The following is a 144179-nucleotide window of genomic DNA, read 5'->3' as shown; positions in this document are numbered from 1 at the left end:
ATACCATCAAGGCGCCTTCGATCAGCCACGGCCTGTTTGGTGAAAGTCCCAAGAACTCAAAGAGTCAGATCAGGAGGAAGAGCGTTTAGCTCAGCTGCGGCCAAATTATGGAACAGCTTTCCTCTGGAATATAGACAGATGACTGATCTGCTACAGTTCAGGAAAAAGATCAAAAAGTGGTTGTTCCCTAGAGTATGTGGTATTTAGGAGCCGCTGTTAGTTTATATTGTTCTTACTCCCCCCTATATTGTTCTTCCCCCCACTACTTGTTGAGAATCTACATACCAGCGCCAAGATACCCGTTGGGTGATAGCTGCGCTTTATAAGTTCCACATACAATACAATACAGCGGTTGCCTGGACACTGGATCTGACGTATGTTGCCTGGTTACTTCCCCAAGAATCTCCTGCCTACGCATTCTCCCGTTAGTCACGTTGTGCGTCATCACGCCGGCGGCCATTTTGGAGCAGGTTTGAGGCGATTTCTTTGGGCTACAATTGCCACAACGTTTTAATATTACAATTACGTAGTTCGAGTGTCTCTGCCACTAGGATTTAGACACTTTGATTTCCCTACGATCTTCACGCACGGGTGTCTCTGCCAAGCGTATTAGACACTTTGATGTTCCAGCAATCTTCGTACTCGGTGATGAGCACACCTTGCTGATTGCTCTCCTGTATTTATTATCACCTTTGTTTCTTCTACAGGTAGGAAAAGCCTGCATTCTTCGGTGACAGGCACCCCTTGACTTTTCTACATTTTACAATTCATTGCCTGTTAATTGTCAGTAACAGACACACTTTGGGTTTCATTTAAGTTTATTTTCACAACAGTGACATTAGCAGGCACACCTTGACTTTTCTACATTCTACAATTCATTGCCTGTTAATTGTCAGTGACCGGCACACTTTGGGTTTCATTTAAGTTTATTTTCACAACAGTGACTTATGTTTTTCTTACTCCTCATATTTAGTGCACACTTACTTGTTCCTATACAAGCTGTACTGTTTGTCTACTCTATTATACCCTCTACTTCGGTGTGGTTCACCAGTAAGTTTTACTCTTTTATTATTTTGTGTTGGTTAATAGTTTCTAATGTATTATCACCATGCAGTTTGATCCACCCTCTAAATTCTTACAAACAAAAGGAGAACCACCTATTTCATGGACAAGATGGAAAGAGGAATTGTTTACTTACTTGAAGGCCATCGATGGAGAACGAATGTCAGCTGAGAGGAAAAAGAACATCTTCCTCCACTGCTTAGGTTCTGAAGGACAGTTAGTGTACAGAACTCTTCCTCCTGTCAGGTTGGGTGGTGATCACAATGTGTATGATGAGGCCATTTTGCACAGAGGGTAGATTTAAGCCAACGACTATTGTTGCCCTTAATAGGTTTACATTTTACACTAGAGCTCAAGATGAGGGAGAAAGTTTTGATGAATTTCTCACTGCCCTCCATGCTTTATCTTTACATTGCAACTTTGGTTTGATGACGGATGAAATGATCAGAGACCAAATTATTGTGCATGTGAGAAGTAATAAAATTCAGGAGCAACTGTGGATATTAGGCGACCCTACTTTGGAGACTGCCATTAGCACAGCCAAAGCTCTAGAACAGTCTGACAAGAGGATCAAGTTTCTCAGCAAAGAAACCAAATCTCCTACGTCTAGTGAGGTTAATAATGTCAATATTAGCACTTCAAAAGGTTACTCCAACTACAAAGTGGAATTTAAAACCAAACAATTTTATTGTTATAGAATCCAGACCATGTAGCTTCATTTCCACATTGTCCTGCTGTTGGTAAAGAATGTAGCAAATGTGGGCATTCAGGACATTTTTCAAAAATGTGTAAAAATGTGCCTAAGGCTACTTTGGATTCCAGGAAATCCTTATCATCTCCTTCCAACTTGGGAAAAGGGAAAGTTTCTTGTGTCTCTTGTGATCTTTCTGCTTGTGATCATTCCGGGGGCATTTAGAGTCTGGTATTGTGGTTTCGATTCAAGATTCCTTTGATGTGTGAGACAGATAAGATTTGTTCTCCCAAATGTATTGTACACTTCATGGGAAGGGAGTTGGAACTCATGGTAGACTCGGGATCACCTTGGACGATAAATACAAAAGATTATTGCTTACAGTCTCTGGGAGAATTAGTTGATTTTAATTTGTTATACAAACCTGATATTGTAGCATTTAATTTTGATGGGTCCAAAATTGATTTTATGGGTTTCAAGGAAGTGCTTATTGAATTCAAGGGTAATTCGGCCACTATCAAATTATATGTAGCATTCAAAGGTGTCAACATTTTAGGCTGGCGTGACCAAGCCAAATTGGGTATTGTGTTGAATCCCAGGAACAATGAACCTGTTTCTGTACTGTCACCAGCTAGTACTGATTTCACTAATTTGTTTCTTCATGTTTTCTCTGATGATCTGGGCAAACTTATTGGTTTCAGTCACAGGATTAAAGTCAAGGTAGGTTCTGTTCCTGTGAAAACAAAAGTTGAGAGGAGTCCCCATCAGCATTAGAGCGGAGTTAAAGATCATGTTGGACGTGGTGGTTGAGAATGATATTATTGAGGAAATTGAGTCTTCAGAGTGGGTTTCTCCCATTGTTTTAGCCCAAAAATCTGATAAAAGTATGAGGTTGTGCGTTGATTTGAGGGCGTTGAATGCCAATTTAGTTGCGGATTGCCATCCACTTCCTAACATTAACGAGATGGTATGCATGTTGGATGGTGCTTGCATCGTTTCCACTCTTGATCTTCGGTCAGCCAACCATCAAATTGAACTCACTGAAGATTCCAAACACTATACTGCTTTTATCACACCTCATGACCTTTTTCAGTTTGAGAGGATGCCTTTTGGCCTGGCTTCGGCCGTATCAGTATTTCAGAGGGCCATGTTTCACATTTTTAAAGATGTGAGCACTTTTGTTAAATGCTTACAGGATGATATTCTCATTTTTTCTAAAAATGAGGAAGACCACTCTCATCATCTTAAGGAAGTTTGCTGTAGATTAGGAAAGTGGGGGTTAACACTCAAAGCTTGCAAGTGTAAATTTATTTGTAAGTCAGTGGAGTATCTAGGCCATATGCTCTCTGGTGATGGCGTGGTGCCCAAGAAATCTTTGGTTGATGCCATCATCAATGCACCAGCGCCTGACAATAAAGAGAAACTCCTCTCTTTTGCGGGTCTATGTGAATACTAAAGTAAATTCATACAGAACTTTGCCACCAAGATGGAGCCCCTCAGAGTGTTGACCAGAAAGTCTTCTGAGTTTATCTGGTCAGATAAACAAGAGACAGCTTTCAGACAGATCAAAAATAAGATCGTTAATGCTCCAACCCTTAAGTCATTCTGTCTTAATAAGAGATGCATCATCACTGTGGATGCTAGTCTTTATGGGCTTGAAGGAGTTCTTAGCCAGTGTTCTGGAACTGAAGAGTGGTGTGTAGCTTTTGCTTCTAGGACACTTTCTGTGACTGAGAGGAGATATGCCGTGATTGAGAGAGAGTTGTTGGCATGCATCTGGGCCATCGAACACTTTCGTAACTATGTGTAGGGAAGCAGGTTCACGCTTAGAACTGATCATAAGCCCCTAGTTGGCATATTATCTCCTGGGGTGGTTGGAATTCTACTGCCCGCATGGCCAGACTCACATCTCTTTACAGATTTTGAGGTGGTGTATGTTCCTGGCAGGAGCAATGTCACAGCTGATTTTCTTTCTAGGTTGCCTTGCGCTGACGAGGGTGTTTCGCCTGTTGAACAAGAAGTGGATATACCACCATAAATGATTTTGTCTCTCATGAATTTGTGAGTTTGTCTGAAACTGAGTGGACTTCAGAGATGAATAATGATGTTTTGTGTCAACGGATATCTGAATGTGTGAAAAATGGATGGCCTAAAGAAAGATCTGCTACTGCTGACATTGCCCCTTTTTGTCGTGTATCTGGTGAGATTGAAAAAAATGGAGGTTTGCTTTTCAAAGGTGGTAAGATCATCCCTCCTGTCTCTTTGCAAAACAAAGTTTTGTTACTTGCCCACCAAGGACATTTAGGTATGTCCTCTATGAAACGGCTTATCAGGGCCAATTTTTGGTGGCCTGGGCTTGACAAAATGGTCGATAGGGCTGTTAGAGAGTGTCCGGAATGCATCAGCAGTGATAAAATGCTTCAGGTTTCTTCTGCCCCCCTTAAACCTGTACCTTGGCCTGAATGTCCTTGGCAAAAGGTGGCTTTTGATATTTCAGGTCCCTTTAAACATTTGCCTTCGAATGCCCGTTTTGCTCTTTTCATGGTGGACTATCACTCTAAGTGGCCTGAGGTTAAATTTGTTGCTAATGCTTCTACTCAAGTAATTATCACCTTTTTCAAGGACGTTTTTGCACGTGAGGGGTCCCCCGAGATTGTTGTAACAGACATTGGAGTACAACTCACGTCACACAAGATGGAAGATTCTTTTTCATATGTGTAATATCAAACATGTAACCACATCGCTATGTGAACCAAGGGAAAATGGCCAAGTGGAATGGTTTAATCAAGTTCTTAAAGATGGCATTCAATCAGCTGGCATGTCCAGCGAGCCTTGGATGGATGTTGTAAGAAAGAAGTTGTGGATGCATCGCATCACTCCACACTCAGTAACTGGTTTGAGTCCTTTCAGGCTATTGTAGGGCAGAGAACCTACTTCGAAGATTTGTCCATGGTGGATAAAAAAAAGGCCAATAAGGTGGATGAATGTGTTGATGTCGATCTTGTTGCCAAACGTGTGGAAAGCAAACAAGACAAGATGAAAGTGTTTTTTTGATTCCAAAATGAATGTCAAAGTTCCCGGCTTTGCTGTAGGAGACTGGGTTAGGATAAAATAAAACGTGTTTCTTGGCGAAGGGTTTTTCTAAGTTCTACCATCCTATTAAGATTGTTAAAGTTTGTAAGAACAGTGTCATTACTCAGGATGGTAGAGTATGGAATGTAAGGAGTGTTGCAAAATGCAAAACTTCTCAATGTAATGAAGCTCCATTGTTGCATAATTTTCCCAATTTCAGTGGCAACTCTTCTACGCAATCTGTAGCGTCCTGAGTCAAGAGTAATGATCGACCCAGATTTTTGCCTGTAAGGTACCCGTCATGATTTTTCTTCTTTTATTTGGTGTTAGGGGGGAGATGTGTTGCATTCTTCCTTTTCCTTCCTTTTTCCCCATTCCCTCTGCCCTCCCTTGCTTGGAACTTGGAACACTGTACCTGCGTTGTACAACTGCTGTTCCATGTTTCCAGAGTTCGCTAGAATACAGTTGATGCTTTGACTTTGTAGAATTAAGCTGTACTGTGCACCTCTTATACATTAAACTTGGAATTCTACTTACTTTCTGGATCTGTTTTACTTTACAACCCCGCTCCAGACGCGCTGCGGCTGGTTAATCCCCCTGAAGCGGTCAGCGTGTCTGAGAAGTCTGAAGCTGCTGGAGCTTTTCCGCTCCCATGCAGGTTTCCTGGTGCGCTCAGGCTGACCTTGGGAGATTAAGGGGGGGGGGGGGGGAGTGCGGGGCAAGCCGACACCAGACCACTTTATTGTGTGTGAAAAAGGCCGCTTTATTGAAACAGGTGCATATCACAATTTAAACTCCTTGGCCATTGCCTTACAAAACTAACGCCTCGCTATACAATAACCTCCTGACCCCTTGAGTCTTCCCCCCACCCCTACGATCCCCACATCATTTCCCCCATCCCCCAAAATACAACATAACATTCCCTAACCAACATATAACCCAATCCTACACCATGTAGCCTTTCCCAACTCCCAAACTCCCCTGACCGTAACCCCTACCTGCCTTCTGTGCAACTGTAACTATCCAACCTTTAATCTAAACTTATCCAACCTGGATACCCTTTACCTGTCCCTGGACCCAAAATACCAAACCTATAACAACAAACTCTAGCCAATTCCGGCCAACTGTCAACCACCCCGCCACCCAGGAAAAAGGGGGAAGTGTCAGCGGCTACGCCTCTTCCTCCCTTTTTTCTGCCCCCCCTCCCCAAGCGCCGTGATACCTCGTGAACCTAACGCCTATAAACTCCCAGCAACCGTGCCAATACCTCCCTCAACTCCAAAAGGTACAAGTCCATACCCATCCGGGACAAGTGCACCCCATCCTCCCTGAACATTTCCCACGTGTCATAGCGAATGTCCCTATGTGCCAAGCGGCCAATCCCCAAATGCCGGCAAAACCTCACCATCTCCGTATTAAGCTTTCGCCTCGCCTTATCCACCGCCCCTGGGTTAACCGCCCCCCTCCAACTCCTCCGGGGGACAAACTCCGTCCACACAATGGAACAACCCGCCCATTTCTCCTTGATCAAAACCAAGTCTTTTTTCATTGCCCGCATCAGCGCCAAACCCGTCTCCCTAACCATGTCGTTCTCCCCCAAATGGATCACCAACACATCTGGACACTGACCTGCCCCCACAATCCCGTTCAACACCGGCACCAATTCTTTCCAGCGCATACCACCTCTACCCCTCCATCCCACTGAGAACAACTCTTTATTGAATCCCAAACGTTCCCCAAAATAGCTCTCCTGCGCCTGAATTTGTGCCCTCCTCACGAACGAGTGCCCCACAATCCAAATGGTAATTTCTCTGGCGAGGGGTCCCATAACCGAACCTGAAAAGAAAAACAAGAATGAAAACCAAGCCAACACCCCCACTGAAAACCATTCTGTTCTGATGCGCCCCCCCCTTTTTTTTTTTTATAGTACCCCGCCCCCTGTCTCGCTGCACACATAACGCCGGTAGCAATCCGACGACCACCTACCCAACCTCATGATGTCCCCGGTGTCCCAACCCCTCGCATGTGCCTCCGACGCTGCCCCAATGCGAAAGGAATGCGTGCCAAAACCCTTTTCCTCGACCCCCAATCTCCTAAGTGCTTTCCGCAGCACCGCCAGCAATTGCGATGCTTTGACGCCCCGACCCTGCCCGCCCCTGATGCGAAAAAACTAGTTCCCCCAGCCCTCCAGAGCACGATTTCCACCGCCGTCCCCACCGAAACGGACAAACCGCCGGAGAGCGCCCTTTCCTCAGAGCGACCCACTTTCCCCGACCTTTTTGGTCTGTTTTCACCTTCCGAAGCCAAATACTCACTACCTGCTCCCCAAAGGAGACCTCATCCCAGGTCAAACCCCGCTCCCCTTTCGACCCCAGCAATTCCGACACCCGAAAAGCCCCGAAAAACATCCAAGACATGAGCGTGGCAAACAGCGCGGCCTCCCCGACATCCCAGCACACCTCGGGCAGGACCCCCAGCACCCTGGCTAACAGCTCCCAAGACAGCGGCTTCCTCACCCGGGCCAGTCTCCCACATTCCCGCGCCCATCCTTCCAAAATCCGAGCCCCCAGCTCCCCTGCGGATGGCGCGTAGCCCCACAACAACTTTCCGACGAACACGACCCCTGCCAACTTGCCCACTATCGTCACCTTAGTCAGCCCTTTTCCCACCAGGTCCAGTATAAATTGAACGACATCCTCCCGCCTCTCCGCCCCGGAAGCCCGCCACTTCGCCCCAGAACGGACAAACTCCTCCCATGCCGCCCGGTATGCCAGCCTCGTCGACTGCGCTAAAGAGCCTAGAACCAATTGTAGCATCCTGTATTGCCTACTTCCCAGAGTTGGCTCGGCATCCTGGTCGGGTTCACGTCCGCGTCCTTGGCGAGCCCACGGAATCTCCCCCACTGTGAACGAGACAAGGCATCCGCAATGTCATTGTCCACTCCTGGCACATGCACCGCGCGAAACGCAATATCATGTCTCAAACACCCCAGCACAAAAACCCTCAACAGCTTGAGCACCTGCGCATCCCGCGCCGACTGCCTGTTCACCACCTGCACCACCGCCATATTGTCGATCCTGAACGTGACCTTTTTGTGGGCCAACAAAACCCCTCACAGTGTAACCGCCACCACTAAGGGGAAGAATTCCAAGAACGCAATGCTCCTGCCTCCCTCCAACCATTCCGCGGGCCAGGGCTCTGCACGCCACCTCCCCTGCCAATACAATCCAAACCCCTTGCTCCCCGCTGCATCCGTGAAAATCTGCACGTCCCAGACCATGTCCACCTCTCTCATCAAAGGCACCCCGTTAAACTGGTGCAGGAAAAATTGCCACATCCTCAAGTCCTCCCTCACCCCGGCTGACAGCCGCACATGATGGTGTGGAGGCCTCTGCCCCTCCAACGCTCGCCCCAGTCGCCTACAGAAAGTCCGCCCTACTCTGACCACCCTACAGGCAAAATTAAGATGTCCCAGCAACACCTGGAGGTCTCTGACCGTCACCTTCTGTCGTACCAACACCCCAGTCAGCAGTTCCAACATGTTTTGCTTTTTGTCCGCCGGGAGGCGCGCCATCATCAGGACGGAATCCAGCTCAATACAGAGGAAAGCCAGTGCCGTACTGGGCCCCTGTGTTTTCTCCGGGGCCAGTGGCACGCCCATGTCCCCCATGATCTCCTGGAAACTGTCCAGAGCCTTCTGGCAGTCCGCGGAGTCTGAGGTGCCGACAAAAAAGAAGTCATCCAAGTAATGCGTCACGCCTTGGTGACCCGTCCTTTCCGTAAACCACCATTGTAGGAACGTGCTGAAACATTCAAAAAGTGCGCAAGACATGGAGCAGCCCATCGGCAATGCCTTGTCCACATACCAGTGACCGTCGAAGTGTATGCCCAACAGATCCCAGTCATCCGGATGAACTGGCAGCAACCGGAAAGCTGACTTTATGTCGCACTTTGCCATCTGCGCTGTTGCGCCCGCGGTCACCACCAGTGACATAGCCACATCAACAGATGAGTAAGACACAGTGGCCGCACTTTCCGCAATGAAGTCATTGACCGACCCACCTTCCGGCCATGACAAATGTTGTACAAGGCGAAACTGGCCCACCTCCTTTTTGGGCACCACTCCAATGGGTGACAGAATCAAATTAGGCAATCCTGAAAAGGTCCCACCATGCGGCCCTCCTGTACCTCCTTGTCCAGTTTCGCCTGCACCACCTGTGGGTGCTCCCGTGCCGATCTCAAATTGTCCGCCCATCTCCGGACCCTTGGACCCTCGTACCCTCGTACCCCAATCTGAACCCCTCCCGAAACCCCCATCACAGCTGCTCCGTCGCTTCCCTGTCCGGATAACCCCCCAGAGCCCCCTCCAACGTCTCCACTTTAACCGGCGTAGGAGCCCTTTGGCCCAGGCCCCTTAGCCCCCCTCCCCCCCCCCCCCCGCTTGCTGTGACTGCTGCTGTGTCCCAGCCTTATGGGCTCCGGACTGCCACTGCTGGCTGCTGTGCGCCTGCCCCTGAGCACCCCAACAATTGACCAACGCATGTCGCTTGCCGCAGCCCGAGCATTCGTGCCTGAACTTGCAGTACTCCCGTGTGCAGAGTCCCTTGTTATAATCCCAGCAGGCCCCCTTCTCTCCTGTCGTCCCCCTGCCAGCTCCACCCACCCCCCCTCGGGTGGGACCCCCTCGAAAGGGCTGGTACACGAGCGGTAGCCCGCTGGCCGTAAAAATAGTCTTCCCCGACCCTGCCAGCCCCATGGTATGCTGCCACAAGTCCGTATCTAACTCTCCCCACTTTGCCTCTGTATCCCATGCCATGCGCGCCCGGAATTCCTCATCATACTGAGCCCAGGCATATCCGCCCCCGGTAATCTGTGCCTTCCGGATGACATCCATGTATTTAAACATGGCCACTGACCTCTCCGGGAACTTTTCGCAGTACACGCTGGCATATATGAGAAACGCCGCCGTCCAGTTCTCTATTGTTAAGGGCACCTTAGGCCTCTTGGCCAGCTCGAACTCCTCTTCCTTAGACCCCTCCTTCGCCCTGACCTCTCTGCGCAAGAGTTTGAGCATCTCCACATATTCCCCTTTCCAAATTCTTTCCTTCGTGGCCAACATCAAGTGCGCCCCCAAGGGCTTGGTCACCCCCATATATACGGTAACCGTTTGATCTTCAATTCCTTACTTTGCAACTTGTTCTCCCCCACCTTTACGTCACCTGTCCCTTTCTCATCCGTCCCCTCCTTATTAGTCGTCCCTGCGTCCTGGCCTGTGCCCTCCGTGCCCACTGCCACATACACCACGTACGCACCCTTTCGCAACCTTCAACCGCCCCCCCCCTCCTCCCCCGCCCCCCCACTCCTCTTGACACCATCCTTGGTCGCCAGAGCAACTGTTTATTACCTGGCGCCAAGGTCTCAGTCTGCCGTTCTTCCCGGCGTCCAGTCCTGGGGGCCGAGATGCTTTCCCACCTCGATGTCCGACCCATGGGCCGCGCCTGGCATCGTGACACCTGTAAGAAACTATCCACAACATTACTCGGCCCCCCGTCCCTGCCGTCCCCCACCTCACGCAGCTCCCCTTCCTCCATACTCTCCTCCTCATAATCTAACTCCTCCTGTCCTGCACCCCCAGCGCTCCCCGCTGGAAATGCCACCTGCTGCATAGGAAAACAAACAACGTCCCTGGTGATGCTCCTCCGTCGCTGCCCCCCGGGGCGCTGTGACCCCGTGGGTGTTGGGGCTGGCGAGCCCGCCTCGGGCCTACTTGTGCCAGCCGCGCCGGGATCCCTCGTCGGTACTGGGTACGCCGCCCCAGGCTCCACCCTCCCTTCTCCTTTGTGCCGACGAGCCGCTCCCAGCCCTACCAAGTCCGGCACCCCGCGACGTTCCTGCTGCCGCTCCACCTCCTGAAAAGCAAAAGAATGGTCTGGTGTGCTGGGCCTACCTCCTTTCCTACTACCATCCCAGCCCCTCTTACTCGCCCCCCAGGACCCCGCGACCCACGCCTTCCCCACCGCGCTCAAATCCGCGACGTCTCCCTCCTCACCGTCTCCGTCGTCCCCCTCACTCCACTCCCACTCCCCGCTCCCCCCCCACACCTTGTCCGCTCAGCCCGACACCCTCCGCGCGCCCCACCCCCCCCTCCCCTCCCCGACCCTCCACCTCCCCCCGCGCCACCCCACCCCTGCGCCGCCCCCCCCACACCCTCGCTCCCTGCCCCAGCCCCCGCCGTTCCCCCCCAACCCCTCCGCCCAGGACTCAAAAATATCCAGGCCGTCCCAGTCTTTCTCACTACCCTCTGACTCGAACAGCACCGGGGATTCCCCCCCTGCTGCCACCCCTTCCTGACCTTCCTCCGCCGACCTCCCCCGGCCGCCTCCCACCCCGTGGCCCCGTCCCCCTGCACCAAGCCGCCCGCCCCGCGCACCCCCCCCCCCCCCCACCCCTCCCCGCCAAGCCCCTGGCCGCCCCCCACCCCGGCGCATTCACCCCCCTTCTACTGCGCTCCCCACTTCCCCCCCCCGCTCGGCCCCCCGCTGCCATCCGGCCTCTCTGGGCCCCCCCAACTCCCCCTCCGCTCTCCTCCTCTCTGCCCCTGCTGCCCGAGGCCCCCGACCGCTGTCCCCCGCCCCCTCTCCCGCCATCGAGGCAGCGCCACTCTCCTTCACGCTGCTCTGAGAGATTTCCACCGCAAAACTGCCCTCCCCCTGGCCGGGCTCTTCCCCACGCCCTTCGTCCTCCCCCTGCCGCTCCCCCCACCCCTGCGCACTTCGCACCATACTCCGAACAGATGTCCGGCCCTCCTCTGAGCGTCCCCGCGCTCCTCCCGTTGCCATGCCTACGGCCGCTCCCCTGCCTGAGGAGCGGCCCTCGTACGATCTCGCCCGTGCCATTGGGCCTCCCAGCGCTCTCCCCCTCCGCGTCGTGCGCCCCGCCCCCTCGCCTCCTCCGCTCCCGACGCCCCCGCCTATACTGCCGACCCAGGGGCAGCGCTGCTGGCATACGCGCCGCCCCTGTCACTCACCGCTCCTCTCCCTGATCTCCCCGGGGGCGAACATGCCGCCACCGCAGCTGCCACCCCCGCGGACGCTCGCGGCGCCTCGTCCAGTCCGCATCCTGGATCAGCAAATCCATCCGTCCCGCTTCGCTCAACAGACGGATCGCCTCTAACACGCGGTAATCGCCACTCGCCATCCCTGCCAATACGCTTTTCCTACTCCCAATACAGGCCTAACCTAACGAAAATTATCAAACTCGCGCTCCCAGCCACCAGGTCACCAATCCTAAAATGGTGGCTGGGCTGGCGCGCAAACTCCATAAAAACCCCTTGGGCTATGCCACTGGATTTGGGCTACATTTGGGCTATCCCCAAATGTAGCCCAATTATTATCAAAATGGCCGTTCGGCCACTCCCCCCGCCTCCCAATCTGCCCGGGAGGCAGACCTCCCGGTGCTCGGCTGCCCCACAGGCTCCCATTCCGCCACCAGAGGGCGTAGGAGTCAGCAGAACGTGGCACGTGCATTTTTTCCAATCCCTGAAGGGATAACACAGCGCACCGTAGTTCGTCAACGAGCCTTGACCCGAGGACGACGCCGCTTGCGGTGTATTGATCGTGCTGAGGCAGTTACCGGCTGATCTTTCAGTTTATTAACGCTCTGCTGCTCAGCAAGATCGAGTTTCACAGCAAGGCAGTCGAGTCGGGAAACATCCTAAACAACGAAGTCAGAATCACGACTTACCTGAACAAAGTAAGAACAACGAGGAATCCCGATCAACCAAGTCCTTAACCACGACTCTTCATTTCAACGAATTCCTGAACCACGACACTCCTAAACCACGTCTCAGACTTCTCCGCCTCTAGGGAGGTAAAACTATTTGATAAGAAGCCGCTGCAGATTCATTTCATGCAGTTGAATGAAATTACACTTTGTTCTTTGATCTTCAGCTCAGCATCTGGCCCGCTTTGTGGTGTATATTTATCTATCGACCTCTGGAAGTCTCACATATACTGTTCCCACTCTTTAAAACTGCTGTCCTATCTAATAACAAGCCTCTTTCACAGAAATGAGACTTGTGCTCTCTTGAACATTGCATCTTACTCAAGCATTTGACTGGAAAATCGAGCATGCCATTACTTCTCCCTCAAATGAGATTCATTATTTCACACAATGTATTCCTTTTTCTCAAAAGAAAGTCTACTTCCGTTTAAATGTGTTTTTCACTCAAAATGACCTCTTTGATATGCATGTCCAAACTTTTGTCTACAAAAGTGTTTGCTCATAAAAATATTTGCGCAGTAAATGCATCTTTCTTACTATCTAAACAATATGTTCAAGGAGAGCCCTGTCAACTCACAATAATAAAGTTGTGAAGTTCCTAAAATGGCTGTAATACTATCTATTGAAACTTTGGGAAACCTGCATACCATTTCTGTAGAAACTGCTGATATAGGCGCAAGATCGTTTCAATCTGGTTTGCGGAACGTAGTGCTTTCCGGAGAAGAAGAGAAGAGGCAGCAATCGCAGGGAAGTAAGATTAAAAAACAAAAATTATATAGTTTAATAGCGTGGTGGGTAGCTCAAAAGTAAAGTAAGATCTGTGGGAAGTGTTATAAAACAGCGGATTGAAAAGAACATACTAGTAAAAATGTGCAAAGAGGAATATGGTCATTTTCGTGGTTCAGGAACTCGTTATTAAAAATTTAGTTGTTTGGGTTTGCTCATTGTTTAGCATTCATGGTTAGGGAATTCGTGGTTTAGGTAGTAGTTGGACAGTCATACATCCGCAGAGTCTCTATTGGCAAAGTGACCGCCCTCTGGGGTCTGTATTTCTGGTGTCTAGCGTCAGTTTGGAGCACATTCCCAGGCCAGTTTCCTCAGAGATAGTGTGTATAGCGAATTGTGCAACAGTTATTGTTGTGCCCAGGGCCTGGTCCCCATACAGTCAGCAAGATCCTTGCTTCCAATATTTGGCTGACACCCAGCCCTTCAAGGAAACACCCCCTTTCTGAAGGCAGGGTACCAGGTCTGTCACACAGATCCCACTACCTACACTCATCACACTCAGTATAGTCCATGACTATGGATAGGGACTTTAAGGAAGACGCCCAGGGAGGGGAAAATACCCTGGCTGACTTCCCTTGGGACAATGTGTTTTATGACGTGGTAGACGCATCAATTTACAAAGCAGTGGGTGAAGCCATTTCGCCCTTAGAGGAGAGGCTATCACGCAAAATTGAAGAAGCCTTAGCATTCCTGTCTACTCTCCCCATGGTTCGCACCCCCCAACCTGGGCCCCTAGGGACTCCCATGACTGTAGATCCCAGTCCCCCACTGCCAACACGCTCCCGACACGGGGTGGATCCCAGTGCTTTTGAGAGGCTCAAACAAGCCTTTCTGGCTACTCAGCCACCTTTGCCACCTGCAGGTGATGGTTTGGTGACCCCCCCCATGACGTTCTGCCAAACAACGACACAGGGACGCTGACAACGAGTCTGGCCCATCCAGACCTTGGCTCCCTTCCCCCCCCCCCCCCCAGGACAGTTCAGATATGTTCAATCCCGACAAGATAATACACCCCAGATCATCAGATTGGGCCCTGGCAGATAAGGTTGCCAGTTATGTGGCAATGCGCATACGAAAGCCTCTAGAGAAGGAGGCATGGAACTGTCTTCAGTCAGAATGCCCAAGTCAGTCCCTGGAGGGTAAAGTTGCCCTCACTCCAGAGATTGATGCTCGTATGGCCACTTTTCTCCAGAAATTTTTGAGATCCTAAAAAAGGGATCGACAGGTCCTGGTGAGCGTGCCAGAATAAACTTTTGGACGATTTAGGGGCACTCACAAACATTTTGGACATGGCCGAAGAGGCCAAGACGTCAGGATCCCTGATCTCAACAGAATCCCTTTTGGGGTGGTCACAAAGGGCCATTGTATTTTTGGGCAATGCCAACTGTGCCCTTTCCACTGAGCGCCATTGCTACCTTCTGATCAAAGCTTGGGGATCTTGCGGGGGCGGTGGCACAAGGAGGCCTGTTTGGGGAACAGTTTGTCAAGGAGCTAGGTAAATTTGTCCACACGTTTACCTCCCTTGACAAGGCACAGACATCCGTTAAAAAAAAAAAAAAAAAAAAAAAAAAAAAAATGTTCCCCCGGGTTTTCCCCGGGGCTGTTTAACCGGTCGCCCTTCCAATCCATCCTCGAGAGGGCAAGGCTCCAGAAAGTGCCAATATCAGGACCAGTCCCACTTTGGCAATTTCTACTCTGCAAGAGGCAGGCGAGGCAGAGGCAAAGGATATCGAGAAGCAGCGACATCGAATAATGCCGGTGAGTGTACTCCCTTTGTCCCAGTTAAAAATAGGGGGGAGGCTGGGGAATTTTTTCCAGACCTGGACTTACTTCACAGGGGCCGCATGGGTGTTACAAAAGTCCAAGGATTCCGCATAGAGTATATGGCCAACCCTGTCCAACAGTGCAAGCCCCATCGCATCCAGTTCTCCCAACAGGAGTCCGCCTTAGTAGATGTGGAGGTCACTTCTCTTCTTGCAAAAGGAGCCATTGTTCCCTCCATCCTGCATCCCAGGGGTTTTGTCAGCAACATATTTTTGGTGGACAAAACGGATGGGGACAAACGCCCTGTGATCAACCTCAGTGAGTTTGAGTGGCTAGTACATCACCACTTCAAGATGGAAGGTATGTCTTACGTCCTTCGGACTGGATGGTGCGTCTGGACCTAAAAGATGCCTACCTGGTGATCCCGGTTTTCCCTCCCGACCGGAGGTTCCTCCAATTTATCTGGCGACATCAGACGTTCGAGTTCGCTTTCCTCCCCTTCGGCCGGTCATCGGCCCCTTGGTGCTTCACCATGGTCCTCAAACCAGTAGTGGAAAGTTTAAGATCTCGGGGAATTCGGATTATAGTCTATTTGGATGATCTGCTCCTTATGAATGTGTGCCCTCATCAGCTCCTTCGTCATCTCCAGGTGGCTGTAGATCTTCAGCAGAGCCTAGGCTTTGTGGTCAACAAGACGAAATCTATCCTCACTCCCTCTCAGTCGCTGACATTTCTTGGCTTTCTTAGTAGACTCCACATCCTCCACTCTCAGTCTTCCAGCCAGAAGGATCTCAAAGATTTGTCACAAACTGAGACGATCCTTATCCAGGCAACAGGTGGCACTCAGAGATGTGGCCCGGATTGTGGGCGTTCTTTTGGCCTCCATCCAGGCCATCTTCCTGGGGTCCCTCCACTATCGAGCCCTGCAATGCCTCAAGCGGTGTACTTGCACAGAGGGTGCTCGTACTCCCACAAGGAGGGACAGAGATTATATATCAATTGTCTGGAACTCCTGGCAGGCTCCTTTGCGGTCCGCTGTGGACGAGGGATTACAGCCAATCGTCTGCCCTTCTAAAAATGGACAACATTTCCACGGTTTGCTACATCAACCACTTAGAGGGCACAAGGTCCAAGGCCCTCTCAGACCAGGCGGACAGTTTTTGGCAATACTGCCTGGACCATCAGGTCTCAATCACAGCAGAATACCTCCCTGGACGGGAGAACTTGGTGGCGGACTTTCAATCCGCAACTTTAGGGATTCCAGCCTCTGGAAGCTGTGCACAGATGTGTTTTGAAAGTTGAACAACCTCTGGGGTCCTTTTTCCATAGACCTATTTGCCTCGAGAATCGACCACCAGCTCCCTCGGTTTTACAGCTAGAGGCCGGATCCACTGGCGGTGGCCACAAACGCCTTTCTCCAAGACTGGAGGCAGGAGAAAGGGTACGCCTTTCCCTCCTTTGCAATGATCACAAGGGTGACGGCCCAGATCAGGAGACAGCGAGCGGAGGTGGTAATAGTCACCCCATTTTGGAAATCGCAAGTTTTGTTTCCAGTTCTTCTGGAACTTTCTTGGGATTCTCCAATCCTATTCCCTCACTTTCTGGCTCTCCTTCGGAGCCCCAATCAGACCCTACATCATCTGTTTCAGGGGAACTTGTTGTGGCTCATGACATGGAGGATTACAGTAGATTATGGGAGGTCCCGGGCCTTTCGAGGAAAGCTGAAGAGCTCATGGCCAGGTCTTGGGCGGACAGCATGGTCAAACATTACAGGTCCGCTTCAGTCAGACAGTCCAGATGGTGTGTGCGACGGGGTCTGAATCCCTTGGACGCCGATGTAGTTTACATCTTGAATTTTTGGGCCTACCTGGCCTCTTGTGGCCTAGCATACAAATCTATAAACACTTGTCGGTCAGCCATTTCAGCAGGCCATGTGCCGCATAACAATGTGGCAGTAGGAGAACATCCTCTCGTATGTAAGCCGCTCCTAGGCATCAGACTGCCTCTATCCTCAGAAACCCATTATTCGCATCTCTGGGATGTCAACCAAGTCCTCAAATTATTCCTATCTTGGCAACCCAACAGATTTCTACCACGGAAGGAGCTGTTGGCCAAGCTGGCCATGTTGTTATGTCCCATTTCTTGCCGTTGTGCATCAGACGTGCGACCTTTGGATATCTCAGCCAGAATGTTTATCCCGAATGGAGTGACTTTCACACTGCTTAGAAGGACTAAGTGTCATACAAGAACTATTCCATATCCGTAATTTCTAGATTCACCAAAATTGTGTGTAGTCCGCTGTTTAAAAGCTTACGAGGAGATGACGGAAGAGTTCCGTCCTCCTGGTGAACAGCAACTCCTTATTGCCTTACGCAAACCACTTAAAGCGGTATCTTCCCCCACTATTGCCAGGTGAGTTATGCAAGAGGCAGGCATAAGCCTAAAGGTATTCGGTGCCCACTCAACTCGAGGGGCAATGGCCTCAAAAGCATTTGGCTTGGGAGCCCGTTTGGAGGATATCCTCAATGCGGCAGATTGGTCTTCGGACTCTACAGTTAAGAGGTTTTACTTCAAGACAGTGCTGGACATGGCTTACCTCGTGGTGAGCAAGCTTTGAACTCGCATAATTCTCGCCTCCAGTCCTGACAGAGAATGAAAAATGTCCTAGCTATTGTAACGGAAAACTTCAGTTTCATTAAGGACTCGGAGGTCAGGATTATCCCACCCTAGAGTTTTCAATTAAAAGGGACCCACCCTGTATTGGAGTAAGTAATACAGTTTGATTTCTACACTGTTGAGATGATTGTTGTTCTTTCCTGTGTGGAATACTCCGTTTCACTGTAAATGGTTTGCAGGCTTGACGAATTACATTCGTTAAGTGACAATGTTTTGTTGTCCTCCTAGGTTCTGTACAAATAAACATGACTCTTGAAAAGGATCCACGGCTGACTTTGTGCGACGAAAGAGGATGAAGGGCCAGTGAGGACAGACTAAGTTGGAGGGCCATGATTGGAGGCCTCAGACTGTTCTTAATTGGACAATTGTCTTTACTACATTTTTCCCAAGGTTTCATGGGAAATGTAATTTGTTTTGTTAAATTTGGCTGCTGTTTAATAAAGTGAAGCGAGCAGGCATAATACTCACCTCTGAATCCTTAATAGAATTGAAACTTTCCGTTATAATAGCTGGGAAATTTTTCATTCACCTGTCTGTCAAATAAAGCTCAAGACAGGAACCAGTCAAGGATGCCCTCTCTCGCTCTCGTATTATTTGCTTTTGTCATTGAGCCATTGGTCCAGTACATACGGCAGTATAGCTCCACCTCTGCTCCCTTGCTGGCATCTCCAAGATCAAATTCTACGTGGATGGCATTGCTTTATTTTTAACTCCAAGTTTAATTAATAGAAATTCCACTCTTCAAACAATAAAAACACACACTGTGTTGAGGATTATAGGATCAATGAGACAATGAGTACCTATTATCTAGTACCACCTCAGAGACTCTCCTAATAACACAAAAAGAAAAATATAGAATGGGCCCTAAAAGATGTCTAGGGGTGTGTTATTCAGAACAGCCAGTCGATCTATTCATTAACAGTTATATCCCTTTGGGGAGAAAATCTATTAATCTTCTTGAAGTATGGATAACCCTTCCGCTGTCAATTATTGGTAAAATAGCACTAATTACAATATAAATCCTATTTTAATTATATGGGCATCTCTTGTAATAAAGATATATCTCTTTGATAAATTAGAAAGAGCTCTGTTTTGTTGTTTTTTTGGGGCCAGAAGCATTGAAGCAAAGTTAATAATTTTACAAATTAATAAAGAGGACTATGGACTAGGCCTTCCTTTCTTATACTATATAGCATTCTTCATATTACAATTGGGATGTCTTTCCGTAAGGAATTCTAACTTCAACAGTTCTCTTTTAACAATTATACTTAACAAATAGGACATACAAGACATGCAAAACCTGGCTTGATATATTAAAACTCCCATTCAAGTCTCGGAATCATATTTGGACTATGAGAGGGAAAATCTTCAATAGATATGAAATTCGTTAGATTTATGCAATAACCCCTCTGCCCTGTTGTAGTTTATTTTTATCAAGCTCAACAGAAAGGATAATTCATAAATAGTCTGATTTAGCAATAACGAAATTACTTTGTTGATGGTTCTACAGTAAAGAAAATTCAAAATCTTTTCCAGGCGTCCATTGCCATCATCATCATTTTATATACGTTCAAATAAATTTGATTTTACATGCGTTATTCTGGAAGATCAAAATGTAAAATATTTTTATAGTTATGTTGCTAACCCAGTCATTAATTACAACTTAGTTTAATCTTTAGTTCGCCCCAGATAAGACAAGTGGGAAATTAAAACATGAAGTGTTTATCAACATGAATTGTGGTATTATGCTAGGACGAATCGCATTTCTTAAAAAAATGAAAAGTTGTGCCACCAGAACTGGTTGACACACTTTTACAAAAAATAAGGGAAACCAGAAGGTAGATAAGGACCTTGGGTAACAGTTTAGTATTAGAACAGTGGTCCTTAAACGCAACAGTTGAGTAAATAGGATAATTATAGACTTGAAGAGGCGGTGCTTGTTTTAGTCTTCTTGTTGAAGTAAATCCCTATAGGGAAACTGGAACAACCCCTTTTAAATAAGCTTTGATTGAGAGGAGCAGCAACACATCTTCTCATTGCTAGATTCTGCTTGTGATCTACTAGGTCTTCCTGGGCTAGGAGAGGATTCTCCTCCCTTCTGCAGACTTCTCTTCGATGAAGTCCTTGAGGAAGTCCTGGTAAAGAGTGTGCAGGGGAACACAGAGGTATAAGTCTAACAGGGAGGAACTTGCCACATGGAGAAGAGAGTTCTCGCTCACTTGAGGAGCATTACTAATGCAAGTCAGGGCTCTCTCCCCACTATTCAAGAGGAGACTGAGGTGTGATGGCAACAGGAAATCTTTGATATAATTAGTCTTGGTATATTTGCCAGATAATCTCTCACCGGGATTTGGAGATGGAGCCTGGGTGGGGTAGCCCATTGTGTAAAACACCCTACACGTGTTCTTGTTATCAGCTTGCTTCATTTTATTCTTAAATGATTTCCTTTCCTTCTCTGAGGCAGATACATTTATTTGGATTAATGGCTCAAACTGTTGTGCATTGTTCTTAGTTGCAAGTTAGGCAGTTTTTCTTTTTCTGGTAAACTGTTTCCACTGATTTCAACACAGTATTAACCATCCTGCCTTTCCCTGTGAGGCAGGACCCACCACCTTTATACAGACATGCAACTCAATTTTTTTCAGATCCAATGTCTTCCCCAAGTCTTGAATTGTCTCATAGCATCCATGCCCTACATCATCCAGTAAATAGATTTGGAATGAAGGGAAAGCTGCATGCTCATCAGGCTGTCTGTTTCCCTCAGCAAACCCACCTGCTTCAGAGTGACAAGCATAGGCTATGCTTCCAACACTCACAGCACCAATATTCAACTGCCGGCCCTAAGAAGACTAAAGGGTAGTAAAACCGATTGGTTCTAGTAATACATTCATCGCCCTTCAATCAAAAGCTGACAAGGTGAGGAGAAGGATCACAGTAGAGGGCCACTGGGCTGACCAATTGGTTTTCTTTGTATAACTCTGTAGCCCAGACACGGGTCAAGAACGTTCATTGGGCAGGCACTGCATGCCATTCTTGCTTTTCATTCCATCCATTAATATTAGGGGGGACCGTAACCTTGTAATAGGTGGCATCCAGGATGAGTCTCAGCAGAGGGTGGGTGAGACAAAGGTTATGTCCATCCAGGGTAAACACCCTACTGAGCGACTTGAGATTGAGGGATGCATGGCACCACAACACCCCACATGCATTGATTAGTCACACTACTCTGCTGCTCACCAGTCATATGCATGTGTTGATTACTTATCGCTGGACAATGGGCTTTTGCATCATATTGCAAATGTTGACCAAAACCCACAGATGTTATCTGACCACAGCCGTGTCTCCCTGATTTTAGACCTACTTGTACACGATGGGCCAGGGCCTAAAGGACAGTGGCAGCTGAAATATTTTTTATTAAAATACCATGTAGTGCAACATGAGGCCAAAGCTGAAATTCTTGCATACCTAGAGTTTAGTGACACACATGATATGCCCAAGGAGACTATATGGGATACCATTAAGGCAGTCATATCTAGAACCTTCCTCCAGGAGGCCTCAAGGCTGAAACAGATGAGCGCAATAATTCTGGAGAACCTTGCTGGTGGATTTAGAGGCAATACACAAATACATCAAACCCCTCAAAGACGGCATGAAGGCATTTGACTTAAGTCAGAGATCAGCTTCACACACTTGAGCTAGACAAAGCCTTGGCTAAAACAGGTTTACAGATTGGCAAAACAGGTACCCATTGTTACAAAGTAGGTAACAAGGCCAATAAACTACAGACTTGGTACCAAATAGGTGAGGTTAGAGATAATGACGGAGTTGTACAGATAACTGAAGCGTGAAATTGGGAGCCTTCCATACAGACTATCAGCAATTGTACAAGGGCAAGTCCACTGACTGCAATGGTCGCACAATTTTCGTCTCTTTGATGTCACTCCTGGGACTGAGTGCCCTTTATGCGGAATCTCTGGATAAGCCCATTGCTAGGGAAGAGGTCCTGAATTGGCTCTTGCCACAGGAACAGATGGGCTCTCCCCCATTTTCTATGAAAAGTTTGCTCTTCATATTACAGTGATCTCAACAGGTATCTTAAAACCTTCTCAGGTATAACGCATACCAGCTGGGAAGGACTTGAAGTTGTGATGATCAGATCTCCTCATTTTGGTCTTCAATGCAGATGTTAAAGCCATGAGGCTGGAAAGGGGAATCCATCTTATACATCCTGATCAAATCGCGTTTCATACAGGGAATTTCCACTAGTGAAAAAAATAAAGAAGGCTATCCATCTTATCAATTTGACGAGCACATGGGGCAGGGAAGCAGTTCTTGTTTCCCCTCGATGTAGAAAAGGCTATCGATCCTGTCAATTGGAACATGATGGGACATTCTTCCCCCACATAGGAAAACACTGCCCATATAATTGGAATCCTAGTCATACAAAGCCATGAAACTGATCACGGGTATTTATTGAACTCAGAAATTGTTATGAAATTAAAATCAGAAAATCCTATTTTTACCCCACCTTAATTGCTGAAGTGTTAAGAAAAGTCCAATCATTATTCAAAGCTATATGGCTTCATTTAGAGATTTGTGGGCAGCCCACCATCCACCTGCGAGACAGATATAATAACCTGCATTGCCCTGGCGGACAACTGCCTGCCCTATTAAGAAACCTCCGCCTGCTGGCAGAGATGTCTTGGTCTTCTGACTATCTGCCAAAGTCCAACTAATACCCATAGTTCAGGTCTTGTGAGTGACCCACAGAGAAGCGGAAGGCGGCAGCAACGACGGCGGTGAAGAGCAGAACTGCAGGAGCCGGGAGCCACGGACTGATAAGCCGCGAGGAAAACACCGGGAGCCGTGGGGGGGCTGAGTGGTGCCACGGGGGGGGGCTGAGTGCTGCCATGGGGAGGGGGCTGAGTGGTGCCGTGGGGGGGGGGGGGGCTGAGTGGTGCCGCGGGGGGGGGGGCTGAGTGGTGCCGCGGGGGGGGGCTGAGTGGTGCCACGGAGGGCTGTAGAAGAAGCGAGTGGCTCCAGGGGAGTATCCACTCACCCCACTTACTCGGGACACATCCTTCAAGGCGCCAAGCAGAGGCATGAGCGGGCATTGAGGCTGGAGGACACCAAGAGTCTGGTTGGAGTAACACCCAGCCCAGCTCAGATGCCCAACAGAGAGGCATAAGAGGTACAGTGGCATAGCAATCAGCGAGGGGGGTGCAGCACAGTACAAGCACCGGTGAGTGAGTGAGAGAGAAAGAACTGAGAAAGCTGTCCGCTCACCACTCACCGTCATCCCAACCCCCCACCCCCCCACCGGCATATCCCTCACATCCCCACGCAGCCTGGAACCAGCCCGGCCCCACCAAGTATTGCAGGGGGGAAGAGACTGTCACCAGGAGCACAGAATACCTGGCCGGTGGTAGCTAGTGGTGGTGGCCATCAGCTGGAGCTTGGAGTGAGCAGCGTGGCAAGAGGGCATGGCAGGAGAGCACAAAAACTAGTGTGAGCGTCCGCAGGCGCAAAAAGGACAAAGGCACACAGGCAGCGCAACAGTGGAGAGGCTGCAGGAGTCCAGGCTTTCCTTTTCGGTTTAGCCCGACTACGAGGCGAGGAGTTCGTGGAGTGCGTGCCCAAGCCGCGCCCAAGCAGCGCAAGTGGAAGAGTGGAAAGAAGCAGAAGAACGCTCACAGGAAACAGCTCTCACTGGAAAAAAAAAATGAAGGGAGTCACTTTCACGAGTCTTCACGAGTCTTAAAACCCTTCCCTGTGCGCGTAGGGCAATGATCAAGGGAAAACTGCTCAAATCAAAGAGGAGGGCCGCTGACTCTGATAAAGAAGTCCAAGGGTCAAACAACTAGGGTCACGAGAAGCACGGCTTCAAACGCTAGACAAGAGTCGCACACCGCGAGCCCCCTTTTACAATCTGGTCAACAAGGGCTCATCACTCACTACTTTCAAACGCCGGGCAGCTCACCACCCACTGGTATGCCTGCCGGGAGGACTGAAGAGCGGTAGAGGTCACCGTGGGAAACCCCCAAGCACCTCGACCCGGTCAGGCACTCATCAAGCTCGATATTAAAAGCCCCCTATCTGGGAGAGGAAGCAACCTTCTGCCCAATGAAGAGGCCCAGGACCAGGTCCAGGAACGGGATACATGGGCACAGGGAGATCAAAACTCGCCCCCTTCTAGCGGTTGTAAAATACTAATCGCAGATGAAAACAGCATAACATGTAAAGAAAGGAGGGTCAACTCCGACCCTGGGAAACTCGCAACAGTCCTCAGATCGGAATGAAACCCAATGACCTGATACACAGCCTTTCACCGATTAAAGCCTTGGTCCATCAGCCCCAGGAGGAAGACCTGTCGGAAGGCATTGAGGGCAAAGATCCTATGCATACTAGTCCGCGCAACACCTCACAACTAAGTTCAATGGTCTCATCTACTGGACGACGACACCTCGACTCACCAGAGACAGGAGACTTCACCAACTCCTTTTTACAAAAATTAGAGGAGACAATTGAAAGAACTTTGGAACTTACTCCCCTCGGTATCGGGAGAGGGGTCGTGGCAGTAAATCAGGGCAAAGAAAGAGCAGTGACGCCCCCATCAACAGGCCGAAAGGACAGAGACGAGCAAGACGATCAAGAAGACACCTCCCTTCTGACAACCATTAGAGAAGCTCAGAAATCAATAGCCAAGGCCCTTATATGGCAAGAAACTAAAATGGAGGTCCAAGTTGACCTTCTACTATCAATAGCCAAGTGCCTAGAGAAGCAGGGCAGCAAACTGGACGAATTGGAGGCAACAATCAAATATAATCAGACAATGATGGCTCGGACAAGCTCTATCGCAGACATAATAGACAAGTGGGCTGAATTGCCAGAAATTCTGGGGGACATAGTGACACTAGCCAAGAGCAAGGGCGAATCGTCAAAAACACCAGGAATAATGGAACCACTAGAAAAGGGCAATCTCAAAGTGGCCTTCAAGGGCGAACACATCAGAGCGAGGGTAATGGAAATAAAAACCCTAGAGAATGAGAAGAACCACCAAGTTACTCTGGCATCCCCAACAGAGCGACACCAAGGAAGCTCTGGCAATATCTGAGACAAAGGAAGCCGAAGAACATGGAGGGGAAGCCAGAACAGAAGCACCACTAACAAGGAGGGCAAAGAAAAAGCTGAAGAAACAGCTGAAGAGAACAAAAATGAAAAGAAGATCCATCCTACCGGCAATGTTGAATAGCCATAGATCTGAGGAGAAAAGCAACTTACTACCACTATACCCGATTTTTAATCCCAAACAGAAGATCATGAGCCAGAGCGTATCGGGAAACAAAGAAAAAGCCAAAGACAGAGAAAGGGACGGTGCAATTATACAAGGCAGGGATCAAGAAAACCAGGCGGACCAGGCTGACCTACCGCACCGCACAGTGTCATCATCAACAGCAGCACCGATAATAAAGAGTGTAAGCATGGGTAAGGAGGATGCCGCCTCACAAATAAGGCTCTATGATTTATTGCAAATGGAGCACACTACATCGCCACTGATGGAGCAAAAGCACATAGTTAGCATGCTGGGAAATAACAACCGGGTGGATGATGACCAACATTGGCGAACCCTGATCAAACCCTCCCATAGTTTAAAATCAAGCAGCAAGCGCTATGGGGGGGGGGGGGGGGGGGGGGGTCATACAAACAAATAATCTTGCTGACCCATCCACATTCTACGAGGTGGCGCTCACCCCCAGGTACCAAATGACAGGGTCTCACGACATCTTAAACAGAAATAATGTCCTCTGACTCTTTGGCCATGTTAAACCACTATCTCAGATCACTTTGGAAAATCTAGAGTGGGTAAAGTTCAAAAGGTCAGAAGGAGACCGCCATGGCGATTCAACTATTCTGGGCTTTTGCGAGCAATCCCTCCAACAGGCAGTCCTCAGTGAAGCCCAACAATTCGCTAGTTGGGGCATAGAAGTAACAGAACCCACTCAACCTAATTACCCCTTCGTCCTCATACCTCAAACAGAGGGGCAGGGGCCCACATCAATCCTGAAAGGTACCATCCACAACAGGAAACCGGGAGAATACACCAATGTGGAAACGGGGAGAATACACCAATGAACGCCCTAAAACACCAATAAATGTCTCTATCTTTCAAAGAGACAACCTACGAAGAGTGCTACTGGGTCAAACGAATCAGCCAACAAGAAGTGACAGCTGGCAACAGCACCCCTAGCAAAACCCAAGTCCTCAAGAGAGAAGGGAGGATAACGCTGGTGTGGGAAGATCAATACTAAAGCCAAATTTCGGACCTCCAAGATTTAACCCTCATATCATGGAACATCGCAGGGTTAAATAAAAAGCAGGGACCAAGGAAGTACAGGACTACTTTGCAAAAGGGGACATTATCTGCTGTCAAGAAACTTGGTCAATGACCTCAACACCTATAGTGGGCTTTCATGAACACCAGATTAATGCAACAAAAAAAAAAAAAAAAAAAAAACATCTTCGGATGTCCATCGGGGGGTCTCTCTATCTTCATAAGCCACGCGAGAAAACTCAAGCCCACAGAAATAAGAGTAAACTCCCCACACCTGCAAGCAATGACAATCGCCGGGCTAAGGGAAGGCCACCTGCCGTTTAATCTGCTGCTCATAAACTGCTATATCAACCCTGCTCTGACTACGCCCAGTATGACAACTTTTACCAACACGCTGGCAGATGTATTAATAAAATATGAGCACTACAACGTAATCATCGCAGGAGACTTTAACTTGAGAGGCTTGGAAAATGCCCTGGGAAAACAAAACAAAAACAGCAAAAGGCAGGCCCATTGCTTTCTTCTTAAAAATGTTAAACTCCACTCAACCCACTTCCCGATGAAATTAAGATTACCCTCGTGGTGCTCCAAACCATCGTTCCGGAATATATCTACCATAGATTATATTTTAATCAACGAGAAAACGGCGGAGAGGCTGGAAGATTTTCAGGTCGATGATAGAGGGGAAAGTGACCACAGGCCTCTATGTGCAAGATTCAACTTGGGTATGGAAGCTACAGACCTCCAGAAAATGATGGGAGAAACCACAGGGGACGAACGCTTCAGAGATATCAAAAGAATAAAATGGTCAACCTCTCTCGAAGAGAAAATGCAGGAGTGGGTACGAACATGGCAGGCTCGGGGAACACGGGAGACCGACTCCAAGGTGGTTGGTTGCTGGGAGGAAATGACAGAAGACCTGTGGCGGAAGCTGGGTAAAAAAAACCTGTAGAAAAAAGGGCTGTCATAAGGCTCACTCTTTAAAGAACCTACAGACATCGAAGAGCCTGAGAATGTAAAGGAGCTCTAATGAAGGCACTTAGAAGAAGGAAGAAAAGAGGAACATCGGCAGAGGGGGCCTCCATAATAACACTAAGAGCCGCCTTCAGGAGCAAAGTAGGTGAGCAGAAGAGGAAAGAGATGTAACAAAAATGGATCACAGTATTTGCCCTGCTAAAGGAAAAGAATAATGCAAAACTATGGAGGTACATCAATCGCCTGAGCTCTCAACCTAGGAGCAAGGAGAATATTGAAAGCAACGAGTGGGAAAAGTACGCAAGGGGATTATATACCAAAAGTACACTAGCTACCGAGCACGACCCTTTGAACATCCGGGAAACAGGCTCCCACATAGCCACTCTCCCCAGGCACACAGAAGAGGAAGGACAAAGGATGCATGAGGACGAGAGACTCACGGAAGCCAAAATAATGAGGGAGATTAGGAAAATGAGGAATGACGGGGCGCCAGGCCCAAACGGCATTCCAGCCATGGCCTTTAAAACAGCCCAATCATTCTTTTCCACAGTCCTCACCCACTTATACAACTTTTCATATGCAACGACAAATCCACACTCATGGAAAGGATCTATCCTCTTCCCCATTCACAAGAAAGGCGACCACTCTAACCCCGCAAACTACAGGCTAGTAGCCCTGCTGGATGTGGAAGCCAAAGCTTTTGCCAAACTACTACTGAGAGAGTTAGAGGACTGGGCTAATAACAAAATATTACAATTCTTTCAGACTGGCTTCAGGAAAAACAGTGCAGCAACTGATAACATCATGGCCCTGACCTACCTCTCAAAACGTGCTGTGAAAGTCAGGCACCCTCCGCTGTTCTGCTGTTTTATGGACTACAGTACAGCTTTTGATAAAGTTGATAGGGGCAAATTCTGGGGAAAAAGGTTATACTGGGGGGTACCTCCCAAGTTATTGAAAGCCATCATATCCCTTCACAAGGGGACCTGGGTACAAGTCAAATTAAGCCCCACAGGTCTATCAGCAAAAGTCGAAACAAACAACGGACTGAAGCAGGGCTGCGTCATGGCCCCATCTATTATTTAATCTTTATACGGCAGATATGGGGGGAGCCCTGAAAAGGGCAAGTCTAGTTCCACCGAGACTGGGCACGGCAAGAATGGCAATTCAACAATACGCAGACGATACTGTAGTGATGGACCATACAAGAGTGGGCCTCCAAAGAGCACTTAAAGAGCTGGGGGAGTACAACAAGGAGAATCAACTGACAGTTAATCAAGGCAAAACAAAGATAATGATATTTGGCAGATACCCGCACAAAAAACAAGCAGTCTGGAAGTTGGGAGATGACCAAATCAGGACCACTACAGCCTATAACTATCTTGGTGTTTGGCTAATCGAGAGGGCAACATCGGCAGCTCATTCAAAACATCTAACCACTAAAATCAACAGCGTAATTTTATCAATGAGATGCCTGAGTCAACGCTTGACCAGCCCCACAGCAGACCCCATGCTGAAGGTCCTCAGGGCAAAACTAATCATGGCTGTTAACCACTGTCACTTGGCATTTCCAGGAGCGTTAGATAAACTTATAGCATCAGCGCAGGTCAAAGCCCACAAGATTGTGCTGTAAGCACCTAGGAATGCAAGAAACATGAGATTACGGCTGGAATTAGGCCTCGGTAGACCCGAACTGCCCTTCCAGGGAGATCTAATAAAATTCTATATCAGAGTCCTCAAAGCACCGCACAACTCTCTCAAATATCATCTTGTAACAATTTTCAGAGAAGGACTCCCCCTGGTTTACCAAGCTGGGTAAAGCAACAGAGACCCTGAACATAGATTCCAACAGTCTGTCCCTAACAGACATCCCTCTTAAGGCTTGGTCAAACATCATGAGACGGCAGGACCGCTCCATCTAGTACGAAAAGGATCTAACTGCACTCCGACAACACTTGTACGAAGGCATTGAACGAATCTTACATCTTGGGGAAAGCCCAACCATACCTAAGAGAAGCACTAGGGGCCCAGGCACGCAAAAAAATCCTTTTTATGAGGTGAACGTCACTTAGAATTGGGGACTTCAATCCAGCATGGGCACGAACAGATGGAGCCGTTTCATGCCACCTATGCAATTACCAACTGGAATTCTGGCTTCACTTACTATGCTGTTGCCCCAAACTCACCTGGGATGAAGCAGCCTCCCAGTGGCTGCTTCATCCCATTTTCAGAGCTCTTGGCATTAGAACTTGCAAGGAGGCATCAGATTGGTGCTTTTCAGAAATAAAAACACACCACCTGGCAAGAGCGGCAAAATTTACTTACCAGATTGGTCAAGCACTAAACACTAGAGTATAATCGTTTTCCTCAAGCCCATGAAAGTCAGAGCTAGATTAATGCGCCAACAAGGTGTCACTGCAACATTCATGAGCAAAGAAGACCTTGGCCGCCATCTCAAGTACTATGACTGGTACATCGCCACATTAAAATTAAGCTCCTGGACTAAAGGCAGAAAGTTCCCTGCAATACAAGTTTGACTGTTGGAAATGGGGTTTTTAAATCTCACAGGAGCCCATGAGAGGGGGTGGAGGGGAGACAGGTGGGTGGGTAAGGGGGGGGGGTTGGGTTTTAATTTTGGCTTTTTACTGTAATGGTTTTAAATAATCGAACGGTCAACAATAAAATCAATCAATACCCATAGTTCTGATTTCACACTGATGTTATGCAGGAGTATGGTGTCATTTTATATCCGAGTTAGCTCTGGACTACTTTGTCTAGTTACCTTTTACATGTACAAAGAAGTATATTGGATAACTAATGAGAATGCAGTCATGCCTGAGACATCAACAAGAAATGACAGCACTTACAGTAGGCACTCCCAGAAGAAAAGGTCTCACAGGACCCCCGTTTCTTCTCTCGGGAATTGGGACCCTTCTCTTCATCACTGGAGCTTTAACAACCTGGTTTATTCGTTCATCGTTTACAACTTTAATGGACATACTTTAAAAATATTTCTTTTTCATAAATGGACATCTCTAGAGAAGACGGGTGGGGCAAAGACCAGTAAGGAACAGCTTGTGGTTTCTGTGTTGTTGTTGTAATGGGCTGGTAAGAGAGCTTTTATAAAACCCAAGACTGCTCACATTCATTCTTTGTCAGCTTGTGCTCATCTTAAAAAAAGCGTTGTACTCATAACAATCCCTGCTTCCCTAAGCTCACAGACAGCACCCATCACTAAGGGAAGTGATTTCACTGCACTTTCCAAAATCTATATCTACATGAAATGACAGCCATATTTCCCAGCACATCTCCACCAAAAGTGACAATATTAGTTTCCTACCTGTAGCCAGGCGCGGTGCGTCCATTGGGGCGTGGGGGCGTAGCCCCCCCCGCCCGCGCCGCGCCCGCAGCTGCAGCTCCCTCCTCTGTGAATGTCCGCAACCGCAGCTCCCGAGTCCTCCCTCTGTGAATGTCAGTCAGCATGACGTCGGACCGTGGGCGGTCCGGTGTCATGTTGACTGACATCATTGTCAGACACCTTTGGGAAAGGCAGCACAAGTGCGCATGAGTGGGCATGGAGCTTAATTTTTTACTCCGTGCCCAGTCATGCGTACTTGTATTTTTGCTGCCTTGCGCATGCCCATTAGGAGCCCCTCGGTCTCCTAAATGGGCAGGCGGCGGGCGAGGAGTAGGCTGTGCCGTCAGCCAATCCTGGCGCTGCTGCAGCGCCAGGATTGGCTGAGGGCCGGGTTGCGTCACGTGGACGTGGTGTTCTGGACCGTTTGAAGGGGCAGTCGCAGAGAGGCGCCAACGCGGGCCTGGACATGAAGAAAAGCGAGTAATGTAAGAATTGGCTGCACCGTTTACATGCACCTCATGGACATTGTTGAGGAATGGATCTGTATCCTTGATGCAACCTGGACTCGATGTTGATGGCAGACTGCGTGGTGTCTGGTGGGCATGGAGATAAGTAATGCGCGGCTTGACTTCATACAGTAAGTGACTAGAGAACGGATACAACCCCGCTCTCCATAACTAGAACAGCACGAAAAAGAGTAAACACATCGGCCGGGCATGAAATGACTTGGTATCCATGGCACCGAGTCACCTCTGCTGGACCCTGAGCCGCCTCACCCTCTGATAAGTTCCGGGGGCATTTTTCTAGTTTATTGATCTACTATTTATAGAAGAAATACTGCATTTTCTGTTTAATTAGATAAGATGATGCCGTTGGCAATTGGTTTACTGGGCTACAAATAACACTGAATACATAATATGAATACTATTTGATTAGATTGAGGTATGTGGTGGGCAGATGGCTTTATGAACTACAAATAACAGAAGAAATAGTGTGTTTACAATTTGATTAGATTGAGCTCATGTATAGGGCTGTTTCATGAACTAAACGTGACGGTGACAGAAAATACTCTGCGATTTGCTATTTACTTGGTCTACGTTTAATCATCTAGAATTTGAAAAAGCATGGTTTTCTTGTACATTAGCCAGGATTTTGTATAAAATGTAAGCATTGAATGAACAACGGGTCTAGCGTCACTCATAGCATCCCACCACTATTAGCATAGGAGGCGGCGTGATGCTTTACTCCCCGAAGACCAGGCCCCTGTTTGCAGGAATACATGCGGACTGTGATTGTACGATTAGTGGATGGACGCACTGAGGTCCTTTATCGACCTAAATACAAACATCCGTCCATCAATACATAGATGAAAAGAAGCCAAATCAATCCAGGAAACAATCTTTTATTAGCACATATATATATATATAGCAAGGCAAGCAATCAGGGTGTCTTTAGAAACCTGGCATGTGCCTCGACAGCCGGCGTTGGACACTGGAGCCCGAAGTGTGGTGGAACGGACCGCCCGGCCCACAGATGTATGTACTGCATCTTGCTTCTGTTGAGTGGCATCACGTCATGTCGGAACCCCTTGGAAACACTAGACTGACATAGGGGTGACAGACAGGACCCCCACAGCAGCACGGGACAGTGCAGGGCCAGAGTGTAGTGTGAGTCGGCTGCGCCAGCCCAGACTTCACAGCAATACAGTAACATATTATTACATATTTTGACTACTAGGACATTGTCATAAGGAAATTATGAATGTGGGTTACTAGTGGGAGTGAAACGTATGGTGACACGTTTGCGGAAATTTGTGAAAATTCTGGAAGCTTGCAGAGGTTACATAAGTGTCTTAGATTCAAAAAGGATGAAAAGGAGGAGAAAGGGAGCGGGTGCCGGAGGACTCTACATCAGGCAGCAGTGCACCTCCTGCTTTATTAACCTTCCTGCTTCCTCATGTTTGCAGGAAAATGCGCCATTTGTCCGCTCATTTAAAAAAAATTCTCATGGGTTGTTTGAGGTCGCTCGCTCGCTGTAGTGTAGTACGACAATCATTTTACGCCCTACCACTGTCAAATGTCACCAGCCGCCCCTGCCTGTAGCTTCTTGCATTTTCACCTGCTTCACTCAATAATTCGTGATGTCCTACCCACTGGTATCCCCAGCATAGGGCAGTCACTTGAAAGGCCACTTCCAAGTGGCCATCTTGTCGAAATCACCAAACAACCAATGCAAATCACCTTTAACTCAGACCAACTATCCCCATCACCCTTTCAACACCGAACCAACAAACTGAAGTCAACCCAAGTGAGAACAACAAACCTTCAGATTCTTAAAGAGCTTCTCATTTGATAACCTAAAGAGCAAATTCATGCCCCACTGTATCATTCCCACCATCACATCCGACAGTATCTCTCTTATGAACAACTTCAACACTGGTGCTCCAACTAAAACGTGCAAGCTGAACTTCCCAGCACCTTGATATTCCAAAAACCTAGCTAACAACAAACATTAAATTCATAGAAACAAAAAAAATGCAAGACATGCAGATTGCCGATGACCTCAGACTACCACACACAGACAATTCATCACATTAGCCCAAGTCAAGTAACGTACCAACTCTACCAATGAAGCAGCCAACAAAAGCAGAACGATCTTCAAAGATTATCAAGCACTACGTCAACACCCTGCCTGATCTTCCAGTCTGATACTCCACAGATAAGTATAATGCCATCAACCTCGTCTTCAGTGAAAAAAATCCAGAGGATCGAAGTGCTCATTAACACCAAGCCTGCATTTCATCTTACTCCCAATAGCTAATGGTGCATCCCACAATTGTCAGTATTAAAATCCTTGTCTCTTGCAGATATAACCAGCATCCTCAACTTCAATAAAGCCATCTTTATTGCTCTCTTTTATCAGATTCCTCTCAGGACAGGTTTCTCCCCCATTCAACATAGTCCATGCCTCACCCAACGAAGGAACCTTTACCAGTGCTCTCAAGGAAAGCCAGATCCCCACATCCCAACACTTCTGAAGACACCTACATTATTCTCTGATGACCTCAACTAATAGCCCATCTCTCACCTACCTATGATAACTAAGATAATCGAAAAAGCAATATACGTGCAACACCAGTTCATTTCACTACCAATCTGGCATCAGATAATGTAGTAACGCAGAATTATATTTCAAATCATATCCCTTGACCATAGTTAAATAGAACCACTGCCATCTGATATGGTTAGCCTATTGGCCCACTGTGACACCGTTCAGTATCCAGTCACACACCCACAAATGTCAAATGGGATTCACTGGCAATCTCAACCATCCTCCTACATCACCAATCAACATCATATCATTAGGCCTTTGGAGCTCCACATCACTTAAGGAAAAGGAACTCCCCATAGATTAATCTTGTCCCCATCATCTTCAACCTCTACTTGGAACCCCTTATAGCTTTACTCACCGCTCACAACACCAAAATCCATTAATATGCCAAGAGCTCACAACTCTTCAGGAAAGTCTTTTCTGCTCTAAACATTCAAGAATTTCCACATTGTCTGCACCTCAGCTAGACCAAGATGTCCAGCACCTACCAGAAAACAAACCCCACAGAAATGAATTAGTATTATTCACCAATATCACCAATTAACAAATAGTCTACACTAGCACAATTACTTGAACCTGTATGGATTGAAAATCCAACTCTCAACCAATGCCAAGTGACTTGGATTCACCCTGTACTCAGATTCACATTTGACATCGACCTCTCCCTGAAGGAAGACATATCCAAGTAAAGCAAAAAAAAACACTTGATGCCAGTGCTCTCCACTAAATAATTTTTTTTAAAAATATCCAGAAAGCACGCTTAGAACTGCCATTCAAATCCTTGTATCTGGATGATGGCAGCACCCTCTACGCAGTCTCCAAGACCACAATGGCCCCTCTAAGGGCATCCTACCCTCCGCAGCACACCTCAAAATGGCTGAAAAGATGTCACTTAGTAATAGAGGTGGGTGAGTCACTTCTAGCTCGAGCCTGAAGCCTTGCTCAGCTCGAAGTCATGTTGGAACCTCGAGCCCATTAGGAGTCGAGCTTCCATGTGGCTTTGCCTGCCTCCCTCACTAGCTCTACCCAGGATGTGGTTACGTCCGGAGCTGCTGACTTTAGAAATCAGAAACCAGGTTCGAGTCTTAGCATTGGATCAACATTGTGATTGTGGGCAAATCACTTAATCTCACCATGCTTAGAAACAATGCATGGGACCTTGTGTAATGTAGCTAACTCAAGTTTGAAAAAAAATAACACTTTAATAAGTTCTTCTCAATGCAGTGCTCTAATGTGACGTATTAATGTCAAAGCATCCAAATGTTAAATGTTGAATTTTTAACAGACAATCATATTTTACGCGATGTTGTATGATTCATATAGCAAACATTTTCGGGGCTGGGCTCATTCAGAGTGTCTATGATCCAAGCCAGACCCTTGGCTCGCCTTTCTCTGTTCATTTGTTGGCTCTCTCAATCCTACCTAGTGATGAGGTGAGGGGCTCTTCTGATTGAGATGGCATGGACCATGTGTTAGCTGTGTAGGCATTTATGCAACATACAATTTCATATTGTGTTATGACGTTTCCAGACCCAGTGCGGGCCTAACCTTCCACTTGCATTTCAACCCACTTAAAATGCTGCGTGAACTAATTCGTAAAAAAAAGAAACATAAAACGTGCAAGGATACAAACCGTTCTTTAATAACATATGACCACGCTGAAGTCAAAGCGCAGGTGGAAACAACTGCAAATCAGTCTTAATATAAAAACATTGTGTGTCCCCCACTCAATTTTTTAATGTTGTGGAACACTTTCCTCTCACTCAAATCACCACAAAAAGAAGAAACGCACAAAAACATAAGTTGTCACCCAAGATACTCAAGAAAGAGAGAAGGGGTGTGGGGGGAGGGTGGGGGGGGGGGGGGGGGGTTGAGGAACTCCTAAACGCCAGACTCCTCCTCTGCGTCATTCCGGCCTTGGGGCGCGCTCTTCAGTCGGGCTGCCTCCCTTCAGTCAGAGTCAGAGCTGCTGGAGCTGCCGTGCTGAAAAACAGAAAGGGTCACAGGTGAATCAGGAGTTTCAGGAAGGGGTGTGGCTATTAGTGCAGCAAGTGTAGTGGCACAGGGGCACACGTTTATAAGGAGCCCAATACGTAACTTCCACGTTTTTGGTTGGATTATTCTCAGTGATTGACATCATTTTTCCATAGCCGATAATCTAAAAGGTGACTTTAAAGAACGGCAACAACCCGAAACCATAAAGCGCAGGTGATGTGGATAGTGGTATGTCATACCTGTGAGCCACAGAGTACGTTGAATCTGGGAGCCTTTCCTGTTGCTTCCCAGTCCCTCCCTCATTGTCTTCTCCTCCCTGCCACTCACTCCTTTTAGGCCTCTTTTTTAGGTCGAGTCTAGAGTCAGCACGCAAGTGCTGCTCTGGTGAAGATCTGCTGTAGTTCAGTACGTGAGGGAAGCCCTGCCCACTCCCCCGCCCATATTTTTCCATTGGCTTCTGTCTTTGCCCTTCGGAAATGCTGCCTTCGGATTAGTGTATAGGCTTGTTAGTCCCTCCTTATTATGGCTATGTCGTCATTTGTATCCTCCCATGGTTACTGGCCCCTTTACTTCAAGTGTTACATAGTACCTGTTATTTAGACTGTGAGCACTATTTTCTTTAATGAGGTTCTCCTACTGCCTTCTCTACTCCCCCCTTCCTCCCGTCGTCCATGCCTTCTCCCCCCCTCTACCCACCCACACTCCCATTGTCTGTGCCTTCTCTCTCCCTCCCTCCCCCCACACTCCTGTTGTCCATGCCTTCTCGCCCTCTTCTCTCCTCTCCCACCGCCCGCACTCCTGTTGTCACTGTTTGCAATGCAATAAGTACAGCGTAAATAGGAGTCCTATTGCATTCCAAATGCTTGTGGTTTTTTCTGCCCCTCATGTCCACGCGCCTGGTCTTATTTCCTCCATTTGAACCCCTCCACCCTTTTATTCATCTCTCCTGACACTCCCTCACTCGTCTACCCATTTCCTACGCTCAAATTTCCCCTCTCCTTTTGTCTGTTCTCTCCGCTCACTTCCCTCCCTCCTACCTTTGTCTCTCTCTCCTTACTTTCTCTCTTCTAACTATTCTCTGTTGTCTATCTCATTCCCACTAACCCTTCTACCTCGCCCTTTGTCTCTTTCGAGCAGGACTCTCCCAACCCATGGTCTCTTCTCTCACCCAGTCTTCCCCACTCCTAGTCTAACCCTCCTTTTGCCCCTCCTTCTTCCCCTTACTCCACCTTTCTCCTTCTTCCACTCTCCTCCACTCATCCAAAGCCTATACTGTGTATATTTAGAGTTCCCGCCTCATTTAGTTTTAAAGGGGGTCTGTTATTTAAAGTTTAGTTTCCAAACAGTCACTTACCATCTAGTTCTGACTTTTTAACCTACATCATATTCTATGTGGTACTCGTAGTTCACTTCTCGAGTTTCAGTTTAAATTCCCAAATGTAAAAAGTGATGTTGGCTAAAAAGCTATGCTGAGAACTGGTGAAAGGTGTCAAACATGACAGTCACTTTGGAACTTCTCTGTCAAGTGAAATACTTTTCCTGGTTTGTGACAGGTTAGCTGAGCTGCTCACCCTAAGGGGCTGTTATGGCCTCTCAGGGTATCCTTCGCAAATTCTGGCAGTGACAGGCCAGCTCTGATGACGTTCTGCCTATTTGGACATAATGGTGGGCAAGCTGCAGGCGTTCTAGCTGCACAGACTGGTAAGTGAGGTCACAACGGCGCATGCTGAGCGGAAGAGGGGCGTTCAACACCCAGCGGAGAGACTGGGCAGCATGAAGAGTTTACATGGCCAGAGGCACCTGCTTCTAAGCGCTGCCATCTGAAACATAGGAAATACCAGAGTCTGAGAGGTTAAGAGCAGAGGTGTCAGGACAGTGCTGCGGAGAGCCCTCGGAGCTAGCAGAACCCAGAACTCACTGCAGCCATTCCAAAGCGAGGAGAGGGAAATAAACTGTTTGGGAGGGGTGGAGAGGCTTTGATTTCTGTGACTACTGATAACATGGGAAAAGAAAATAAGATAGAAGAGGTCGGATTGCAAACAATGATTTCTACCTAGAGCAGTTGAGTAACGCTGGGTGCATGCGACCTATTTAGAACTTTATTCTAAAACCTTTTCAGGGTGTCAAAAAGCAATGCTTCTCTTTTAAAAGGTCCTTGCAGCTAGCAGCAATACAAAACATTAGTGCGGAGTCTCCATAGGCCTGGGGAGTAGCTAGCTTTGGTGCAGCAGGTGCAGTGCACCATGGCCCAGAGTCCCGTGGGTCACATTGAGTCTTGATAATTGCTGTATTTCACAACACCAAGAATAGAGAAATGGGCCATTTTTCCTACCCGACCTGGGGCCCGTGGCATCATTGCCATGGTACTGGGCTCGTCAGGCTACAGGTGAAGGCCTAGCTCGTCTGCTCACTGCAGAGGGACCAAGTCATGAGCTATAAACTTTTACAAGTAGCCAGCCCTCTATAGTTCATGAGGGGATACCGTTGCCAGCAACCAACAGGCAAGTATAGCGCTGCCTTGTGTTACTCCAGATTTACCAAGCAACGCAGGGCCACACAAGGTGTGTGTGTAGTGTGCAGAAGTGGTCGTGAAGGAGATAGGGCTTGTGGGAGTTAAGAGGCCTATGGTGACAGCACGGGCGGACATACTTGAGGGACTGCGTGCAGGCTGATCTGAGGAAGGCTTGATTCATGAGAATGACAGCCTTCATGCTGGACACACTGTTTTGCAGCCCTTTGTGAGCCCTCTAATTTAGCAGACATTCCAGTTAATCAGCTACACATTTTTTCGACGGGATGCAGATGGGGACATATGCGAACTTTGTATACCAGTCGAACTGGTGTAGTGGAGGATCAAATTGGTCAGCAGAGTAGACTCGTGTGGGATAAGGAAAAACTAATTATGCAGCATTATTTAGCATTTTGATGGCAGTATTATCTTGCTATTTTGTCATTTTAACACACATTTATACTGAAGGTATCCCAATAATTAGCAAAATCTGAAGGTTTCTGATAACCTCCGTCACCATTCTAATAGATAGGATCCTATACTATAGCCTAATAGCCCACTGCTGAGGGCATTACCGGTTGTTAAAAGGCCCTGAACCAGAGCTATAGGCCCAAGCCGCAGGCGAGGGCCTTTAACAACAGGTATAGCTAGCGGCAGGAGGGCTGTACGGCTATTCAAACATTCCACCTACTGTGGGTAGAATGTTCTAAAAACATATAGGGACAAACATTGGATGTTGGAGCTCTGGGCTTATATCAGCCATTATAAGCCCGGAGCTACTCCATTGTCTTCAATGGAGCTCTCAACATTCCAATGTTCTAATATTCTATACTATGCTATACTACACTAAACTATACTATGTTAGGCTGTGCTATACTATACCATACTATGCTATATTATGCTACACTGTACTATACTATGCAACTATACCATACCATACTACACTGCTCTGTACTATACCATACTACGCTATACTATGCCATGCTATACCATAGAAGGCCATGCTATACTATACAGTACTATCCTATAACAGACTACGCTGTATTATCCTATGCTATACTATATTAAGCTATGCTACACTATACTGTGCAATGCTATTCTGTACTATGCTATACTTGATCGTATGTAAAACCACGTGAATCTATAACCAATTCAAATTGGAAAAGAAAATGTGATGCAATTGGTTCACTGTTTCTGCAGCTTGGTCTGCGTTTTAGAATCATTTGCAAACCAGCCAACCCTTGGGGTAAAGGTTTCAAAGAGTGATGAGACCGCACACAATCACTCACTCAACACACATCTCTAGAGCCTGCCACGTCCAGGGCCTTTAATGGTTTCTGGTTCTCATAACACAAGGGGTTTGATTTCAGGCACTCAGGATGACGGCCACAGTTGTCGACCCAACCAAAAGGTGCAGCACATGAACTAGTCATAATCGCGGAGGTGCAAAATCTGCGTATCCACGGAATTAAATGTGCTGCAGACTGTACATGAACCGTGTCCCTGAGATGAACACAGCGTATCTTCCGTAAAAGGAAATAAAGAGTGGTCCTAAATGCAGGCCAGCTCAGCATTTGAGGTGTCCTTCAGCGGCAGCTTCTCCGCTATGGTAGAGGAAACAATGCCTCCCCAAAACGTCAGGAAAGGAAAAAAAAAAAAAACTTTTTTCCTTTACTCCGGAGTCTTCTTTGTGGCAGGGCCTGGAGGGGGTGACGGCACCGAGAGTTGTGGTAGTCCACTCCCTTCACTGCGCATGATGGTTTGGCTGGCCGTCAGTCTCATGCCGGCCAAACCATCATGCGCTGTGAACCTCTCTCCAACCACAGCTGCATTGCGGGGGTTGGAGAGTGCAGGCACAGGCTCCCAGTCTGTCCTGGAGCGCCGATCGAGGGCGCTCAGGCCAATCCTGAAGCTGCTTGCATGTGAAAGAAGCTTCAGGATTGGCTGCAGGGGCTTCTGGGAGCCTGTGCCTAAAGCAGAGGAGCGGGACACGGTCAGCTAAAGGTACGTTTTTTTTATTTTTTATTTTGCCCCCTCCCTTTGCAACCCCTATGCCCCCCCCAATCCACCTGTCCGCCCAACCTGGCACTCGTCCCAAACACAGGCCACTGCTGGTGTCCTTATATATCGCATTACGTTTTGTGGTTGAATAAAGTTGGTTAATGCCACAGCTCCCCATCTGAGATGTTCAGAGTCACTGCCTTAGGCTCTGATGCTGGCAATGGTTGATATGTGGAATATCAATCAAATCGATCAATCAACCAACATTTTTAGAGCGCACTACTCACCCGTGAGGGTCTCATGGTGCTGGGGGGGGTTGGGAGGGGGGGGGGGGGGGGGAGGAGGTGCTGATACTGCTCGAACAACCAGGTCTTGAGAAGTCTCCTGAAGGTCAGCAGTTCATGGGTCTGTCGCAGGCGGATGGGGAGGGTGTTGCATGTCTTGGCGGCGAGGTGGGAGAATGGTCAGCGGAGCGAAGCTGGCGGTTTGGGGTGTAGAAGGGGGAGTCGTTCGTTGAGATATGTTGGTCCGGTGTTGGAGATCTTTGTGAGCGTGGGTGATCCTCTTGTTGACGGGGAGCCAGTGCAGGTCTCTCAGGTGGGGTGTGATGTGGTGGGGGAGGTCGGGGATGAGGTGTGCGGAGGCATTCTGTATGCGTTGTAGTCGTTTCTGGAGTTTGGCAGAGGTTCCCGTGTAGAGGGCATTGCCGTAGTCCAGTCTGCTGCCGACAAGGGCCTGGGTGACCGTCCTTCTGGTTCTGGTGGGGATCCATCTGTAGATCTTGCGGCGCATGCGGAGGGTGTTGAAGCAAGAGGAGACGACGTTGACTTGCTGGGACATTAAGAATAATGAGTTCAGGATGAACCCCAGGTTGCGAGCGTGGTCAGTGGGTGATGGTGCGGCTCCCAGTGCAGCTGGCCACCAGGAGTCGTCCCAGGTGGATGGGGTCGAGCCGAGGATGAGGACCACCGTCTTGTCAGAGTTCAGTTTCAGGCGGCTGTTCCTCATCCATTCGGCGACAGCCTTCATTCCTTCATGGAGGTTAGTTTTTGCGCGGACGGGCGCAGACGGGCTTGCCTTTGGCGCGCCTTCGGCGCACCAGCGGCACTCCCGCTGTACGCGGCAGCCATAATAAGGGGAGATGGGAGGGAGGAGCCGCTGGGAGGTGGGTAGCGATTGGGTGGGCGGGGCCGCAGGGGATGCAGCGGCGGGAAGGAAGGCTGAAAACAGTAATGAAGAAGCAGAATGGAGAAGCAGACTCCCACAAAATAAAACAGTACAATACAATGCCAATGAAGGAAAAAGCGGAATTAGAAAACCGAATCCAGCAGAATAAAATACAATACAATGAAGGAAACAGACCAAATACACCGTGGTGAGCGCACCAGCAGCAGCGTGGTCAGGGACACGGGCACCAGCAGGTGGAGCTGTGCGGCATGGGGAGCGACCTGCCTGGAGCAGGGTCAAGGGTCGCTCTCTTCACCGCGCAGCGGCTGCCATAATAAGGGGAGGTGAGAGGGAGGAGCAGCAGGGAGGCGGAATATGAATGACAGAAGTCAAATCAAAGCACAGACTGGCTTATAAAGGATAACTAGACTCATGGGAACACTAAATGGCGCTTGTGGTGTCTAGCTGGGTATGGGGCATTGGTTGACATATGATGGATTATGGGGTACATGGCCCTTACAGACATATGAAGGGGAGACTTGGACACCTGACAGACGGTCACATGATGGGGCAACCTTGGTCTATGATGGCGGGCCTGTGCCTCCCCCCCATGGCATGGACTGCCATGTGGTGTGGCACCTAGTATTTATTGGTAATGACAGGCCTATAGTTGTTGGGGTTACCTGGCAACAGGATGCCAGTGACTGGCCCACATTTATTTACTAAATAGGAAAGGTTGGTACTTTGGCAGAAAATGTATGTATTTACTGAAAATGACAGGTGGATCGTTTAAAAGAAATGAGTGAATTAGCAAACGATGATAAGCTGGTACGAGGGCAAATTAGTTGACTTGCGAAAAATGAAAAGTTAATGCTTTGCAAAAAAAGAATCTTTATTCAGGAAATAGCAAGAGGAGGTTTGGGACAAAACGCTACTGGAAAAGAATGATGGCATTAGGGGACACTGGTGCATTTTAAGAAAATGTGAAGCTGGTGTCTCAGCCTGGAACAAAATGAATGTGTTTAACGAAAATGATACTTGTCATTTGGGACAAAATTACCGTATTTCCAGTCGGTTTCAAGCCGATAGTTTAATGATAAGTTTGGCTGATTTGGGGGCAGTTATTGGTGGCATTATACCATCATTCCTTGGTGGAAAGCAGCACTCACTGCTGTAACTTATCTCGGGAATAATCGTGGGTGTTGTATGATTTCTGAGTGCAGCTTTTTGTGAATGGCGAGGTCTGTAATATCAATGGACAGGGCCGGCTCTAGGGCGGTGTGATCGGTGCCACCGCACCGGGCGCTGACTTGGGGTGGGGGCGCCATGTTCATCGCTTTGAAAGCACCTGATGCCCCGTACTTTGTCCCCGCAATAAAAATGACAACTCCAGTGATTAATGTTCTTCCTGGAGAGAGTCCGGAGCTTTGTCTAGTGAAAGTTTCGACTGATCAGAGGGCAGAGGGTTAAAATGCCTGTTGCAAAGAACGTGTCCCATTAACATCACACAGTGCATATAATATAAATATGTCAATGGGTTACCGGTTTTGTCAGAGATCCTTTTCTTACTTGCAGTTTGTAAGTTAAAATCTTAATATAGCGCATTGAGCTCTTAACTGCCACCAAAGAGCTGCATGCAAACTGCAAGGAAAATATTATAGCTATATATTTTTTTGCCCAGACTTTCGTTGTCCTAATATTGCAAAAGGGGTTCATTTGGGTAGAAATCAATTCTTATTATTAAAGAAAACCCCTAACTATGGTGTTACATTTTACATTCTGAATTTTTGCTTTTCCTGCCCAAGGACTCAAATTAAACTGCCTACCAGTTTGGATGACATGTGACTGTAGGCCTCTATCTTATGTAACATTTCCTATATACTGATTTTCACAGCGATGATTGTGTCTGTGCAATGCGTGTGTGATGTAAAGTTTTCTGACATCTTAAACTGGCATGAGTGGAGCTATAAAACGAAATGAATCTAAGAGACAGTGGCTTTGGAGACCTGAGGGGCGCTGTCAAATGGTGATCGTGAGGGAATCTGTGGTGGAGGTGGTCATTGGGAGGGCGCCAACAAACATTATCGCACAGGGCGCCACTAGTGCTAAAGCCGGCCCTGTCAATTGAACCTTGCTCTGGTGAGCTTTAAGATTGGTCTATGACATTTTGAGATCCGTGCCACTTCGGATTTCCCAGCTTTCATCCTGTATGCAGATTTTATGATGTCTGATATGATCGACAATCTGTGTAGAAAGAACAGGCTGGGTAGTGGAAGAAGGCAATTAAAGCAGAGGTTTTAGAACTTTTTTTAAATACCAAATTACATAGAGATTATTTTAACGATGATTAAAATATATTTCTCTTCCATTGGCAGATATCATACCTTTTTTCCCATTGTCGCTATAACCATTCCAATACAAGCAGGGTGGAAGGCTGCGAGTCCCAACCAGGCTGCATACTTCCCGAGACCTACTAGTTACTTAGTTATGAAAAGGGGCATTTCTTCCCGTTCTGGAAGCGTAAAGAAAAAAGGCCCACATGGAGATCCAATGGCCTTAAAAGCATGTCAATGTTGAAAGAGTTGACTTCTACCTGCCAGATGTTATTCAGGTGATGTGAATGTGCTAATGATGCAGATATGTAATGGGCAATGGTCCTACTTAGAACATGGTCCTGGTTTTACTCCGGATTGTACCTACACTTATAACCTGGTGGACCCCCCCCCCCCCATCTAGCTGGAGTCATCGAATTCAATCATCTTAAAGTACAAGAGCATGGAACAGGAGGGGCTGGAGTAAGTTTATGATTTATTTGTGATTCACAAAGGAATTTCATGAGTAGTATCTTTGACTGCGGAGTCTCCGCACTCGTGGCAGAGACTGCGCGTAAAAAGATAGGCACTCGTGAAGAAACTAGCTGTAAAGTGGCTTTGTAAATGTCACAAAATCATAAACTTACACAAAAGTGTACGCTTACCTTTGTGAATCAGGCCCGAGGAGTGTAACCTGTGGTTAGTGAGTGCGGGAAGCCCGGCGAGCCCTCAAGGGTTTGGGGGAGGAGTTAAACTGAGCGAGGACCGGAGCTGGCTCATCCTCCAGGACAGAAATGTTTCATGGGAGCCAATTGGTACATTTTACTACTCCAAAGCTCAAGGTTTTATAGGCATTTTTGAAAGATCACTCTTGAAACACTAATGTCATGGCCTCATGGATGAGCATGACTCCTCTATTGGTTGGGCTAAACAGGTCAAATTCCAATCTGCAGAAATTAGTAAAAAAAAAAAAAAACGATATAATGCCTTTTGAAACATAATGTCCTAAAGAAATGGACTAAAGTTACATCTTTTTTCGCATCATTTCATTGTCAGGAAAACGCCAGAAAAGGGAACTATAGAATACTTTATAAACATTGGTATGCTGAAAAGCACAGGAAGACTCACAGATGGAGCCATGGACTAACAAAAGTTACTATCAGCGGACAGCAGTATGGGGAATTCCTACTTCATTTTCAAGGAGTTGTGTGAACATGCAGACATATTATGGACCCTGCTTCTCACACAGAATTAAAAGTGGGCAACAGTGAACAACAGGAATGTTTTTCAACCAAGAGCTCAGACCACCATCAAATGGACAATGAGAGCCACGCTCGAGCGGTCTAAGATGCCACACAGAATACCAAGTTGAAAAACGTCCCCTTTATTTCCCATATTTAATTGTATGTTGTGTCTAGTCCTCGCCATTTCATCACCCCTTGCTGTCATCAACCGAGCAGCAGTAGAAGAGACGTGGAAAGCATACACAACATGGCCTCACCTGTGCCTTTCTCTTGGCCCAAATTAAAACTGATGTCTTGCCACCAATCTCTAGCCATTCCTCCCCATCACCACTAAGCCATAACTGGAATCATTCCAGCCTTCTACCACATTGTCAGCATTACCCTACCCTCCACTCTTAAATACATTATATGTATAATCTTTTTTTCAATTGAAGAGGGGGTAAATAAGGAATTTGGGGAGGAGACGTGTAGGTGAATATATATATTTTCTTTTTTGTTTTATTTTGTGTTTTTTTTTCCCCCAGCAGATAGACAACTGTTCACCCACTGTCATGATGTAACAGCAGTGAACAACAGCTTTCAGAATCTAATATTCACGCTACTACGTGAGCCTTGCATAACATAGCTATTCTCTTCAATCAGAACTTTAGGGTGTTTCTTACCTTGCCTCCGTGCTTGTGTTTCTTATGGTGCCCATGTTGACCACCGTGGGGATAACCACCATGCGGATGACCACCATGCGGATGACCACCATGCGGATGACCACCATGCGGATGACCACCATGCGGATGACCACCATGCGGATGACCACCATGCGGATGACCACCATGTCCATGAGGAGGTGGCTGGCCTGGATATGGAGGTACGCATCCTCCTGGATACATTCCTGGTGGTGTGTGGTGTCCATGTTGCCCACCTCCATGACTTCCAGGGTACCCAGCAGGGTAACCTCCCATTGGCGCAGGTGGCATACCAGCCGGATATCCTGGATATTGCTGCCCAGCTGGGTATTGGCCTGGATATGCTCCAGGAGCAGATGGATAGCCCTGAGGATAATGTGGTGGTGCACCAGGCATACCTGTTAAAAAAAAAAAAAATGACCAGACTGAAATACCTTTAATACTTGGTGTTCTAATAAAAACCTTCTCTTGAAGCATTTCATGAACAGACACCTAATGTAGCCAGGTAGTGATCATTGCCCTTTCCCAGACACCCACTCACCCCACTACCCCGGATGTGCCCAGCACACAAAATAGCTATTTTCCAGCAGTACCTGGTCAAAAATGTATCAGAGGTCATCATGTAATAAAGAAATGCCCTCGAGAAAAGGAGCCCCAACGTCCCAAATATATACAAAAAAAGACTTCACACTCGGGAACAACGTTGGGTGTACCGCCTTAAGACATGGGAATATGGCCTCGATGATGATCTACCCTGGCTGCAAATTGGGTGATACAGCTACCAATACAGTCGACCATACATTTGCAGATCCTGGCAACCTTTAACCCATTACTACTCACGATACGTGGTAAACATGACGGATCAACAGACTATGACCCCATGCCTATTCACCCTTCAAGTCATTAATGTATATCAATATGGCTCCGCCATTTAGAATATTCTCGCAAGGTCTAGAAAAACAGTAATATCATTTTTATTTTTTATTTTGGGGAACTCCAAAATATTGAGTGTATAAATGCGCTCAAATTCCTTGAAGTATAAACAAAAAGTTGAAATTATATTTAGTGCACTCCAAAATACTGAAATCCTTTGAATTATAAACACTCCGTTGAAAATTCTGTTTAGTGTTGTATGAATGAGGAACACATTGTCCGTTCTTCAACCGCATCACCTGCGGTTGAAACTCACATATGGGTAACTTTCAACTCTACCCAACAACTCAGGCAGCGCAGCAACATGCATGTGCGAACCTGAACCACGCCCTAGTCCTCCCGTCAGGTTGTCCCAAACGGGACACCCGATCGCTGGTCATCTGTTACTATGACGCGGCACTCAGGCAAATCCGACTCGCAACATCGGATCCTTTTCTCAGCAGGCTTTTTGCTTAAACCGCAGCGGTCATGTGTCCAGCTAACAAAAAAAGTAACCGCTGATCAAAATAGCACACAATGTCCAGGCAATTAATTACACAGGCACCGGATCTTGAGCCTCCTAATCAAGCATCGCATGTCGCCAATTAATCTAATTTTTCCTCGTTTACCAAACACATGGCATCTATAACAAGCATTTGCAATGCAATAGGTCTCGCATTTATAAGAGTTCGAGCTATTGGCATTGTAAAATTACAATGCCTTTTATTTAGGTTTTGGTTTTAAAACAAATAAAAGGCATTGTCATTTACAATGTCAGTAGCATAAATTCGCATAAAAGTAGTGTGTGGAGTGCAGCAGTGTGCGGCGTGCTGCAGTGTGCGGCGTGCTGCAGTGTGCGGCGTGCAGCAGTGTGCGGCGTGCAGCAGTGTGCGGCGTGCAGCAGTGTGCGGCGTGCAGCAGTGTGCGGCGTGCAGCAGTGTTGTGCAGCATGCAACAGTGAGTAATGCAGCAGTGTGTGCCGTGCAGCAGTGTGTGCCGTGCAGCAGTGTGCGGCGTGCAGCAGTGTGCGGCGTGCAGCAGTGTGCGGCGTGCAGCAGTGTGCGGCGTGCAGCAGTGTGTAATGCAGCAGTGTGTAATGCAGCAGTGTGTAATGCAGCAGTGTGTGGCGTGCGGTAGTGTGCGGCGTGCAGCAGGGAAGAAGAGAGACATCCACTGTAAGCAGCCAGAGGATGAGACAGTGGAGCAGAGAGGCAGGCATCAGATCACCGACAGCCACACGATAAGACAGGGATGGGATGAGAGATCGAAAGTGAGGAATGGGGCTGACGGCGCAAGGAGTGAAAGATAGATGGGAGATGCAGTCAAACAGATAAAATGAGATAGGGGGAATACAAGCATTGTGAATAGAGCGAGTTAAGAAGAAATCCACGCCAAGCAATCAACACCATGAAAAGAGACAATAGGAGAGCGACAGAAGCAGGGTGGGAGACAAATGGACGTGAAAGGGAGACAATAGACAGGAAGAGCAGAAGAGCGCATGGAGGGAGGCAGTGACAGGAAAGGAGACAGATGGATAGTGGCAGGCAGAGACACTGGGACAAGTATAGCAGCAGGCTGTGTGTGCCGTACAAAGACAACAGACAGCAGGAACAGTCAACAGCTAGGTAAAGACAAGATAGCGGCAAGGAGACAGGCAGGGAAAAGGATCACCAGGGACAGGGAAAAGACAGACCAGAAGACGGACAGGAAAACATACGGAAAGGGCAGAAGTGGAGCATGACTGATACCGAAAAGGCATGCAATGCAGACGGGGAAAGAGCAGAGAGGAAGGCAGGGCGTGGGGCAAGAGGAGAACCCAAAAGAGAGGGATAGGAACAACAAGTCTACGTACGCATCAGGCCGGCCAGGAGTTTTCACGTGAATCGGGTCTCACATAACCGCTCCTCGTCTTTTAAAATACATACAAGAATGAATTTAATCATTTTCTATGGCAGAAAAGGGGAGCGGACAACAAACTAGCTAAAGTTTCCTACGGATTTATTTTTTATGTATATGGTAAAATCGACGGTGGTTTCTTGTTTAAAACCCTTTAAGTGTCATTGCAGCCATTACATCCATAATGCAGAAAGTAGTGCAGTGAGTGAACGGTGGAAATGTTTATCATTTTCTCTGAAACTTCTTTATTGTAATAATTGGCAAACTATTTTTGAAAAAAGTACCTAACAAACGGCACACCCGTAAATAACATAATTTGACACCTGGGTATGCAGCTCGGACAGTCTCCTGAGCGCCATGCATGGTTCTACGACTATGCCATGCTTGCCTCTTCCGACATAGCGGGTTTTCCCAACTGAGAACAAAACGGATTTGTTCCTTTGGTGGGGGAGGGGTTGTTTTTCTTGCGTCTAACTTGTCAGACTGTCTATTAAGCAGGAGCCTTAGAAATGCGTAATTATACCACTGGCACAGACGGTGTCCCATCCAAGAGAATGCTCCAGTTTTAAGTAGTTTAAAAAAAAATATTGTCTAAGAGTTAAAGAGCGAAGGGGTGTCAGTGTGTTTTTTTTTTTATGTATTTGTATCTCGAACGGAAATGCTGATCGGAGATGTTACAGTCCGAATTTTTAAGTTTCACATTTGCTGCTTGACAAAACAGATTAAGGCGCAGAAGGGTGGAGCGTAAAGGGAATACAAAATAAATAGTGATCCGGGTGCACTTTGACCAAGTGATGTCTATGGGGGAAGGAATGCTTCGATGCCGTTTACCTAAAAAGAACAAGTGAGAAATCAGGAGACAGGAGGAGGAGACCGAGTGAAGTGGAACATTTGGGAGGGAGGGGCGGGGGGCGGGAGGGTGAAGAACAAAGGAGAAGCCCTGAGGCCAAAGTTTACCTTAGACAAGCGCGCACTGAAGTTGACGAGGAGGGAGTGGGAGGGGGGAGTGGGGGCGGGCACAGTGCAAATGGTGTGCACTTTGAAGTCCTCAGTGGCCGCGCGGCTCACTGACGGACATCAAAGGGGCCGCGAAGTGATCAGGCAGTGCTTTTCAGGCTGCCAAATAGTGCGCGCGGCCGGCGCACATGCACTGTATTTGGAGGCCTGAAAAGCACTGTTTGCACTTCCAAAACTCGCTTACTATAAGTCTCGCCAGCGCAGCGCTAAAGCGCTGTCTCAGGCGAGACCTAAAAAGCAGCACGTTCCCGCTCACTCCGCCACCAGTGGGGAAGAGGAGAGGACGTTTTTAGGATATCGAGGGACACACATGGAGGCAGTAAGGGTGTGGCTGTGGTGTATGCTTGAGACACCAGGATTTCACATCTCAGAACGCTGCTTTACGTGAATGATGGAAAAAGTTGTGTGCAATTACGTTACTTCACAAACTTCTATTTATACTCCTCCCTACTCTGTTTTCAGAGTGTGACTACAGGGTCCCTCAGCCCCCCCCCCTTTCCATGGGTCATTCAAGCCCCTGACTTTGGCTAAGATTGTGAGTTGGTCTCACAGTACTTTTATATTTGTAATCTGTATGGGTGCCACGTTTGCAGTGACACGTGTTTCACATCCACATGCGTAATTTTGTTAATATGCATGGTGCCATTTTTCTAATTCTATACACGCTTCAGCAAGCCCTCTTTGACCTTTGTTAACCTTTATCTTACAGGTCTCAAGGAAATCCCAATCTTTAGGTAGAGATTGACAAAGGTCATCCTACATGGTGGTTACATCTAAATCTGAGGAGATTAGATAGGAGTCCTAATGCCTCGTCCTGACGAATGCCACGGATTGTCTGGGCCTACACGGCAGAAACAGGTTGACAACACGGATGGGGATGGGGTACTAACCCCCAATGCTCCACGATTTATTTTTAATATGAAACAAACACCTAACAAATAAATTGTATTTGGTGTTGCCACTGATTTTTAACCTCCAATTATCACGGGAGCCCACTTAGTTCTTAGAAGTGCCTCCCTGTCTCCAGGTGAAGGCCCGCTCTCTACCAAACGCAGTTTCTAGAGAGCGAGGACTGCCAATGATAAAGAATGACAGATGGTGGTGTGGGAGGACAGTCCTTCACATTTTATGAGATGCCCTGCACCTCACTTAATCAAGTGCAGTGTGCCTATTTTCACATATAGAATCAGATGTATTCAGGGTAGCTTCTTGTGTGTACATAAAGAAATGCCACCCAGGATCCCAGAGATGCCCTTTTCAAGTAGCATCTAACGTAACCAGTATCCCCCTGAGCTCACCACGTGGCTGAACAAATTTACAGAGAATGCATATAGAGGGCCAACGATCAAGCAACAAAACACATTATAAAACACATCCTAATATAAAGGCAACACAGTCCAACCGTGATATTCATTAGCTATTACACCCAACAGTACCAATTCCCTCCAAAATTGTTACACACACATACCTATGCTGGGTAATAGCATGTGGCCCATTCCAAATGTGCAAATATTCTGTACATTCTTCTGATCTTACCCATCAAATATGGTTCACCAATAACTCATTGAAGCAGACACATTCACTAACATAGCAAAAGGGTGACTTACAACCGACATGAGTGCGGTGCACACTGTCACTGGAACCAATCTGTACCTGCTGATGAGCCCGTAATTAGGGCGAAACTGGTTCTGAGTGGTGTGTGTACCGGTTCAGGGATGACCTGGCTTGACATTTTGGGCTGAACATTTCCGAATGGAGCAGGGTCAAGACTGATTTACACATAGTTGGGTCCCAACTGAGGTGACATGGTGTGCAAAATAACGATGGATTGGGATGCAGCCCAAGTAATCACCAGAGGCGGAGATTAATTCAAGTATTCCATCCATCATTTTTTTGTATACTTTAGTGTATCGCCCTAAGTGGAATGGGTATGCTCAGACGTGGGTCCCGTGTGCACTGTCACTGGAACCTAGCTGTACCCATCTGATGAGCCCATAATTAGAGCATAACCGGTCCTGGGTAGTGTGTATTCCGGTTCAGGGAGGGCCTGGCTTGGCAGTTTTTGCTTGACTGGTCCAAATGGAGCAGGGTCAAGACTGATTTGCATATAGCTGGGTCTTAACTGAGGTGGCATGGTGGGCAAAAGAACGATGGATTGAGATGAAGCCCTGAGTAAGTACCAGTGGCTGAGATTAAATCAAGCATTCCATCCATCACTCTTTTGTATACTCCAAGTCATTACACGCACTGTCTCTGGCCCTGAACATTTCAGCTACAAATTGTGATTTCAGGTGTGTTTGTCCAATTAGTTCAATGAAACCAAAACAAGATTGCCACTCCATGAATGCTTTAGGCTACCACACAATAGTCCATGAGTGGAAACATTGTCCCCATTGACCTGGAGGGTGGTGGTCATCCTAGACGTGGGTGAAGTTACACCCACTTGTTTTGCAGGCATAGCTGCATTATTACCCATTAATCAATTGTCTATGTTTTTGATGCAGCTGCTGGCGTGCAGCATGTGACATCACTGACTCGAGAGACAGCCTGAAGGATGCCATTGTGGGTGTGGCCAACCACACCTGTACAGGAATGAAAGAAAGATATGTTGCTTTGTGTTCTTCTTATACACAGTCAGTGACTCAAAGAAGCTCTTCAGCAATAAAACCATTAGGGTTGGACATAAGTAAATTGTGCAGTCATCTACTAGCTACGTATCAAGCTTGTCAACAGACTCAGGCAGTCCAATGGAAATTCTACGACCTACGCATTACCAAATCTCCCCTGGCTCAGGAAGTGCCCAATGTGTTTTTCTTCAAAGTATTTTGTCTGAGGAGTCTTCTATAAAATACTACCCGAACCCCCCAGGCCCACAACTTAATCAAAACCGTGAATCACTTGAAGGCTGATCTAACTCCTCCAGAAATAACTTGTCTAGGAAAAGACTGCTAATCAAGCCGCAGATGGCACATCTGTTGATTTAATGCATAGTATTCAGTCATACACATGATAAAAGTTATTTTCCTTTTACAAAGACAAAGCACTGACTGGGTAATAATTTATTGCGCATCACTGTTGCATGCCAATGAATTGGGATCGCCAGCCCACATCACCTCGACTGAGTAGATTTGAACGGCTCTGCTTTGCTACCATAAGAGTTAAGTGCTACAATAAGGTACTTGGATCCCAATAAAAAGACAATTGTAGATTTCTTACTTGCACAGGACTCGCACGCTTTGCAACTAATGATCCAATTCCTTACAGTATAACTTTTTTTTCCTTTTTCCATTTCATGCTTTTGCTGTAAAGACCAGGAAGCACATCTCCTCTCCTTTGGAGCCACAATAGTGTTGTTCTTCAGTTGTCTAGCATAGGGTGTTGTATGTCAGAAAAACAACTAAACTAACATAAAGCAACAAGAATACTGCATACACAATATAGACTACCAACATATTGTGGACCCAAGTGCAAATATAAATGTACTATTCTTAACTCCAAATTTACATACGTGGAAGCTATAGATTGGCAAGATCCGTATAGGTGAAGATAAGTATAGTAAACCTAGGTTCTTCTATAGATACTTACCTTGTCGATATTTTGACTACTTTTGTAGCGCAACATTACTCAATATTCAGGTACTATCGAGTACATGAAGACTGTGTGGTGGGACATGAGCCAGTTTCCTCAAACCAAAGGTGGGTCTGACTGCAGCCATTTGCACCAGCTGCAGTCTGGAAGTCACATTAGCCAGCGTGTACTGCTGCAACTAAGATGAATTGTTTATCTTTAATTGAAGTAAGCAGCAGGTGAAGAGTAGTGTTTTAGATAGAAGAAGCAGTTTTTTACTACAGTAAGGATTTAGGGTGATGTCTGAGTCCAACAAGAAACCCCCAACTTGTGAAGCAACTGAGTTTGTCCTAGTAGGGTAGGAGGACTGATATTCAGTAGTATTTCTCTTTGTTCAAAAAGATGATCTCAGTTATGAAACTATTCCATCTCAACCTGCTTGGTGCCCTTTGAATCCTGAACAGCAAATATACATTCCAGTCATTGCTTAAAAACAGTAGGCTCTGACCTCAACTTTAAAGTGTACATGTGTGTCGGTAATGTAGGACTGTCCCATAGCACGCACAGCAATACACACAGCAGATCACAAAGCAACCCAGCCATTTTGTTCTATTCTCGCTTGGTATGTATAGCCTAGGGTACATAACTGTAGGAATAGTTGCCAATTCTCAAGCAATCCTACCCAGCATCTCCAGGGCTCTGCCACCTTCTTTCACCTGTGTAGATGGCGTAAAACAAGCAATGAAGCCATCTAGAATACCCAGAAGTGATGAGGACAAAGGTGTATACAGCCTCCTGGAGACATCATCGTGAACAGACTGACCGCAGATTCCACAAAACAGGACTTTAATAACAGAGCCAGCACCCCATTCTGCAACCTAACCCCAACATCTACGCTCCATTCATCAATAGGTTTAAACCCACATGGTTTACCCTAATTCTACTCGAACCCAACCCTCTTTCAGAGCCATTCTGTTCCCACACCGGCTCCTGTAGAGCAGAATTTACTATTTTTCTACATGTGAGGATGACACGGACTGTGGCCATCTACAGTCCATGGAATCAACCAACAGAAGATCATCCGTAGACCCAGTTATGACCTGGGTGGTGATAGTGTATATCAAAAACAAGGTCTCAAAGGGTGATATTTAGAAGGATGTTAAGTAAAGCACGCACAATAAGTTGCAAAGAAAGGAAAGAGGCTCAAGAGTTCGGTAGAAAATGCAAGAAGCAATCTGTATTGAAGAAAGTATAAGCAGAAGAACATGTATCAGCACTGTTTACAATAAATGTGGGCGTAAACCGAAACAACTTGAGCACATGAGTGCTCGTGGGACCTACGGTGAGCTGGGCAAGTGACACAGCGAGAACGACGCAGGGTAAACACACTTAGAAATTTATACAAGGTACTTGCTGGTTCACGGGTAAGTTTACAGGAATTTTACAAAGAATTAACAATTTCGTGAACAGATTTGCGCCAAGGATTGCACTGGGAAGTCGAAGGCGTTCGACCTTTAGTGATTTAAGATCATGTTCAGGACCAGGTTACTGTTATTTTCTATGCCAAGTGTGACCCAGGAATAGGATCAATGGGTCCCGGAAGATAGGTAGGCCCAATATGGTAAGTTCAAGCGGCACCACTGGCCGCGGTGCTTTGGCGAGCTGATCAGTAAGCAGGATAATTCCTACTCATGTGGAGTTAGGGAAAGGTTTGATTCCAGCGTATTTGAAGACCAGGAATGTCTGGGGCGTGCCCCAGCCCGGAGTCAAACGTTGGGCATCCGGCGGCTGGGATAGGAAGAATCCTTAAATGTGGCTTAGGGGCTAGAGGCCCAGCAAGATCCTCAAGATCTTGTCAGACCTCTAGCCCAACACCCAACGTTTGACACCGGGATGGCGCACGCCCCAGAAATTCCTAGTCTTCAAATATGCTGGAACAAAACCTTCCACTAACTCCACACTAGTAGGAATTCTCCTGCTTAATAATCAGCTCGCCAAAGCACCCCGTGGTGCCGCTTTGCGTAGGTTTAAGATATTTAGTATTTCTCGTTGCTCAAATGGGTGTCATTTCTGATATTTATCTTTCCCCTCACTGTCATCTTCATTGCTTGATTTTGCTCGCAAGAAAGTGTCACTCATAGTTGCTGAATGTCACTCAATTAAAATGTCACACATGAGCTATCTGAAACCTTTGACGCTATGATCTTCAGGTGTGCCGTCTCAATTCTCCCGTCACTGGGAGGCTGAACCTGAAAGCAATGGAGAGTGAGAAGGGCAAAAGGGAGTGCCGTGATTATTTCAGCCCAAACACTTACAGGATAAAATAAAATCGGAAATGAAAAAAATTGTAAATTGGGCGAAAAACAATGGACCAGGATAGTTAAGTAAGGAGGGAGGGGAAGTGGTACGAAACAGTTAACAATATGAATACATACAAATCAGTTTTAATCCGATATTTAGCTTTCATCACTAGATGGCAGTGTTGCGTCATCTATTGCCTGTTTTTTTTTTGTTAAAAATTTATTTACGAGTAGGGATTTTACGAATTCCTCAACCCGCTATTTGCTTTTAAATGTTATACATTTTGATGAAAAAAAAAAAAAAAAAGTTAAACCTAAAAAAAATAAAAACTGTCATTCAAAAGCAAAAATGAAGACCAGTTGTAGTTTACAGAGCCAATTCTAATTTCCCCCCACCATGCAAGTGTCGTGCAGTGGAGTAGAGTGACGTGGACTTGGTGGAGTGCAGTGGATTTGCATAGCATACAGTGGAGTAAAGTGCTGTAGAGTGGAGTGTCGTATAGTGGAGTACATTGTTGTGTTGTAGAATGGCGGAAAGTGTTGATGAGTGGAGTGGATCATAGTATTGTGGAGTGGCGTGAAGAAGTGTGGTACAGTATGGTAGATTGGAATGGCACAAACTCTAGTAAAGTAGAGTGGAGTAGAGTGAAGTAGAGTGGAGTAGAGTGGAGTAGAGTAGAGTGGAGTAGAGTGGAGTAGAGTCTAATAGAGCACTGTATAGTAGAGGGGGGTGGAGGGGCATAGAGGGAATTGCATAGAGTGTTGTTGACTAGAGTAGAGTAGTATACAGTGGCATAGAGTAAAGTAGACTGCTGTAAACTCGCATTAACAAGGCGTACATTTTTGTAGCAGCTGCTCCTAGGCCAGCAGCAGCAGCAGCAAAACTTGAAAAATAAAATAAAATATGTGAGACCGGCCTCACGGCGTGGCCCTCTCCATCATCCCGCCAACCTGCAACCACCCTCAAGACCCGACATCCCCGACTCCGGCCGCCCCAGCCACCCCCGATCCACGGGCCGGCCAGAGACTTCACAGACTCACCACTCTACCACGCATGCCCAACCGAGGGAGCGGGAACCTTCGAGCCAGAGGCGCCAGCCCAGTCACACCTCGGGTCGCCTTCCCCGGGAGGACTCAATCGGCCACCAGGCTCCTGGGGAGCAGGCGCCTCCCCTACCGAGCGTCTGGGGTCCCTCCCAGACCCACCTGAAAAGACCAAGAAGTGAGCGGCAGGAAATCCCGCCGAACCCCCTCCGTCATCCCAGTCCCCCCTCTGCGAGCACTCCGGACTTCAAAGAACCAGCGGAGTATAACAAGGGGTGCCGGAGAAACAAGGACAGAGAAGACCTGGAACCATCTGAGCCTGCTGAATCTGTCGCGGCTCCTGAACGCTGAAGTCACCTGGGCCTGCTGAGTGACTCGCGGCCTCTTGCTATTGAACCATCTGAGCCCTGCGGACGAGGTCGCGGCTCCCGAACATCGAACCACCTAAGCCTGCTGAGCGACTCGCGGCCCCCAGCATTGAACCATCTAGGCCTGCTGAGCGACTCGCGGCCCCCAGCATTGAACCATCTGAGCCTGCTGACGGAATCGCGGCTCCTGAACTCCGACCACCTGTGCCTGCTGAGAGACTCGCGGCGCTCCCCTTGAGGACGACTCGATAAGAGATCGCCCAGAGACACGACACCCTCCAGCTCGAGGATTGTGAGCTTCCGCAGGGTATTTTGCAGAGACACTATCTTGAAAGACTGTCCCGCTACCCCCATTCCCCACGACTGAATTGTGGTACGTTGTGCCACTGCTGTACTATTTGCCTTTTGGGTCATAAAGATCCCTGAAATCATCGATAAAAGAACTTATCGTCCTACAAAGAATACATGTGGTGTCCCTCTGTTCACAGTGCAGCTCAGGGTGTGCGCGCCTGGGTCGGCTTACTTGGGAGAGGTGGGTCAAAGGGGTGGGCAAGACGTGTTCGAACCCCCTTCCGGCGGACGCCTTTCCAACATTTGGTGGCAGCGGTGGGATCCGAGCCGACACCGAAGGAGAGCGTGCAGTAAACGACTGACGCACTACCAAACAGAAATGGAAGGAGAAACCTCCCTGGGTGCCACAGGTACCGAAATAAGCTCACCGTTCCGAGAAGATCAATTGGACTATTACACGCATAGAGAACTAAAACAGTTTTGCAAAGACCTTGGCATCGCTACCACCGGACTGAGCACGAAGGAAGACTACCAGAAAGTACTGAAAGCCTGGGTCGAGACGGGGGCGCCCCCGACCCAAACGGAAAGAGACTCTACCCATGAACAAACAAGCAACCCGGCGAGAAACAACGGGCCAGAGGGGAACCTGTCCGCCGAGGAACTAGCGGACCGAAAGAGAAGCCGCAACCACGAACTGGAACTGGCAAAACTAAAAATCGAGGGAGAGATAAAACTGGCAGAGAAGAAGTTAGCCGTCAAGCAGTTACAGCTACAAGGGGAACTCGAAGAGAAGAGACTCCAAAGGGAGCACGACGAAAAGAAACTCCAGCTAGAACATGAACGCGGCCTGAAGGAAATTGAGTGGCGGGCTAGACACGAAAAGTCACAGCCGCCCGGGAATCCCCAGCCCGCTCCCGCCGGGGAAACCAAAGTCCACATCCCCAAGGATGTGGTCAAGGAGTATTATAAGAACGATGATATCCAGCAGTGGTTTAAAGCCTACGAAGTCGCCATGACTTCTCACCGAGTCCCGCAGAAGGATTGGGGGGCTGGCCTATGGGGCCGGTTCTTAAGCGAAGGAAGAGACACTCTGCTCGATCTGCCCTCCGCGGTCATGAACTCCTACAGCCACATGAAGGAAGCCCTCGTGGGCCGGTACGGACTCACCCCCGAAATGTACCGACAACGGTTCCGAGATTGCAAAAAGATACCGGGCACCACGTGGGTCGAATACGTGAACTTTTACAGCCGAGCTCTGGACGGGTGGATCAAGGGCAGCAAGGTCTCCACCTTCGAAGAACTGTTCGATCTGATAGCCTGGGAACATTTAGCGGCCAATTGCTTTATAGAACTGCGCCAGCATCTCCTAGACAGTAAACTCACCGACCCTCGGAAGCTGGCCGCTGAGGCTGATCGTTGGGTGAACACCCGGGCCACCCGGGGCCCCGTGAGGGACTACGGCCGCAACAGTCAGGGTCCCCCCCGCCAGAGGGGCGGAGGGAACCACGGCCGACCAAGAGACTTTGCCGGGGGGTCCTCCACCAGCACCCCCAGCAGCCCACCAACGGCGGGTTCGGCCCAGTCTCCAGCCAGCACCGGAGCCCCAGGACGACCAGGTCCACGAGCTAGGATCACCTGCTTCCGCTGCCAGCAGCCCGGACACTTCGCCAATGACCCCCAGTGTCCCCAGTATCAGCGAACCACAACGACCAACCCCACGACCCGGCAGATGGCCTCCGTGGCTCTGGGGGAAGAAATGGAAGACTCCGAGGAATGGGAACCGGCGGCCATGGCCCTGGTCTCCCTTGGGGATCAAGAAATGGTCCCCGGGACACCCTTGCCCGCCAACACAGAGAAATACTGACAGCAGGTGACTATCAACGGCCACCGAGTCGAGGGCCTTCGCGACACCGGGGCGAGTGTCACCGCGGTCCACCGCAGCCTAATTGCCGAAGACCAGATCCTAGCCGGGGCCCTCTGTCCGGTCGTCTCCTCCGACAATTCTGAGAGCCTCTGCCAGATGGCCCTGGTGCCCTTCGAGTGGGAAGGGGTCTCCGGAGAACTGAAGGTAGCGGTCCGGACCTCGCAGCCCGTAGACTGCCTCCTGGGCAACGACCTGGAAAATTCCCCGTGGGGGCAGGTGGAACGAAGAGCCCACCTAGAGATGATGGGCCTACCGGAGTGGGTCTGCGCCACCACGCGCTCCATGACCGCACGAGTGGCCCCCTCCAAGGGCGGTGAAGCCCTCTTACCGAACACTTTCCCCGAGAACAGAGACCCCCTACCAGAAGCAGACAACCCTCCTCCGAGGAAGTAGGAGGCACTAACCCAGGGGAAGAACCGGAACCTTCCGCCCCAGAGGCCCCGATGGAACCCGAAAAACTGCCCGAGTTGGCCCAGTGGCACTGCGAAGGGGGGCCCTCCCGCGAAGAGTTCTGCCAGGAACAGACCACTTGCCCCTCCCTCGAGGGACTTAGACAACAAGCCGAAGCCCAGGTCGCCGGTGATCAAACCGGAACCCATTGGGTTTATTGGGACAATGGCCTCCTCTACAGCGAGCAAAAGTCCGCCGAGCTAGGCGCAGCACGAGTACTGGTGGTACCCCTGCGGTTCCGGAGCCTCCTCCTGGGCCTGGCCCAAGATGTACCCTTGGCAGGACACTTAGGCCAAGACAAGACATACCAGCGATTGGTGACCCACTTCTATTGGCCCAAGATGCGAGCGAATGTAGAAACACACTGCAAGTCCTGCCTCACGTGCCAGGGCAGTGGGAAGAGTGGCGGAAAACGCAAAGCTCCCTTACAACCGTTCCCCGTTGTAAGTACCCCGTTCGAGCGGGTCGGCATCGACATCGTGGGACCCCTGGATCCGAAGACCGCCCAGGGCCACAGATTCATCCTCGTCCTGGTGGACCATGCCACCCGCTACCCCGAGGCCATCCCCCTCCGCACCGTGACGGCTCCCGTGGTGGGCCGGGCTCTCATGGGGATCTTCTCCCGGGTCGGATTTCCCCGCGAGGTTGTGAGTGATCGCGGCACGAACTTTATATCCCGCTACATGAAGTCCCTGTGGCAGCAGTGCGGAGTCACGTATAAATTCACGACCCCCTACCACCCCCAGGGCAACGGCCTGGTGGAACGCTTCAACCGAACTCTGAAGGGAATGATCCTGGGCCTCGAAGAGCCCCTGCGCCGGAAATGGGACGTCCTCCTCCCTTGCCTCCTGTTCGCGTACCGGGAGGTTCCCCAAAAGTCTCTGGGGTTCAGCCCCTTCGAACTGCTGTACGGACATCCCGTTCGGGGGCCCCTAAGCCTGGTCAAAGAGGGCTGGGAGACAAGCCCTCGGGGAACACCCCCAGATGTGTTCCGCTACATCCTGGCGCTCCGCAACCAGACGAGGAAGTTTAGGGAACTTGCAGAGGCTAACCTCGAGGCCAGCCAAGAAGAAATGAAGCGCTGGTATGACCAGAACGCAACCTTGGTCGAGTTCCAGCCGGGCCAGCAGGTTTGGGTCATGGCTCCGGTGAGACCCTGCGCCCTACAAGACAAATGGACTGGTCCATTCAAGGTGGTCGAACGGAAGAGCCAGGTCACGTATCTGGTCAACGTACAATCCCCACGGAACCCCCTCCGGGTCCTCCACGTAAACAGTCTCAAGCCCCACTTCGTAAGGACAGAACTGAGTTTGCTACTGGCCACCGATGAGGGGGCAGAAGAGGACACTGAACCCCTGCCCGATCTCCTGTACACAAAAGAACTGGACGGTTCCGTGGAGGGTGTGAAACTGTCGGACACCCTCACTCCCCAGCAGGCCGACGACTGCCGCCAGCTGCTCGGACAATTCGCAGACCTTTTCTCCCTCATTCCAAGGGTGACCGACTGGTGTGTCCACGACGTAGACACCGGCGACTGCCCGCCTGCGAGACACAGAGCCTACCAGGTGCCTGACCGGGTCCGCACCTGCATCAAGACCGAGGTACAGAAAATGCTCAACCTGGGGGTCATCGAGCCCTCCGACAGCCCCTGGGCCAGCCCGGTGGTTCTGGTCCCGAAGGCTGCCTCCCCAGGGGTCGCCCCCGAACTAAGATTCTGTGTAGACTATCGGGGGCTCAATGCGGTCACCCGCGCAGACGCTCACCCTATTCCCCGAGCCGACGAGCTCATCGACCGCCTGGGGGCCGCCCAGTTCCTCAGCACTTTCGACCTGACCTGCGGGTACTGGCAGATTGCTCTCACGGAAGGGGCGAGAGAGCGCTCTGCCTTCTCCACGCCAGATGGCCACTACCGCTTCAGGGTCATGCCGTTCGGGATGAAAAACGCCCCAGCCACGTTCCAGCGGTTGGTGAACAAGGTCCTGGCCGGACTCGAGGAGTTCAGCGCAGCGTACCTTGACGACATCGCCGTATTCAGCTCTCAATGGCACGAGCATCTCCAGCACCTCCGACAAGTACTGATGGCCCTGCGCCAAGCGGGCCTGACAGTGAAAGCCAGCAAATGCCAGCTCGGACAAGGCTCCGTGGTCTACCTGGGGCATCAGGTGGGCAGCGGCCAGGTCGCCCCTCTCCAGCCGAAGATCGATGCCATCAAGTCCTGGGAGCCCCCCCACCACGCAGACAGAGGTTCGGGCCTTCCTGGGCCTTACGGGGTACTACCGGAGGTTCATTAAAAATTATGGTAGTATCGCAGGGCCGCTCACAGAGTTGACCTCCAAAAAACTTCCGCAGAAGGTGCAGTGGACCCCCCCAGTGCCAGCAGGCGTTGACGCCTTGAAAACCGCCATGTGCACCGCTCCCGTACTCAAGGCCCCCGACTACTCCCGAGAGTTCGTGGTCCAGACCGATGCATCCGAACATGGCATCGGGGCCGTGCTCTCGCAGTTCGACGACAAGGGCATTGATCAGCCCATAGCCTTCATCAGCCAAAGGCTGCTGCCGAGAGAGCAGCGTTGGAGCACTATAGAGCGAGAGGCCTTTGCCGTAGTCTGGGCCCTCAAGAAACTGCGGCCCTACTTGTTCGGAAGCCATTTTCGAGTACAGACGGACCACCGGCCCTTGCAGTGGCTAATGCGGATGAGGGGGGAGAACCCCAAGCTACTACGATGGTCCATCTCTCTCCAAGGGATGGACTTCACTGTCGAACATCGCCCCGGGACGGATCATGCCAACGCCGACGGCCTGTCCCGGTTCTTCCGCTTCGGCGAGGAGAACCCCCCAGTGGATGGGTAGTTCCCCACGCCTTTCAGCTGGGGGGGGGGGGGGGGGGGGACGCGTGTGAGACCGGCCTCACGGCGTGGCCCTCTCCATCATCCAGCCAACCTGCAACCACCCTCAAGACCCAACATCCCCGACTGCGGCCGCCCCAGCCACCCCCGATCCACGGGCCGGCCATAGACTTCACAGACTCACCACTCTACCACGCATGCCCAACCGAGGGAGCGGGAACCTTCGAGCCAGAGGCGCCAGCCCAGTCACACCTCGGGTCGCCTTCCCCGGGAGGACTCAATCGGCCACCAGGCCCCTGGGGAGCAGGCGCCTCCCCTACCGAGCGTCTGGGGTCCCTCCCAGACCCACCTGAAAAGACCAAGAAGTGAGCGGCAGGAAATCCCGCCGAACCCCCTCCGTCATCCCAGTCCCCCCTCTGCGAGCACTCCGGACTTCAAAGAACCAGCGGAGTATAACAAGGGGTGCCGGAGAAACAAGGACAGAGAAGACCTGGAACCATCTGAGCCTGCTGACGCTGTCGCGGCTCCTGAACGCTGAAGTCACCTGGGCCTGCTGAGAGACTCGCGGTGCTCCCCTTGAGGACGACTCGATAAGAGATCGCCCAGAGACACGACACCCTCCAGCTCGAGGATTGTGAGCTTCCGCAGGGTATTTCGCAGAGACACTATCTTGAAAGACTGTCCCGCTACCCCCATTCCCCACGACTGAATTGTGGTACGTTGTGCCACTGCTGTACTATTTGCCTTTTGGGTCATAAAGATCCCTGAAATCATCGATAAAAGAACTTATCGTCCTACAAAGAATACGTGTGGTGTCCCTCTGTTCACAGTGCAGCTCAGGGTGTGCGCGCCTGGGTCGGCTTACTTGGGAGAGGTGGGTCAAAGGGGTGGGCAAGACGTGTTCGAACCCCCTTCCGGCGGACGCCTTTCCAACAAAATAAAAGCAGGTTTATTATCGATTTATTTTTCTTTCCTGGCCGAGTATTGGGGGCAGGGTCTCAGGATGGCCAAACTGACATGCTCCCTGAGCGGTCTCTAACCCGAGCTGCATTGCCAGGTTGGAGACAGAAGGCGCAGGCTCCCAGTCTCTGAGAGCGCAAATCATGGGTGCTCAGGCCAATCCTGATGCTGCTTTCATGCTACCAGCAGCATCAGTGCAGCATTAGGATTGGCTGCAAGGGAGTCTGGGGGCATGTGCTGCAGTGGAACCAGAAGAGAGGCAATGCAGTGGACATTCAGTTCAGGACTTTTTTGTTTAGTTATTGTTGTCAACCCCCACGTTCCCGGACACCAGCTGTGACTGCATTTTTTGCACAGTGGAGTGCTATAGTGTAGTAAAGTGGAGGGACATAGGCTGTTGTTCAGTGGAGTACAGTGTGACGGAGTAGAGTACAGTGAAGTGGCATGGAGCAGAGTTGGGTAGAGTGTAATAGCGTGGAGTGGGGAAGAATGGACTGTCAGAGTGGGAATAATTTAAAGTGGAGTAGCATAGAGCGGAGTCCCATACCGTGGAGTAGCATAATGTGGAGTAGCGTAGCGTGGAGTGGCATATAGAGTGGAATACAGTGGAGTGGAGTGACGTACATTGGAGTGACAGTGGAATAGCGTAAAATTAGGTGGAATAGCATAAAGTGGAGAAGCTGAGAGTGGAATGGTGTACATTGGAGTGGCGAAGTCTGGAGTGGTTTAGAGTGTGATAGTGTATAGTGAAGTGTGTTGGAGCGGAGTGGCGTACATTGGAAATGTGTAGAGTGGAGTGGCCTAGACTTGAGTGGCATAGACTGGAGTGGCTGAGATGAATAGTGTAGACTGTGGTAGTGTAGAGTGGATTTGCGTTCCATGGAATATCGGTGACAGGAGTGGCATACAATGGAGTGCCAGAGACTGGAGTGTCTTAGAATGGAGTGCCATAGTGTATAAAAAGTAAAGTGGAGTGGAGTGGGCTAGTGGAGTGGGGTAGAGTGGTGTAAAGTGGAGCGTGGCATCTGAAACAGGTGCAGCATGAAAGCAGGTGAATGGATGTAGAGGTAATGTTGGAGGAATATAAATGAAATGGTGTACATGGTAATTTTTGGTAGTAGGTGTAAATAGTTTAAGTAATGTTAAACTTATGAGTCTTAAAATGCTTAGTTATATATTGTGGCCCAGTATACCACAGTATATGCCGATGCAAAGCCACAATATGATTGGCAAATGGCTGTCTTTTAAAAAAGATAAAAGGTAGCCACGTAGGGGTCTGGGTTAAGGCCTTAGCTATAGTTAAGTAGTATGTTTTATTATCGTTCCCTACCTATTATCAATTTATTAAAATAGTTTTTCCTATATATTTTGAAACATTTATCGGAGAAATCCACATGTACCTACCTACAAAGTACTGCGTTGCATGTATAAAAATGTAAAAATACGATGTAGTACTCCATATTGGGCAAAATAGTGCAGTACAGTTCATTTATAATTTTGTAATGCAGTAATTTGTAGATATTACTGCAGTACCATGTAGACTTCTCTGTAAAGAATAAAATATGCAAAACATTGAATACACTGTAGTTCGCCAAGTTTGTGAAATATAGCATAATACAATGTATATAAAGTGCATTATTTATATTTATTTTTTAAGTACTGCTGTACTCTAACTTTTTTAACTATATAAAAACTAATAAATGATTTTCTCTTCCCATTAACACTTTAACAAAGTGGTAATAGGTAGGAAAAACATAAAACCCAATACTTGCCTATATCTAAGGCCCCAACCCAGAACACAGCCAAAGTGTAATTGACACAACATGGCTGCCTTTACCTTTTGTAAAGGCGGTCATTAGCCAAATCACATAATGCTTTGCCATCACTATGTTTCGCTGTACTTTTGCAAAATAACGCAAAAGTTTGCGAAACTACAACTGCCTGGTTATCACCGAGTTAATATAGCCTTATAGCCTGCCGTAGCGGGCTATATCGGCTATTAAAGGCCCGCTGCAGCGTTAAAGGCCCAAGCCGAAGGAGGGGGACTTTAACAAAGCAGAGGGACTTTAAAAGCCGGTATAGGCCTGCTACGAAGGGCTATAAGGCTATTAGAACATTCTGCCACTAGAGGGCAGAATGTTCTAACAAATAAAACGAAGACCTTCAGGGAGCGCAAGGGGATTCAAATCCCCTCAGGCTCCCTGAAGCCTTTGTTCGCAGCCAGAGCTGTGAACAAAGAAGCATTGGAATGTTGGCGCTCCGGGGTTATACCAGCTATTATAAGCCCTGAGCACTCCATGGTTTTCTATGGAGCTTCCAACATTCCAATGTTCTAAAATGCCTTATAACTTTAAAAATAGTTATCCATGCTACCAAAAAGGATCACCTGCTAGCCATAATGTTTCTTACCAAATTGAAAAGAGATTAAACTGCCCGTTTGTCCGCTAAGCAGGAGTACAAAGCCTATGAAAAGTACATAAGGGGGGGGGGGGGGGGGTTGGGGTTTTAACATGTTATGTGGCCCCATTTTTTCTTTGAACTTTGTTGACCAATAACTGCAAAATCGCATCGATCATCAATGTATAAAAAGCAATAAGTCTGCAAACTTTCATGGAAATTAGTGAAACAATCTTAAAATTAATGTCACAAATCTGAGGAATCCCTCTCTCTGGGAATACTAACATTAACTACAGAGTGACTACTACCATTCTGGAAAGTTTCAGGGTGATTCGTCAAGCAGGGGGCCAAGAAAAAGGGGGGGGCCCCAAAACGTGTTTTCCCTGTGCAATTAACCATACGGATTTTAGACACAACTGCAGCCCGAACCGCTGAACGGAATTGCACCAAATTTGGCATAAAGCTACACCGTGGTCCAGACAGAGTGCTTTTTGCAATTTGGTGTAAATCGGTTCAGTAGTTTTGGAGTTATTAAAGTAAAGATGTTTATCTAGAAACACGGAGGGTCTGTGGATCATAAAGTTCTTGTGCGGAGATCTGACTGGCTGCCAACAATTCAACCAGGAAGTGTTGGCAACCTTCTTGGGATGCAAACTTGACAGAGTCCCAAGAAAATCCGACAAAAAAACTAAGCGGGTGGTCCTATAGGCCTGGTAGTGGGGTCCCACAGGGAAACGGTCTCCTGCACTTGTTTTTTATTAGGCCCACCCGAGTGGGCCAGGTGCCGGGAGATAATTTCTATGAAAATAATTGGTAATGTGGCTGTGCTTCTGGCCCAGGAGACCGCCACCTCCACAGAGCACGGGCGATGTCTAAAAGGGGAGAGGGGCTGCGCAACCCCCCTCCAGAGTCGCTTTTGGCCCTGGGGACCACCACCTACCCTGGGGAAAAGGCCAATATATACAAAGAGAGGGGCTGCTTCCCATCCCAGACAGATTACACATATACGCCATCCAAGAGAGGTGTCAGCAGAGAGACCAGTCCCTCATACACCCCACTATAAACACCCGTCATGCAACAGAGATAGTTTACATAAAAGACCACTCCCTGTCTAATCCCTAGTATGCAAACCTGTAATGCTGGAGAGAGCCCACTCTCTCACCATACTCTACTAGGACACCTGTGATCTGAGAGAGGTCCCACCAGAGGGCAAGCCCCTCCACACATCCTTTTATACACACCCATCATGGAACAGAGATTGTTCACATAAAAGGCTACTCACTGTCTACACCCTACTATGTACACCTGTAACGTTGGTGAGGGGTATTAGAGAGGCCACACACACTCCTATGAGGTCACTCCCTCCCGATACCCCCTTACTTCTGTTGTCCGAGAGCAGTCTCAGTGTAAAGGTCAGTCCCTTCCCCAGACTATACTACGTACACCCATCTTTCCATAGAGGTCTTTCGGTGGAGAGGCCAGTTTCTTTTCAAACCCTACTATGCATTCAGATTTCTATGGACAAAGGTTTCAACAGAGAGGCAAGTTAGTCCCAACACGCGGATATGGACACCCGTTACCCTAAGGAGCAGCCTCATTGGAGAGGTATGTTTCTCCCAACACCCCATTACGTACAATTGTCATCCAAGAGAGGGGTCTAGTGGAGGGGCCAGTCCATATCCACACCTTACCATACACCCATCATGCAAGGGAGTTAGCTCGTATAAAAGGCCACTCACTGTCTTCACCCTAGCATGCACACTGGTAATGTTGCAGAGAGGTGTTAGCAGAGAGGCCAACTCCTCGGCATACCCTTCTACAGACACCTGGGATTCATGAAGGGTCTCAGCGGAGAGACAAGTCCCTCCACACACCCCCCTGCATACACCCATCATATCAGAAAGAGGTCTCAAGTGTGTTAAAAAAGACCAGTTTCTTTTTTTAAATCTGTAGAAATATACTGGGAAAAACACAAACGTTATAGTTCGGTGAATATGTCAGTGACAACATTAATTTAAAAAACAAAAAAAAAAAAACACAAATTCACCAGCTATAGTTAACCGAGCCAAATGGAATTTGAGCACCAGCCATGCACTACTAATGATCTCACATATTACTTAACTCATGACATGTTGTCAACACTGATTAGACCATCCATAGTTTACATATTGCCAGGTAGCTACCACATTAACTTTCCTACTTAATTTTGTACAGCCTATGTCCAGGTACTGGGTGTCATTGTTTACAGATGTGCTTCAGATGCATCATAGATGTGTAGAGGTATTAAACAGGTTATAAATCATTGTATTGAAGAGTAACTCTGTGTGCAGATCACAGTTGACGAGTTCTGTCCAGTATGTTCCACAGAGGGTTTTATAGCTCTACACAAAATGTTTCCAAAGGAAAAAAGATTCTACATAGTACATACTATTATTAGAAGCGATGAGCTATTAGACAACATCGTCTCAGTTTGATAATTTCTACATAACAAAGTAGACTATGTGCACCAGGTATAAACCGATGTACTTGTTAATCTTTAGAAGATGGTGCTATCTCTTAAGTATTCAGCACAATATGAAGGCTGAAGGTAGTATGACCTGTAGCATCATGGTTAATTTAAGTAAATAGTGTCTCTTTTGACAAGTTGTGCTTAGAGTGTTTTCTGTTCTTAGTAGATACTTTATTACTCTTTGGTATATTTTTCATTAGTGTTTAATGGTCTGCAAACTGTGTGGTACAGAGTAAACTCTCTCCATAGATAAAACATTGTTTAAAGTAACAGCTTTTCTACTCGTATCAACTTAATTTTTCAATTTAGATTCGGTGACTGGGAGACATTTGATACAGATAAAGGCTATCCATAGTAGGGGATTACTTTTGCAAGAGACGTTGATAATCTTGAGGGACTTGGCTTTCTATGAAAAACTTGTATACAGCTTGAACACCGTGTGTAACAAGGGTTTCACATATGTCCGTGGTTGATTCTTAATGTGAACCAGGCTACCTGTGAAGTGTATGGTATAGGGTCAATGTTTCACATAATCTAGGATTGTCGCACCCAATGGAATCGTACATGTCATCACAATGATGCTTCATATTATTCGGAGCTATTTTAAGGCCTCTAATGCCTTATAGAGCATTGTTATCAAAGAAGTTTGCATGCTATCGTCTGTGACGTCAGAATTAATTTGAGATGGTCATCAGTGATGTCAGAAATTAGGTCATAGAACATGTCAAGAGTGATGCAATATGCGAGGTCATAAGCAGCGTATGGCGGGCGCATGTTCTAGTTAGATTTGCTAACTATAACCGGTGAATTTCTGTAGGTTTTTTTTATTTACTTTTTTAGTTTAAAACGTTAATGTCATTACTAAGTTATTCATATAACTATAACGTTACTTTAACCAAGAGGTTTATGAAAGGTTCCTTTACTCATTAATAAAAAGTAAAAATAAAAAACAATTCGGTAAATGATGCAACACTGCCATCTACTGCTGTTAAAATTAAATTATATCTGAAGATATGCCCACAGAAGACGAGGAGTGGGTACAGATGGACTTTAAGGCTATAAACTCAATGGAAGGGTAGACATTGTGAGAGGGCTGCATCCGAGAATGGGCGGGGGAGGGGGGATCCTAAGTATAAAAGTATCACACCCTAGGAAAGAGCACAGGAATTGAGGTCCTCTGTGCATTTGGTGGTGCACCCCTCCTCGGTCAGATAGAACTTGGAACTGGAACAAGTCAAGAGCTTTCACTCTTATATAGGTGCAGCGTACTGGAGATATGTATTCTCAGTATGTACTTTCAGGACCATTTGGGGCTGTTCTCCTTTCGTTTGTCCTTCAAAGGCAGCTTCAAAACACACTTTGTCTTGAGTGATGCTCTTCAAAACAGGGCCATCTCTAGGTTGGAGCACCCACAACAGAGGGTCCAAGAGTTGAGCGCAATCTGCAGGGGGCCATCATATCAACACCTGACAGTGATCAGGAAGAGACACAAGGCTGTCCCTCCTCAAAAGACCCTTCACATGCTGATAACAGGAACTGAAGTCCATCCACCAAATAGAACTTTGTAGGAACATTAATCAGCAGCCCTTGTGTCTCAGTTTCTAACGGGGTAGTACTCTTTTTTCCACCTTCAGGAAATGGAGGTTCCCTCCAACCAGTCGCAGTAATGTCAAGCAGTACACTTCCACTATGCACAATACTCTTCCATCTTATGGACAGAGACAAGCCAGGACATCCAAAATGGAACCCACAAGCCTGTGCCACGCTGGTTCACTCATGCCAACTTATAAAATGTGGTTTGATCATCACACACACATACATCCATGCTCTCAGGAGCTTGTGCTAGGAATCCGGGTTCATTAATTGCTATGAAAATCATTTTACAAGTGGGAAGTAGGCACTCACTTCTGTGACAAAGGTAAACAGGGCTGGTCATGCTAAGATCTCTTCAAAACACAGTATGCTGGGCCACCACTTTGCCATACGCATGAGCTTGTGATGGAACAGTAGTCCTCTGCCACTATCTAGGGTACCGCTGGTGTGCCTCTGAAGGTCCAGGACAAAGCTGGAATGATCTCTGCTCATAAGGCAGGCCTAGGCCTTCACACACGTGGGATTAGGGAGGATAGTACCATGAATCCAAAAACTGAGATACCAGAGAGTCACAGATGATCACACTGAACAGGAGCCACAATTGTATGCCATTAATGGGGCAATCCTGTCCCAACACAGTGGATATTTTGAAAGTAAAGCTCCATTAAAGAGGGACACAGCTATAAGATGGGATGAGCTTGACTGCTCTGTACTGGGCCTTGGTACTTCTTGTGCTGGATAAGACCACATTGACACAGAGCCGAGTCCAGCATCATGGATGGTGCAGAAGATATAAACTAGAGAGAACATTGGGCCCACCTTTGTGATCCCCGCAGTGTCCAAAATATCCACATTGTGCCAAATGAAGATGTCCAACGTTGCAATGATTGTGGCAATGGGCCTTGATGGCAACCAAACATTGGGGCGAGTGGAGCTCCACCATGAGCATGGCAGAGCCATTTGGTTTTGGCGCCTTCGCAGGCACCATTCTCCCTACAAGTGACACGCAGATCCCATTTCATGGTTCTCTGTGTGGAAAGAGGCCTAGTCTCCTTGCTCTGTGTGTGGACTCTAAGAGAACCCCTATTTTCGTCTATGGGAGTCTCCATTCCTCACAGACATGCTGGGATCTTTCCATGGGTGGGCCCATCTTAGTATGGGCACATCCCATCCTATGGACACATACCTTAGCCCCATATACAACTTCCATCTCACAATGGATACCTTCCAGGTATCTGCCACATTCACTGCGTACATCACGCATTTACAGCATCACATCACCTTTCCTCATTAGCCTACCTGGTCTAACCATGTGCACCTCCAAGCTCTGTATTTTTTCATGTTTTGCCAGAACGACTTTTCTACTCCACTTACAGTTCACTTTCACATAGGCACTGTCCAATGTTACCTTGGTCAAGATCTATTTCCCCCCGCACCCCATCCACCTTTCTTCCAAAGAACCTCTGCTGGCGCTACGGGCCAATGCCTTCCTTCGCGCTGCAACCCATCTCCCCTGCCACTTGCCAGAAAATCATGATCACAACATCCCCACTTGACCCAGTACTCACCTTGGTTTGGATTCCACATCTCGGAGGATCTTTATTGGGCCTGAAAAGATATAAAAAAGTGTTTTAGAATTAGTTGGTAGCTGGAGTACATCTTCTAATACCTAATGTAGGCCATGTGGTCTTGTGTATAGGATTATTCCATGTTTCAGGGCTAAACCAGGTTGCATATCCAGGTCTGCCCTTACAGAGATCTGTTGGATCTGTGGTCTACCCAGTTGGTCCCTTCAAGCGAGGCTGCGGCCACAGTCAGTCCAAGGCTCTGCCGCCCTAGCCCGCTCAGCCAGTCATTCTATCATGCTCTTATAAGACCCGTTTAGCCTCTCCCCACCATAACGTACACCATAAGGGCTAAATGACACTCCGAGCACAGCCACCTTTGTCCTCCCAGGCTTTTAGGGCCATGCCTCAAATAAACTATCACTCCCAAGCTTGTCACAATCAGTCAAGTGAGATCCAGTCATGAGTCTTGCTTCCATCACAGTGACCCCATTACCTAATCAGGCAATTCTAGTTATGGACTGACGTCACGGCCCAATGAAGCAGAGTCTTCCAGATATACTACCAGCAATGTAATGTAAACCGAGTTTGCTGGTTCACAAATTGCTATGCAATTGTCTTACATTGAATTGACATGTACAGTGCCATATGCCTATGTGTAGGCCAATAAGAATGGGACAGGACGCAGGGAGTGGCCTTTGAGTGAGGACTGTGTACTGAAGGCTTTTGACCATAGCTAAAGGCACTGCATTCATCTACACACAGAATCCACACAGTCGCCGTGGTTTGGGTGCAAGGGAGCTCGGATAATGCCCTCAGTGCTCTGAGGAAGTGGAAGTTGGGTGGAGTCAGACCACCCTGCAGCTGGGCTCCCTGGCCCGGCTTTGGAGGTTTGGTGAATGCGAGAAGAGGTTGGCAAGAGGCCAGTCCTGAGCATAAGGCCCACCAGCCACAGCCAAAGTGCAGGTCATGCACACTTAGAAGGAATGGGTACAGTGCTTGGCCAGGCCGGCACCCAGGAGAAGCATCCAAACACTGTCCCGCAGGCGCTGGGTAGCAGGTGGGATTGGGCTCGGTCTGTGCCCAGTGGGGAAGAGTACTGGTCACTGGGCAAGGTTGTGGCCAGCAAGTACAGGAGTCCGAGTCAGGAGCAGCGGGCACATTATTAGGCCAAAGGCCATGCCCTGATCCAAGCAGATACGGACTACAAGAGTATGTGTAGGGAGTTGTTAAAGCAGGTCATGAAACTCTAAAACGTCACTGAAATTCTGTTGCTAGTTAATATTTGGGTTGGCAACCAAAGTCTGGAACTAAAATTCTACACAAAACTAAAAAAAGAAAAATTATTATAAAAACCTGGAGTTAAAGGGGTATTATCATCCAACCCGTTTAAAACACTGACATTGTCCATTTAGGGTTAGCTCCCCGGCCATACTGAGCCGAACCACCACATATTGGTTGCTCATGCCCTCACACGACCTCAGCAATGAAATCACCTCTGGCTTTGCATGCAACTCTAATCTAGCATTACATAAACCATAAATCATTGTGCTAATTCAAATAGGTTTGCTGAAAGAGAAAAACACAATTTTTATGGTGTAAAATAACTGCAGGGATCTCTACATGTTGGCTTTGATAGAGCAGCCTTACCAATGCATTTAATGCGTTTACGCATATCCCTTGCTTGCGGATATAACTACAGCAGCCCCGGGCCTTCGCGGGGGAAGGGGCAGCCGTGGTCCTAGGCCCCCTTGCTCAGGGCCCTGGGCTGCCACTGCTGAATGAATGTATACATCACATTCATTCGCGACTAGGAAGGTAACGTCGGACACCACGAGGTGGCGCCATATACTAGTAAGTTACCCGAGCCCGGCAAAAGCCTCCCAGTGGCCAGCAGCAGTCTATTTTCAGTAACATTTCTGTGGCGGCTTCTAGATGTTAACAGCGGCACTGCAGCCTTTGCAATTGTTGGTAATAGCCTTTAATGTTTGTTACGACATGCAGAACTTGTGAAAGAATCGGCTAGTCTTAAAGCTTCATAATATAAAAGAAATTGTATTGTTAGCAATGTCAAGAAGGATGTATTTCGGGATGGTCCTTAGGCAATACTTAGGTCGAAAGACCGCTTTAGCACCACCACGTAGAAATGATTGAAGTGCATCTTTCAAGAAGTGGTCTACTTAGTCTAAATTAGCTCTCTGAACCTACACAGATGGTGGCAACAATCTTTACTTTGTGGGTCAATGGTTCTGTTGTTACTAAGGGGCTGATTACGATGAAACAGCCGCCGGCAGCCTGCCGGTGGCGGTTTTACTGGCAGCCTGCCAGTGGCAGATTTACCGGCATCGCGAGGCAACTCTCCGCCCGTCATATTACAATGGAGGGCAGTGTGCTAGCGGATGCAAAGTCCGTCCACCAAAGGCATTTGTTACGATTGCCTGGAGGACCCGCACGCATCCATAGAATGGTGGCGGTGCCTAGCAGGCACCATCCACCAAATTGCGATGCTGGATCCCAGCCAGCCTTTCCATTGCAGTGAAACCACCATGGAAAGCCTGGTGGGGATTGTGACGGGCCCCCCTTGTGTTGGAGGAGGTAGGTGTACATTAGGGGGGCTGGGGGGGTACCAACCCCCCTACATTTCCATGCATCAGGTAGCAGGCACAGCGTGGTGTCTGACACAGTGCAGGGAAACGCATGCCATACTTTAGCATTGTGGCAGTGCTGCAGCTAGCAGCACCCGCCGTAATGTTAAAAATGAAAGATGCGACCACCACGGTGGCGGTCGCATCGTAATCGGACTTGCGGGACCGCAGTCTTACAGGCGGGCGGTCCCAGTCTCCGCATCGATGGCAGACAGACATAAGTCCATCCGCCATCGTAATCACCCCCTAAGTTAGTCTGTAAACATCTATACAGCTGGATCTACTCCAGGAAAACTGTGGTAGACCTCAAGCCCACACAATAAAATCCTGGTGAATCCACTCAGCCTTCCGTCCATAAAAAGATCGCTATAATGCGTATCATTGACTTGGCCGACAATAAACATTTGCCATTTCGGGCACAGACGGCCTAACGGGTGCACGTTTGTTTTATAATTGCACACCATGTGATACGCCTTTAGTTAGGCTCGTCAGTTTGCACTCTGAATCGTTGCACCCAAGTGAAAGCACCAGGGTGTTCTGTCGTGTATGCTCAGACGGGTGGGTTTGAGCGTGTTTGCATCTTTACTGTATCGTGCACCTAGGAACTGAGGCCAGGCTTCCAACTGGTTTTTGCCCGGATCCTCCAGGTGGCCATACAACGCATTGCATCATAGCTTGAACCTATCCAAACACAAAGGATTATTTCTGGGCCCAACCTGCATGTGCCTGGTATCGGATGAAAATACTGAACCCTTTCCCTACAGGGTTACCCCTACAAGTCTTCTCTTGTAAGGAAGGACGTCAGACTGAAGCAGAGAACGTGGAATTTAGTAAACATGTCCCTCCCTCCCTGGTGTGCTTCCACAGAGATATAATAAATGCAAAGCGGGTGTGAAACCCCTTCGGGAACATTAGGTCCAGAGGTTTGCAGCGCTGTTCCCCTCAGACATGCAACTATACAGATATAGTGACCCCAGCCCCTACCAACTGGTCCCTCCCAAGGGTCTGTTTGCTTCCTTGGTCATACTAGCAGACAGGCAATAAGCTGCACACCAGCCAGCACTGACAGGCAAGGACACCGGGATTTCAGGTAGGGTGACCAACCGTCCGTAATTTTCACAGACTGTCCGTGAATTTACCACAATGTCCGTTGTCCGTGAAGGAAGTTTCCACGGATGGCTTTTGTCCGTAATTTTAGCACTTGTGCTTAAGGACAATTATTCCGAAGTTGAGATGGCTCAGCAGAAGGGAGGAGTCTCCAGTGAGGCGATTCAGCGGGAGGGGCAGCCAGGGGGCTGCAAGTAGTTAATCTGCGCATGTGGAGGCTGCTTGAATGCGAGATGGGTGTGAATTGCTAGAGTTCATTTTACTCTGCCTGAAGTGAAAGATGTCTTCTTTCTGTAACTGCAAATGCGGAGGCCTATCTCGAAATGTTTGATATATTTGCTCGCTGCCCATGCCCCCCCAACCCTCCCCCCCTTCATTGATCTCTCTGACTTGCTTCTTGTGGCTATCTTGAGTTTCTCGGTTTGGATGTCCTACTTTAAATAAAGCAATGCAGTGATATGTCTTGAACGTGCATGTAAGAAGGCATGCTCTCTCACAGAGGTTTTATACTAAGGCAAGCAAAAAAAAGCTCCATTGTTTTGAAAGCAAGTCACAAGCATAACAGATTAGGACACATACACAATTTTGAAACATCGGAGATGCGACCGGTAAGGGCTGCTTTTTTTTAATATATATATCTCAACAGAACCCCTCAGAAGAAAGAGCAGAGGCCACAGCAGGGGTAAGTAGGGAGGCTTCTTTATTCAGCATTTTGACAGAAATGGCTAATACATTTCGGCATGTATTATGCCTTCTTCAGCGCCAAGAGTCTTTCAGGAGGTGCAGGCGTCATCGTGGTTTTGAAAGTCCTGCCCCAAAACGATTGGTTCTGGTCCGCTCCGCCCCCAAGATCAGTGTCTTTGCTCACCTTCTGCAGGACACCTGGTGCGTGTGCACTACAGATCCCAGAATGCAATGTTTTTCCTGGTAGGTGCTATGGGGGGAAAAACAGATGTTTGTGCGGATTAGTATGGCACCCTGATGTCGTCTGGACCAATCCCCTGTGTATTCCTTGAACTCCGGTGCCCCCCTAGCTCCCCAGACCGCACCAACCTCCGGGCATCAGGATTACATTCAGCGGGGGCAAGTCTGGCAATCCATCTCGCCCTGCGCGGAGTCTGTGACTCCGACACCGCCCCATCTCCTCCTGAACTCAGTGGTGGGCCTTGGCCTGCTCTTTCTTCGGAGGGGTTCTGTTGATGTTACGGCGCACGTGCCAGAGGCGTGCTTCAGAGGCCCCCGCATCGTGAAGTTGGCCTTGGTTTCGCTGGAATCTGCTGCGGCGGACTTGTCCGTGTTTCCAGGGTACTGGATTTACCAAGGCCCACCACTGAGTTCAGGAGGAGATGGGGCGGTACCGGAGTCACAGACTCCGCGCTGGGCGAGATGGATTGCCAGACTTGCCTCCGCTGAATGTAATCCTGATGCCAGGAGGTTGGTGCGGTCTGGGGACCTAGGGGGGCACCGGAGTTCAAGCAATACACAGGGGATTGGTCCAGACGACATTGGGGTGCCATACTAATCCGCGCAAACATCTGTTTACCCCCCCATAGCACCTACCAGGAAAAACATTGCATTCTGGGATCTGTAGTGCACACGCACCAGGTGTCCTGCAGAAGGTGAGCAAAGATATATATTTATTTAGTTCTGCATCTAAAAGGTAATGTGAAAAAATGTTTCACCATCAAGTGCCATTTCTCTACCTGTGGATCCAATATATTTGTATGCCCCATGAGCTGCATATCCATTTTATAGTTTGCGTGCCTTTTCACAATTGCATGTAAAACTACTGCCAACATTGGCTTCTTGCATTAATCTTTGCCAAAGTTGTCCTAGCACTGAAAGTTTCAGCAAATCCCACCGGCCAAAATAGCTTCAATATGAAGGTAGTACAGCAGCACGGTGATCTCTGCAATTAGGATGAAAGAGCACACAAAAGGTCTTAATTTACTAGAGTGATGTAGGTGAAATTCCTTCGGGAAATGATGCAAGGTCGGTTGTATGAAGAGGTTTGTAAAATTTCCATTGCAAAATATTAAGGAGGATGCTTTTATCAATTGTTTTATTTTTCATAACCGCTGTTGCCTAAAAAGAGCTAGCTTTGCCATTACCTAGAGCTTCAACACTCTTAAATCATATGAAATACCACAAAAAGGCCTGCACGTTTGCTCAAAGCTGCGCACATACCGAAAAACGTGAAGTGTACGGTGCCTCAACCGAATGTAAACTTATTTGGACTTGTACTTATGTTGGTTGTCTATTTACTTACTGGTATACTATTGCGCGACCTCCCCTGATGTGTCTATAAAAGGTACCTTTTGTTGCCAAATTGGGTCCTGAATTTTGACCTTCCGTCCTGAATTTTGACCCTTCGTTCTGAATTTTTACACTCACCGTCCTGAATTTGCACCCGTGCCACTTGGTCACCCTAATCCCAGGATGCAGCCTTTCTGTAGCATGCAACATGGAGATAAAATGCAGCCCCTTCCTACGCCGTGCGTGCTTCTTATGGCAGGTAATTGCTGTGTGTGATCACGTATAGCTGCCCTGAGGAAACGAGGCCACGTACTGTCGCTATGGACAGCAAGCAGGGATGAAAAAACAAACAGAGCGGATCGTGGATTTGGGTTATGGACCAATGGCATTGCACAGACATCGCGAGTCTAGCAAGTAATGGATTTAATCTCTCAATCCACTGGCTAATTCTGTGGTTGGAAGGGTCACGGTGCCGGCGGATACTCCTGACGTAGACCCACAGCTTCCACCTCAATCAGTGACCATCCGCGGTTCTCTCACACAGACAGCCCCATCACTGCACGCGGAGTTTTGTTAAGTGAAGAGTCATAAATAACTGTGGCGGGCGGGAGTGGTGCAGGGAGGCCAGAGATTACAATGGCATAGAATGGAACCGTGGCGCGGCAGTGCCAGTCACAGCATGCCACGCTGATACGAGAGGTCTGCACAGGCTGCCGCCTGGACGCCAGCACAGCGTGTCACATGGGCGTGTGTCAATCTTCAAGGTTCCCACTCCCCCTGACCCCTCCCTCCCCTGCACGCGCCCAAGCAAACAAAGCGCCCAAGTGCGTCTATCACGGAGGCCGCAGCTCTATACTGCAGGCGCCGGGGTAAATCATTCCACGGCTATAAGTACGCCTCATTCGGGAGCGTGGTTTCCATCGGTGCAGCAGATGCAGTGGCACCGGGGCCCAGAGTCCTGCGGCGCCCGCTGAATCAGAATTATTGCTGTATTTTAGAAGTCAAAGAGCACCCAGGGGGCTCCATTACTTTCCTTGCACTGGGGACAGTTATGAGACACAAATGCACAGGTATTTCTCAAGTTCTCTCCAAATGGAACGAGGCCTCTAAAAGTAAATTCAGAATCTGTAAACTATTAGGAAATATACCAACCAGGCACACGCCATCAGCTAATCAAAACTGCTTGCAGTCACCTGCCTACATTCAACACTAAATACCTCGTGTAAATGTACTCCCCTGAAATAACCTCACACCTCATGGACTCCACGCTACAAGAAGTGGCACCGATGCTATGAACACACAGTAACGCCAGCACTACAGGATTACGTAGCAAAACCTAACCTACTCTACACAACAGTATTTCACCTGCAGGAAGAACAAAGACCGCACTGACCAGTGCAAAGCATGTCATGACACCCACAAAGCTCAGGGCACTGACCGCTGTTGTCCTCCTTCGACTATTTGCAACCTACAACACTGGGGACCTTGAACAATAATTGAAGAGTAGGCATTAGCAGGCGGACCAAAGCTCACTTCTGTCAGATCATTCATCCAAGAATGCCTTTTTAAAGTATGGTCTCACGTGCCGTGTTCCTTGCCATCACCATATACATGTGTGCCCGAGAACATTTAAACAAGCAACACAAACTACAAATCCAGATTCTGTAAAGATCTACCTCTACCTTGAAGACTGACTTGGCAACATCAAAAACATGAACCACTTCAACGGCATCTACCACCGGGTGCATAAAGGATGAATCTAGGATAACAGAGAGCTTAGACCAGTGGCGGCTCCGAAAAAGGCGGGGCCGGCATCGGCCCTGCCGCAAGTATGGCGGGGCACCGACCCCCCTCCCCCCTTGCCTGCTCTCCCTGGTGGGGCGCGCACCGCCGCGTCATCATGACGCAGTGGACGCGCCACAGCAGGGATTGGCCAGAGGGGGCTCCACCTTGGCCTGGAAGCGATTGAGTCGCTTCCGGGTCAAGGGGGAGCAGGGGTCAGGCCGGTTAGAACCGGCCTGCCCAGAAATTTAGGTTAAAAGGCCTGGGAGCGGTCTCTTTGTCCCGCGCTCCCAGGTCTGCCGCACCCAGCCTCTAGGAGGCTGTAAACTTTGTTTCTTTCTATTGCAGGTCCTTTTCAAGTTCCTGTCCTTCGTCTCTCCGACATGGATTGCGGTGGTTGGCGGTCGAAGCGAATCGGAGGATCGCGGCGGATCGTAGTCTGCGGAGCGTGAACGAGCAGGACAACGGAGCGGCAGGTACCAGGTACTTCACCGGGTTTAAGTAATGCGCGCGCGCACGCGCCTCCAAGGTACAGTAAAAGTCTGTGGTGTGAGGGAGCATTGTGGATTAAAAGAGTTACGGTGGCATAATCGTTAAGGTCTGAAAGGTTGCAGGTACAATTCCCATTGATTCAGTTCAGTCAGATCGCTTTTGGGTACTGTGCAGTTAGAGGCACTGTGGCTTAAGGGTTAAGGTCTGAAACTCTTACACTCAAGGTTGCAGGTTCAATTCCCATCGATTCTGTTCAGTTAGATCTCTTTCAATTACTGGCCAGTTAGAGGCATTGTCAGCTTTTAGTGTTCCAGGTTCATAAAAGGCAAGGGCCTTAAAAAGAAAGGGTTCAATCCCCAGCAGTGGTGGCAAGGTCATCTCTCACAGGCAAAAAATTATAACAATTGTTTTTTGTGGTGATTTTCAAATAACAGGGGTGACGTTACAATTTGATAGTCGCCGAGGAGACTGTTGATTTCTAACAGCAGGTTGTAGCGCGTTGGGGGGGAGCTTTGGGCTGTAGGTTTAAAGGTACGTCGGGGGGATTGAAGGGATGTTTATAGAGGCACCATAAAACAGGAGAGTGTATTGAGTTGGATACAAGATTATTGTAGTTATCCATAGCTGATGCTAACCTGGTTTATCATCATAGGAGTGGGTGCTCTTCATATAGACCAGAAGAAGGCGAGACAGAGGGTATCGCTGTAAGGGGATAAAGACAGGCCTGCACTTCACTGTCTGTGGGCCGCCGGGCTAGAGTTCGCTCGCCTACCGCCCAGACTAGCTGGTGTGGCGCGGTCCCAGTTGTGTGGTGCTTACGGCCAGTTTGTGTACCCCCAACATACAGGTAAGGACCTGGATAGGTCCCATTTAGGTGAAAAATAGCATTGTGCTCGCAGGTGGAATGGCTGATCAGTGTGTGGGTCACCGGGCAATTGTTGGCCCATGTAAAATGGCTAGTAAACGGGGTGCAAAGCGTTCCCGCATGGAACACATATTGGAATCTATGATGCGCAGGATGGAGACAATGGATAGGAGATGGGGAAAGGTAGAGCAAATGGGGCATAGCCTGAGGGAGCTCAGACAGAAGGTAGACGAACAGGGTGGCCCATCAGGCATGCCCAAGCGAACACTAGTGCCCCCAAAACCCAGAGGGGAATTGGAATCACTCCCCAAGCGGGTTAGAAACAGGAAGGGGAAGAACCAAGACCCCACACCAAGGCAACCTTTAGGGGAGATTCCTGCTGGGGAGGGTCCCTCAGGTCTTCCAGTCACACCAGAGAGCCCTATAGCTAAGCCAGATTTAGCGCCAAGCGTCCCATTGACCCCTGTGCCTTCCATGCCTGTGCCTGCACCAAGTTCTGTGCCTCCAGCTACCCCGGTGGTACCAGTGATAATCCCAGCAGTGCCCACACCATGCCCAAGGGTTCCGGTCCTGAATCCAGTGGCCCCCATCCCGGTTTTAGTGCCAGCAGAGGTTAGTCAGGTCCCACCGGAGTTAGCAGCACAGATAGCGGCAGTCCTTCCTTGGTTAGGAAAGGGGGTATGTCAGCACCCTCTGTGGGCGCAAAAGAAGTAGGGGAGGACCAGTTAGCAGAGGCGCGGAGGATGGTGGCTAGGATTATGGCTGCCCCAAGCGGAGTGCCGAGCCCAGGCCTGAGTAATAACAGTCAACCCCAACCAGCGCAACAAGAGAACCACATTGGAAAAGACAAGATGGCGGAGCCAGCTGGAGTTGGGCCAATAGGTAAGGAGGTGGCACTGCCATTGCTGGGCGCAGGTGTGCTACCCTCTAAGAGGGAACATTTAGCAAGGCATGCAACACGAGAGGTAAGGGAATTGATATGGTCCGGTGCGTATGTCAATAGGTTTTCTTTACTTGTGGATAACGGGGAAATGGAGTATGCCAAGAAGCAAAAGGATTGGATGCTTCCCAGTGAATGGCGGGTTGAAATGTCGAGATTCAGGGTGGAGGAGACCCTGACCAATTGGATAAGGGCTTTCTCAGTGTTTATGTCCATAGTAGCTGAGCGGTCGCCTAATCTGCAAGCAGAAATGGCGTGTTACCAGAGCAGGGTTACTATGACTCATGATAAGTATGAGGGGTAGGTTGGAAAGAATATGACATGAATTTCAGAAAGGCGCGGGAATTCGACCCATGACTTACATGGGACCGGGTTGACTCAATCTCATGGTTTGATCAGTTTGGCCCAGGGCAGCAGGGCAATGCAGTGCAAAATTGGAACAAGAGTCACACTTCTCAAGCACATCAGCCCTTTCGGCCATCACAAACCGGAGGGAACTGGGGGGTGGGGGGGTCGAAAAGGAGTATGCTGGGATTTTAATAGAAAGACATGCATCAGAGCCCAAGGCACTTGTAAATTTAGACATGCATGCTCCATATGTAATCACCCTTTCCACCCAGAATCAAAATGCCTCAAGAAAGGGAATGCATTCTCAGGAGATAGAGGGAGGAAGAAACAGGAATAGGGAAAAGGAAAAAATGGTAACACATTCACCCATTGACGTTCTGGCTAGGACTCCTTGGTTAAACAGGTACCCAGATCATGCCGCGGCTAGGAGGTTATAGGAAGGGTTCTTGTAGGATTAGGATTCCAGTTGTTGACTATACAGGGACACCAGAGTGTAAAAATCAGCTGTCAGTAAGGTCCACCCCAGGGGTAGCAGCAGTAAAAATTGCTAAAGAATTGCACCTGGGTAGAATAGCGAGGCCATTTGACCACATCCCCGTGTCCAACTTTGTCTGCTCGCCCCTGGGGGTGGTCCCAAAGAAAGATGAAGCGGAGTTCAGGTTGATTCCTAATCTATCAGCCCCTAGAGGCAATTCATTAAATGACGCCATCAACGAAGAACTCTGTAGCATCAAATATGCTTCTTTTGACCAGGCAGTTGATATGCTAAGGGTTCTGGGACCAGGGGCCTTGCTGGCCAAATTAGATGTAGAATCAGCCCTCCGACTGCTGCCGGTTCATCCTTTAGATCACCACCTGTTAGACTTTTCACTTCAAGGGAAATTCTAGATGGATATGTGCATGCCCATGAGTTGTTCTGTTTCCTGCGCTTACTTTGAAAAATTCAGTTCATTTTTGGAATGGGTTTTCAGGCAGGCAACGGGGCACCAATATGTCATGCATTATCTGGATGACTCTTTCTGGGGTCGGCGGGCTCCCGGGAATGCGCGGTGGCATTGCAGGAATTTTGCATGCTCATGCGTGCTTTTGGGGTCCCGCTGGCACCAGGGAAGACAGTGGGTCCAGCAACCACAATTGAATTTTTAGGCATTGAATTGGACTCTGTACAGGGATGTTTTAGGTTACCTAAAGAAAAAAATCGTTAAATTTAGAGCAGTACTCAAGAAATGTTTGTCAAAAGATAGTGACTTCACACCAGCTACAACAGGCAGTGGGCCAGTTGAACTTTGCGCTACGGGTAATACCTATCGCACGACCATTCTCCCGTTCCATCTCACAGGCCATGACGGGCTTGCAAGAAAAGCATCATCACACAAGACAGTCGTCTGAGGTTCGCCAGGACATGCGGATTTGGATCGCATTTCTGGAGGGTTTCAACAGCAGGGTAGTGTGGCCCGGTCCCCCCACTACTTCCGGAGTTAGGTTTATGGACTGACGCTGCGGGCAGTGTGGGATTTGGTGCCATTCTCGGGAACGAGTGGGTGGCGCAACAGTGGCCGGCTTGGTGGGTTGGGAGTGGTTTGACAGCCAACATAGATTTCCTGGAAGTTTTTCCCATTTGGGTGGTATGGACTGTTTGGCCTCATCATCTGCGAAATCAATTGGTGATTTTTTGGTCAGACAACATGACAGTGGTGGAATGCATCAACCAACAGGCTGCACGGTGCAAAATGATTCTCCGCCTGTTGAAAGATTGTGCTGTTGTGTATGAAACTGAACATACAGTTTAAGGCTAAACATGTCCCGGGAGTGCTGAATAATGCTGCTGACGCACTCTCTCACTTCAAGATGCAGGTTTTCAGGGAACACTTACCATCTGCAGAGGCAACACCAACACACTTCCCGGAAGTACTCTGGCAGATTGGTGCCCCCAGCTACAGAACATCGTGGCAGCTAGCCTAGCACCTAGGACCAGGAAATCTTACGAAGGGGCGTTTTGGTCTTACTGCACGTTTTTGGGGCGGGACTGGGCGAATAACTGGCATAAGTCAGAGGCATTCCTCCTGTATTTAGACACCTTGAATAAAGAGGGGCGCTCCGCGGCGACAGCCAGGCGACATGTAGCGGCTGTTTCTTTCTTTGCACAGATCAGGGACACAAAAGACCCCACGAATAGTTTCATTGTAAGAAAGGCATTGAAGGGGTGGCGGCACCTCCAGGGGGCTGCACCTGACACCAGGCAGCCGATTGGTTTGGAGCGGCTGTCTGCATTGCTAACAGCCTTGGGTGCCGTTTGCAGTTCAATAGAGGAGGCATTACTAATCAGAGCTGCCTTTGCACAAGCTTTTTATGGGGCTTTTAGGGTGGGGGAACTGGTGGCACGCAACAAGCAGGATGTACAAGGGGGGCTCCTGCTGGAGCATGTGAAGATACAGGGAGGCACTTTGCTATTAACCATTAAAAAATCTAAAACCGATCAGGAAGCCCGGGGCGAAGGGATGGTACTTCACAGAGCACAAACCAATCCATGCTGCCCAGTGATGCACCTAGAAGCTTACCTCCGACAGAGGGATAGTGCGGTAGGTGGGACATTGTTAAGGCATGCAGACAGTACCCCACTTACCATGTTCCAATTTAAAAGGGTATTGGCCATGGCGATCGGCAGGACAGGTTTGAAACCAAAGGATTTCGGGACTCATTCATTCAGAATAGGGGCTGCCACAGAGACAACAGCTAGGGGGATGCATAGCAACAGTGTAAAGAGGATTGGACGATGGGCTTCTAATAGCTACAAGCGCTATATGCGGCTGCACAGGTTGTGAGGGTACCATACAATTGTGGACTGATGCCTGTCCCGTTTGGTTTGTTTGCTTTCAGTTTCTCAAACCTGTCACGCAGTAGGGAAACTGCCGTCGGCACAGCAGCAAGATTCTTCACAGCGGCGGCCACAACCACGGGACAAGGGAGCACAGGATGTGTGGGTCATTGGTCATTCTTATATACGGCGTATGAAATCTGTTTTCCATTCAGGTAATTACAGACAAAGAGCTGAGCAGGATGGTTTCAAAGTTTCTTTCCATGGAAAAGGGGGTCTCTGCCTCAATCAGTTTAGGGGTTATGTGACAGATCTTTTGAATAGACACAGCCCTCCGCCCACAATAGTTATCTTGCATTTAGGTGGGAATGACCTGGTAAAACTGGGGAGGAGGGTCTTGATGGAGGACATAATCTCCGAAGTGGGCTGGTTTGCTAAGGCGTGCCAGGGCTGCACCATAGTTTGGTCGCAGACGATACCCAGATTCAAATGAAGGGTGGGAAATTCTGTGAAAGCGTTGAATCACTCAGTAAGGAGGATCAACAATAAAATAGGGAAATTGTTCAGGTCCCCTCAGTTACAAAACCTTGCACATGGGTGTGTCAGGGGAGAATCGTGCTTCTTAAAAGACGGGGTCCACCTGACTAGGTTAGGTAATGAAATGATGTTAGAAAATATCATTGCTTGGCTAGGGAGTGTAAGGGCTGGGCATGACCTTTCAGGGCAAGAGGAGGGGGGGGCCAGATAGTCAGGCAACTACGCTGGCCTGTGGCGGTAAGGTCATGACTGGTGAGCAGTAAATTTAAGGTCCTTAGGGGGCGGCGCCATTCTTGGATGGGGTCGCCCAGGGGGAGGGACAAGGGGTCTCTCCTATAACTCCAGGGGGCAGTACATCCGGTTGGCTGGATGGATGCGGGGAAGGGGGGAGTCACGCTTTCTTTAGGCTGGTTGGCCACCCCGCACTGGCATGATGACATCATTAAATGGCGCAGAGTGCAAGAGCCCCATTTTTAACGGAGTTCAGGGAGCGTACGGGGGTAACCGGGGGGGGGGGGGGGGGGGGTAAGGAGGGAGGGAGAAGCACCCTCTCGGTAAACGGGCCCTCTGCGCATGCGCACTCCTACGGGAGGGCGTGGCTAATTCATAAGGATCTGACACCGGTTAGCGACCTTGCCGTAGGCCCAGATAGGATACGCAGAAAGTAATTAATGTATGATTATGATCCAGATGTTACTCAGATAGGAAATACTCTATATTAGAAATATGTTAAGGTTAGCCATCTGATATCTGTACATATGAATTGTAATCAAATGTCATGCTACGTTTTCTGCGTAAAATTGTGTAAATATTGTTTATTCAATTTTATTTGTTTTCATGTTTTAATAAATCCGTCCGGGTGTTGTACGACCCCCGCCTCCAAAGAAACCCCCTCTCATGTCCATCATTAATAAAGGTGGTTTATACACAAGGCGGGGGAGGGGGAAGTTCGGTAGTCCCAGGCCATATCCGCTATGGAGGAGGAGGAGCACCGCCCCCTCCCACAGACCCCCACTGAGAGTCAACTGAGAGAAAAGGGAAAAAACTCCTCAAAAAAACAAATGATACATTGGTTTTATTTTCATTAGATTTTTCCCATTTCCCTCTAGAGCCAGCCAAGTTTGGTCGGGGCTTGGCTGCCTTCACAGCCAGCAGTGGAGGAGTAGTGCACACCAGTGGCATAATGAAGGTTCAGGGAGGCCCCCCTCCAAGGTACACAGAGGGGCCCCCACTCATGATTTAATCTGGAGCTCTAAGGCCTGAGTACTGTGTTGAGGGGGCCCCCTGCAGCTAAAACACACACACACCTACCTACCTACCTACCTGCGGGGCCTGTGTTATGCCCCTGGTGCACACTGCAAGTGCACATGACAGTTTGCCTGGCCATCTTAGGCCGGCCAAACCGTCATGCGCACTTGGGCTTCTCCAACCCAGCTGTGTTGCACAGTTCGGTTGGAGCAACAGCACAGATTCCCAGGCACTGTGAGCAGCAAACCAAGCAGCTCCAACCAATCCTGGTGCTGCTCTCATGCTATTGAGTAGAAAATCTGGGAGATACCCATCTACTGGTTTAGGGTGCTGTTATTTAATTTAAACACACACACACACACTAAGATACCCAACGTTTAAATCCTCTTGGATCTGATCATTTATTCAATTTTTCTTTTTACAATTCAAAACGCTTTAGTATTATTTCATAGACGTCTGAATATCGGAAACACTTATTCATTTTGACATTAATAGACTTAATTATATACAACATCTACACACATTAATACTGTGACTAAGCAAAAAAAAAAATTTGTGAGAAATTTAGAACATACAGTAATGTACCTATATCTTCACCCACGGTTTTTCACAAATGTTTTTTGAACAAGACCTTTATACAAAAATAGGCCAAAGATGTCATCACATTTCAAAAAAATTCCACATTTCAAATAATTGCATTCAGAAAATGCCTTTCAAATGATTGCCGACGCATTTCAAGTCCCTGTACAACTCATGGCCTCTCATCAGGGCTTCTGAGTTTCTAATCCTCTATTTTTCAGGGCTTATTATGTGGATGGAATCTATTAAAGAATAAAAAAAAAAAAAAAAAAAAAAAAAGTGTATCGGTGCATTATGAGTCCTCACTTTCCCTCAACTTTTATACGCCTTGCAATTAAAGGGGAGTTACCTTCTTTTTGCAGCTTGAAATAATCAATTTTTAATGTTAGACAGGGGTCTTTTCATATTCAGTAAGAGGCTTTAAGGGCGAGAAAGGGGATGGCTTATTGACCGTTTAGACTGTTTACTGCATCTGTTTGAGCCATCTTAAGCATTCAAGCTGAGCTGCCTACCTGGATCGAACAGGCCGGGACAGCAGCAGGGATTGTTGTAAACGCAAGAGGAGGAGATCTGGAGGAGCTCCTACTCCAAAAATAAGCGTACCTCATTCTAAAATTAAATTGCACCATTTCTGGCCTTAATGAAATTACGGAACTTTCACGAGTGTGAAATAAATGAACAAAAACCACAATACCCACAATCCAGCAAGATAACCTGCTGTTTAAAACTAGGAGGAAACAGGAAGTCACCAAGGCTGCAGAGACGGGAACAGAAACGCTGTGAATGGGAGACGAGAGGAGACAGCAAGTGAATGGATACATCTGAAAAGTAAGAGAATAAGAAATAGTCATCGCACTTGATTCACTTTACTATGTTTGAATGGGCATGTATACTAAAAAAAAAAAAGAGCTGTATTGCCGCCAACAGGGTGAATATAATTCGGAAGGCTTCGTAAATGACATTGATGAACCGCGCGTTCAAAAGAACAGACACCGCCCGCTTACAATCAGGTATGCGGTCCATTGCTAGTGTAACAAATGAAAGTGTACGATTAGTTCAAACGTTACACACTGTTGAAACATTGTTGCAATTTTATCGTCAGGAAAAGAAAACTCCAAAACTGTCCGATAATGACTAAATCTAAGGGAAGATGCTCAATCAAACAAACATTTGTAAAGTGCCCTACTCACCCGTGAGGGTCTCAAGGCGCTGGGGGGTGGAGGGAGAAGCAGCTACTGATCGAAAAGCCAGGTCTTGAGAAGTTTTGTGAGTCAGCAGGTCCTGGGTTTGCCGCAGGTGGGTGGAGTGGGTGTTCCAGGTCATGGCGGCGAGGTGGGAGAATGATCTGCCACCGGTGGTCGTTTGGCGGATGCGTGGGACAGTGGCGATGTCCGCGCTGCGAAGCTGGCGGTTCGGGGTGTAGAAGGGGGAGTCGTTCATTGAGGTATGCTGGTCTGGTGTCCTGGAGTGCTTTGTGAAAGTGGGTGAGGAGCTTGAAGGTGATCCTCTTGTTGACAAGGAGCCAGTGCAGGTCTCAGGTGGGCGGTGATGTGGCTGTGGCGAGGGATTCCGAGGATGAGGCGTGCGGAGGCGTTTTGTATGCGTTGAAGTCTTTTCTGTAGTTTGGCCGTGGTGCCTGCGTAGAGGGCGTTGCAGTAGTTCAACCTGCTGCTGACGAGGGCTTGGGTGACTGTTCTTCTGGTTGTGGTGGGGATCCATCTGTAGATCTTGCGGAGCATGCCGAGGGTGTTGAAGCAGGAGGAGGCGACCGCATTGACTTGCTGGGTCACAGAGAGCGTGGAGTCCAGGATGAACCCCAGGTTGCGAGCGTGGTTGGTGGGTGTCAGGGCAGTTCCCAGCATGGCCGTCCACCAGGAGTCATCCCATGTGGAGGGGATGGAGCAGAGGAGGAGGACTTCCGTCTTGTCAGAGTTCAGTTTCATGCGGCTGGTCTTCATCCACTCTGCGACGGCCTTCATTCCCTTGTGGAGGTTGGATTTGGCGGTGGCTGGGTCCTTGGTGAGGGAGAGGATCAGCTGGGTGTCGTCGGCATATTAGATGATTGGAGGTGGTTCGCTCGGATGATGTTGGCGAGAGGTGCTATGTAGATGTTGAAAAGGGTCACGCTGAGGGATGATCCTTGGGGTACGCCGCAGGTGATCGTGGTAGGCTCGGATCGGAATGGGGGAGGCGGACTCTCTGGGTTCTGCCAGTGAAGGAGGTGATCCAGTTCAGGGTTTTGTTGTGGATCCCTGCATCATGGAGGCGCGTGCACAGGGTGTGGTGGCAGACTGTGTCGAAGGTGGCTGAGAGGTCCAGGACGATGAGGGCTGCGGTTTTGCAGTTGTCCAGCAGGGCCCTTATGTTGGCAGTGGCAGTGAGGAGGGCGGTTTCGGTGCTGTGAATGCTTCGGATGCCAGATTGGGAGGAGTCCAGGATGTTGTTCTCCTCAAGGAAGTGGGTCAGTTGTTTGTTGGTGGTCTTCTCAATGACTTTCTCTGGGAACGGGAGCAGGGAGATGGGTCGAAAGTTCTTGAGGTCCTTTGGGTCCAACTTGGGTTTCTTGAGTAGGGCATTGATCTCGGCGTGTTTCCAGCTCTCCGGGAAGGTAGCGGTCTCGAAGGAGCTGTTGATGATCTTCCCGGAGTTCGGGTGCGATGGTGGAGCTTGCTCTGTTGAAGATGTGGTGGGGGCAGGGGTCTGAAGGTGAGCCTGAGTGGATGGTGTTCATGATTTTGATGGTGTCTTCGTCGTTGACGTTGTTCCAGGACAGCAGGAGGTCGGTGTGTTTGGTGGGCATGGAGTCGGGGGTGTCGACGCTGTCGTGGATGTCTGCGATTTTGCGTTGGAAGAAGGTGGCCAGGGAGTCGCAGAGCTCTTGCGACGGTGGTATGTCATTGGAGCTGGGGGTGGCGAGTTCTTTCACGATGTTGAAGAGCTCTTTGCTGTTGTAGGCGTGGTTGTTGATGCGCTCCTTGAAGGAGGTCCTTTTGGCAGATCGGATGAGTTGGTGGTGCTTGTGTCTGGCGTTCGAGGGCTGCGTCGTTGTCCGGTGTCTGGTCGTGGTGCCACTGCTTCTGGAGTCTTTGGCAGGTTTGCTTGGAAGTCTGGAGGTCGGCGTTGAACCAGATGGCTCTTGTGTCAGTGCGCCTGTTTGAGGGTTTCCTGATCAGGGCGAGGGTGTTGGCGCAGTCATCGATCCATTGTCTGAAGTTGTGGGCCGCTGCGTTGGTGTCTGAGGGCTCGGATGGAGGGCCTCGGGCGAGGGTGGTGATAAGCTGGTCTTCGGTGACTTTGTTCCAGCTGCGGTGTGGGATTCTTTGTGGTTGTTTGTGCGCGGTGTGTTTGCAGTGGTGGTCGGTCCAGTGGAGTTTGGTGGTGTGGCTGAAGGTGCCGTGGTTGCTGGCGGGGAAGATGGGGGTCGAGGGTGTGTCCGGCGGAGTGGGTGGGTGTCATGATGAGCTGTTTGAGTCAGAGGTTGGCGATGTTGTCGATCAAGGTTGTGGAGTTGCTGTCGTTTGCGTTCTCAAGGTGGAAGTTCAGGTCTCTGAGGAGAACGTAGTCTGCGGAGGCGAGGGCGTGCGTGCTGATGAGGTCGGTGATTGAGTCGCTGAACTGCACTCAGGGTCCCAGGGGTCTGTAGACGAGGGTTCCTTTGAGGGTGGTGTTGCGATTGACGTGGATCTGGAAGTGTAGGTGTTCAGCCATGCTGAGGGGGTCTTCGGTGGTGGTCGAAATTCTGATGGTGTTCCTGTGGATGATGGCGATTCCTCCTCCTGGTTTGTGGTTTCGGTTCCTGCGGGTGATCTTGTTGCCGTCCGGGATGGCTATGGGTATGTCGGGTGCCGAGGAGGCGTTCATCCAGGTCTCCGTCAGGAAGGAGACGACCGAGGAGGATGAATCGATCAGGTCCCAGAGTTCGATGGCGTGCTTGTGGACTGAGCAGGGTGTTGAGTAGTATGCATCTGAGATTGTTGCAGCCTGTTTTGGTGGGAAGGGCGGGACGTGCAGGTGTGTGCTGGCTGGTGTAACTGCAGTTACAGCAGGTGAAGGATCCGTGGGTGTGCTTTGGGGTGGCCTGGAAGCAGGTGGAGGTTTGGCTGGTGTTAAGTGCGCGAAGGGTGTTGGTGTCATAGCGGTGTTGTGGTGCTCATGGGGGCCAGAGGGTCTGGCACTGGGCACGGTCCAGGCGCAGACACGCGCAGACGGGCTTGCCTTATGTGCGCCTTTGGCGCGACCGCACAGCGGTCGCCATATGAAAGGGAAGGGGGCGGGATCAGAGGTAGGGGGCGGGAGCGGGCAGGATCGGGGTGTAGCCGCAGGGGCAGCAGCAATGAGAAAACAAGGCACAACAGTAAAATGCAAAATACAAATGAAAAAGGAGAAACAGTTAAGAACGATGAGGAGTACAAATGAAAAACAGTGAAAAACGATGAGGAAAATAACGAGCACAATTCAAGGCACACGAGGGGCAACAAGAGGGACGGGGGGAGCACCTGAAAAGGACGAACTGCAGGGGGTTGAGCAGCGGCGCAGGGACGGGCTGCTGGCTCGAACCCTGGTACAGAGCTGGAGGCTGAAGACCAGTTGAACGGCGGGGCTGCAGGGGTGAGCGCTGGCCTTGAGCAAGGTCAAGGTTTCACGTGCACTCCCCCGCAGCGGTCGCCATATGAAGGAGAGGGGGAAGGGGTCGGGGGAAGGGGTCGGGAGGAGAGGTGGGGTCGGGAGCAGAGGTAGGATGGGGGGGCAGGCCGCAGGGGCAGCAGCGGCGGGAAAACAAGGCACAACAGTAAAATGAGCTAGGTCAAGGTTTCACACTGTCCCGTCCGATCCAGGTAGGTAGCTCAGCTTGAATGCTTAAGATGCCTCGAGAACAGACGCAGTAAACACAGTCTAAACGCACAATAAGCCATCCCCTTTCTCGACCTGAACGCCTCTAACCGAATATGAAATGACCCCTGTCCAACATTAAAGATTGAGGATTTCAAGCTGCAAAAAGAAGGTAACTCCCCTTTAGTTGCAAGGCGTATAAAAGTTGAGGGAAAGTGAGGATTCCTAATGCACCGATACACATTGATTTTTTTGTTTGTTCTTTAATAGATTCCATCCACATAATAAATCCAGAAAAATAGAGGATTAGAAACTCAGAAGCCCTGATGAGAGCCCATGAGTTATACAGAGACTTGAAACGCGACGGCAATCATTTAAAAGGCATTTTCTGAATGCAATTATTTGAAATGTGGATTGTTTTTGAAAAGTGATGACATCTTTTACCTATTTTTATATAAAGGTCATGTTCAAAAAACATTTGTGAAAAACAGTGGGTGAAGATATAGGTGCATTACTGTATGTTCTAAATGTCTCACCAAAACGTTTGTTTGCTTAGTCACAGTATTAATATGTGTGTTTGTTGTATATAATTAAGTCCATTAATGTCAAAATTAATAAGCATTTCCTTGATATTCAGACGACTATGAAATAATACAAAAGCGTTTTGAGTTGTAAAAAGAAAAATTTCATAAATAATCAGATCGAAGAGGATTCAAACGTTGGGTCTCGTAGTGTGTGTGTTTAAATTAAATAACAGCACCCGAAACCAGTAGCTAGGTATCTCCCAGGTTTTCTATTTAATAAGGCCCCACCTTGCTACTGTCCCAGGGCCAACCCTCATTTGATACTCATGCTATCGAGAGCTGCTCTGGGATTGGGTGGGGACCTAGTGCTGGTGCAGGGACACCATCAGGAAAGAAGAGGCGCACCGAGCCGGTCGGCAGCATTGGAACAGGTACATTTATTTTTATTCATTATAATTATTTCCCTAATCCCTGCCCCGTAGGTACCAGCAACAAAGCCTACTGCTAAACCAGCTAAAGAAACGGTCAGAAACTGGCTGCGCCCTTACCCCAAATCTAGGGTCCCTGCAGTACTGTGGATTGAAACACACATGGATCGAACACAGACAGGTGGGCAAAATCCTTCTGGTGAATGATGCTAAAGTCTGTGCTTTGATTCTGTAGACAGGTCAATACGTCAGTCTCTAAATGACCATTTGTCTCGTGATATGATTGAAATGTATGCTGGGCACATGGTCTTCTGGATTTGTACAAGCCTGTTAAGTTTAAGTCATGCTCTCTTTGTTGAGAAATCGCAGTAAACATCTAACACCATTTTTTTTGTTTCTTAATTAATGGTATTTCCCCAAAGATCTTCCAATGTCTCCTGTACTCTTCATCAGCTCCGTGCACCTTGCCGCACTCTCCCAGTCACGCTCCCTATCAGGCATATCAACTGACTCCTTCTGCGCCTTCCCATTCCTAGCGCCAATCGCCCTCACCTTCAAGCAGCCTCCTGGCTAATGCCCGCAGCCTGCTCGCCCATCCTTCCCTTCACCGCCCTTTCCAAGCCAGTTGCCTCTGATTCTACCTCCATCAGAGCTACTTCCAACAAAACCCCTGAGCCTAATCTTCAATATGTGCCAAACATGTGCTCGTTTCATCAAAGGCACTCTTTTGCACCCCCCCCCCCCGCATTTAACTGAGCCCTGTTCTGATTCATCCCTCCCACTGCTATCTGTCACTGAGTTCTTCCTCCCTGTCCTCACCATGCCTGGCACTGCAGCTTACCGAAAGGCAAAGAGCCCCTACTCATACCGCATACTCAACAGGCATGTCCTATGACATGGAATACAGCTGCATATCTAGTTGACTAATAGGGGCTAGCAGCTTAGATGAAACCCCATCAGTATTAACATACATGCTCCCACTGTCCCTTAGTCTGCATTTGCATCTCAATGCCTGCACTGCAACAAATCACTAAAACATTAGATGTTAGGTGGCTGTGGGCAGCCTTTAAGGAGAGCCCGGCTAATGTGTCAATTGGAGCCATTTACCACTGGTGTCCTGGAGCTTAACCTTACCAATGAGCCCAAAAACGAGCACTGCGTGCACCCAGTTAGCACATGAACCTCAGGAAGGCGAAGGTGACCGTCCCAAAGCTCACTCAAGGAGGTGATGTGAGGTTAGTGATCAACAACTTGATAAAACATCTAAAAACATCTAATAACTAATAAATCACTGTCAATCCGATACTTTTAGCTTGTAACAGAAAAGTACTTTATAACGAACACACAATGGAATGACTACGCAATCTTCAGAGGGCACTGAAAGCGGCGTACCAATAGTTACTAACAACAACTATAACTTAGGGGACAGACTAAGCTGTTCTCTATTGACAGGTCTCATATGACAATGATCATTGGCACTAAAGACTCAGGAGAGTGGTCTATGGGGAGCTCCTGTGGCTTAATTCACCCTTCTGTACATACGTACGCATGTATGTGTGTGTGGTATTTCTATAGTGCAAACCGAGCCAGAAGGCAGCGGAACACTGTGCAGGGTTAGAGTTATTGTTTCAGTCCCTGTAAAAAATGGCAATCTTTTAGGTGGTATACCCCCTATTTTTACCCTGCCTGTTTTTGCTGGCTATAGTACTCTATGCACTTTACCCCTGCTAACCAGTAGTCAATCGATCAATTGGCTTGTACAGCACAACTACTCACCCGTAAGGGTATAAAGGTGCTGGGGGGTTGGCGGGGCTGCAGATCTGTCGCAAGGCACTGTGGTCCAGTAGAAGAGCCAGGTCTTGAGGTCCTTCCTGAATTGAGGCAGTGAAGGTGATTGCCTTGGGGGCGGGAGGGGGGGGGGGAAGAGGTAGTGTGATCCAGGTCTTTACTGCAAGGTAGGAGAAGGACCTTCCCCCGGCCGTGGTCTTGCGGATAGGTGGGATGGCGGCCAGGGCCAGAGCGGAGGTCTCTGGTGGGTGTGTGCAAGGTGAGGCGGTGGTTGAGGTACGCACATCCTGTGTTCTGTAGTGCTTTGTAGGCGTGTGCGAGGAGCTTGAAGGGGATTGTTTTGTTGACTGGGAGTCAATCTCAGGTGGCTAGTGATGTGGCTAAGGCGGGATGTTGAGGAGGAGTCTGGCGGAGGCGTTCTGGACGCTTTGCACATTCTTGGAGTTTCTGGATGATTCAGCGTAGAGTGTGTTGCTGTAGTGGAGTCTGCTGCTGATGAGTACGTGGGTGACCGTCTTTCTGGACTCGGTGGGAATCCACTTGGAGATCTTTCGGAGCAGGCATAGTGCATGGCAGCAAGATGATGAGACAGCGTTGATCCGACGGTTAATGGTGAGCGAGGAGTCCAAGATGATGCTGAGATTTTGTATGTGGTCTGTGGGTGTGGGGAGGGGTCCAAGACCTGCGGACCACCGGAGTCATCCCAAGTGGAGGAGGTGGAGCCCAGGATGAGTACTTCGGTCTTCTCTGAGTTTAGCTTGAGGCAGCTGTCCTTCAGCCAGGTGGCGACAGCCTTCATCGCCTCAAGGAATTTGCTCTTGGCGACTGGATTCGCTGGTGAGGGATATCATCAGCTGGGTGCAGTCAGCGTAGGAGAAGATGTTGAGTCTGTGCTTCCTGACTTTGGCTGCGAGCGGGCCATGTAGATGTTGAAGAGAGTGGGGCCCAGGGATGATCCTGAGGCACTCTGCAGCTGATTTCTGTGGGTTCCAAGTGGAACGGTGGTTGCCCGACTGTGTTCAGCCAGTAAGGAAGGATCAGAACCATTCCAGGGCATTTTCACAGATGCCAGCATTGTGGAGTCCTGTGCATAGGGTGCGGTGGGAGACGGTGCTGAAGGCTGCTGAGAGGTCAAAGAGGATGAGGGTTGCAGTTTTACCTCAGTTGAGGAGGGTGTGGACGTCATCTGTGGCAGCAAGGAGGGCGGTCTCCATACTGTGATTTGCTTTGGAAGCTGGATTGAGAGCAGTCCAGGATATGGTTCACCTCGAACTCGGAAGGTTGGGCATTGATCGTCTTCTCAATGGCCTTGGCTGGAAAGGGTTTCTTCTTGAAGGTGATGATCTCTGCATGTTTCCAGTGTTCCGGGAATGTGGCGGAGTTGATGGATCAGTTGATGGTGTGGAAGAGTTTGGGGGCAATGGAGGTGCCAGCTCTGTTGAAGATGTAATGCCCGGCAGGGGTCCGAGGGTGATCCAGAGTGGATGCTCTTCATGATCGAGTGGGTCCTCTTCATGATCGAGTGGGTCGTCAGTGGTGAGGGGAGTCCAACTGATCAGGGTCTGCTAGGGTCTTGTGTTGTTGTGTGCGGTGGTTTAGAGTGGGGTGAGAGGGTCTTGGGTATCAAGGTCGTTGAAGCGGTCGTAGATCTCCTTAATCTTGCGGTGGAAGATGGCACTTCGGTTGTTGCAGGTCCCAGGAGGGTGGGATGTCTGCTGTCACTGTGCCGGGTTTAACGAATTCTTTGACCACAGCGAAAAGTTCATTGCTATTGTGAGTATTGGCGTTGATCCTTTCTTGTAGGGCTTGTTGTAAAGTACCTATGCTCCCCCTTTAAGGTGGGATGGGGGCGTGGCCAAGATGGCGGCGAGGTAGGACGCGCTTGCTGGAGCTCCTACCTGCCGTCCACCGAAACAAGCTTCGTACAGCTCCTGCAAGACCCGCGGAGGACTGCTGGCGCTGGTGCGGACCGCCCTGGGAGATACTGACCTTGACTGCAGTGGGGCTCGGCGACTATCGACCGCTCTGTGCGGCCGGGTGCTGGACGGCAGAGAAGCGACCAGGCCTGCGCCGGGGGGCGCCTTTGTGGAGGCTTCGTAGGAGCGGCGGCCCCGCGCGGGGACCGTTTAGGCCAGCAACTCCCATCCTGGCCTCTGCCTTGGGACCAGGTGCGCGGAGCGGGCCGCTGGAACCTTGGGGCCGCAGCAGCCTAGGAGGTGGAGCGAGGCGGGCTGGCCGCGGGATTCCTGGGGCCCGCTGGACGCTGCGAGGCGGCCTGTATCCTGGGATTCGGCAGACCCACAGCGAGAACCGTTCCTCCCCCACATCAGCGGAGCCCGAGCCGGCGCTGGAGGCTGCTCCCTGGGGCTGTCCCAGAAGGAGGCGAAGACTGGACGGGGCCCCGGAACGGGCGGAACGCCGCGCTGGGGGGGCCCGGATCGGGCGGCCCTCCCCACACATCTGTGCCTCCACGGACTGCCTTCCGCTTATCTCCGGGGTATCCCAGTGCCCAGCGGCGGCGGAGACCTCGTCCGATTCTTGGATCCGGACGGAGAGGTGAGCCGCGGTGCTGCAACGCGGACGCGTCCTGCCCGGCTTCTCCCCCGTCGCGCGGGGTGGAGGCCTGGCCGGATCCCCGGCCTGGAGTTGAGGGAGCGGCCCGTCGCATGGTGTAGCTGGGCCCGGAGGCGATGGGACTGAGGCACGTGGCGGCCGGGACCATGTAGGGGACACCCACATTTGCCGGGAGATCGGGGGGCTTGGTCCTCCCGTGCACCGACGGGAGAGGATCCGGGTGGTTGCCCCTAGCCGTGTAAAGCAGAGGATCGCCGGCCAGAAGGGCGACAAGGCCTGCACCCACCTAGAACAGATAGCAGGGGGCCGAGTGAAGGTCTGGTGGAAGAACCCGCGGGATAGAGGGATTGTGGCAGCTGGACATTGGCTCCTGGGGTGCATGGCTCCCTCCCCTCTACAAACTCGCATGGACAGCGTGGCTCACTAATCGGCACCCCCACGGGACATTCATCTTGGCCCCGCTTGGCTGCAAGGGGGTGGTAGCCTAGAGACGGCCCGAGAATCTGACTCCGACCTACTGGGGTTCACATCCTGGTGTCCCTCGATACCCGCAACGGGTCCGACGTGCCTCCTGGTGCGGGTCCTTTAGCGGAGACCTCATGACTATACCCTCATCTAGGGCGAGAAAGCAGAAACCTCTAAAGGACATCTTCGGGCACGCTCACTCTGTATCCAGCCCTGCAGGCGTGACCCCCACGATGGAGACTCCTCAGCAACCCCCCAGCACTGGGGATGAACCGATCACCAAAGCGTACATGGAATCCCTCTTCCAAACTCTCAGGGCGGATCTTCAGACAGTGAAGGCTGACCTCACGGCTGAGATAAAGGAGATCCGCCACGATGTTGATGACGTTGGGGAGCGTGTAGCAACCATGGAGGAAAAGAGCGATGCCACAGTGTCGGATATAAATACCCTCCAACAGGAGATTCTCCGACTGCAGGACCAGCATCTGGATGTCCAAACTCACCTGGAGGATTTGGAAAACAGATCCCGCAGGCATAACATCCGTATTCGGGGAGTGAAGACATCGGACAACACCAAAGACCTCTCTGCATTAGCCGCGGGCCTATTCCGCCATATCCTGGCCGCTCCAGATGGCGCTGAGATAGTCTTAGACAGGACACACAGAGTTGGCCCGCCTCGGGGGCACAATGCCCCTCCAGCAGACATACTGGTGTGTGTTCAGGACTTCAACACCAAAGAAGCGATCCTCACGAAGGTGAGAACTCTCCATCCTATCTCCTATCGGGGCACTCACCGGTGCTATATCAAGACATGGCCCTGATTACCCTGCAGCGCCGCCGGCAATTTCGCCCAGTGACTGAACATCTTCGGCAGCGGGGTATTCCGTACTCGTGGGGTCACCCCTTCCGCCTCATCTTTAGACTGAACGGCAAGCTCCACCAGCTCCGCTCACTCTCTGAATCTTGTAGATTGCTGGACCTGTCGCTGCCAAGCAGGGACGGGGATGACGACTGTCAAAGCACAGGCTCTGGGCCAGAGGCCTCTGCATCGAGGTGGCGGCGCCAGGGTGGGCGACGATGAGCCTGGAGGCCCAACAAAACTGACATAGCAAAGAGCCAGCGGGATGCACTGGCCTCCACGACAGACGCCCTGGCCGGGGCGGGCCCCGGTGGCGAGTGAGCGGCTGGCACACATACTCTACCGCAACCGGTCCAGGAACTCCCGGTGGACGTCTCTCCCCCGTGATCACATTATGGTCCCCACACAGACGCTCTCCTGGTCTACCCAAGGAGACGGACAATTTCTATGGATATTGATTTTGTTTGTTTTTGCCAGTGGTTTTTATTGCTGGACCAGTTGTTTAGCAGGGGGTTTTGTGGTTTGTTTTGGGTATGGATTTCCTCGTCCACTTTTCTCTATTTCACCTCGAAAGCTACCGCACAATTGCTTTGACAGTCTGGGTTGTCACTCCCATGTGTTTCATGTGGCCAGTAGCCTACGTCGCTATCTGCTCTATCCCTAGATGCCACACACACCTCTTAAAGTCCTTACGCTAAATGTACGAGGCTTGAATAATCCCGTCAAATGAAGAGCGATCCATAGCTACTTGGAACACTCGAAAGCAGACATATGCCTCCTACAGGAGGCCCACCTTCTGGCTAAGGACCAACATAGACTGCAATCCCGGGCCTTCCCTACGCAGCTGTTTTCCTCTGCTAACTCCAAATCAGCTGGGATAGCTATATTGGTATCCAGATCCTTCACTGGCAGGGTCTTACAAAAGGGGGCGGAGATAAAGGGTCGATTACTCACATACCAGTTCCTATCGGGGGAGGGGGGGGTGACCTTCGGGGTGGGTTCCATATATGCGCCCAATGAAGGACAGATCGCATTCCTCCTCAAGGCCCTTGATGAAGCCGCGGACCGCCGTCTGCTGCTGGGCGGCGATCTCAACATTGTCTTAGACAACACCTTAGATCGTTCCTGTCAGAGAACTGGTCAAAAGGGGGTTCTCACAGCTTTCGGGCGGGCTCGACTTCGAGATAGGGGGCTGTCGGATCTATGGCGCCACTTTCATCCGACCAGTCGAGGTTATACCTTTTACTCGGGGGCACACAAAACATACGCACGCTTAGATTACTTTCTCAGCTCCCCACCACTCCTGGCCCACGCCTTGAGCACTGAAATTTTAACGGCCTCCCTCTCAGATCATTCCCCGGTTCTGGCCACCTTCCAGCTCCCACCCTCTTTGCAGCCTCTCCGACACTGGCGCTTGCGTGACACACTGCTACACCAACCCTCCGTCATCGAGCAAATCCAGAAAGCTATTACAAATTTCATCACTCACAACGCTAACTCAGACACTACTCTGGCAACGCAGTGGTTAGCACTGAAAGCAGTCATGAGGGGAGAATTTATAGCTATATCCTCTGCCCACAACCGCGAGCGAAGCCGCAAGCGGGCGGAACTTTCCCAGCGCGTTTCGGAGCTTGAACAGATGCATCAAAGAACTGGCGCCTCCCGTGCTTGGCGACAGCTATGCATAGAAAGAAAGCAGCTTGCAGCCTTAGACCAGGACAGGGCTGAGTTTGCGGCCATTAGGCTCCGACACTCGTATTATACGGGAGGGGATAGATGCGGTCGCCTCCTGGCAAACAAGCTGCAGGAGGCCAGACAGAAGCAGGGGGTTCACACAATTCGCACCTCAGGGGGGGGGGGGGGGGAGGCGGTGACAGACGATGCAGCTATAGCGTAAGTATTCCGAGACTTTTATGCGGACCTCTACACAGGGGAACCCCTGGAAGCCCAGAGCAGTGCTGATTACATAGACGCGGCCCATATGCCTTCTTTAACCCCAGCGCAAGCAGACCACCTGGATAGGGCTATTCAGACAGAGGAAGTCATCTCTGCAATATCACGCCTCAAGCTGGGAAAGTCGCCTGGCCCGGATGGCTACACGGTTGCTTTTTATAAGACATTTTGCAGCCAAGTGGCCCCGCTCCTGACGGGCTTGTTCAATACCTTTGACCAAATGGGAGCTATCCCAGGGGAAATGTTGGAGGCCGCGATAGTGGTTATCCCAAAGCCTGGGAAGGACAGGACAACTGGCGGCGCCTACAGGCCCATATTCTTGCGGAATATAGACATTAAATTATACACTAGCATTATAGCGACTAGACTGGCCCCGCATATGGCCCAGCTGGTTGACCCAGATCAAGCGGGCTTCATCCTTCAGAGGCAAACAAGTGATAATACTAAGCGCATTCTACATCTGATTGAAAAGGCATCCCGCACACAAGGGGAATATATGCTTCTGGCCATCGACGCGGAGAAGGCCTTTGACAGAGTGCACTGGCCATATCTGGAGATGGTCCTGGTAAGGGTAGGTTTTGGGGAGAAATTACGCACCAGAATCCTAAATTGTTATCGCTTCCCCAAGGCGATAGTCCGAGTTAATGGCTATACCTCCTCTCGATTCCCCATAGGTAGGGGCACTAGGCAGGGATGCCCCCCGTCACCCCTCCTATTCGCGCTCTACATGGAGCCCCTGGCCCTGCGAGTCCAGCGACACCCCCTTATCACCGGGATTAAATTTGGAGGGGACATTCACACCATTAGTCTTTTTTTAGTTTTTTTTTTCTTTTTTATTAGGTTTTTTCTCGATTCAGCAGCAGAATTCATTATTTACAGACCATTATTTATAACAGAGTTAAATAAGAAAAAAAACATAGAAGATCAAAATATACACATCTCTAATTTCTTGACAAAAAAAAAAAAAAAAAAAAAAAAAAAGGAAAAAAAAAAAAAAGAAAAAACAAAGAAAAAGAAACCAGTCAAGACAATAATGCATTACTAAATATCATTGCTGTATCCAAGTTCTAATCGGCTCCCAAACAGCCGCCCCCAGCTTTTTTTTAGTAGTCCCTTTCAGTTTATATAATGCCCATTCCGTATTATATATAGCAATAAGTTTTGCCCTCCAGCTTGTGAAGGCGGGAGGCTCAGAATCCAGCCACTGAGATGTTATACAAGACCTCAAAACTGACATACAGATAAACTTAAATCCTCTATTGGATGACGCCTGCCTACCCATATCTGTACTAAATTCTATTCCAAACAAAACCAAAGAGGCCGTAACAGAAATTGGTATTCCCAGAAATTGTGACAAAAAACATTCGATATCCAGAAGAAGTGGCTGTAAGACAGGGCAAGAATAAAACATGTGCAACGAGTCTGCTGCATAAAGTCCACATCTTGAACAGTTGGTCCCCTTGCCAGCCTTCCACTTGGCTATCCTTGCTGGCGTATAGTACAGATTGAATGTAGCCATGTATGATTGACTTCTGAGACTACCAGAGAGCAAGATAGACCTGGCAGTTTGCATTACCAGCTGTAAGTCCAAATTGACTGTCGACACTTTCTCCTCCCATATTGCCTCCTGCCTACCCAGGTCATCAGCTTGTATTAACATGAGCTCCACATATAATTGCCCTATTTTGCATTTCCCTTTTATTAAATCCAAAATACGGATTTGTGAGGAGTGACATTTCCCCCCGCGATTGCGGCCTGTAAAGCACTTCTTAATTGCAAATACTTGAAAAAATCCGCCTTTCCAACCCCACATCTGTCTTGCAGTGTTAAAAAAGATACCATCTCACCCTGCTCCAGCAGATCTCCTACTAACCTGATACCAAGCTGTGACCACCTACGCATAACAGAGTCCTGAAACACCACAGGGATAAGACAGGCGAATCTAGAGGTGTATACCGTATAATACTAGGAATAGATTACAATTTGCGAAACCTCTTCCAGACTGAGTAGGCCGCCTGGATAATTTTAAACCTTGTCTTTTTGTAGTAGCTTGGCTCAAACACTTTTAAAAGTAACCCTTGTGCTGAATTTCCCAAACACCACTCGTATATAGACGGAAAAAAAGCAGGATCCAGCACCGCCATCTTACCCCAAATCAAAACACCCATTGATTGAAACAACGAGACTGAGTAATATAAGTAAAAATTTGGGAGAGCCAGGCCACCACGTTCCAATGGCAAATAGATTGCCCTTCTAGAACGGCGGTATCCCCAAAGGAATCGTGAACACATTCGTTCTATTCTGTCAAATAGTTCTTTCGGAAAAAGGATAGGGATGGCCCGAAACAGATACAATAACTTAGGAAAGATGGACATTTTCAAAACATTGCTCCTTCCATATAAGGAGAGATGCAGCCGATTAATTCTCTCCAGAGTTTTATTTGAAGAGGCAAGTATCGGCTCTACATTGATACTCGGGATGTCTTGGATTTGAGGTGAGATAATTATACCCAAATACGTTGCCTCTGTGGACACCCCCACCCCTAACTCCGCTGGAAACACGGCCTCTGAGTGCAACACTTGAGTCTTCCCCAAGTTTAGTTTATAACCGGACATTGTACCAAAATTTCCAGTTATAGTCTCGATTCTAGGCATAGCGCTACCCATATCTGATGACAAAACCGCAAGATCGTCAGCATATGCCAGGACTTTAGCTGAGTACCATTAGTCTTTATGCGGATGATATTCTGCTCTCCCTATCCGATCCAATACCAGCTCTACGCGCTCTCTTTGTCGAGCTCTATGGCTTTGCGCGAGGGTCGGGGCTTAAAATCAATCTGGACAAATCCATAGCGCTTAACATCTCACTTTCCCCGCCCACTCTGGCCCATATTCAGGAGGAACATACCATGAGCTGGGCATCTGCCTCGATCCCCTACTTAGGTATTCAACTAGCCCCAACCCTCCAGGCCACGGCGGACATCAACTACTCTAGCCTTCGGTCCCACATACGCAAAGAATTGAACAGATGGAAAACTTGCACAATCTCCTGGCTATGCAGGATCGCGGCCACCAAAATTACAGTGCTTCCGCAGATTTTGTACCTCTTCCAGACCCTCCCCCTTCGCCCCCCGTCGGGTTGGATCCAACAGACTCAGGCGGATCTAGCTCGTTTTATCTGGCACGGCCGCAAACCCCGATTCCGACACGCGGTAGCAGTTCTCCCCGCCGGAAAAGGGTGGGGTAGGGCTCCCTGACCTTCAGCTATATTTCCACGCCTCTCAGCTTCGGTATTTAGTGGAATGGCACCAACTGGAATCGGAGAAGCACTGGTTGTTCCAGGACCAAGCGGTGGCAGCCAGGCTGCTGCAAGGCATTCCCTTTCTTCGTAAACAGCCTAGACCCCCCAATCTTTGCCTCCATCACAAGCACTGTTCTGGAATCCTGGGATCGCACTAACATTACCCATCAATTGACTTCCTTTCCGTCACCTCTTACTCCAATATTTGATAACCCAGAGTTTCATCCCGGTGCGGACGCGCGGACCTTTCGCGCCTGGCGTTCCGCCTCCTGTAGGTCTTTGGGTCATCTTTTTTTATTTTGACGGCATCATCACATTCCCGCAGCTCAAGGAACACTATGGCCTCCCGAAATCAGAGCGCTTGGCCTATTTGCAAGTCAGACATTGGGCACTACATCCGCAGGTCAGACACCAGGCGCAGCGCCTGCTGACCACTTATGAAAAATGGCTGGTAACACGCACGTCCAATAAGAAAATAATTTCTGATCTCTACAAAATGCTTTTGGACACTGCCGCACACACATACAATGCAGGCAGGGCTCCTTGGGAGAGGGACCTAGGTAGATCCCTAAGCCATAAAGAGTGGGAAGGCATCTACCATAGAGCACGGCACTCTACATACCACACGGGACACAGAGACCATGACTAAAATAGCCACTTATTGGTACTACACGCCGAAGCGCTTGCATCGCTTTGACTCTCGCCGGAGTGCGTTGTGTTGGAGGGGGTGCGGAGAGGTGGGCACTCTGGAGCATGTTCTCTGGAGTTGTACTTGCATGCAACCATACTGGTCCCAAGTCTTAGACGAAATAGACCTCCACCTGGAGACGCAGCTCCCGCGATTTCCCGCTTATGTCCTCCTGGGCTTGCCCAATTCGCTGACATACCCACTCAAGTCTCGGATGGGACGGTGGATTGCTATTGCTTTAGGCGCAGCGACACAAAACATACTGATACACTGGCGTTCTGCTCAGCTCCCAACATTCTCCGGATGGCTCCAGAGACTCTGGCTAGTGCTAGGCATGGAGAAACTCACTCTCACTTTAGCTGGTAGAGGGTCCGAATTCCCAGAGTTATGGAGCCCCTTTCTAACCCTACTGGTGTCAGAGTTTCGTGAGCTGACCTGCACCAGTTACCTTCGACTGTTGCGCCTAGCAGACACACAGATTCCAGAGGCCACTCCCCAGAACCGCAGTAAGCGACGGCGTTGATCCCTAGACGATATCCTCATTCTTTCTGTTAAAGTGGACGAGGGGAAGGGAGGAGGGAGGGGGGTATTGTTGGGTGTTTGCATGTTTCTTTTCTGTGGTTTTATTTTCTTTATTTTTGTGGGCCCGCTTCTCGCTTATTAGTAGCGATAGGACAGGCAACTGGGTTGTCTCATTGGCATTGTGCCTACGGAGTTGTGGGCTTTGTTTCAATGTTTGCATAAAATCAATAAACAGATTTAAACCATAAACATGGTGGGATTGGCATAATCTTAATTGGCATAATTAACTTACCTATACATAGTGTACACAGGGCCTGTAAATTAAATGCCACCAGTGGGCTGCAGCACCTATTGAGCCACCCACTGCAGTGGCAGTGTAAACACGGCTTCAGCCCTACTATCGTAGTTTAACTGAAAGAATTTTTAAACTACAATTCAACCTGCCAAGATAGGGCTAAACCTTTCTTTTAAGTATTAATACGTCATGCCTAAGTATGCCTTTTAGCCCCGTAGACAGAGTGAATGGTTTTCAAAATTAGGACATGTAGAAATGTAATGTTAAACATGTCCTTACAGGTGCTAGCACCTAAAAGCTATTTTCACTGTCACAAGGCTTGCTCTTCCATAGATAAACACTGGAATGAAATATTAAAATGTAATGCTATCTTCGGCTAGGAAACACCTAGAATTTTATTATCTGATTCTTTGTAATTTTAGTTTAAAGCCCAGTTCACTTGTGAACTTCAATTTTTGAAAAATATCAAGGAAATGTACTTTTAGAAAGTTACATTTTCCCTCTCTAAAGCCTCACTAGGCTGGTTTGCATTAGCCTCCAGCTGCAGCCCTCTGAGTGCTTAAACCCTGAATGAGGTGTGAAAAAGGGTCCCAGAGTGAAGACAAACACCTGGTGGGGTATGGGGGGGGGGGGGGGGGTCAGTTTCTCTGTCAAGGTGACCATTTGGTCAGTGCCCTGGAACTTGATTAACTTTAGGGTGCCTCCCCGATCACAAGCAGTTTTCAGGTGACACCTACCTAGGCCCTTCATGTATTTGCCCAGTCAGCCGGGATCCAGTCACAGGAGGGAGGGAGCTGCCTCTAGAACTGGTTTGAAGTGAGCACTTAGGAAAGGTTGTTTATTTCCCTGGCCACCCCTTTGGGGTGGGCCCACAGGCTTTACACAAACAGGAAATGCTGCACAATTTGTTAGAGTAACCCCATGGAACTTTTAGCCTATTAGTTAGCGAGGAGCCAGGAGATCCTCTTCACCCACAAGCATAAATGTGGCATCCAAAATACCATCCTCAGAACACTACAGGACCCAAAGAAGATCAGGAGGGGACTAAACCGCCTATTTTTGACCTTCAAAGAGCCCTGAAGGACTGGACCTGCTCTCTCTCTTGTACGTTATACTCCAAGGGTCTAAGGCTGACCTTGTATTCAAGCTAAAGGGTCACAAACTACAAGTGGCCTTTCCTGAAACTGCTCAGCTGGCCAGTTCCAACTGGACCTGCCATGGACCAGGACGGTGGCTTTTGCTGGAGTGAGTCATTATCCTCAAGTGCTCTCCCTGAGGCTTAGGGGCCCTTGGCTGGGTCAAAGTTACTCCTCCACCTTAACCCTCTGGACAGTAAATCATAGCTCTTTGTGTCAACCTCCACACTACTCAAGGTATAGATTGTTGCATTTCAATCACCACCAATCCAGTTGTAACGCACAACTCTGTTATTTACTTCTACTAATTGCTGTCTGATATTATTGCCTGTGTAAATGTTGCAAAGCACTCAGATAGCCTCGGGTCTTGCCAGCGCTACAGGGAAACAGCGTTTACAACGCTGTCAACACAACGCATTTCCATTACAACGACCACATTGTTTCTACGCAATCCATTGGATCGAAAGTCATATCAACGACTTGCTGTAGGGGGCGTGCAAAACCTTCCCTGCTGTTGCGCAAACTGAAGTAGGAATAGTAATTAAATACAGTTCCCAAGTCCAGCGCGCCCCCTACAGGAAGTCGTTGAAACGACTTGCAATGTAATGGATCGCGTAGAAACAACAGTCGTAACGACCGCGTTGGGATGGAATGCGTAGTGAAAGCATTCATTGTAAAGGGCCATATTCACTCTATACAACTTTCTAAATAAATACAATAAAAAAAATAAAAATAGAAACTCCTCATAGCATCCCAAGACTCCTGGGGCTTTTTGCCTCTAAAGACCCCTGGAGGATTAGGGCAAACCTGCCATGGTGTTACAGCTTGCTGAAGATTCAGGTTTGCCATGCTCAGAGCTTTTCAGCACCAGCAAATCAGAAACAGGCAGACCTCGATGAGAAGATACCCAGTCTCTTGGAGCCCCCCTTCAACTAAAGCCTGGAGCCATGCCCCACCGAAGGAATCCAGGCTGCAAAAAGTGACTAGGTGCAAACAAAGAAACCTTGTATGGGTGAAGGCACCAAACGTATGCGACCTGGGGAGGGAACTTCCTTGGGCATGGACAATTGAATTTCTACAGCTCCAGTTCTCACCAAAAATCACTGTATTCACCAGAACCCCAAAGAGGCCTCATTAGCTAAAGCCTCCTGCCTTGCCCCACTGAAGATTAGACTTCCATTTTTCAGATGAATTCGGAAGGTAAAAAACCTAAGATCGGGGCAAATATGGTTGCTGTATCCAATAGGCGCTCCATCACATTCAGCCTGAAATCACTAGAAAGTCCCGGCCTACCACATCCAGTTGAATGCAAGTGGCACTTAATGCTTTTTGCTGCTAGCTTTATGGAAAATTGTAAAATTCATATCCCCAGGTCTCGTTATTTTAGATTTTTGCCATTTTAGTGTCATTTAAAAAAAAAAAAAAAAAAAAAAAAAAAAAAAAAAAAACTTATTCCATATTTCTTAATTGGTTTGGGATTTTTCTTAGGTTGTTTTTGACATTGTTTTGGTATGCTTTACATATTGCCTCCAAGTTAAGTGTGTCTGCTCTGTGCCATTAATTCTGTACTTGGTCAACATTATGGACCAGGAGCAATTAGAAAGGTTACAGCCCCATCACACAATGGTGCCAGCCAAAGCCAAGATCTTTGTGTACAGTAGCACCCGTTAGCTATCTCTAGCGGGTGCCACAGAGTGACAGATCAGGAACGGAGATCGCACACCCCAGACCCTCTCCCACATCACCAAAGAAAGGACTGGCCCCTTGCTGAGCTGCCACACTGCTGAAAGCCTAAGCCTTTTTTCTTTCGCTTGACACGTCCACACTGATCAGGCCAGCATAATAACAAAGAACTTCCCAAGCTTCTTCCAAAACCTCACCACCTGGGAAACACCCGGGTGAAGCTGAACATCGATCAGACTATCCAGCCTGCAACCCTACGACACCGGGATGTCCCGTTCCACTTCAGGACCTAAGCGGAAGTGTAAAGAAGGTGGAGGAACTGGATGTCATAGAGAAGGTATCTCGCCCCCCTTTGTGGCCCTCTCAGCCACCAAGGCCAGATACAATCAGATCAAGAGAGAGGCCCTGGCCATTCGATGGGGTTAAGTAAAGTCTGTTATCCAAAAATGGACTGGCTGGTTGATGGCATGGTCAGCAACTGTGTGTCATGTCAGTTCACTGGCGGCAGAGCAACCCCGGCCCCAGTCACCATGGAGAACACCCCTGACAGCCATGGATAAACCTCGGCATGGACTTCGGCCACTTCTTCAGTCGGTCCGCGATCGTCTTCATGGATGACCACTCTGAGTACCCCGTTGTGGAAACGACCCAAACCATAGCATTTTGAGCGCTACAGCCTACACTGAAGAAGACACTTGCACTATTTGGGCTGAAAGAAATGATCCAGATGGACAATGGACACCCATTCGAAAGCCAATACTTTGAAACTTACCCCCAGAGCCTTTGGGTAAAGCACAGAACGGTCACCCCAGCCGGCCCCAAGCCAACAGACAAGTTAAATGATTTATGAAGACTCAAAAAACACTGAGAATTGGGGCCAACTTGGGTGAAGACCTGGAGTCTGGCCTACAGTGGGATCTGATGGCATGTTGGCAAACCTTGCACAGCATCACAAGATGTGCCCCAATGGATCTTCTGCTCAGGCGACACGGAAGAGATATCATTCCGGCCAGCCATCGATGGCAGCCGTTGTCCATGGATGTGGAGGCAGTGCAGGAAAAGCATTGAGAAACCAATTCCAAGGCCAGCCAGCAGAGAGGAGCATGGACACCAACCTTACAAGCAGGGATGAAGTGTTCATTAAAGATCGGTAACCAAGCAGAAAGGTTAGAACTCCCTACGAAGAAAACCCGTGGGCAAGTCACCAGGTGCAAGGGTCAATGTGCGCAGGGGAGAGTCCATCGTCCGGAACCTGTCCTAGTTCAAGGTGGCACATGGCACATTGAGTCCAGGGGCGGTGCGCCGCCAGCGAACGTCAGCTGGAGGCGACGGTTGACCAGTGGAAGAGGTGACAGGCACCCCAAAAACCCATGTTCTGAGTCAATGTTATGGAGTGAGGAAGCGATGGGGCATCCCCTCCAAGGTCCAACCAACAGGCTCAGAGAGAGGACCTCAAGGATGAGGATGGTACTGGGAGTTCCCAAAGCCAACCAGCACCACTGTATCATCCAAGACCAAACCCATGGCCTAGTCTGATTCTGAAAGACTGTGTGGGGTAACCAAGAGAGGCGGGCTATGGACTAACGCAGGGAGGAATGTAGAGTGCCACCCAGCCTCTACCCACGCTATCTGTATCACGCACCATGGAGGCCAGGCACACCCCCACATATAAAGAAACAGGCAGTGGAACACTCAAAGCCACGCCCAGACTGCAAACTGAAAGTGTCGGGTGCCCGTCTTGTTTCCCTGGACTGAGGCCAACTGTGAGGGCCCCGGCCTAATACAACTCACACCTCCCCCATTGCCCGATGAGCTCAATGCACCACAGGGGGGTTTCACCCAATGTTCTCCTAAAATGGTGAAAAGCCATTGAAGAGTATATAACAGAACACTGTCCGTAGAGAGGTATTGTTGCACAAAAGAGTACTTTGCAATCTGTGTTGAAACAAAATATAGTCCATAATATTCTCCTTACTAGAAAAAATAAAGTATCAAAGGCTTTAGTGTACATCCCTTTAAGCTACAAGAAGAATTAGACCCTTTATGGGTGCTCATTGGTTCAGGGGTGTCCACCAATGGCATAAGAGCTGGACCAACTTGTCCTTGTTCAAGCCTTGAGACTAAGAGCGGATCTCGATTTTTCTGCTGGTGAAGATCTAGGTCGTACTGGACTGAAAACTGACTACCAGGGCTCACTCTGCTGCTTCCTGATTAACTCGTGTCATTTGAGTCTCTGGCCTGTTTTAGTGCCAACAGCCTGGTGTTGGAGCTTGGCTTCCAAGTCTGGAATGCCTTGATGCCAGCAAGTCCCTACTCCGCAGAGTATCCATGCATCCTGAATGTGTGATCTCGAGCGTAACGCACGGGGTGAGGAAGAAGCACTTGTACGGCCCGTCACCACAACTGTGCAGGAGTGGACCATCATTTTGCAGAACACCACCGATTAATCTTCACTGCGGAAGAACTTGTAGCTCTTTCTGATAATTTCTCTTGTATCTGTACCACAGAAGCAGGTGAACTGAATGTATTATTAAGTTCTGAAGAGGCCCTGATCCGGTGAACTTCCAGCAGCAAGTACACAACTGTATGCATTAACCAAGGCACATACCTTCACATCAGTCCTACTGCTCCCTGTAAACACTCTTGGATATGGCAAAGCCCCTTAGTGAATATTCCTCATATGATACGGACCCCACTGGGCCTTCTTGCAAAAAACAAAAAATCGTTGCCGACTTTCCTATCCTTCTCATTCACCTGCTTAGAAAATGCTTAGGAACGCGTTTGTCCCGAAATGTCCCTAAATTGTTGCCTTTGGACACTGTGTTCTTATGTCGATACTATCTTCAGCTAAAGAGATTAAGAAATATTTCTCCTGTCGAGTATTATGATTAGGCACATATGATTTTAGGGTTTGTAGTTATTAGAAAGACATTGTATATCTTTATATTATAGCTTGATATAGATATTTACATGTTAGACCACACACTTGTCTCAGATCTACAAGAGCGTGCTTTCTGCTCGTATAAACCATCAGAGGGGAGCATCGGGCACTTATACAAAAGCCTGGTTTATCCTTCTGAGGTACCTTGATTAGCAGGCGCAGAAGCCAAATGATACTTCTATAAACCCAGTCAATCACACATCTACATTTGATTTGGTCGTCACAACTGCCAAACTCGGAAGGACATGCCACGTTTTCCCTATTCCATCAGCCCACGATGACGAGCACTTTAGATTCTCTCTCCTAGCCGGGCTCCCTACTTTTAGTCTTACTCTCCAAAAGTGTCCCAAATCACCATCATCTTCTGAGGCCACCAAAGACGAACCCATAAAAACAAGAAAATAGTGACGCACGCACTGAAGTCTCTCCGTCAAAAGCCTCTCCAACCCCTTTTATCCCTTGCACCCTGGTCCCTGCTCAGTGCATGCCTCTTGCGCAAGAGCACAAGTGAGCTGTTCTACAGAAGCGCACATACATTGCCGTGCCTATCCAAGATGATTGTCCCAAGATGCCCTCAGACAGACTCAGCTACTCTCAGGGCATGCCATCCCCAGCAGTGACTCGCTAGATGGCCTCGGCGTGGCACTGGGCTGGTTGCCTTCAATTCATTCTCATGGATGAACAACCTCCCAGCCAGCACCGCATATTTTAATAAACGTAATAGTTACACGTAGTCTCTCTCCTCTATGAGCGCCCATCACCATCATCTACAGACCACTCTACCAACCAAATCTACCAAACTCCTCCCCAGTTTTCTGCCCACTAGCATCACTGCACGCTTCCAGAAGGCATCCCATGGGAGATGACAATATCGAATTTAACAACATAGAAGGCCACCTACTAGTCTCACTATTCGACTGCCTCCAGGGCCTACACCCATGGCATCCCCTACCTCCCTGGCAGTGTGCGCTTCACACAGGAGGCCGCATGGTCTAAACTTTACAGTCCATAATGGGCCACGTCATTACTGATAACTTCCCAATTCCCACTTTCATACCAGCACCACACATCCCGTCCATAAACCTCACGCTTGGGTAGGTCCCAAACTAGGAACGGGAGCACACGATATAATCCTTCTAATCTGTCACAGTCGCCTCAGTGACTATGCCGACAAGCGGATCACACCATGCAATACTAAAATAAAAGCACATCTTTGATCGATGTGTTTCAAAATATTTTACAGTGAAGCAAAGAAACCGGTTCCTCTGGTACACACCCAGGTTTCGAGCCCTAAAACCAGAACCAGGCAGCTGACGCACGAACAGGACAAACCTGACTTCCTCCATGAGAGGCACGCCCAAAATGTCCCCTAATTAGATGCAATTTGGTGAATGCAGATGCCCAACCGAACCATTTCGTCACATGTAACCAGGAGGAAAAAAAAGCACCCGTCATCCACTTTCCCAGGAATTTACCAAAGTGAGGGCCTCCAAATACACCCAACACTCTAGACAAAGAAAAGATTAATTTTTTTACTTTCATATGTTTAAAAACGCTTTACCTAACCTTAAAAGCACATTTTTACTCTCCAGCAGGTACTTATGTTACAAGTTCTTAAAATATACTCCTGAAACCAGCCCGGTTCTTCTCGTCTACAAGTCATTGTTATCAAGCAGGTTTGCCCATTTGGTGCATTGCAAGCAAATTCCAACTCCCAGGATGCATTAACTTGTTAAATAAAGTCCCAGTACTCAAACCACGAAATGACGATAAAACTATCACAACCAAGGTTACCAGATGACTTCCTGTCACCAAGTCCAGATTTTCATTAAGAAACTACTGTGTTCTGGGAGCTGAAGTCCTGGTTAACTTAGGTCGCTTCAATTGAACTGGCACCTCTGAAAACAACGATTTCTAAAATAAAAGTCCAAGACTGGTGAGTTGCATCTTTGGTTACTTGAACTCGTCTGGAACTCTTAAGTGACTAGATCTCTCAGGTACATTGACGGTCTAACGCTCCCTGAGAGAGTGTCACACCTCAGAGGCGTAGCTAGAGCTTGTGGCGCCCGGGGCTATCCCTCAGATTGCCGCCCCTGGGGAGGGGGGGTTGCTGGGTAAAAGGACGGCGAGCACTTGAAAGAGGACCGAGAGACACGTAGTATCGCCGCTAATAGTTACCTCGATCATGCAAGTTACATGCACATACATGACACGGTCCAAGGCTACACAGTTGAATACACCAGTGACTGGCAGTACAAAAGAGAACACACAGACTGTATGATCTATCTGGGGACTCAGAAAAAAACGCACGTGACATCCATCAGAGAGCTGCGTGAATAATTACCTGGTAATCCCCTCAGCACAATGCAAACATGCACACACGACACTGTTCAGGGATCCATCATCTACAGCGGACATTAAATGACCATTCATCATGGTTCCCCCATTACAGCTGTGCTCTTTGTGATCTGCATGGTTCATGTTCTTTGCAGGAGGCACATTAACCCTCTGTGCTACCTTTCCAGGAGTCAACCCTTCCACTAGACAAAACTCCGATCTCTCTCTAGGAAGAACATTAATCACCGAAGTTATCATGACATTTTTATTGTTTCTGAAAATTGCTGGAGGCCAGGAAGGAGGCAGCAAGTTTTTTTTAAACCATAATATACTTGCAAACACTACGCACCCACCCGAAATAGGTACCCAGTGCGGTCACACCGTTCGCATCACCCTAACCTGCTCAAGGTTCATGTGACCTCAGTGACAGAGTCACAGCGACTAGATCACTGTTGCTCTAGGGTGTGCTGCTGTGTAGGCCTGCCCGCAAGACTGGAGATGAACTTCAGTATGGATTGTGGTGGACAGGCCTTCAAGGTTAACCCACAATTGACACCACTAGGGTACACCTGCTTGTGCTAAGACATCAAGCCTTCTAAGGTCTAGTGGGGCCTTCTAAGGTCTAGCATGGGAATGTGCTCCCTCAGTAGAGTGGTCTGGTGGACTGGTCATGAAGGCTGAACCCGGTTCCCCAGATCCAAATTCGACAGCTCTGGCCATAGTGCCACATCCTCTCCCCCACTGAACACCATGCTTCCTAAAAAAGAGAAACTTGCACTGTCTTCAGCTATAACCTAATTGTGTCCGCTATAAACACTTGGATGTGGCTCAATTCAAATTATGCACTTGATAAGAGTAATATGCTGCCTAAAAAAAATGTAAAAGCAACCACTCTTAGTGAATGCAAGATTAAGTAAAGCATGTGAAATGTAAGCAGAAACAACATGGTTACCTTAACGATCTCTCACTCACTATTCAGAAATCAGCGAGTGGTTTTACCTGAAAAGTTAAGGACATGACTAGAGGGCCCTGAAGGGAACCGTTTCAATGTCCATTGCTTATATCCTTACAAAACGTAAGCAGTATGGTTTAAAAAGACCACATCCATAAACACAGAGCCATGGTACACATTTTGTTTTCCAATCCACCCATCAACCAGGTATTGCAGTACCTCCAGGAATGGTACACTTTGGGAACAACAATGCTGTTCAAAGAAAGACGAGAAAACAAAAGTAGCGCTTCACTGGCAAACTCTGTAAAGTGATGGTGATGTATTTGGATGTAAATAAAACCAATCTGGCCACTTTGCAACCACTCTGTATTGCTTTATTTAGTTATGTATTTATTATTTTTCATATTTAAAACCTTCTATTTCTCTCCATCCCGCTGCACTTAGGAATAGAAAAATGTCAGAAAAAGGGCATTTCTCGCAAGAGTGTTTTTCTTTTTTGGATCCATTTCACAGGGAAGCAACTAAATGAAAGAAGGAAAGAGGTTGTGAACCGTTTCTTCAAGTCACGGTTTTTACTAAGTGAGGAGGGAGACAGAAAGAGAGGGAATAATAGGAAGAGAGGGGGGGGGAGAGCTGCCAGCACAAAAAAGAAGAGGACATTGCCCGAGTCCTATTCCTTCTCGGCCCGTCCCCGAGCGTCCACGAAAGCAAACCAAGCCTTATCTGAATGCCTTGTGCTCCCCCAAAATAGTGCCGCCTGGGGCGGACCGCCCCCACCGCCCCACCCTAGCTATGCCACTGGTCACTACGGCTAGCCTACTAGCAACGTGGTATACAAAATAAGTCAGACTCACAAAACGCCACTGCAAGTAGCTCAAATGCAGATTGAGGCAGAACCACAACGACACCGAAAAAAGCACCTACAGGTGAGTCCTAAGATTGTATAATTAACAAAGTAGACCCACCAAATGTTCAGCTCTCAACCAATGCACTGACAACAGCACAAAGGATGCTAAGGAAATCTTCACCATCATGAAGTATTTTGACACTCCTGCTGCTAGCTCCTCTAGCATCATGTCATCACAGGACCTCTGCACCTAGCTCTCCCTTTTTTCAGGCATAAGATCAGCAACATGTGCATCTTCCTGCCCCAGCAAGACCCATCCACCCTTGCAGCCCTCATACCCATCGGGACAAAACCCCCTGAAATGGACCATGACCTCTTGGCCCACCATCACCACACAGGAACTGCAACAACCATACCATCAATGCATCCTTGAGAACATTTGGACACCTGCCCTCACCACATCTTCACCAAAGGACTGAACCCCATCAGCTCAGCCCTAACCCCAGTACTGAACAGCACCATCCACGTAGCAACCTTACCAGATGCCTGGAAGTATGCCACGATACTCCCCTTCCTAAAAATCCCTCAGCGGATGCTCTACAACTATTGCCTGATATCCCCACTACTCTCCCCGGCCATAGTCCTGGAGAACATCATCAACAAGTGAATAACGACCCTCTTCAATGACAACCACCTCCTTGACCCCACTCAATGCAGATTTAGGCCCAACCACAGCACTGAGACCACCCTCATCACCACCACAGAATACATAAGACTGATCATGGACAGAGAAGGCACTGCAGTCCTCATCCTTCTATTTGCAGCTTTCAACACTATAAACCACCCTATCCTCATTGAATGTCTCTTTAAAGCCAGCATACAAGGGCCTGCACTCTGCTGGATTTGCTCCTTCCTCGCAGACTGCACCAAGTCAGTTAGCCTCTCTCACCACACCTCGTCCACCACCAACCTCATCTGCGGAATACCCCAGGGATCATCTCTCAGCCCCACACCCTTCAGCACCTACAGGGTCCCACCCGCAAACACCATCCAAATTCACAGAATCAACATAATTTCATACACCAGCAACATCCAACTTATCCTCTCACTGAGCACCCAGACCAACATCTCCTCCTGCATGTCCAAAAACACCATGGGGTTGAAGATCAACTGTCTAAAACTCAACACAGATAAAACAGATGTGGTACTCTTCAGCAGAGATACCTTACTGTGGAACTTCACCAAGTGGACAGCACATCTCAGATTCACACCCGGTCTGACACCCCAGCCAAGAACTGTTGAATAGTGGAGGACAAGCAACTCACAATGACCTGCCAAGTCAATGCAGTTTCTGCCTCCTGCTTCTACACCCTTAAAATTTTCAAGGAAAACTTCAAATGCCTCCTGGTCAACACATGCAGAACAGTCACCCTGGCCTTCATCACCTGAAAACTGGATTACAGAAATGGCGGCATCACCGCCCAACTGACCAGAAGACTTCATGCCATAAACACAGAAGCAAGACTCACACTCAGGGTCCCTTCCCTCACTCACATCACCCAACACTGACTCCCATCCGCAAACATTCATTCTTCAAATTTCTCTTACACACATACAAAGCCCTGCACACCCTTGGCACTACCTTCCTCACTGGACGCATCAACTTCCACACACCAACCAGACACAGCCAAACTCCTGCTTGCACTGATACCCTGAAAACTCAGAACAAGAGCCAGCAGTTGTGCCTTCTCCTACCTCACTCCGAAAGACTGAAATGACCTGACCCTACATATTAGAGCTTCATCCACTGTGAAGCCATGGCTCTTCACCTAGGCCCCAGCTCTGCCCTGCTCTTCTGTGCCTGAATACCCTCATTGTCATTCTCCCTGGTTAACTGCTCAACCTACAATCAACTATTCCCTGTCTCCCTCCCTCTGGAAGACCTGTGTTATCTATAAAGCTCCTAATTCTACCAGCATTCATGCACAAAATGATTGGTCCTGCAAAACATTTGTATTTCTTTTTACTGAAAGAACCAGATTAAAAAAACCATACTCTCAGATATGATGTTTCCTTAAGCCACTGTCCTCCTTCCTGATCCCTTTCTCAAGTCTATTCTAGGCTCTCTCCCAGCGCCCACACATTAATCAAACTACTGGCAGCTTAGTATATTTATGAATCTTTATTTTATTGCTCATTATTCTGGCTGAGGACAAAAAAAATATCTAGAGCGCACAATGAGATCGTAAGTAGCTATAAGAAAGCTGGAGCAGTGTCAGGCCATGTTTCACAGGTGCAGTTTTTCCCTGTTAGGTAAGGACGCTATGCAATTTAACTGAGAAAGTGGCTCATTTACCTTGAATTGCAGCAGCAAGATGATGTGGAAACTACATCAGCGCAGTAATATTGGATCTGTCGTCTGAGCCAACAGAAACATGCATTGCCTGTAACTCCACTCGATAGGCAGCGTGAGTGACAGCCCCCGTGCTGAGAGGCAAGCCTTGTTTTCAGTGAGTAGAGGCAGGCAGGCTCATTAGCAGAAGCAGATGTGTTTTGTTTGCGAATAGAAAAGAAAGCTCTTGATGCCGCCCCAGGCCAGAATGAGCGCGAGAGCGCGTAGCGTGAAGCGCGTGACGCATCACTGCTACGTCCTACGTCGTTCTCATCGCGAGGGCAGGGCTGGCCAAATTAAATTCATGTTTTTTTTATGTTGCCCAGGGCCGTCATTGGTAGCGCTCGCGCTACAAGAGTGATTGACGGCCCTGGAGGCAGGCTGGTGAGTGCTAAGTGCGCTCAGCGCACACTTTCAAACTGGGCCGCGGCCGCCGTTATAATTTATTTGGGGACACAGTGTACCCAAATAAATTATAAAGGCGGCCGCAACGGGCGATCAGTGCCGCGCGGGCACCCCCTAAATTGTGCCGCCTGGGGCGGACCGCCCCCCTCGCCCCCCCCTAGCTACGCCAGTGCTGAACACCATGCTTCCTAAAAAAGAGAAACTTGCACTGTCTTCAGCTATAACCTAATTGTGTCCGCTATAAACACTTGGATGTGGCTCAATTCAAATTATGCACTTGATAAGAGTAATATGCTGCCTAAAAAAAATGTAAAAGCAACCACTCTTAGTGAATGCAAGATTAAGTAAAGCATGTGAAATGTAAGCAGAAACAACATGGTTACCTTAACGATCTCTCACTCACTATTCAGAAATCAGCGAGTGGTTTTACCTGAAAAGTTAAGGACATGACTAGAGGGCCCTGAAGGGAACCGTTTCAATGTCCATTGCTTATATCCTTACAAAACGTAAGCAGTATGGTTTAAAAAGACCACATCCATAAACACAGAGCCATGGTACACATTTTGTTTTCCAATCCACCCATCAACCAGGTATTGCAGTACCTCCAGGAATGGTACACTTTGGGAACAACAATGCTGTTCAAAGAAAGACGAGAAAACAAAAGTAGCGCTTCACTGGCAAACTCTGTAAAGTGATGGTGATGTATTTGGATGTAAATAAAACCAATCTGGCCACTTTGCAACCACTCTGTATTGCTTTATTTAGTTATGTATTTATTATTTTTCATATTTAAAACCTTCTATTTCTCTCCATCCCGCTGCACTTAGGAATAGAAAAATGTCAGAAAAAGGGCATTTCTCGCAAGAGTGTTTTTCTTTTTTGGATCCATTTCACAGGGAAGCAACTAAATGAAAGAAGGAAAGAGGTTGTGAACCGTTTCTTCAAGTCACGGTTTTTACTAAGTGAGGAGGGAGACAGAAAGAGAGGGAATAATAGGAAGAGAGGGGGGGGGGAGAGCTGCCAGCACAAAAAAGAAGAGGACATTGCCCGAGTCCTATTCCTTCTCGGCCCGTCCCCGAGCGTCCACGAAAGCAAACCAAGCCTTATCTGAATGCCTTGTGCTCCCCCAAAATAGTGCCGCCTGGGGCGGACCGCCCCCACCGCCCCACCCTAGCTATGCCACTGGTCACTACGGCTAGCCTACTAGCAACGTGGTATACAAAATAAGTCAGACTCACAAAACGCCACTGCAAGTAGCTCAAATGCAGATTGAGGCAGAACCACAACGACACCGAAAAAAGCACCTACAGGTGAGTCCTAAGATTGTATAATTAACAAAGTAGACCCACCAAATGTTCAGCTCTCAACCAATGCACTGACAACAGCACAAAGGATGCTAAGGAAATCTTCACCATCATGAAGTATTTTGACACTCCTGCTGCTAGCTCCTCTAGCATCATGTCATCACAGGACCTCTGCACCTAGCTCTCCCTTTTTTCAGGCATAAGATCAGCAACATGTGCATCTTCCTGCCCCAGCAAGACCCATCCACCCTTGCAGCCCTCATACCCATCGGGACAAAACCCCCTGAAATGGACCATGACCTCTTGGCCCACCATCACCACACAGGAACTGCAACAACCATACCATCAATGCATCCTTGAGAACATTTGGACACCTGCCCTCACCACATCTTCACCAAAGGACTGAACCCCATCAGCTCAGCCCTAACCCCAGTACTGAACAGCACCATCCACGTAGCAACCTTACCAGATGCCTGGAAGTATGCCACGATACTCCCCTTCCTAAAAATCCCTCAGCGGATGCTCTACAACTATTGCCTGATATCCCCACTACTCTCCCCGGCCATAGTCCTGGAGAACATCATCAACAAGTGAATAACGACCCTCTTCAATGACAACCACCTCCTTGACCCCACTCAATGCAGATTTAGGCCCAACCACAGCACTGAGACCACCCTCATCACCACCACAGAATACATAAGACTGATCATGGACAGAGAAGGCACTGCAGTCCTCATCCTTCTATTTGCAGCTTTCAACACTATAAACCACCCTATCCTCATTGAATGTCTCTTTAAAGCCAGCATACAAGGGCCTGCACTCTGCTGGATTTGCTCCTTCCTCGCAGACTGCACCAAGTCAGTTAGCCTCTCTCACCACACCTCGTCCACCACCAACCTCATCTGCGGAATACCCCAGGGATCATCTCTCAGCCCCACACCCTTCAGCACCTACAGGGTCCCACCCGCAAACACCATCCAAATTCACAGAATCAACATAATTTCATACACCAGCAACATCCAACTTATCCTCTCACTGAGCACCCAGACCAACATCTCCTCCTGCATGTCCAAAAACACCATGGGGTTGAAGATCAACTGTCTAAAACTCAACACAGATAAAACAGATGTGGTACTCTTCAGCAGAGATACCTTACTGTGGAACTTCACCAAGTGGACAGCACATCTCAGATTCACACCCGGTCTGACACCCCAGCCAAGAACTGTTGAATAGTGGAGGACAAGCAACTCACAATGACCTGCCAAGTCAATGCAGTTTCTGCCTCCTGCTTCTACACCCTTAAAATTTTCAAGGAAAACTTCAAATGCCTCCTGGTCAACACATGCAGAACAGTCACCCTGGCCTTCATCACCTGAAAACTGGATTACAGAAATGGCGGCATCACCGCCCAACTGACCAGAAGACTTCATGCCATAAACACAGAAGCAAGACTCACACTCAGGGTCCCTTCCCTCACTCACATCACCCAACACTGACTCCCATCCGCAAACATTCATTCTTCAAATTTCTCTTACACACATACAAAGCCCTGCACACCCTTGGCACTACCTTCCTCACTGGACGCATCAACTTCCACACACCAACCAGACACAGCCAAACTCCTGCTTGCACTGATACCCTGAAAACTCAGAACAAGAGCCAGCAGTTGTGCCTTCTCCTACCTCACTCCGAAAGACTGAAATGACCTGACCCTACATATTAGAGCTTCATCCACTGTGAAGCCATGGCTCTTCACCTAGGCCCCAGCTCTGCCCTGCTCTTCTGTGCCTGAATACCCTCATTGTCATTCTCCCTGGTTAACTGCTCAACCTACAATCAACTATTCCCTGTCTCCCTCCCTCTGGAAGACCTGTGTTATCTATAAAGCTCCTAATTCTACCAGCATTCATGCACAAAATGATTGGTCCTGCAAAACATTTGTATTTCTTTTTACTGAAAGAACCAGATTAAAAAAACCATACTCTCAGATATGATGTTTCCTTAAGCCACTGTCCTCCTTCCTGATCCCTTTCTCAAGTCTATTCTAGGCTCTCTCCCAGCGCCCACACATTAATCAAACTACTGGCAGCTTAGTATATTTATGAATCTTTATTTTATTGCTCATTATTCTGGCTGAGGACAAAAAAAATATCTAGAGCGCACAATGAGATCGTAAGTAGCTATAAGAAAGCTGGAGCAGTGTCAGGCCATGTTTCACAGGTGCAGTTTTTCCCTGTTAGGTAAGGACGCTATGCAATTTAACTGAGAAAGTGGCTCATTTACCTTGAATTGCAGCAGCAAGATGATGTGGAAACTACATCAGCGCAGTAATATTGGATCTGTCGTCTGAGCCAACAGAAACATGCATTGCCTGTAACTCCACTCGATAGGCAGCGTGAGTGACAGCCCCCGTGCTGAGAGGCAAGCCTTGTTTTCAGTGAGTAGAGGCAGGCAGGCTCATTAGCAGAAGCAGATGTGTTTTGTTTGCGAATAGAAAAGAAAGCTCTTGATGCCGCCCCAGGCCAGAATGAGCGCGAGAGCGCGTAGCGTGAAGCGCGTGACGCATCACTGCTACGTCCTACGTCGTTCTCATCGCGAGGGCAGGGCTGGCCAAATTAAATTCATGTTTTTTTTATGTTGCCCAGGGCCGTCATTGGTAGCGCTCGCGCTACAAGAGTGATTGACGGCCCTGGAGGCAGGCTGGTGAGTGCTAAGTGCGCTCAGCGCACACTTTCAAACTGGGCCGCGGCCGCCGTTATAATTTATTTGGGGACACAGTGTACCCAAATAAATTATAAAGGCGGCCGCAACGGGCGATCAGTGCCGCGCGGGCACCCCCTAAATTGTGCCGCCTGGGGCGGACCGCCCCCCTCGCCCCCCCCTAGCTACGCCAGTGTCACACCTTCACGCAGAAGGCAAGCTTACACTCACTCACAGAGCACCTAAACCTCACACAGAGGCTATCTAGTCCTTACACATAGATCAACTAGCTAGCCCTCAAACACTGGCCAGGTGCCTAACTTTGGCCGACAGCTATCTAACCCTCAACACATAGTTTTTTCTGAACCTCATCACCCAATGCTAAGACCGGCTGAAGTGCCTTATGTAACATGTGACCACACAGGGGCGGGTCCTCCACTAACGCGGAGGAGTGTCGCCCCACTGCTTTTCAGCAGTGGAAAAATGTACAAAATAAAATGATAAGTTATTATCATTTTATTTTTCAGTGATTAAACCAGTTTTGGAGTGGGGCGGGGCATGGCTGTTGTCTCACCCAGCAGGGGGAGGAGTGGTTGATGCACTACAGTGCGCATAACGGTTTGGCCAGCCGGCCATCTTGGGCCAGCGAAACAGTCATGCGCACTCAGCATGCACTGCACAGCCATGGTGTAGAACATGAACAGGCTCCCAGTCCAAGTCTGAGCGCCGAACCACTGCACTCAGACCTATCACGACACTGCGGTCATGCTGGTGACAGTAGCATTGTGATTGGCTATGGGGAGCCAGTGTGCTTCTTGCTTCACAGATGAGAGACTGCAGCCATGCAGAGGAAGGAGGTGTTTTTTTATTCCCATCACCTCCTCGCCCCGTCTTACCATCCCTATTCTGTACCAGCCGCCACTGGACCACATTGCAGCCATGACCTCACAATGAGACCATCTCTATTCCTCGCCCAGGGACTCTGGGATCTGTCATTCACAGATGTCAACAAAAGTTCTCCTGTCTGTCCTGTAATACCAAAAATACTACTTAGAGAAAGGGTCTGAGGGAAGAATATTTAAAGACCTGCCCACATTCTAATCCCCATAACTAGACTACACACACACACACACAAGAGAATTGGGGGTCTGATAACAGACAGCACAAAAGATAAAGAAGAAGGAAGTAGGTGTATAAAGCCAATCAGACACGGACGTCTTTAGAGAAGAGCGTGGATTACCATCAACCTTCCTCATTCACTGGGGTAGATAGATACGATCAAGAGAGTATCTCTGCTCTCACTATCATCTGGTATCCAACTTCGGCAGAGGTATGTCTCTTGATCATAGAGACTGCCTCGCTAGTTAGAAGCTCTATTGCTCACTCGGGCTGATGAGTATAAAACAAACAAGACACGGGAAAAACTGTGGCATCCAAACAAAGTAAACGTGCAGTGCAAGAAGGACAGTGAAGTCTAAAAGAGGTTGTGTAGAGAGTACGATGTAATTCAATTCACTCCACAAACCTAGATTAAAAAAAAAAAAAGTGTATCAAAGTTATAAGCAGTACCAACTAGTTGCTGCTAAATATGGGTCGACATGTTTCAGCCAACAGGGAATATTGCCCCCGGCTTTCTTCAGGACCTTATTTCTTCGAAATTATGCTACTGCATTAGGTTAGTACACTTCCAATAGTGAAACGTGCCCACACATCTAATATAAGAAAGATGTGAAAATAAACAAATAAACAAGGTTTTAATGAATACGACCTCAAGGTGTCCTAATCCTCTGAGTCGCAGGGTGCAAGCATCACCTATGGAGAGGAAGGAGGTGTTTTTTTTTTTCCTATCACCTCCTCGCCCCGTCGCACCATCCCTATTCTGTACCAGCCGCCACTGGACCACATTGCAGCCATGACCTCACAATGAGACCAGCTCTCTATTCCTCGCCCAGGGACTCTGGGATCTGTCATTCACAGATGTCAACAAAAATTCTCCTGTCTGTCCTGTAATACCCCCAAACTATCCACTAAAGCTCAAAAGTAGTCAAAGATTGAGACCACCAAGAGAAAATTCTGAGTGTCCTGGTGATGATAGCCACCGAATAGCTGCCAAGAAGCTATATGCCACCTAGGATGCAATCATCAAGGGACACATTTATAGCCATGGACACTTTGCAATATGTTACATGTAGTTTTGCTTTTCTCTCTTAACAGTATGGACTGGTAGCACCAGCATTGATAGCGATGTTGCCAGAACTGGGTGTAAGTGGTGCAAGCTAGGAAGCCACTTAGCAGTTATGAAACCTTGCCTAATCCTTGAAATCCTAAACTCCTTCAACGTCAATTGGTGCTATGTGATAAGGGTAACTTCCAATCTGGCCTGTCTATTTTCAAACTACATGTATAATGCAATGACAAAACCCTGAATCACTTGCCTATAAATGGAATCAAGAAGATTGCAGGCTCTGACCGTTTTGCTTCAGAGCTCTGAAGTTCTCTAGGTCCACGTGGGAGTACAACTCCATCCATTATTTTTCATTATATCTGGGACTTTCAGTCTTGTGTATCCCTTTATAAAGTCAGGACAAGTAGCAGAATGCAAAGGAAAACATGGACTTGATCAGCTACTCCATCATGGAATTAAGAAGTTTGAGAGCTCTGCAAGTGCTTCTTGCTAGATGTCCCCTTACTTTCTCTCACGTGCCAATCGAACACACCGGCTACCAAATGCAGCAGCCTTCTCCGCTGCTTTGAGTGCTGGCCCTGCATCTTCTCATCTTAGACCGCTCTCATTTAGGTTGCCTCCTTACTCTTTCTTGGTTTTAGTAGGTTCTCTTTCCTGGAGATGTTTCCGGTCCGTCCCTTTCATTCTGCGTGCCCGAATCACGTCTCACTGATTCTCTGTGACCAGTGCTTAATTTGTCAAACAAAAGTGCCAGGGCTATCATCAGGAGGCCACTGCAGCTTGCACCACCCATTGCTCCTGCCAGGGCCGCCAATGGCAGTACCAACACAACTACCATTACACTCCTACAACTGTGACAATTAAGCCTACTCTAGGCCCCCAAAGCTATTAGAATGGCTAAGGCGGCAGTCAACAATCATTTTTAACAGCGCCATCATGTAGCAGACTGCTACAAGCCCAGGTATTGACAAAGTGCGAGTGCTGAGCACCTGAAAAGACAGGCTCAAATTAAGCACTGTATGTGCCTCCTAGCTGTCATTTTCTCTCTGCTTGCCTGCCTTGTTCTTACACTTTAGTTGCCTCCAGCTTGTCTGTCAGTCTGTGTGTGCCTCCTACCACTAATGTTTTTTCTTGCCTTCTGTCTGTCTCTTGCACTCAGATTGTCCCCAACCTGTATATTCTGCTTATCAGTCACATTAAACATCATCCGTCCCCCTCATCCCAGTCCTTATTATATTAAGGGACTTGTCTCCACTCACAGGTCCCATTCACGAGATTTAATTAAACTAAATAGTCCTCTTTCTACTTTCACTAACACTTCTGACAAAATACCTCACCTTCCTTTCCTCCTATTTTGTTTCATGTGAAACGGGTTCGGGTTTTTAGATTGTGCGCGCGGGCGTTAAAGTGAGCGTTTCTTCCAATTTGTGCTTTAATCTGTTTGACCGCCTTGCAATACCAGCGGTTCTGTGGTTAGGTTCCATTCCTCCATCATGCACGCCGCCCGCTCGGGCAGTGCTTAATTTTTGCTGGTGATTTCTGGTGCTCAGCATAGGCACTACATGGTCCACTCCGGCTCTTATAATGTCTGCCACGTGGTGGCGCTGTTTATTTAATTTAGAGACTAGCACAACAACAGTTGTTTGTTAATTGAATACACCTTTAAGATAACTAATACCGCTCCCAAGCCATTCTTATAACTTTGGGGGACTGGAATAATCTGAATTGCCACACATTGGAGTGTAATAGTTGTGTTGGTGCAGTCACTGGCAGCGCTGTCAATGGATGGTGCATGCTGCACCCTCACACGGACCCCGGCACTAGTTTTGACACAAATTAGGCACTGCTGTGGTAGGCGTTTTTAGGTCTCGCCTGAGCCAGTGCATGCGCTGCTCTAGCGAGACATTTAGTAGCTGGGTTTTAAAAGTGCTATCCACAGGCTTTTGCCGGCCACCAGCTTGCTGTTACGAGCACAAGCGTGCACGACGTGCACAGCTGCGCCATATCGCTTTCCTCTCACTCGGCCAAGCGCGCGCCTCACTTCAATGCCCCTCCCCCACCACAGAGCGTGTCTCACAGCTTGATTTTTTTACTTTACGCGCGAGGCGCATGCTTGTTTAAGATTTGTGTTCTGTCTGTGTGTCTCTCTCTCTCTCTCTCTCTCACTCTCTCTCTCTCTCACTTTCTCTCTCTCTCTCTCTCTCTCTCTCTCTCCCCCCCTAAAGTGAAGAGAAACGGATTACACAACACTGGCACCTCATGCAGCCCTCCCGCTGTCCCTGCTCTAAATCTAATCCACGCTCTTCTGCTACCATTGCTGCTGCCGACCGTAAGAACACAAGCTCACCGGCTTTCCCAAAAAAAAAAAAAAAACATTTCAGCACATACGGCTCTAGACTACGCTTCCAGTCCTCAGATCACACAACGTGCAAAGCCACAACAAAAAACTGAAAACGCCAGCCTGTGCGCATCTGTTTTCCAGAGCAAACGAGCAGTCTCTTCCGGTGCAGGATCAACTGCATTGAGGATTGGTGAGCCTGCTTTATCTGGCGGGTTATGTGTTTTTTCTAACCAATCGCAAGATTTACTTAGAAGGTCAGCCTCCTAGAACGTACTTTTAAACCAGCATTATTATTTTACCTTCTCAGCGTTCAGATATTGAAATTGGTTAGAGACAGAAGCGATCGTATATTGTGCTTCTATAAGAATTTAAGGTAAGGTACTCTTACGTTCGAGAACTTCAAACTTTATTAGTGAGTTTGGCATGGGTAGTATGTGTGCATACTTCTCAGACACGTGACAGGTACGGCGCATTCATCACAGATGCAACACAAACACGCCGAACATATGTCGCATACATAGTGGCTCATGTGCTCCAGGGATTTTTCATGTGGATTCTGCAACTCCCCCCACCCCCCTAGTTTTATATAGCACAAACTCGACCCGAAGGTAGTAGTGGAACGCTTTACATGAGCACCAGCTTTCATTACAGAAGGACACGTTCATTTTTGTGTTTTTTTACGCACAATGAGATTAAGTGATTTGCTCAGAATAACACAATGTTGAGCCATGACGCAGAGACTCGAACCTCATTTCCCTGCTCCAAAGTTAGCAGTTCTGGCTGTTAGGCCACATCCTCTCCTTGAAGGACTTGTATTCCTGGTTTTATAATTTGTCAAAACGCACTGCATATCCCATAATACAGTCTAAAAACAAACACTACATGAACTACTTGCGCATGCAATTGGCATACCGGACACGTTTTTAGAATGGTTATGTGTAAGATTTATGTTTCTAGTGTGTGTATGAGTGATATAAAGTTCCTTATTTGTGACACTCTGGGAGACAATTTATTACATGTATTACAAAGCAATTCTGTCCAAGTAAATACAAGTATTTAGTTATGCAGCACAATATCCTTACTGCAACAACGTTAACTGTTGCATGGCTAGAAACGTATAAGGTTCCAAAAGCGAGACCTATTGGCTATGCCAATGCTTGTTCGTTCTGGAAACGGGCCGTGGCGTAGGTAGCAAGGGTGGTTCGGTCCGCCCCAGGCGGCACGAGTTTTGGGGGCGGTGGCCTCCCCACCACCCCGCTCTTCAGCAGTTGCAGATTCTCGCTGTGCGACATCTGCTTCTCTTAAAAGGAGTTTAAAAACCCTTGATTGCCGCTGCGACAGCGCTGTCAACAAATTGCTCTTTCGGTATATGGAGCCACGCAGTGGCGTCACTAGGGGGGTGCGTACCGCACCAGGTGACACCAATCTGGTTACGCTGTGTAACACAGCTCTGCAGCCTCGCCTCTGCAAGCACACCTGCTTACAACAAATACTGCACTGCAGTGCATGCCACGCACGCACCACCTACTACTAATGTGGTGATGATGGTGCGATGCACGGCGGCGGCGTACCCAGTTTGTGGGTCCCAGGGCCGTCAATCTTACAGTGCTACCAATGACGGCCCTGGGCCAGCCCCCGCGCTGTGCTCCTCTGACGCGCGCCACCACCACGCGCTTAAACTGACTGAGTGGAGACAGACAGTCTCGGCAGGGGGAGTGCTGCTGGGCGATTTGCAGAACCCCTAAGGGCCCAGCCACCACCACAGTGGAGTCTAAAGAAAAGGTAAGGGCGGTTGTTCTCACCATTTCAAAGTTCAAACTTCACTCTCCCATTCCAAAATCGGCAGCAGTGAAGGAGTTGCAGGCACTAGATGATGGCTTGTTTGTCGGAGGCCCGATTTGGCGGTTCGAGCCCTGGTCGGGATTTACTGGGGCTTCCATCCTTGCGGGATAAGGGGGAAAGTAGTGGCGCTGAGAGGACCGAGGACCAGGGGTGACCGTGTTGCTCCACACACGGCTTGCCACCTGGTGAGCCTTGCGACGCGCGCACGGGGTGTGGCTCTGTCCCCTGCGTTGGGGGTGGGTCATCCGGGGAAGCGCACACCCAGGAGTAGTGGAGGGCCGCAGGGCGAGAGTGGTGGTGCTTGCCACAGGCCCAGACTTGGGTGGGAACAGTGGGATTGGAATAGGCACAGTGAGGTGGACTACGAGGTGAGGCACTATGGGTTCGCTGTTGACGGGGGCGAAGTTAGCGGTTCAATGGTGCGCACAAGTGCTGGCAGATGGCAGGGTGGAGTTTCGAACCCATCAGGCCACAGTTAGCGTGTGTTACATGTGAGGGATGAAGTGCGGCAGAGGGACGAGGAGGGGCATACAGAGGGGGTTGGGGGCATCTGGGTACAAGTTTTGGAAGGGTAGGGGCGGGGTGCACCCGGGAAGGCTTGGGTCTGTAATTTATTTCCCGCACTTAGGTGCAAGGAATGGCGCTCGTGAAGAGGAGGGGGGGGGGCAGGGATGCTCAGTTGGAAGTGGGCCATGCCATGAATTCAAAGGGTATTACCTCGCATCGGGTGGAGGAAAGCAAAGCCAGGCGCTGCAAGGGGCGTGTCTCCAGAGTTAGTGGTTGGCGCTAATAGTTTGGTAGCAGGAGTCACTGCTCACGCGCAACACCCATTGTACTCCAGGGCTTCAGCCCCACCCCCCCACCCTCCATCGTGTATGTCAACACCGGGCTGGGACACACACACACAGCCGCAACAGAGCACTTCTCAGGTATTTAAGATACCATTTGCACGTTAATGAGGCCTGGCTGTTTCACCTTTTCTAAGAGCCCCCCCCCCCACCCCACTCCGCCTATTGCTTAAAGACGCAGCCCCCCCCCCACCCCAAAATTATTATTATTCATTTAATAGTTTATTTTATGTTCAATACCCCCCCGCCAATATTGGTTTTAAGTGCGCCTCCGGTCCTCGGCACAGGCAGACAACAGCGGCACTAATCTGGCAAGATATGGGGGGGGGAGGGGGGACCATGTGCTCAGAGCGGCCGACTTGGAGCGGGGGGGGATTGGGTTTGGATCTCGGTATAGATCGACATGGTGGTGTGATCCTGAGCAGATTGGGTGAACTCGTCGGAGTACCACGGGAGGGTACATTTGGTCCTGGTGTGACGCAATGGGTGCTCAAGGAGGGCTTTGAGGCCGGGGGCGGACGGGGGAGGCGAGAAAAGCTCGGGAATTGTCCGGGTATGGTGCATCAGGGGTGAAGGTGCGAGGAGGTCATCAGCGGCCCACGTGCAGGTACAGTGGAGCCTTGCCCAGGGGCAGCGAGGGCGCATCACACAGGTACAGGAGGGTATCAACGGCAGTGCAGTAAAGGCGTGGGGCTCGGTTGGCATGTCCATTGCGGGGCATCTCGGGCGCAGGTTGAGGGGTGTTCATTCATCGGATGACGAGGTGCTATACAGGGAGCAATGCTGGGGAGTGCTGAGGGCAGCCAGCAGGTAGTTGCTCAGGTGCTTGTGGATCGGACGGCCGCATTCGGGATATGCAGAGGTTCCATCGGGGGCGGGTGATATTAAGGACACACTGGGAGGAGGATGCAGTCCTGTGAGGCCAGGAGGCAAATGGTCAGAACTTTGGCAGGGTCTGGGACAGTTGGGCGAAAAGTGACACACGCAGCTAGCGCAATTGATAGCCTATCCCTAGTGTATTGTATTGAATCTTCAGTCTGTTCCTCTGGTGTCTATTTACTATATCAGGGGTAGTCCAAAATTACGTTTATACTAATTAATATGCATATATCAAACTGGACGGCCTTATTCTTGCTATGAAGATCTTCAGGTTCCTCATTATGTGCATGTTTTGACTTGCGATTATCCTTTACAATTATTTGTTTTTCTAAACACGACCTATCATCGCTGTTATGTTATTTTCGCACTCCCAGGAGTACTCGCTTTTCCTCGGGCGCCACCAAAGTATATTTATGTACTCATTTCTTCACCGCTAACACAAGCCAAGCACTGGAAGAAGGTACCGCCCTCCTTCCCCCGAGCTGGCGAAGAGTTCTCTCCCATGGCTGCCAGCCAGCAAATTGTCCTACAGTAAGTACTCTTCTTCAGAGAGTCCGATGCGCAGGGGATATCGCCAAGGCCCCCCTTGCACTGTCAGGAACCCATGTTCCTTAGCTCTTGACCAAAGGCAGGGAAAAACGTCCCAGGTCTCTCAGAACCGCCATGAAAGCGCCTAGGGCTCTTCACTCGCTTGACAAGGAGGCACCACGCACACAGCCCGCGCCCCCCACTCGCGTAGACACTGCACTGAACTTTTGAAAGACTCCCAAGAAGGACTCCCGTCCCAAGTGGGATGCCAGTGTCCTGTGCAACCCGGCATCGACCTGATCCCCCCCCCCCCCCCCATGCACAGCCACAAGGCACTACCCTCACGCCTAGCAGACTATCCCTCCTAAAGCTTTACGGCTCCCCTAGCCCCCCTCCCGCAGTGTGCTGCAGCAGCACCTCTCTCCTCTGTAATAGTCCCAAGAGAAAGAGTGTCAAGTGACACACGGATACCTACTACTCCCCAGCCAAATTCCTTTGCCTAGTTTTTGGCTGGCTGAACCCTAGTGTCCTAATGATGTGCTGCCTAGTAACTTCCCTGGTACGCTCCCCTTTACCCAACCTGGCGGACTCGGATCGGAGGAGGTCCATGCGGTAAGTCGTGAGGGGGTGACACCATGAGTTACCCGCAGCGGGTGACACCAACCCTAGTGACGCCACTGGAGCCACGCACGAAGGCAGCAAAACAGAATAACAACATTGATGCTCCTGTGGAGGAAGACGTTTTACAGATTTCTCGGGGAGGTCTTGAAGAGCTCAAACAGGCGGATGATGACTTATGCGCAGTATGATGCAGTGCCATCACCTCTTATTACACCCACCTGCTCAATTTCCAGCACTCGTGCTGACATCAGGTCAGCTAATCTTCATACGAAGAGAGGAATTCGGAGGGATGCATAATTAGTGTGCACATCCTATAGGCAGGCCCGTCCCATGCCTTCTGAAGAAAACAAGATTGTAAACATACGTATGATCTATAGCTCACAAAGCGGCCAAATTGACCCGTGCCATGCAAAGCACCTTCTGTCAGTCCTAATTTCTCAAACAAGCACTTTTTTCATGCTGGGCTTTTTAGCAGACAATGATAATGAGGAAAGTGAAACTACAAATCCCAAAATGCAAAGTGATACCGCATCTCCTTTTTCACGCTGCATTACTCTGTACAGGGTAATCTCTCCCTTCACCACTCTTTAAGGTCTCTTCTCCCCCACAATGCCTTTCTCTGGTTCTCACTTCCTTCTCGGTTTCCCCGGTCTCTCGTTCTTCACAAATAAAACATGCTTCCAGTGTAAGCAGTCTGTATTGGAGCATGTGACATACCTATATGGTAAATGTAAAGTTTGAGGCTCTCGCTTCCAGCCAATCCAGTCCCTTTGCGAGCAGAGCGTCACGTCGAGTCTATACTACCAGTTTTAAAACATAAAATCTGAGTCCTAGAAGCAACATGCTGCTGATAATATCCCAGGGCAGTCTGGAGGGGCTAACCGTGACATGGGCCACATGGCAGCCATGGACGTGTACGTTGTTTGGGTTGCTGTGATTTAGGGTAACGATTCGTAGATCGGACCTTTGCTTTTTCCATTACTGAAAATGATATGACGTGAATTGAAGACTGAAAAAACAAGTCCTACCTTTTCTCGAGCTAACTATTGTAAGAGTAACCGTTTCCTCGTATGCTTTATGTAAAAGAAGTTAAGCACAGACCTGAGGTAATTTACACTTGAAACAAGTATTTTGGTTCAGAACTTCAGAAACGTTGCTAGAGGTGAGTTCATAGAAAGGGCAGGCGTTTTGGGATCACTTACGTAGTAAATAGGCATGCATTTTTGGAGTAGTTATCGGTAGTGAAAATGCAGCAGGTGCAGTAGCACCGCGCCGAGAGGGTCGCGAGGGACCGCAGCACTCAAATTATGGCTTTTACAACCGAACAAGGGGCGCCTGGGGCCTTGATGCCTTCAGGGCCCCCGGGGCCTTGATGCCTTCAGGGCCCACACAGCGCTCTTGCTGCGCCACTGCACTAATGCGTCATGTCTTCTTGGTTTAACACAACACAGGTAGGGTGCTGTGGTAACTTGCGACCCTGCGCACTGCTGTCCTCTTCGCCTCTGAAGCTGTGTGTCGCGGCACTGTGGGCTCCTCGAGGGGCAGCGCTTTCCCTCAGTGACGAAGGGGTCAAAGCCACAGAAGTTGGGTCTCTGTCACAGCATCAAGGCGGAGATGGACGGGGCCGGCCAGGAGTCAACAGAGACTCGCAAGGGTCGGTGGCCGAAGCCAAACGGACTGGCTGGGACGCAATGTGTGTTTCTACCAAACCCAAGTCTTGGGGAGGACAGGGGAGTGAGTACCAAACCGAAGTTCGACCAAGTTATCAAACGCACACAGCTTCAACGGGTTAAAACACTGCACATTACCTACCAGGAGGCTGGGATTAGCTTCTTTGAGGTCTTCCAGGCGCAGCAGGGTCCCTCAGGTACCAGGGCTTAGTTGCTATAGACCCAGTCTGCCGTGACAGTAGTGCCTATCCCTGGTTACCTCCTACAGTCCCGTGTGCCTCGCCCAGCCACAGACCAATGAGAGGAATGGCGAACACCTCACCGGGATCCATAACAAGGGCAAGGGGGCGTGGCCTCTCCGGACTCACGCCGGAGCAAACAGGTGGTACCAGTTACACACGCTCTGTCGCTGGCCTAGCACCCGTGACGTCAGCACTCCCAGTCCCACCCTGGGAAAGAATGCTTGGGCCTGGAATGAGGATTCAGCCACCGGGATGGGTGGCAGTGGATATCAATTACACGACAGGTACTGGTAAAGATAGATCTCCCGCCCTGGACCCACTGGCACTCGTACTGACACGTCACAAGTGCTGGCGACTGGGAAGCACCGGTTTCGTCAGTTGACACTGAGAGAAATTCAAGAAACCCGCATGCCATCATTTTTCCATCTTGCTCCTTTCCGCCTTTTGTGTTTTCCTCTCTCATGTTCTGGAATGAAGCCTGATGATGAAAAATGATTCCAGAACCTTACAAACGAGTGCAAGCGGACTCACCTGCAACCGCCGGCTTTAAATTAGGCACTGACACTAAGCCTAACATTTTGAGACCTGTACATAAGGGCAGCCTCACCCATGAATATTTTACGACATTTAGTTGGTTAAGCTAAATTGTACCTTCAGTCAATAATGAGGCAAGAGCATTTTTCTTGGCTTGCAATTAAAACTATTTCACAAGCAAATTGTCCCGCACAGAAGGAATCAGGGAATTGGCAAAACGGGTGTTGTCTTGAAAAACTTCCAAAACAAGTTAAGTGCATTGGATTCAAATTTATAGAAGCGTTTTTTTAGTTGTCAGTGCATTCATTTTGTTTTTCAAAGATCACTGCGAGTAGCCTAGGAAAAGTGTAAAATCTGCAAAAACATATCCAGTTTGTCAAATATGTTTAAATTGCGCAGTTTGTCACTTGTTTTTCTCATATTGGCGATAAAGATGGCTCTGACCCAACTTCTGGAAATGTGTGTCCTGCCCCATTGCAATGCTAGCCACGTCATAGCACCTTTTTTTAATGTATTTTTTTTACTTTAAGCGGGGGGAGAGGTGGAGGGCGAGAGGGACTGCAAATACATCCACTCAAAGAGTGCATGCCAAAAAGTAAAAAAAAGAGGAGCCTGCCGTGTTAGGACACTGGCCACCAGAAGCAGTACTTGGTCCAGGCTCTAAACCGTATTTCTTCCCGCAATGCAGCTATGTCTTTGTTATGAGGATGAGTTTATTCGCAGTACATCAGAATCTAGCGACAAACTGGAAACAGATCAACAGCTGTGACTTCCAAGCCTTATGGTGCATTTGGTCCGAATTTTTCTTTGATGCAAACATTTAATGCTGGTGCTTGCATCACAACGTATTTAATCATAAGAAATAGGGCGAACTCTGTTGCCATTTGTTTCATTAACTAAATAGACTAGGATCATTATTGAACGTTTGTGTACGCATCACCTTAACAATGTCTGGGTTAGTGCCAAGGGCCTCTGGGCAAGAGGCAGTGTCTCTGTGGGACAAGTGCTCATCCTACCTCCGCCCTGTGTGACCGCCCCAGGCCCGCCAGTGACGGAAGATTGTGTTCACCTATTTAAAGCTGCTCACCTGGCATGCAGAGTCAGCAATGCAGAGCAGCCACGTATGCAGATTGCTTAGGTGTGACATTTCCATGGGTTCAGTGTACTTGGAAGTGACATTCTACAGCCAAACGTGTGATGCTTATCTTTTACTGTATTTAATAAAATGAATGACTTGTTTTGTCAAAGTGCTTTCTCAGTCGCAGGATGAGACCTCTTAGCACTATCAATAGACAAGTCACTATTCCCCGTTGAGGAAGCAACGATTCAATCCAGTTTCTCCAGCTATGCGCACAGAGATAGGCATCTGCAGAGAGATCGTCTCAACCAATTGAGGTTCCACAGCAAAAATGAGTGCATTTCCCACCGATCACTTTCATTTATCTTTCATTTTAGTTGCGTTTTTCTGTATGTAGTTACCTGAAGATGAAAAAACAACAAAAACACAGTTATTCTGTCCTTTGTGCAACGCCTCTGCTCCAAACCCCTTCCCCCCATTGCGCTCAATTTAGTGTTCGGCTGCTGGACTCACCTGTGCCAACCAGAAGTGAATGCCAGAGAAGGCTGAGGCAGCAGAGAGCGCCTTGGAACTGGCCAGGAACATGAAAACAACAAGCGTTGGCATAGCCAATAGGTCTCGCCTTTTGGACTTTATAAGTGTTGAGCCATGCAGCGAGACCAGCGAGAGGATGGCTGATGTTAGTGCATGCTGTCTAAAGGTACCATGGATTATTGATGAGTCCCGCACACTGCATACTCACCCAGGCCAGAGGACTCTGGAGCATTCCCTCAAGGTTGACTGTGGGAGATAGTTTTTAGTGGGCGCTGGATACAGTATGACTCATGGTATTAATGATGAGTGCAGGATGCCATCTTTGGATGCTGGGTGTTGTAAGTAAGTACTGGTGGTGTCTCAAAGTGATGGAATTAGGTGTGCGATGGCTAGTGAGGACCCGGTAAAGGTCTGTGTCATGCAGGATATTGTGAGAGGGTACTGATGGTACATGAAGGTGATGGAGAATAGGAATGGCCAGTTGTTTATGGAGACTAACAACATTACAGGATGATGATGTGCCATCTCCGATGGCGTAGAGTGTTGTGACTCTATGATGAATGCTGTTAGTGATTGGTGCCCTCTAGTGAAGTGTATGTGATGCAGTTTAGTCAGTGGGCTCTGGATACAAGGTGCCTCAAGCGATGCCTGTTTGGTGATGTATTTTGTTGCCAGTGATTGATGACTGCGGAGCATTGTGTTCGGTGGGGGCTGGAGACAGGGTGCTGTTAATGGTGATGCAGCCAGTAGTTTCTGTGAGTTGAAAGTGGGAATGGGCGCTGTCTGTCAGGTTGCTTTCAATCAATTTATTGATCTTTCCTACACTTAACATCTGAGAATTCCTAATGTTACTGGCAGAATTTGAAAACAGCACAACTCAGCTTGGGAAGAAGCATATCAAAGGCAGCAGCAGACCTTAAGGAGGACTTTAGCACCTGCTGTTATCCACCTATACCTGACAGTAGTGTAGATGAAGAGGAAGCAGTATTCCCACCAGGAATCACTTTCACTTTATCAAGGGATCCTGCTTGTGCCAGGCTTGCCACCACCACTGGCACGATTATGAGTGGAAGAATATTAGGGCCGGACTGGCCGCAGCGGGCACCGGGCAATCCCCCAGTGGGCCCCACAGGTGGGAGCCGGTTTTGGGCCCCTGGGGGCCGTTTTCGTTACAGGGCCGTTATTGCAGCATATCGGCCCTGTAACAAAATCGGCTGAAAACTGGCCCTGGCAATGAGCTCGGCCGCACCCCCAACCCCCGAGGGTGGGGGGGGGGGCGGGGGCGTCCGAGATTTTTGCCAGGGCCGGTTTTGCTTCCCAGTCCGGCCGTGAAGACTATGTAATGCATGCTGCTGTATCCCAGTGGGTAACACAGAGCCATGTCTCCTAAAACTTGCTTGAAATGTCTAACACACTCCAATTTATAACAAAGTATAACCAAACGCAAACCTGCATTGAGGGTCCCAAACTTTTTTTTCGCCTGTGTAGCGTGTGACTCCTCATACTGCATCTGCTTTAGGCTGGTACAACTCTCATCCCATCTCATTTTAGGTCCAAACCTTAGGCTTTTTCCACTTACTCTTTGTCCAGAAATACGCCATCATGCATTGTGGTATATACAAATGCAGATTGATGAATGGCGAGTTTGCAGTTTGTAAACTCTTGACCTGCGCAATTCAATGTACACACTATAAAGAGGCTTTTAAAATGTAGCTTATAATTAAACTTCGGGATGAAAGCAAGCGCTGTGCATTCGTATTGCAGAAACAATGATTTTGGGGAAGAGAGCTGCCGACTATGAAACTACAGAATCGGGCTCGAGCCCCGGCTCATTATCCTGTGATTCTGGGCAAATTACGTAATCTCCTTGTACATAAAAAAAAAAAAAAATCTGAACTTGTGTAATTTATATTGTGGGGCTCATGTAAAGCTGCACGTTGTTTTATATGTAGCTATTCGACAGTGAAAAGGCAAAAAACGTACAGAATATTTTGGGGTTTTTTGCCACACTTTTGACCCCCGGCCCCAAGCTCACTGGCCCCACCTCCCCTCAATGCAGCATCACAGTTCCTATACTTTTTTAATGCACTTTAACCACTGGTAGGTCCTATAGCTTTACAGCAGTGCCTATGATTTTACTCATCACCTTAATATTGACACATCAGCTGCTGTGGGCAAACCCCTAGTTAGCTATTCGAGCTGCTCCTTTGTTACTCAAATCTTGGTAGCAGCTAAAACAGCAGAGCTCGATTTACATAGATCTAACAGCCGAGACAACAAAAACACTCCTTGTATTAATTATTAATGGTCACGGTCAGCCTCAGCACACAAAACCTTTTCTTTCCAAATCACAAAGAAGGAATGGCGTTGTAATGCTTGGTGCAAGGCATTGTTACGGTGCGGAAATGACTTGGTAAGGATTTTATTTCCTGAAAATCAGGAGGCTAGTGGTAGGGTGTCACCAGTGGCGTAACGAAACTTGAGGGGGCCCCCCTGGAAAGCACATGGGGGGGCCCCCCTCCCGCGGCGGCCCAGCCCACCACCTACCACGTTGCCCTACCACGGGTCAAAATTCAGGACAGGAGGTCAAAATTCAGGACATAACTTCGGGACAAAAGGTAAGTTTTACAGACACATCAGAGGAGGTCGTGCAATAGTATATAACTAAGCACATCCATATCCAAACATATTCAACCATTTGCAAACCTATCCATTATGTATCCTTTCACTCATCTATCCATTATCCATCCATCCTTTCATCCTATCCGTCTGTACACTCATCCATCCACTCTTCCACCCATCCATCCATCCATCCATTCACTCATCCATCCAGCCATTTACCCTTTCACCCATCCAGCCACCCTTTCACTTACTCATACATCCACCCAGTCCCTCATCCTTCCACCCATTCACCCTTTCAGTCATCCATCCATCCTCCCTTTCTCTCTCCATCGACACTTTCACTTAGCCATCCTTCCTTCCACCCATCCACCCACCCATTCATCTACTCATCTACTCAAGAATCCCTCCACTGACCCTATCACTCATCCATCCTTTCTCTCATCCATCTATCCTTTCACTCCTTCACTCATCTATCCATCCTTTTGTCCATCTACCATTTCTTTCACTCACTCATCCATCCTTACATCCACCCTTTCACTCATCCTTCCATCCATTCACCCTTTCACTTAACAATTCATCAATCCATCATTTCACTCATCCATCCACCCTCTCACTCGCTCATCATCCACCCTTTCACTCATCCATCCATCCTTTCACTCATCCATCCACCCTTTCACCCATCCATCTACCCTTCCACCCATACATCCATCTGTTTACCTTTTCTCTCGTCCATCCTTCCACATGCATGATGCACAGTGCCAGGCCATGATGTGACAGTGACATGGTGTTGTTTCTGGGGCTTTAAGCGGGATGAAAAATATGGGGGGTCTCTCCAAAGTGTGTGTTCGATGTAATTACGGACGTGGTTAATAACACCTAAGCTAAGAATCTGTGCTTAGTATAGTGTACCGCCCACCTCCCCTGGGGCTCTGCACCCAGCACAGACACTGCCCACCTCCCCTGGTGCTCTGCACCCAGCACAGACACTGCCCACCTCCCCTGGGGCTCTGCACCCAGCACAGAGACTGCTCACCTCCCCTGGGGCTCTGCAGGCAACACAGACACTGCCCACCTCCCCTGGAGCTCTGCACCCAGCACAGACACTGCCCACCTTCCCTGCAGTTCTGTACCCAGCACATACACTGCCCACCTCCCCTGGGGCTCTGCACCCAGCACAGACACTGCCCACCTCCCCTGGGACTCTGCAGGCAACACAGACACTGCCCACCTCCCCTGGGGCTCTGCAGGCAACACAGACACTGACCACCTCCCCTGGGGCTCTGCACCCAGCACAGACACTGCCCACCTCCCCTGAGGCTCTGCAGGCAACACAGACTCTGCCCACCTCCCCTGGGGCTCTGCAGGCTACACAGTCACTGTCCACCTCCCCTGGGTCTCTGCAGGCAACACAGACACTGCCCACCTCCCCTGCGGCTCTGCACCCAGGACAGACACTGCCCATCTCCCCAGGGGCTCTGCACCCAGCACAGACACTGCCCACCTTCCCTGGGGCTCTGTAGGCAACACAGACACTGCCCACCTCCCCTGAGGCTCTGCACCCAGCACAGACACTGCCCACCTCGACTGGGGCTCTGCACCCAGCACAGACACTGCCCACCTCCCCTGGGCCTCTGCACCCAGCACAGACACTGCCCACCTGCCCTGCTGCAATGGAGCCCACCCAGAGTCTGCCCACCTCTCCTTGGCTCTGCAGCCAGCGCAGATAGGGCCAGATCACCACATACTGCTGTGTGTGAGGGGCCCTTGGTTCTGAAGCAAAGAGCTTCACCATCACCACTGACCCCCCACGGCATCCATGCCACCTGTCCATAAGGGGCGGATTCAGTGTCTGCCCTTTCACCCCACGCCCTGGCCGAGCCCACGGTACACTCTGCTCTTGAGAAGCATCATTAACTGTGACGGACCCACCAGTTTAAACACTGTGCCTCTCCACCCTAAGTGGTCTTTCTTTAGTCTTTGAATAAATGTTGCGCGTGCCCCGTTGCGCTGGCTGCATCGACGAAGTCGTTGTCACGAGTACTCCTCCTTTCACTTATTAAATGTGTGAAATATACTTAAGACCCAAATTAGTTTACTTTCAACGTGGAACCCATGGACAGGATGTACTGCCCTGCAATATTTCAGTTTTGAAAGTTACCATAGCGAAGTGGTTCTTTTCTGAGAACCTTTCCCGACTGTGCGCGTGTCACAGGCACAGCAGCACACACTGCACTCTCCCACACGGAGACAAATAGCTGCAAAGACTGGAGCCTTCTGGTAGCAGTCGAATGATGGGGTGATCAAGGGAGGCTAAGAAGCCAAAGAACAGACAGGGAGGGGAGGCTGAGCAGCATGAGACACACTATGTTTGTTTTACTTTTATTGCTGGCCGGCCCCACCATGATGCCCTCCGTGATTCCAATCCAAATTATCTCATAATTCTGATTACCACCCCGCCACCCACTGAGACTCCGACGATCCTCGCCACCACCCACGGACACTCCCCTGCTGCTACTTGGCTCGGCCTCAGGTGCAGACTCACCTGACCTGAGGGCTGGGTCTGGCCTGCAGCTTCAGAGTTAGGCGCGAGCGGGACGGGCAGGCAGCAGAAGGCAGGGGCAGGCAGAGCAAGGCTAGCCAGGCACGGGCCGGGGGGCTAGTAATACATTAATTTAAATTATGGCCTGGTGACAGACTTCGGACAGTGAGTCCTGCGTAGGAGCGTGGCTGGGTCTTCTTGGGAATGGATGCCACACCTCAGACTCACACGCACTTTTAATTGCGCGCGCTCAATGCGCATGTCAGGACAAATTCAAATCAGGGCATTGGTCACCAGCCCTGCCCCACCCTGAAGAACGCGCATAAGTGTTCCGGAAGCTACGGCCTGCTGCGCGCCGTGCGCACCCACCCTGACTCACCATTACCATTTAATATAAAGAGCCTCAGAGCCCCGGCCGGGGCCGGGCACCATTTATTAAGACACTCAGGGGCCCCGGCAGGGGCTGGTCACCATTTATTAAGACCCTCAGAGGCCCCGCGTGTGTGCAGCAGTTGTTGTTGCGCTCCATTTAATTCATGCAGACCGGGGCAAGCCTCTGCACACACACCATTTAATTAGAGATTAGCTACTGAGGCGCGCCTCCCGGCATTGCGGCAGTGCTAATGTTGTAAAATATTAAGTGCAGGTGCTCAAAAATATTTTTAGGAGGAGACACCCACTTCCCCCAGCTCTACCTACTTTCTCCACTGACTGACGAAGTACAACACTTTCCCAACTAGACAAAACTATGTTGAACAGCACAGTGACAGACATCACAGACTCTTTCAGAGCTGGTATTAGCACATGTGATGCCCAATGCAACAAACATTTTGGAGAATACCCCCTCACCACTCCAATGACCTCCTTCTCCATGGATTCTGTTACTACCACTCTCCAACTGTGCCCCTTATCTCTCCATAGTTCCTCTCGCACAAACATTTCACTTGATTTTAGAGTGCTGCTCATACCAGTGCAGGGTGTCAGAGCACTTTATACCACTGACACATTGAAGAGAGACAATGAATCACCCTAGGAAATGTTAAATAAACAATAAGGATTACAAGGTGTATGTAGGAGAGTAGGGTCTGCTATCCTATGGTCACCCCAAATTTTTGCTTTTTGCTTCACTGGTTTTTGACATATTGTGGCTGTGGGCCTGCCAATCAGACCCCCAGCCTGCTGTTCTCTCTACTAAATTCACACTATGCACCCTAGGTGCATAACCAATTGGAAGTGGATCACCCTGTGAGCCCCTGTACCAGTGTACACTAGGTACCCAGGGCATTGGTGTATCTAAGGCCTACCAGGGGCTGAAGCATGTATTATGCCACCCCTGGACTGGCCTAACAAATTTGACACAACTGGCTGATCACTCAGCTGGGGTAAGTTGGTGTAACCACCTCTTACTTAGGTGTAGTATACCTATACCTAACCTTAAATGGGACACATGGTAACCTATAAGTCACTCCTATGGCAGGCCTTAACAATCCTGAAGGCAGAGTGCTTGGTTCCATGTGAGATGGTGCTCTGGCATGAGCTGAGCCTGTCTGCAGTGGTCGGAACCACTTCCTTCTACTGTTTCCAGATATCGTCATACCATATACTCTTAAGTGCATTATGAACCTCGCGGTTAAATGCTAACTTTGGTTTGGCTTTATCAAAACATGTCGAGTAAGGTGTCATACGAATTGGAATACTAACCCCTCGCCAATTCTGGCGACGGGGTTAGCATTCCACCCTTCTAGAGGGACACGACATGTACAGTACCTGAAACCCGGGTAAAATCAGACATAGCCTCAGCTCCACAAAATGGATGCTGCCACCACAGACACAAGTCTGCCCTCCTGCTGCTGGGAGTCCTTCCAGCTTGGGAGGTGTGGACAAAGGGTTTCCTGCCAGGGGAGGTGCGTGCACCACCCCAGACAGGATTTTGTGTATTGGTCAGGTAGGGCTTGAAAGAAACCAGACATGCCTGAGGCTCACAAGGAGCCTCGGTGCATATGCCAGTCCAAACCGGTCCTGGGGCACACCAGTCCCGGGCCTGGGGCGAGCTGGACAAAGGATTGGGGGTGTAACCACCCCCCTTCCTGGTCCCACCCTTAGGGAGGGACCTAGCAGGTAGTCCGGCCCCTAGAATCCGCTTAAAGGTAGGAGCTGTGTCCTAAGACTTCAGACATCCTGGAATCAACTTGAAACTAAGAAGAAGACGGGAACTTCGACGCTCTGCTGCACAGAGGACTGAAGCCAATCTGCCCTGTGGTCAGGGAGTGACCACCTTGCTAACGCAAGCACCATCCAGCGAATCAACGTCTGCTTTGCCGCCGCCTCCCGCCGGAGCCCGAGCCCAGAGACTGACAAGACCTGGACCTCCAGACCTCTCACCACTCGATCCACAGTCCCTGAAAAGAAGAGACCCGTGGAGGCACCGAGACACGTGGAGCCAGCCATCTTGAAAAGACCACGACAAGCTGCAAGCGCAACAACCGAGGCCCCCTCCAAGTTGTGCTTTGGGATCTGAGAAGCCCAACACCCGAGCAGCATCTGCACCAAAGGTGAGCCCTCCAGCATCTCCACGATCTGCGTGGGGCCCTTCTGCATTTTGCCACTCGACGCGCCTAACCGGTTGCTGGCCCGCTGGCTAGTGGCCATCTTGGCGACGAACTTCAAGAAATACACCGCTGGTCTGGTTGCTCCAGACTGGCCCTTGCTCCCCTCCAAAGGAAGCAGTCCCTCTGACCTTGCTGGTCAGGACCATCAGCTTATTTTGTTTTCCACAACAATTGCTTTTGCCAAGGCTTGTTTGCTTCGACCAAGTTGCCGACACCGCCGACAGCGAGAGCCTGCGTGGGACAGCTCGTGAACCAACTCCTGGACATCGTCGACCTCCAGGGACCACGTGGCTGCAGAGACAAGCTACACCTTTCTTCCTGTTTGCACCCGACATCGCCTGGTACCCACCTGGTGCCACGCCGGTCACTGGCTAGTGACTGTGAACACTGTCCCCTCTGCTTACAGGTCTTCAACAACTCTGATCCACTCTTGGATCCACCGCATCTCTCCCGGACCGACCGCCTGCAGCATCTTTGTCTTCAGGCTCCATTGAACAGATAGAAGAAACCCGACGCACTTCGACACCTACGCACCCGCTTCCTGTGGGTGAGGTAAAGCTGGCACTCCGGTGCCCAAGTGTAGAGTATCATCTCTAGTGTCTGTGTTTCCAATCTTAAGTTCCTAGTCCATCCGGAAGATCCCTTTTGCAGTAACTTTTTACGCACCCATTGAAACCTATGGGAGCACGCGTGTGACTATTTGCTCTGCACACGCAACCCGTGGACCTCCTGGTCACTAACTGAAGTTAGCTCCTTGTAGGCCCAGCGATTCTAGAGGCCCTAGGCCTTTTCCCTTTTCTGTTCGTGGTACTTATACCACTATTTTAGTATATGGTTTGAGTGGCCACCAGGGCCTATCCATATAAAGTGCAACTTCTGTGTATTCTACTGTAATCTTGTTTGACGATTTGTGCTCCTGTGCTCATAAAGAGACTAGGGGTTACTTTGAGAAATAAATACATATATATTTTGAATATATATCTGTGTGGTGTCCTTTCATTGGTATAAAAGGGGGTTACATTTGGTAAAACAGCCTGCTTAACACGTTTCACGAGTTTAGCCTCAAAGACTGCTTAGCCTACGCTACCACTAGGGCAGCTAGTCCGAAAAGGTTGACTTACAACCACACCATAAGGGTTGCTTGGCATGGTACAAGGTGGTCACTTTAACTAGTGAACATCATATACCAGGCCAACTTCTCACATTGGTGAGCAGCGGTTGGATTTGAGCTTGCTATGTTTTACCATTGTAATCTCTTGGTTACCAATTGAAAGATCACATAGGTACCTGTAGGTACATATAAAAACAAGATTAGATATACTTAAGTTCTACTGAACTTAGTTGTTGTAGAGCAAAGGGAGTAGCACACCCTGACTACAACTACTAGATAGGTTTAGTAGGTAAACCCAAGTGT

At 48.8% G+C, this 144179-nt stretch overlaps 1 protein-coding gene across 1 annotated transcript; it reads right to left on the bottom strand.

The window, feature by feature from the left end:
* Window positions 1-35230: 35230 nt before the first annotated feature.
* Window positions 35231-133135, bottom strand: LOC146861105 (uncharacterized). Its single transcript, XM_085645167.1, has 4 exons — window positions 132750-133135; window positions 71160-71199; window positions 45500-45915; window positions 35231-35592 (listed from the first exon to the last, which is right to left on the bottom strand). The coding sequence occupies exons 3-4, from the start codon at window positions 45757-45759 to the stop codon at window positions 35541-35543; spliced, it is 312 nt and encodes a 103-aa protein (XP_085501293.1). The 5' UTR covers window positions 45760-45915; window positions 71160-71199; window positions 132750-133135; the 3' UTR covers window positions 35231-35540.
* Between the last annotated feature and the right edge of the window lie 11044 nt (window positions 133136-144179).

The sequence above is a fragment of the Triturus cristatus genome, chromosome 3_1 (genome assembly GCF_964204655.1).
Source record: "Triturus cristatus chromosome 3_1, aTriCri1.1, whole genome shotgun sequence".
NCBI classification, from domain to species: Eukaryota; Metazoa; Chordata; class Amphibia; order Caudata; family Salamandridae; genus Triturus; species Triturus cristatus.
The sequence above is the reverse complement of the archived record's forward strand: the minus strand, read 5'-3'. Positions and strand labels throughout refer to the sequence as shown.

Bases quoted from the DNA above. Each gene is read 5' to 3' on its own strand.
- LOC146861105 (XM_085645167.1), bottom strand. From the start codon at position 45,759: ATGGAGGTGGGCAACATGGACACCACACACCACCAGGAATGTATCCAG. The intron at 35,593-45,499 runs GTAAGAAACACC...TCTGTTTTTCAG, and splicing joins AACACAAGCACGGAGGCAAG to CACGGCAGCTCCAGCAGCTC.